Raw genomic sequence first — 144179 nt, 5'->3', positions numbered from 1 at the left:
CCCCAGCTCCTGCGGCTGTTTCCTGACAGGAGCTTACAATGCAGGGAACGGATGACCAACGGCAGCAGCAGAGAAGGGAAGTCACCCAAGGTCAAGCTGCTGGTCTGCAGTTCAGCAGTCGTCTTGGGCCTCCTGCGCCCACAGACTTGTGAATCCAGTGGATCACGTTATGTCTGTCAGTCAACTGGCCTTCAGTACCAGGGTTTGGCTATCTCTACAGAAGGAAAAAATATATGGGTATAGTTAACATGTGTAACTCTAATGCATAACACATGTAGCCATGTATGTAGCCAGAAGGTGTTCATTGTGCTTGCTGGAGTGATGATTGCCTCAGCTTGCACCACATTTTTTGTGCCACTGCTGCATTTCCCCCATCAATTGCCTGTTTGGCCACAGAGCATGAGTGCTTTTTTCTTCCTGCGTAGTGAAACAGCCGGTCTCATGCCAGCATCAAACCCACTGTGGACCTCCCTGTACCGCAGAAGATTTCAGGATGTCACGCAGCCAGTCTGACATTGAGTTGCTGAGCTCTTGCTGAGCTTTTGCACCGTGCGCTGAAGTCAGCAAGAACAACAGATGTTCAGCAACTTTGGAAATCAAGCCAAGAGCCTTTGCTGGGGATGGTCTGATGGCAGAAGGACCCTGTTCTGTGTATGTCATATAAAGCCCAAGCTGTAGACTGCCAGCTTGTCAAATGGGCATGCCATGTACAGTGAAACTGCACTCTAAGTCTTCTGACTGCTTCATTTTGTAGCAAGGAGGTTCATATGAAGCCTTCAGAGAAAGTATAAAGCCTACGTAATGGAAAACTTGAAGGAGTGGACATAGACTGCTTAGGCATGCAGCAGCCAAATTTTTAAGGGAGATGAGGCAGACTTTGTTTTTCTTTCCTGGAGATTATATGTGCCTGTAGAAACACATGAGATGCTGCTCATTAGAGAAGCACGATGCCACTGAGCAGCATCTGTCTCTGGGCTTCTCGCAGGCTGTTGGTGAAGGCAGGATGCAGGAGCTGGTGCCCCCCACAGACACCCCTTTTATGATCCTGTGGTTCCCATCTTCAGGCCTTGCACCAGTTCTGCTGCACGTCAGCCACGACACCCTGGGTGCCAGTCTTGGCGCTGGAGCGGAGTATGTTGACCAGCTGGTGTAAGCTACCTACAGGATACCACCCAGTTGCTTTAAGAACTCAGCGGGAGAGCTTTTCAGCTGACCTGAAGTAGCACACATAGATGTGTGAAACAGCTACTGCCCTTCTCGGTTTTTGATCATTGAATGAGGCAATGAATCCCGATGGAAGAGCTGAGCAAGAGCCCACGTTGGTAGACCTGCGTATTTCAGCCCATGAAGGCAGTAGGTCCCTTCTCAGCTTTGCACGCAGAATGACGCTGAGGGATGAGGTCTCTGCTGCCCTCACAGCTCACAGTGACCCAGCTCTGCAAGGGCTTGTGTCCAGCAGCTGGGACGCTGGGGACCTCTCTGCAGCCCTGACCCTCAGCTCTCAAAGCCCTTTCGTGCTGCCTTCTCTTCTTACTAGCGAAGCTTTGTCACAACTTTTCAGACAATGTACATGTTTCTTCTTCACTTTCCTTACCTTTTCGTTTATTTAATCAGAACATTTCCTCTTCCTATTTACCAAGATTTCAATTTGTCTAGGATAAAGGCACTTTCTTTTAATCTGTCACTCATTTGTACAGTGGCTGAGACACCGCTCTGAACCACTACTATTCTTTAAATAAGAATAGTAGTGGTGATGATAAGACCTGTAAGGCTTTATATCTCAGGGAAACCTGAATCGGGAGCCACATGCCTGCAGGAAATGTTGGGAGAAGGAACCTAGAGGTGACTTGCTTAGTAAATGTATCCATACATTTTCTTCTGCGAGTGTTGTATCATACATCAGGCTTTCTGATTCCTTGGTGAATGAAGCATAGTGTGTATAATATGGAATGAAGACGTTGCACATGAGAAGTTTATGATGATTACAAAGACAGAAGCCAGGGTGCCGTGTGAGTTTCCTTCAACTAGTCTTTTACCAGACAGTCTAACAGGGAGGAAACACAGGGCTAATAAAGCGAGTAAAAGAGAGGAGTAACTGAATTAGTTGGAGGAATGAAGCAGACTGACATTCAGCTTGCCCAGCTTGTCACTATTAGACGTGCAAGTGACAAAATAATCAGATGAACAGAATGGCCTCAGATACTGCACACTGTTACACAAGTCAACTCCGTGTGTCACATTAATGAGTATTTATGAAAATTAATATGAAACAATGGAAATGTTCAGTCGTTAAAATATGACCTGCCAACTGCTTCTACCATTGTTTTCACTGCACCCCATGAAACAAAGAACATTTGGAGTCCAGGCCTCTGCTTCATTTTCAGCTTGTCCCAAGCTTGTGATTTGTTGTTGCAATTTTGTCAAGATGCAAGAAAACAGTGGCTGGTTCCACCACCAGCATCTTCCAGCGGGCTCTACAAGGACTTTGCTATGCGGCAACTGCCACGCTGAAATGAACCGTTTCTTCTCAGAAGAGCATTGTGTTCTCTTTTGTGGAGCTAAGGGCATTCTCCTGTCCTTAGTTATGCAGGACAAATCCTTGTTTTTTTCCACTGGGAGCTGGGCCTGCAGGCCTGGGGCAGACACCCATGTGATGAAATGGCAGAGCAGACAGTTGCAAGCCAAAATCAGGGCTGAAGCGCTACCTCTCTACTGAAGCCGATCAGAACTGAGGACCTCACTCAGTATCATCGGCATATCAGCACGGATCTAGAATTCACACGCAAGGATATCTGAGATTAATATGTTTTTTCTTTACACTTTGGCTAGAAGATATCTGTGGTCCCAATGAGGTAATGACTGGCAGACGCTGATTTTCCAGTGACCTGTAAGGATGCTTGCTCTTGATCTCTATGCAGCACTCCTGCTGGTATGTTTTCTTACCCTTTTTTAACTCTCAGTCTTGGACTGGCTCCCACACATCCAGCCTTAGTTTTCTCAGGCTACATGTAGCAAATGCTGTCCCCTTTCTGCAAGAGCCTCTTTTCTAAATAGCTTTCTAGTCTTCAACATGTTTTACTCCCTTTTTTTTGTTCACTTCCTTTCTCCTCTCCGTAAGTTAGCTTTCCCTGCTGAACTGACCGTCTCAGCTTTCTGTTCAGCCTTCACTTCCACCTTGGGCTTTCTGCACTCATTGTGCTCTGCCACCCCTTGTCTTTGGCTGGGGGGCTCCTCTTGCCTTTGCCAAGCCCCGTTCAGGGCCACAGGAGGCAGTCTCTGAGCAGTGCCGGTTTCTCCACACCAGCTCTGTCGCCGTCTCACATCCCAGCCCTCCTTCTTTCCAGAGCAAAGGATGGAAAACCAAAGTAACTAATCATTTTCTTGACTTGGGGGTTTACGCATGGATCCCTCTATGGTCCTGGCACCTTCCATTCTCCTTTTCTCTTATCCATAGCTCCTCCTTATGCCATTTCAGAAGTGAAATGAAATATGCAGCATATAACGCATCTTTCCCTTGCTTCCTGCTTTCGCCAGCTTCCTTGCTCTTGGAATTTGAAGGGTTGGTGCTCTCTTTTAATGTCTGGATCGCATTCTTCTTGATTCCCACTCTTGGCTTCGAAATTTTGGGGCGTGCTGTCTCCTCTTTGCCTACGTGGTGTGTCTTACAGACACTGCTTGCCCCTCCGAAGATAAACCGTTAGTACAAATACAGAACAAACAACCGAGATGAATGAATACCTGGGCAACCATGATCAAGTAAGAAAACTGATCAACTTACTTAGAAAAAATTGTAACACAAACTTTTAAGAACATTTGGGAAAAAAATGCTTTGCTTTTTACATAGCTCTTCCTTCCAAAGACAGCTGCAAAGGACAGCTGCAAAGAGAGTGGGGGTTTTTTTTGTTTGTTTCCCTGGCTTAGATGGTAGATTCATGTGGTAACTTGAAAAAAAGTTCATCTTGGCTTTGGATACATTCAGTTGTCCCCTACTGTTATATCCAGAGACAAACCAGTAGCGCAAGCACGGCTCTGAACACAGGTGGAGTCTGCACATAAATCAGATTGTGCCCAACAGTCCCAACACCGTCTCTCCCCCATCTTGAGGTCCCACTGGCATCCCCAACACAGGCAACGCATGGGGTTTAAACAAAACCAGGAGGGTTGGAGCCAGCCCTGGATATTTCAAGTACCTGTTCATATTGCCTTGTCCAAGCTCATTGTCTTTCATAATTGCCATCATATGTTACTACGTGCAACGTGACTGAAAGATAGCTTTATATCCTTTTCGTTGTTTGCTTATGCTGCATCACAGTATATAGAGCAGGAATCTCTCACAACTCTACAAAAGTCGGGACCAAAGAGTCCACAAACATGCACAATCAGTAGCCTGGACTAGTTTTCACTAGCAAAAATATTTTAGTTGTGTGTTTTACGATGGGAAGTAGCTAAAATCAACTCTCTGCTTCTACTGATATTAAATGCAGATAGTATTTTCCCTGCCGTATTTGTGTCTCTTCCTTTAGCTGTAGTTTGGTTAAAGCAAAAGTAGACTATAGCACATTTTAAAATAATATTTCTTTTGTTTTTCCTCAAATGTAGCAATAATATTAACTTAATATGGCAGAAAAAATACTTTACTTCATTCTTAAAAAGTTCAACATGAAATTCAATCTATGTACTTAATTTGTCTCAGATTTCTTCACACACTATTGCCAATACTGCTTTGCTTTTTTTCACGTGTTTGTTCATTTTGTTTTTAACACGCCCTAATTCTAAAATTGCCATGAGGAAAATTTCACAATTCTGTGTACTCAAGGAAATTTGACAATGTTACTTCACCAAAGACATTTCTACTTGCAAACTAAAATGAAAGAATTCTGAATGGATGGCAGGACTAAGTTATAAAATGAATGATAGTGTTGCAAACTTCACAGCACCACTATAAATCAGGATTTTTCAATCTCTAAGTCACATGATCACCATGGTTCCCTATTTCCTCAACAAATTAGGAATATCTGTCAAACTTCAAATCTATTCCTCCCTATTGATAGGGAGGAATATCTCCAAGCTCAGTAAATACATATCCAGTTACAGAAATACAGTAATATCAAGAAGATCCTGTGCATAAATAGAGATTAAAAGTATCCTACATAGTTTCATAATTTTATACAGTATCACCCAGACAAAAGAAAATCATCGTCTGCAGTCAAAGGACTTGAGCTTAGACAGCATCACTCAGAGAATAGTTCATTCAGCTGGGAGACTGGGGACTTGGAGTGCCATCAAAATGTTCATAATGCCTATGACGAGGTGCACTGCTAATTATCGCTACAGTGCTCCATTAGACAGAGATTTTCATGGGTTAAACAACTCCCAGGGACCAGACAAACATGTCTACACAGATGTCCATCTGCCTCTCTTGGTCACCACCTTTTAGATTTCAGCCGAACTGTGTTTTCTTTCTGCATCAAACCATCAAAGGAGGCCAAACACAGTCAGGGAATCCATTAGAAACCTCAAACCTTGGTCCAACCTGCTAAATATTTATTGAATTTGGAAAAAATGTGAGACAAATTTAGACTGAACTTGGGCTGATTTATTGTGTTTGGCAAAACATGGTTGTTTCGTATGATTATGACTCTCAAACCAGACAAAGCTAAGTGGTTTCTTTTGAATGAAACTAAAGCTTAAATCAAAGCTGGAGAGACATTACTGGAACAAAACTTGTTGGGGTTTTTGTCCTTTTTTTTTTTTTTTTTTTTTTACAGGAACAAATGTTATTTTGGTTTGGTTCTTTTTTCATCTTGAGCCAAACTCCATAAAATATTTTATCTGCGGCTTTATTCCGCCTGCACATATACGAATGGAAAATCATGCTGATTTTTGGTACAAGGTTTTTCCTGATCTTTATTTACCTATCTTCACCAGAATGTACGAAGTCCTCACAGTCTTCTCAAGGTGGATTTCTTCACAACAAATAGATTCTCCAGAACAGAGAACTTTTTGCCTAAAATATGCAGAGACTCTCAACCAAAAACAGAGAGAGAGAAACGCTCACGGTTTTATTGGAGAGGTTAAAATAAATTACTATTCCAAATGTTAAATTACAGGGAATAGGCAAGTGAAAGCAACAATAAAATAGCAACAGAAAGATGCAGAAAAGAGAGGCTAATTTTGCTATGCTGGAAAATTCCTGTGCATTGCAAAATTTATAGCACTTCCTTATACCATCATCTTCATCGTTATTACTTGGAATCATCAGTGGAGTGGTTTTTTCCCAGACGAAATAGTTTTGGAGAATGTAAGTTGCAAACAGTTTTCTCCTTGTTTCATTGATATTTTTACATAGATTTAATTTTTACCTAGTGAAATAATCAATTTGAAAAAAAAATAACAATCTTATCTTCAAGCTAACGCAGATATATAGCCAACTCCTCACAAAACCAGATCTTAAACAACAAAAATTAACCAACTTGGGCAGGTAGCACTACATTTTTTCCTCATATGTTTATACAAAATCATTCCTTTCAGGTTTAAATTATAAAATTCACCAAAGCAAACACAATTTTTGCTTTGAATTGCAGATGTTTTCCTTGACAGAAGAATGCATTTAATTTAATTTGCAATGCAGCTGATGCTGGAGTAAATATAGCAGCAGTTGTACTGCAATTTTTCTTGAGACAGAATTAAAATGTATTTAATATTTTCGTCACTGGAGGGTAAAGGAGAACATTTTGGTACCACAAAGGCCACGTAAAGCAGAATACAATGTAGTTACGGGTTCATTTACACAGATACTCTGGCAACCGAAAGTAGAATCAGGGCCTTTTGGGTGTCAGTCAGGAAAATCCAAAGATGATGTATAAATCTGAGCAAAATGCAAAAGGAGGGCACGGAGTACTTTAGCGCAGGACGTGAACAAAGGTGACAAAATGAGGTTTAAAAATAGATGGGGATTTTATAGAGATAAGAAGACTATCTAGAAATGCAATGGGTAATGCTCAGGAAAGAGGTGGTGAGAAACACGCACCTCGGAGCTTCACCCTGGGATTGTTTATCCCTCTAACACCCCATAACCAGAGAGTGCCCTTCGTGGGGTCAGACCCTTGTGTCGAAGCTGGCTGTGCTCCCCGAGCCCTACTCTGCTCCCCTCCGTGGTGGACAAGGGGCACCGTCAAGGCACACCGCTGGGGCAGGGGCAGGGGCAGCTGCTCCGTGCCCCCGAAGACAACGGTATGGTAGTAGAGCCACGTGAAGGACAGTGTAAAGAAAAATCCTGCAAAGTTTCGGTACGGCAGATGCTCCGCAGGCGGCTGCTGGCTGACCCCTAACCCGGCCAGGGTCTCCCCCTCGCCTTCCCTGCTGCCCCGCGCGATGCCGTGCCCCTCAGTCTGAGGGACGTTTCACAGCCTGGCCTTTTGGAGGGTCGCCCCAAATTAAACGTTTGCAGAATAACACCCCAGAAAGGTAAAGCGAGGCCATTTTAAACTCTGCCACAAGCACATCTAAAATAATACCCACTCCCACTGTGGCAGGAGAAAAAGGCTAGGTGTAATTAAGCCGCTGAAGTATAGCGCTTTCATTCATTAAAAACAATTCTTTGATTTAGCGCACAACACAAAACACCCACAGACCACAGGAAATCTCTGGGCTAATTCTCCTGCCCTTTCACCTCTCACACATTCGAGCTTTCTGCTTTCTTCCTCCTGTCCATCTGCTTTAATCATTAGCAAAAGCCTTGTGCAACAGCTCTAGCAAGTAAAGTCAGCTGTCATCAGAGCATATTTAAACTCTGACTGTTAGTTTCCACTAAATCAGCTCTATGCCCACAGGCCTCATTAAGCACAGAGAAGGGCAGTGGTGCAGGTCCCAAAAAGCTCTAGGGGGAACCAGCCTTTCCCAGATGAAATTGTCGTCCACGCGGTCCTCGGACCAGCTTTATCCTTTCCTGAGTTTTCCAATAGCTTTGAAGTGGAAACACGATCAGCGCAGAAAACAGTCACTGCGTGACCAGCACATTGGGGGTGGATCTGAGGATGGTGGGTTTGTATTGTTGGTATTTAAGTGCCAAAATATACTATCGTTAGGAGGAAAAATAAGTGCAGCTCTTCACAGTGGTCTAATAGGATAAATACAGAGAAGACTGCAGTAGAAGACCTGCAGAGGGTTTGATTTTGCTTAGGAAATGAGTTCTCCTTTCATAAAATGCTTGCCTTCCCACAGAGCGATGGCTGGAAGAAGAGAATGAAGGCAACGGCAGGGGAAGCTCTTGATGTCTGACCAGAAGACGCACATGGGCAAAGAGTTTTGGAAAAGTCACAGTGCTTGCCCTTGAAAGCAGCAACAGCATTCACAATAAAGCAAATAAAATGAAGATGCAGTCCTGTGTTGTGAAAATGTTTACACACTTGGATTACCTCTGCTGGAGAACAGTGTATGAAATTCAGAGATGTAACTGAAACTACCAAGTTAGGCCAAAAAAACAATTGGCAAAAGGTAATCAGGCAAGCTGAAGGGATACCAGGGCATTTCAATTTCCATTGTCTTAGAAGAAGCTTTGGGTTTTTCAGCCATGCTCCTAAGTGTGCACATATTATCTACTTTGTATGTGTACTATCCACCAGAGCGGTAAATCAACCATTAGGTAGACCTAGAGATCAACACATTAATGGAATAAAGTCAAGTAAAAAATTGAGGCATTTGTCCTGCATATTCATGTTAAATGTATGGCTAAGTACACATCTTTGGACTAGATCCTCAAATGGTGTGAATCTGTGTACTAGAATTAGAGAAAATACAAAGACAGACAACACATAGAATCATAGACTCACAGTATGGTCTGGGTTGGAAGAGACCTTTAAAGGTCACCTAGTCTAACCCCACCGCAATGAGCAGGGACATCTTCAACTAGATCAGGTTGCTCATAGCCCTGTCCAGACTGACCTTGAAGGTCTCCAGGAATGGGGCTTCTACAACCTCTCTGGGCAACCTGTTCCACTGTTTCACCACCCTCATCATAAAAAATTTCTTCCTTATAACTAGTCTGAATCTACTCTTGTTTAGTTTAAAACCATTACCCCTTGTCCTATTGCTACAGGATCCACTAAAAAGTCTGTCCCCATCATTCTTATAACCCCCCTTTAAGAACTGAAAAGCTGCAATAAGGTCTCTCTGGAACCTTCTCTTCTCCAGGCTGAACAACCTCAACTCTCTCAGCCTGTCTTCATAGCAGAGATATTCCATCCCTCTGACCATTTTTGTGGCTCTCTTCTGGACCTGCTCCAACAGGTCCATGTCTTTCTTGTACTGAGGACTCCAGAGTTGGACGCAGTACTCCAGGTGGGGTTTCACGAGAGCAGAGTAGAGGGGCAGAATCATAGAACAGTGTGAGTTGGAAGGGCCCTTAAAGATCATCTAGTTTCAACCCCCCTGCCATGGGCAGGGACACCTTCCACTAGACCAGGTTGCTCCAAGCCCCATCCAGCCTGGCCTTGGACACTGCCAGGGATGGGGCAGCCACAGCCTCTCTGGGCAACCTGTGCCAGTGTCTCATGTCCCTCAACCTGCTGGCCACACTTCATTTGATGCAGCCCAGGATACAGTTGGCTTTTTGGGCTGTGAGAGCACATCGCTGGCTCGTGTATGGCTTTTCATCCACCAGTACTTCCAAGTCCTTCTCCACAGGGCAGCTCTCAATCCCTTCATCCCCCAGCCTATATTGATACTAGGGCTTGCCCCAACCCAGTTGCAGGAGCTTGCACTTGGCCTTCTTGAACCTCATGAGGTTCACATGGGCCCAATTCTCGAGCTTGTTCAGGTCTTTCTGGATGGCATCCCATCCCTCAGGAATGTCAGCTGCACCACTCAGCTTACACAGCACCTACCAATCAAGAGGAGAATTCTTAGGCTAGGTGTCCTCCGTTTGGAAAAGTGACAGCGAAAAGTGACATTACAGAGCAACCAACAGTATTGTAAGCGTCATGGTAAAGATGGATAAAAAATAGTTATTTACCATTTGGAGGGAGACGCACTGCCTTTGGACCTACCCTTTGCCCTGTGCAACCTGTGAAATTTTCAGATGCTTAAAATGCCTGTACAGAAGTAGTTTTTAATACTGCATGCAGTTAAGTTAAGGAAGCCAAAAAGAATCAGACAGATTTATGGGAGGTAGGTCTATGTCAGGTTATTAATCACAGTGGATGTCAGTGCAGGGCATCGCTCAGCCACTGATTTCTAGAAGCTGGGTGAAGCTCTATATGTCTTGCGTTAGTATTCCGTCACTTCATGCCTGCTGCCAACCACTGTTAGAAACAAGATACTGGCTTTGAGTGATCTTCAGCTTTTCACAATGACAAGAACATGTTTATGTTCTCCAGAGAGCTTAACCACTCATAGGACATCTTGCCAGGTATTGAATTCAAACATTAAAGTTACATACTGAAACACTACAAAGCAAACAAAAGAATAAGCAGTGAAAACTCATGTTCCCATCACAGGATTGCCAAATTATCACCTGGTATCTTGAATAGTGTTTTTAATCTCCGGCATACTTTACTTATTAGCTGGTGGAAGGGTGGCAAGTCTACAGAGGAAATTACCCTGAGCTTCAGAAAATAAGGTATGTTCCCCTTACAGCAGCAACAGATTCAGGTTACCCTGACCGTACACTCTATAAATGGGTACATTTAATGAAATAAGTTTGAATGTTTCAACAAAGCTGAATCACTAGCATTAATATAAGCATAATTGAAGTTATATCAGCACCTTTGTTCTGAAATTGCATTTTATCAGGTCAGTTTCAAAAGTGTATTTTGGACACAAGTTTCATCGAGTACAAAAAAAAAAAAAAAAAATCTGTGCTGAGGATGGTCCGAGAGAGGCAGCTCCAGAGGGTGCAGCTACATGCAGAGCTCCTGACTTAGGGCTCCAGGCTCCTGCTCTCCACCTCCCTCCGGAGGAGCCTGGAGCTCTTGGTGGTTAGAGAGCGAGGGAGCGCCTTGGACCAGCCTCCCAACTAAGGCACCCTTCCATATGTCTGCTGAAATGAATCTGGCTGTTTTCCGCCTTCTTACACCTCTCTAAATGGCCACATTTTAAAATACACACATACACAGCGCACACGAGAACATTTCACATTTGGTTTTTGCAATGTAATGGTTTTGCTTGCTTTGTTATGGTTTCTTGCACCAGATGTAGGAATGCTGAGACATATGGAAAAGAAAATCAGCTACAGCAAGAGCGAGCTACCAGTCGTTGTTGCAGGTTCCTCGGAGATAGGTGAATAAGATTAAAGACAACATCAACCAACTGCCAGAACGATTTAGAGAACCACTAGCGTTTCCTCCTTCTTCCTTATCAACTCCCTCAGCCCAAAACAGTGTAATGCTGGGCCACGCTTGCTCGGTTCTTCAAAGGAAGCAATTCCAGGAAAAAATCCTATGATGACAGTCAGTAATTAAAGATCCTGTTGTGAATGTTGCAAGATCGTAGCAATTGAAAGAAATTTAAGCCTCTTCACAGGCTGGTTTGGGTCTCCACCAAACACTTAGGGAGGTTAAGCTGACCTCTTACAAGCAGTCCAGCCTTAGAGATGTTACACAAGACAAACATCACAGAACAAAGTTTTAAAATCTCCGCATACTAAGTGAAAACTTGGATGTAGAATGGAAAGGCTCGCGAGGATCTGCTTACTCCTGCTTTACAACTTAGCACAGTGTCCTCCACTCCACCCCAGCCTTACGAAATGTCATCAGTTCCTCACCCCTACCTGCCTGGGAGACTCAGCGGAGACAACACGGGCATGCTTGAGCTAGCTTTAATCTCCCCAGCCTGCGGACCTGTGGCTAGGGACCGGCACAGGCACAGCGACGGCCGCAGAGAGCTGCACGGGGTGCAGAAAACACCCACAGCTCCGACACCTGCCCTGCTCGGCTGCCCCTTGTTTAAAACTCGCTTAAGTACGTCTGCCCTGCACCACGCTTCCAGCCGCGCTCACCGTCTCAACCACGCCGCAGGCAATCTGGGCTCCGGAGATAACCCGTTGCCTGCACGGTCATGCACAGAAACCCTTGGTTTTCGAAAGGGTTGACTCAACCTTCAAGCAGGCATCAGGATCGCTTACAGAGGCATACAGAACACTTTGTTTCAGCGCTCAATGGTCTGTTTGTGTGTTTACCAACTGGAGGGGGTTGTAGCATGCAATTTTGCCAAGGCAAAAAGGTGTTCCAAGAAGAGCAGCAGCAGCTGTAAGCAGGCTCTGGGAATTAAATAATGGCATCTTATAAAACTTCACAAATTGAGCCAATAAGTGTGCAATAAGTCAGTTTTGAAATTACTGTCTTATATCAAGTTTCTCTAATAAAAGTCAAATTTGTGCTTAGAAAAGCTTAAAGCCCATATGTAGGAAAACTTTATAACTCTAATGGGAGCCATGATAGAGCAGCATGTTAGTAAATACATGTGTAAGCAGCACAGTACAAAGAGAAAAGTAGCAATATGTTAATTATCTCCCTCCTGTATTATTTTTGTTTGTCACTATGGATGCAACTGCAGCGAAACACATGCACGTTCCTGACAGCTGCTTTGTTCCACGAGGAATAAAACGGCAGGAAGATTGGCAATGTGAACGAGAGAAAACAGAGGCTTTCCTTCTATAAAAATTAATTATGTGTCCATCCAGAGATAGAAATAACCTTTTTATGCTCTCAGTGACTGATTCAGATGCAACTTTTTTACAAGAGATACATGGGTTGGAAAAGAAAGCTGTCTGATGCTGAAGAACTAGTCTGTGGGGACAGGCTCCTTATTAACAGCCATGGGTTCTCACTTAGCTTGGAAATGGTTGCAAACAGTCGTGCCAGCACTGACAGAGAGGTAGTCTCTCGCATCCCGAAGGCCCGTACGGCCTCTGGCAGGCTCACCCAGCGAGCGTGGAGCCAGCCTGGAATCCAGTTCTCCACCAGACGAAAGGTGAGCTAGGCTGTTGCTGCTTTGCAGGTGTGAGACTTGGACACTGTGCAGAAGACACGTCCTGTCGCTGGAGAGGCTCCAGCCGTGCCGTGCGGAGCACCACTGAGTAATGGCAACTCAACCAGTGGCTAACTGTATTTGCCAAGTGGGCAAACTTTCCATTGCCCTAAATAAAAGCGGGCAAACTCCTTTTGCTTGCATTTTTCCTTAGCCACAGTGCAAAGCAGCATCACTGTCCTGTCTAAATGAGGTAACAACTGCTCTATTGGTTGAGGTATAATAATAAAAGTTCAGCTGAAATGAGCCAGGCAAGCTCTTCGAGGACAGATACTGGTCCTCTCATTTGAGCTTTTAGAGAAAAAAAGTATCTAATAGAGCACCAAGATAGAGGACACTGTAGGCCTTTTTCCACTGCAAGAGCATACCCTTAAATAGGAAAGGTGGAATGACAAAGGACTGAGCAGCTTGACAAGGTGGTTTCAGATGCTGAGTTAATCCAGTAAATTACGGGATAAAAAGAGCACGTTACACATGCAGTCATCCCCGCGTCCTCCAAACCTCACCAATCTACCACACCGCAGAATCACCTTCTCACCTAGAAGACATTAACCATAATGGGGCAAATAATCGGAAATTTTTCCAAAGTTATCAAAGACTACTTTGGCCAGTCCACAAAGGTGTGGATAACTAAACTGGAGATGTTGCATAAAAAGGGTGATAGACTACTTAACTCCAAAAGGATATTCAAGGCTGCAAGTCTCAGTGAGTCCAGAGTAAATAATCTAAGTTCCACAGTAGGATGGGTCTTTAAGATATACCTCTCTCTTCACCATTTCTTAGTTTATATGACTCCAGTTCAGCCTATTGGATTTTGTGGTTTCTGTTCTTAGGCACTTGACCCATGTACTGCACTGCATATCCACCAGTCCTAATACCTTCATTAGATAATGTCTAAAACTTGAGCCTTATAATGCCTACTTTGTTTTATGGAGCTACGCTTGGGCTTAATGTAGTAGACCAAGTCACCTGTTTAAATTTTTTTTTACCATTTTGAGTTATTAGACAAGGCCACTTCAAAGATTTCCTTTGGCTTTGAGAAAAAAAAGAAGTAGCTTCTATAACCTTTCCTTATCACCAGGTCTCCTTGAGACCTACTGTTCTTCAGATTACTGCATGTTGTGCTTTTAGAAATAGACAAATTATGTCCTCTTCCTGTGATATGGTGACTAAAACTGTATAAACAAGGGTTTCAGATAGCAATGTGTAAACAACGCACCGGGTCATCCCAGTCTGCAAATGTTAACAGGAATGCAAAATTTCCTGGGCCACAGTGAGGGTGTAAGCAAAGTAACTTCCCAAATATGCAGGGACTCTGGACTTGGAGGCCAGAAAAATTGCTTTATCTGTTGGATTTGACATTACTTTGGTCATCACAAGAGTATGCAAGTATGGAAGCCCCTTTCTTTAGCATGGTATCTGTTATATATGGCTGGTTGTCTGGACAAGAGTTGTATATGGCAGTGGTTTGTTTTGCTTGGGCTTTTCCTTTTGTGTTTTGCTTTTTGGGTACACAGAGAGGTCGGGTGTGTTGGAGAGAATGGGTCGCAGATGCACACCCTGCTCATCGGTCAGGTGTGGATGGTCCTCCTTTCTCATAATAGGTTATTCCATGGGCACGGACGGTCCCTGTTTCTGCCAGAGCCTTCAAGGTGAAGACCGGCCCCCATCCATGGTCTTCCCTCCCAGACCTCTTAGCCAGTCCTCTGGAAAACCTGAGCTCAGGTCCTGTCTTGTTTTGAAAACAAGCATCAACGCCTTAAACTTGGTTCACAATTCAGGGGAAAAACAGTTTCCCTGCACATCCTTAAGAAGGAAGAGCTGCCTAGAGCTCTTTGGTCCAGATTTTGGGCAGCCTAATTCCACATAAATCCCTGTGCTTAGGGTTTCCTGTGGCTGGCCCTAGGCCTTCAGGCATCCAAGGCAATACAAAAACACTAAAAAAAGGGGTTTGGAGGCAATTGAGGCTGACTGAACCTAGGCCTGTAGGTTTTCACTCCTAAAGGGTTTTTTTTTCCCATGTTTTATTCTGTAGTATGATCAAGATAGGCAGGAAGTGTCCTGATTGAGAACATAGTACACAACAACCTCCTGCAAACAGCCTTACCTAAACCACTTGACTTTTAATAGGGCTTCCAACTCTAGCACTCTGGATCCAGCCGCTGGTCTTCAATTTTGGCTGCAACACAAGGCAGAAAGCTGCAGCCTCCGTTGAGTGCAATGAGAGGAGGAACATCCAGAGATATTTTGGTCAGATGTTGTGAGAAGGGCTAAGGTAAATAAACAGAGTTCCAAAATCCAGTACCTGAAATAGCAGCTCTTGCCTGCACCTTCACAGCACTGGATCTCTGACATTTCAGATTTTTCACTCATCCTCTTGATTTTTTTATGTGTGTGCATGTATACTATGAAATGGAAGAAGGTTCTGGAGCAAATAATACAGTCTGGTTTCATATAATGACTCATGCAAATCCACAAAGCTGTAGTAGAATTTAAGTTGCATTCTATTAGTACAAAAAATATTTGTATTTTCCCATGAAAAGATTAAAGTTTATCCCTAGCTTTTGAAGCTCTTTTGACTTTGAGATGATAAGGCTCCACAAATGTGTAACCAAGAGGGTTTTTTCCTAGAATGTCACAACATGCTCTGCTCCTAAATTGGAAAATATCACTGTCTCCATATTTCATGATATTCTGGGGAATACGTAGTGAGCTCTTTTATGGACTAGGACAGAGGGGCATTGCAACAGCATGTGCAGGAAGTCACAGAGCGGCCACTGGGGATACAGTGAGATGCAAAAACCTCACATTTCTACCTACAGTGCTATCTGGGAAGCAATTTCCCAATAATATAAGAAGATATATGGATAGTCTGACCTATTTTTTTGTAGAGACTCACTGCAGCTGAGTATTTCCTGTACTGACCTGGATCCAATATCATAGAACCTAATAAATCAGTTAATATTTCAGGTAACTAAAATATTAAAAGATGCCTTAAAGATTCAAAATTTTTCCACACATCATACTCCAGCTTAACAAACAAAGGTAATGTGAAACATGTAAAAATTCCCCTCCTTTATTAATTTTTCATTCTTTTTTTTTACTTGAAAGCTATCCAGCTAAGCAAGGGGAAGCCATGACCTTAGAAAGCGGTTTTGTCTTTACCAGAGTGTTCAGAGACAATGTGTGTGGCACATTTAAGTGATACATAATCCCCAGTTCTTCCCCTCAGTCTCTAAGGAATAAAGACAGAATCTCTTGTTGTGGTAAGAACTATTCCCCAGAATACAGATTTCATCTATTCGGTGCATCTAATGCTGTTCAGTTATTAAACATCCTGTTTAGTTCTGATCTGTCCCCAAATAAGAGATTTTCTTCTGTGACTTGGCTCAAGAATCGAAATCTTTAGTTGTGTCACATAGGCTCCACAGTGATCCTTCACTTCTCCTACGTATGGAGACTCCATATAACCACCCCAGCAATAAATATACTTGGAATAGACCCAACTCCTTTCACTTCGTTGGGCTGTGCTGACCATGATGCAACTGCACAGGCATCAGCTGCTTAGCCCAGGAGAATCTGTCCATTAAAAATGAAAAAAAAAAAAAAAAAAAAAAAAAGCCTTCCTATTGTTTTCCTAAAACAAAAGGATCCCAGTTTCATAAAGCCAAGGCTTTTGTATTAATCAAAGTATCTGTTGATCTTTGCCAGCCACTACATTTCTTGGAAGTTCAAGGAGCTGAAACAGTTAATTCAACATGATCTCTAAGAAAGATCCTAGTAGCAGAAAAGGGTTGGCTGAAGGCATTTTCCTGTACTCAGGGTTTTAGTTAATTTTATACACAACAACTAGGATGACATGCTATTATGGAAAAGGTCATAATTCATTCCAGTCCATTTGCAAGCCAGGAATTTTAGGATTTGTAGAAGTCTTTTGTAAAACGGCCAATTTCGTGTAGAGCATGCAAACACTCAGAATTTCAACTGTCAGGAGACAAAATTCACCAACAGCCGAATGGAATTAAACACAAAAACATTTCAGTTACTGTCTTTCGTACTAGATAAGCTCTAAAAGAAATTTTACGAAAAAATGATTGTGACATCAAAATAATATTTTGCCATCCATCCATAGGTACGAATTCAACCCCAAAATGCATAACACTCAAGGTTTTGCATTCTTCATGAAACTCGGATGCAGGCTTCTATGCTTTTCAAGTTATCCTGCCTCTCCCAGCCCTGCAGTGAAGCATGTGCACTAAAAGTCCTTGGTGTAGCCTTAGCTAACAGCCTAGTTACTGAGTTTAGTTGTTTTTCCTATGTGAAATATTCTATGAGCAGGCTGTAGTTTGACTACTTATTTCTTTCATTTCATGTAATTTCATAGCTGGCATAATGCATTTCAGGTTACAGGACGGACGCACGGTATTCACTGCAAATATCAAGCAAAATCCATCTAAGATTTGAGGTAAGATTTCAGGTCATCACTGATAAAGCAGTAGACAAAGACCTAACTTTGTGTTTCCATGCTAAGATTTAACTACATAATGTCATTATGTTTACACATATACCTAATGCTAGAAGTTAAGTAGTTCAGCTTGCAGCTGGATCAAAGGACTTGTCACATGAGGCACATCAAAATGCTCTTCGGCATTGTTTTTATTTTATAATAAAGAATAAAAGGGGGTTTTATTTCATTTGGGTGTTTGATTTTTTTTTTTTTATTTTTTTTTTTTGGCATAAATGTGGACGTGACATCAGTTTTTTTAAAAAAAGTTTAAGAAGTCCTCAGACCTATAGGGTCCCTAATGTTTTCAGGGTTTAACTGTACTATCCACCAAAAATCTCTGAATGTTTTAGGTTTGGGTTAACCTGATTTCACACACCACCCCCCTTGAAGTGCAAACAAACCAGCCATCCTGGAAGAGCTCACCAGAACGACAAACCAGTCACAAACCAGTCTGGAATTAGCCCGACTTTCAGTCCCCCTCGATGCCGTAAGCAGGGCGGGAGCTGCCCGCGGGCTGGCGGTGGTACCTTCCCGCGGGAAGCAGCCCCCTCGCCCCCTCGACCGGCCGGAGCCCCTTCAGCCACCCGATATTAATCCACTGCCACATGCGAGTCAGAGCCCGGAGACTCCCCGGGGAAGAACTGCCATTTCATAGCAACCTTTCCCGGCGCGCTCTAAATTTGGCCAAGTCAAGGAGCCGCAATCCTATGTTAGTCATTTGGCAGGCAGGTTGATCCTGCAATTTGTTGAGCGCACATAGTAGTCCTTTAATGTATTCCATTAAAGAAACCTCGATGCATGTGAGCAGTCCTCGAATTCAGTGGGAATACTGCAGCAATTGAGAGATTTTGGTTTCAAGTGTCCCATCCTGGCCAGTACATGGGAATTTTGCCATTGAATTCCACCGGTGTGTGTGGGGATACTCCAGATCAACTCTGTAACTACAAGGAGGAAAAAACGCTTTTAGGTGTCGTGTGGTTTAACCCAGCATTGTCGTTCTGCTACAGAAAAGTTTTCTGCACGCAAAATCTGCATTTTCACTTTGTAATCTTACAATCACAGTCTTTGCAAGTGTCTGCTTGGATCCACTATGAAAGTGGGGGTAAAACTGAAACTACTCAAATTAAAGGTGTCGCATGTTTGCAAAGGCTTAAAATGCCTTTTTCTCCTAACTCCACACAACATACATCCTCCTGGCTAATCCCGTGAATCCAGGGAACAAAAAGCCACTTCACACAGTCTGGCTCCTCTGGATAATGAAATATCCAGAGGAATTAGGTCTGGGGAAATGCTCTGATTTGCAGTTGTTTGAAGGCAGGGCAAGTTAATAGTGTCCCTGGTGAAGATAATCCAAGGAATTTCAGAGATAAACAGGAGCTGAAATGTCCCTGGTTTAACGGATAGCTGGTGTTACACCTTGGGTGTTTTTTTTTTAAAGTCTGCACCTATAAAGACTGTCAACAGCAATGGATATAGTGGACTTGAGCCTCCTCATATCCAGCAGACAATCCTGTTCTTACCCGACTCTCATATATTCTTTGCCTTGCAGCTACTTTTCAATGTACGCTGCTATACATCAGTGCTGACCTAGCTCAATTTCGGAGCATGTGGCTATTGCTGTTCCCAGAGCACTGATAGCTGGCTGGAGGCTCTACCGTGGAGCAGAAGAAAAGGTCACTGCTAAAATAGCTTCCCAACTACGGGCCCTGTCTGCAGGGGCAGATGCATCTTCTCACACACACCCTGCATCCCCCTGCAGTCAGAGGGCTCCAGGAGGAGCAGACAGGTCTACCTGTACGGAGAAACCGAAAAAAAGCGCAGCTACACGCCTGATAAGAGAGAGGGGTCAAGAGAAGGGGAAATAAAAGTGCGCTGGAATAAGCTTTGCTCGTTACAAGGGTCTGGAAGCCGGTCTGGGTGCTTTTTTTCCTCTGACCTGTAAATGCCTCTTTTGAAAAGAAGACATATAAGCCACTTAGGAAAAGTGCATTTTAAGGAAGTGGTTAAAAGAAAAAAATATGAAGGCAGAGTCAGCCAGGCACTCCAGGCAAAGGAGACCATTTTTATCAAAGTTGTTTTAATAGCAGAAAAAAAGTCTATGTTGGTCAAGTAATTTCTTCCTGCTGAAGACGGCAAAAATATTAATTGAACAACTTACTTGACAAAAAACTCGGGCTATTATTTAGTCAGCTGTAGTTACAGCCTAATTTATGTCCGTTTCCATCCTCATTGTTGTGAGAGTATCCCTCAGGAGCTAACAGTGTGAGATAGTACAAAAATGCTTTTATTTTATTTTATTGCCTACACCCAAATGTTTGGTAATTGTACTAGGTTTTCTCAACATGACAAGCGGAGGACATGCTGAGTGAGAGTTTTAATAGCAAAAATTATTTAAGAAACAAAAAGTCTTGTTTCCCTCAACTCCCAAGCTCTTGGACACCAGCAAATAACTAAGTAGAAAAATGTCATCCAGAAAGAAGTACTCGTGACCCAGCCGGTGCTTGAACTGGCTTTAATGACATGACAAAGTACCTAGAATCCAGCTGTCTACAGCAAATCTCCGGGGTCATCAAGGTGGGGGTACTTCCACGTCATCACACTAGTCTAGTATCCACACAGCAGGCTCTGAGATCCCCATCACAAAGCGTCCCTACCACCTCCGCCTTGCACGTACACACAAGGCATGCGTGTAGTTTTCAAAACGCCCGGAAAAGCAATCACAGTATGAAACAAAAAAAAAACGCAACAAAGCTGGCAGGTGTTTGGGGACACTGGAGTATTTCCTCCCTTTATTCTTTTGCTTTTTTTCTTTTGCTTTTATCCTCCCTCTCCTCCCGGCAGCAGCCCTTTCTGCGCTCAGCCCTTAGCCGCAGCCCTCCTCCCGTCCCCCGTCCATCCGTCCATCCCCATCCATCCCCATACGTCCTGCGGCAACCAGCGGTGCCAGCAAATACTCAGCGGCCGGCCGTGGCCTGCCCACCCAAAAGCAGAGGGAGCAATCGAAATATTCCCTCCGGGGTTTCCCTTAAGCATTGCCATCAGCAAACTTGCTGCTGACAAAGGCGCTGTGCTGGCCCCAGGAATCAAACGCCGGCCGAAGAGCAGGGGCTCTCGCTGTAGCCCAAACACAACTTATTGTAATCCCTTGCTGCCTCCTGTGCTTATACAGTACAGACCTTCTTGGGTTACAAGACACTTTGAAGATCTCACCTTCTCCCATTACTTGTCTTTTACATAAAATGTCCACAGATGTGAGTCTGCTAGTGTGTCGGAGGACTGCGGTTAATAATTTATAAACCAATACTTCCTATTGGGTATATTGTTTAACGGAGGGGTGTATGGCAGAGGGAGCGGGCTGCCTTGCTGCAGGAGCACCCTCTGCTGACTCCCGTGCAGGGCAGCAGCCCCGAGGTGGGGTGACGGCCGCTGCGGGGACGCTGCCTCTCAACTTCTCCAGGGTCGTGGTGACTGTTAAACCCCTTGCTCTGCGGCAAATAGCAAGGCTCAATGTCCCAGCAAAGCCCAAATGAAGAGGGCTCTAGTGGAAATGCTCCGGTGCTCAATCCTCGGGCACCCCACGCGACGCACCCCCACCTCGTGAAGCATCACCTGCAGGGAGCCCGGAGTTTTGCCGCGTGCATGCTCCAGCAATCACACTGAAAAGGCTCCTCTTGAGCCAAAGCCACAAGGAAACGGTCTAGACGGCTACACCTGAAAATAGGCTCTTGTGGGTGATGGCGTTTGCCCCGGACTCCTAATTCCCCCCAGGTCCGAGTGGAGCACAAGAGAGGATGTGGGCAGATATATTTGCCACGTCAAAGAGAACTCCCTGCAGGTGGGACTGATGCTCTGGACCAGCAGTCGCAGGCTGAGAAGAAGGGTCCTCCGTGGAAGTGCGCACTGGGTGGATCTTCTTCAACTCCCTTCCCATCCGTGGCAGCTCTGGAGCTGGAAATGCCAGTAACAATGGTGAGAACAGTTGAACAGCGTCTTCCTGCAGGGACGTGTGGCCTACATCATCATAAATAAACAATGTGGCATAGCTAGCAATGGCTGCTCAATAAAGGACCATTGTGTAGCTCAAGAGCGCTGGTGGCAAGTGCTTGTCCGTCCTACTCTTACCACATCTATCTCGAGGAACAGTAAGTCTATTTACTATTTCCCTTTTAAAAATAATTTTTCAAGTTTCTAAACACTTTTTAAGTATTTGCTAATTGGTGAGCTAATGGTTCTTCACATCATCAGGAATCCTTGAGAGATTTTAAAATGACAGTTAATTTCAGATTCCCCAAATGCAGTAAGTGGTATAAATGTTACAGAAATGCTTTCCAGGGCACTGTGCAATTTCAGCTTGCTTTCAATTTTGCTTAAGTCTTAGGCCATTTTTTTACCAGAAAAGTGATTACAAAACCAAAATGTTCATAGCTCTCTAGGCACACCTTTACTGACCTGAGGAAGAGTTTGTCTGCTGAAAGCTTGTCTGCTTTTTCAGACTACTGTAATAAAAGATATTGCCTCCCCTTACAAACCTTGCTTCGTTGACTGATCAAAATGTTGCGAATGTTATTTCCAGCAGTGCGTTATTATTCAGATTAGAAGGGCAGGTTTAAAAACCTACGGTAGGGGCATGTCCTCATTTAGCTAGAAACCAAACTGACATCCTCCTGCCTGAAACTTTCGGCTGCTTATCTCCAGCCTGTGGCAGAGGAGCCCATTTTTGCACCAGCGGGAAACACGAACGGCCGTCGGAGGCTCTGGGCTGGACACCCTCCATGGCGGGATGGAGGTCGAGGCTTCGGTGTCCTCTCACCACGCGCCAAAGATCCCGGCTGGGCTATTCCTTCCTCCACACCGGTCCTTGTGAGCCCCAGGCTGCCCTTTTCTGCTGTCCTCATCCTGGACTTGCTGCTGGTTGAGGCGCAGCGGGAGGCGTCACCAGGACAAGCGGTGGGACGTGTGGAAGCTGCTGTGTTGATACTCACGCCGAGGACTGTCAGAGACTCCTTCCCACCCACAGCACGGGTCCTCACCTGAGCTAAGGGCTACCTGTCTTCACAGGCTGCTGCACCTCCAGGAATGCCTGCAGGGACTGCTATTACCAAATTTCATTACACTCTGCTTTCTCAGATTATCATACGACACAGAATTTGGTCTTGGTGGTCTGCTGTTAACAGGGCAGGGATACAGGCAGAGGTGATTTTATAGTAAAAGTTGAAATCTTTCTCGTTCACTCACCCGGGGGGAACCAACACCTTCACAGAGGGCAGGCCTGAACCTTTGCGAGGACAGACAGTAAATCAAGACCAACTGCTATCAGAAATACTGTGTGTGTTACACTGTCGAGGAGAGGGAATTTATTGAGCCCTGTTTCTGTGTATCAAGACATTTTATATTTTTAAAGGAGGTGGAAAAAATACAGACAGCCTCCTTCTGCCCAAACGTACCTGGTAAGAGATCTTGGGCTATATTTAATTTGAAAAATGTTCTCATTGAACTGGCGTTTGGATTTTACTTCCAGTTCTGTTAGAGTTAGTGCACCAAGCCCACACATACCATCTCTCTTCTGCAGCTACGTAAGCATCTCGGTTTCCTCCCAGTGACTTCCTTTTGTCACTTTTCATATCTGTGTTTTTCTCTTCCGTTCAATAGAGAGGAGGAGTTTCCTCCAGATTGTCAATCATGACGTGGAACGAAGCTTGGCTCTGCAAAGTACCAGCCTTAAGCAGGGGGCTGTTGTGTCACAAGGTGGAGCGTGTTCCTATGAAAAGGCTGAGCCTCTGGGGTTTTCATCAGACCCTCACTTCCATGTGACAACAACAGAGAAAAGACTGTCAGTAGCAATCCTGGGCATCTTGAACGTCACCCGGTTGCAGATGTCTGCACACAGCGACTTCCAGCCTGTTCTTTTACTTGGCTGCCTTTAACGCAGCCTTGGGCCAAAGCAATCCTCGAGTAAAATCAGTGGGAGTTCTTTTCACTGGAAACCAGGTGTTTCCTCCTGGGAGATGCCATGTTTTTCCATCGCATATAGCGTTCAGTTTTGTCTTGTAGGTGCCTCCTACCTCAGAGGCTCATCCTCTGTATTTTTTCCAGGTTTTGGATCAGCAACAGTTTGCTGTTACGTGTGTGCTTGCTATTCATCCTCATTGTGGACAGGCAGTCATCGGGTACAGATAAAGGGCAGTTTTAACTACGCTTTGTTTCACTAGTGCTTGTTACAAAGCAGCATCTAACAAACTCCCTGGCTCACTCGGCCAAGCACCCACAGAGAATAAGGCGCATGCTGTCCGACAGAGAAACCCCCTTGCAACAGCGGTAAGAGGATTTGTTCTGAAGGTCTTTTATTTAGGAAGAGGAGCAAAATGTTAAGAAGTGCCAAGATTCTTCTTTTGCATATAAATCCCCTCACTTTTTATTTCAGGGGTCATGCACCGCTGAGGTATGTGGTAAGGAAATAGCATCTTGAACTTGCCTTATACTGAAAAATGAAACAGATCTTCAATATTCCATGGAGAAGAGGGTGTGCATCGTTTCTTGAGAATAAGGCCTTTGTGTCTCTATTATTTTTACAATGCACTTTAATGACCTGAAAGCATGTGTGTGCCTTCTTAAATCATCGCATACAAAACTACATTTTGACTGTAAAATATATTAAGAATCTTATAGAGGAATTTATGCCAGGTGTGGGGTTTTTTCCTCTGTTTTCAAAGATAGGATGAGTTGTGCCCATATTACAAGGACAAGCTCCAAAAATGAAAAAATAAGGTGGGAAGGGGGAAGGTATTTTTTTTTTTAAAAAGAATAAATCCTAGCCCTAGACACCAGTGTTAGAAAAGTCACCCTTACCAGATGGCTAATACAGACAAGGGAAAATAGCCAACTTGATTTCAAATGTGAGAGTGATTTTTAAAATGAATGATAGAAACTACTTCAGATTCATTATTTTAAGCGGGGAAACTCATGTGTTTAGCTTATGGGTCTGGTTTGAATAAAAGTTTGTCTTTCTTGAATAGAAATCATATGTGATTCCAGGCAGTGGCCTGGACCATTTGCTAATACTAATTGTTGCTGGTTGAAAGTAGGGTAGAAGATTGTTAAAGTCTTCCCTGGCAGTAACTTGATCTGTGGAAATGTACTTTACAGGAACTGTGATGAGGTTTACAGCTGGCAGAAGCTTGTGATAGGATGGCCACATGACTTTACATCTCCCTTTTAATAACTGAATAAAAGCTTGCATGACACAAGTTTGGTAGGTAAAGGATGGCAGGGAAAAAAACCCACTGAAACAGGGATATATATTTTTATAAACATTTCACATTTTGAAAAGTACTCGATGATGTGGGTATTTTGCAATAATATTATCACAATATGCTGAAGTAAAGCTGGCAAGTTAGAAAACCACCAACTGAGGCCAGATGGGCTGTTGAAGTTCTCACATGAAGCATCAGTGGCGAAAAAAAAAAAGGTGTCAGATTATAATCATATCAGTTTGCCCTTGCTCAGTCTCAACAGAAACCTGGTCAGTTGGTAAATACTTCATCTGCTGATAAGGAAGAGCTCTAACCTTAGTTAAATAGATAAAACGTGATTGCTCTGCATAATTTACATGTTAGCACCAGTATTCTGGTAAATCCCAGAGTGAAACCTTATCTTCTCTTTCTGTAATGCCAGGGTTACACTATTTCCAATCTTCAGCCATAACCTATAGTGCAGCGTTGCTACCCGCATTCCCATCCAGGCTGTCCGCATCTCACCACTGTGTGAAACACCTAGGGCATGATTCAGCTGCCCAAAATTAGGTCTGGGTGCGCTTCGAAGTGCCCTGACGTGTCTGAGACACCCCCGATGGGCTGGCAGACGTGGTCCACAACCCACCGCACCCCACATCCCTGCATCCCCTTCCAGAGTGGCAGCCAGCTGCCTCGGGGAGACACCCTGCGGCATCGCAAACAGTGCAAAACGCCAAAGGTTGAAGCGCTGATCCAAGTCCCCTATGTCTGTGGTGTAAACCTGCTAAGCCACCTCGGGATCAGGCTCCGTAGGGACCTGTAACAGAGCTGGGGCTGGGGAGCAGAGAGGACCTGTGGGTTTGATCCCACCGGCGGGATGCCCGTGGCTCCTTCCCCACAGGGAGCGTGCTGGAGTTGTAAGAAAAGCTTGGCCCTGCTCGAAGGGATGAGCGGCATTTTGTTGGTGTTCATGCTGATGGCATGTCACTCGTGAGCTCATCCAGAAGAATTTCAGCCTGCAGTTCCAGTCAGAGAATAGCACACTTATTTTCATTGCATACCCAATCAGTATCAGTTTTATGAAGCCTTGTCATGCTCGGGTAGACAGAAAGTATTATTTTCACTAATATTTGTATTGTTTCACATCTGTTTCATAATAATTCTTATGCTATTGTCAGTGGAATTGCTCTGCCATTCCCTTTCATGATGTGCTTGATGGCTGCTCTGGAAAACAGTTTATTTACAGGTTCAAGAAGATGCCGTTGGGTGTATTTTCCATTTGGCAAACTACAAAAGTAACATTCGCAGTTATAAACACCTGTGCAGACTAATGTGTATGTTGCATAACTTTCTTGACAGAGAGGTATACGCGTAAATATCATGTAAACAGCTTTCCACAAGTCAAAATGAATGCAGAAAAAATGCAAGACTCTTAGGGAAATAAAAAATAGAGAAGTGCAACTTTTTTTAAACCTTTTCACTTCCATTCCTTCCCAATCCCAGCCACGGTCACTTCACATTTTCTCCAGCAACTCTCTTTTGGAAGTAGTGAGTATTGTGTACTCGTTCTATATTCCATCGAAAAAGCCAAAACCTTCACAACCACTGATTCTTTTTATTCATGATTTTATGTCTCTACCCATTTGCAGAGTAGCAGCTAGCTGTGAAAATGCTCTCTGTTGTGTCCTGTCCTGTGCGGTCCTATAAGAAGTTTCAGTGTGCTCTTCTTTGGGGAAAGCTGAGCTCCTCAGTTGAGTCACGTCCATGGCCAAAGCTTCCATTAAGTCTTTTGCTCGTTCTCACCTGAGCATCCTCTGGCATTTTTAGGCAGCACAATGTCCCTGCCCTAACCACAGCTAATCAGTTTTCAGACTCATTGCTCAGATGGAGAGCAGATATGTACCTTTTAAGATTAATATACTTGACATTAAAATGTGGGCTTCAGTCATTCAGTTCATTGTCTGGGCTAATTCTTGCTTTTTCTTGATGGTTTGTTTGGGTATTCTTGGCAATCTCTTGTGAAGATGACAACAACCTTACAAGTATAGCTCTAAAAGCGGATTTGTCTAATTTCTTCACAGTTGTCTGGTGGAAATAAATGTAGTAGGGTGGCATGTAGAAGAAAGTAAATATTTCCATTGTTCTGACATGTTTTGTGCAGTATATTGCAGCATCAGGTATGTTGTTCATGGACAAGCACACAACACTACCCATATAAATACTATGTTTGGATACGTAATGGCCACTTGGGTATAAAGACTGCAGCTACCCTGACTGTAGAGTTTCCAGAAGATTGTAACAAACTCACAGCTGCCCATGGCAAAAATACTTGGGAGAAAGTTCAGCTCTGACACTCATAAACCTGATATTACTGACTGAAACCTGCCTCTTGCCTGCATATCTCTCAAGAGGAATGAAGATGGCTGTGGGACAGACCTTCTCTTCTCTGATTCAAAGACCAATGCAACATCTTCCTTGTTTTCCTGGCCCTCGCGTTCCTGAGGAATTGCACATTTCCCCCCCCCAGCCCCTTGTGTGTCCTTCAGTCCTCTTCCAGTGGAGGACATGTGGGCAACAGGCACAAACGGTGCAACAAAACTCATTTCACTGCCTGCGGCTGGGTGAAGCCTTACCTTGTGGTCATCTCCCGCCTCTCCTCCGGCCCACTTCTAGGAGGTGCAGAGCAGTGAATGTGGAGAAACAGATCAAAGGACCAGCAATTCATAGCTCTTTCGCTACGGACAAGGCTGCAGCATGGACCCCTGGGCAGGTTCTGGGAAAGGACTGATTGAACTTAGCAGGGTCTCCAGAACTGTCAAGATTAGGCAGAAGACCGCTGAGGCTACGAAAAAAGGAGAACAAGTTAGATTGAAGCCACCTGAGACCCACACTTTCTGAGGCACGCCTCTGAGAGTTTCCGCACATGTCAACCTTTCACAGGCAGTTTGGTGCAAACGCTGAGTAAATGTTGGCCTTTGCCAGGAATATGCTTTAGAGAATGGCGTGGACAAAGGCTAAGAAAAGCTTTCACAAAAAGCACAGAAAACAAGAATTAATGGAATCCCTTCCCCAGATGTAATTCACGTGTGTTTTGAATACTATTAACGCAGACAAAAACAAATTCTCAGATAGTTTCTGTAATAGCAAAAGCGGTTCCTATTGTAACAGGTTATGATTCAACGTTTCATTTTCTTTTATGCATTTTAACTTACATCCAGCCATCTTTTAGCTGGCTCTGTCACCAAGTCCTGACTCCCTGTTAAGCCTCAATCTCTGGCACTCGTAACTAAAGCAACGAGACCAAGTCCTTAAACTTATCCACTAAACGTGTTGGCTCTGAGAGCTTTTTCCAGAATTATGTCAACCCTCCACTTATCACTTATCTTCCTACCTCCTGCAAGTGCCCCTATTCACAACACTTTGTACATAGCCTGGGACTTTCAGAGACCATCATGCAACATATTAAAACCATTCTAATCTGCTGCTTCACACATAACCCCTCAATCACAGCTCGTACTGATTCCAACCATCAGGCTCATAATCTTTGTAGCACATTAGCCAAAACAAAAAAAAAAAAAGGAGAAAATCCATTTTCATTCTATCTTATCCACAACATGTGCAAATATTACCTCATCCATCCCTGAGCTGGCTCCAGAGATTAACCCAAAGCTGACATGATAGATGTCTAATTTAAAAAATAGTCCGTTTCCTGGCAGTTGATTTTATTGTCAGTTTTGTTTTAAACTTCAACTTCGGGTGTGACATTGCTACCAGAATTTCATATTTTTTAAATACCATTTCACTTTCAAAGGCTGAAGCCAAGGATGATGTCATGTGTGCTAGTAGCTTAGCACATATCTGCAGTGGGAGCCTGAAGATTAAAAAGAAAGTTTTCCTTGCAAAAACAAGAGCAGGACACATAGGAAAAAGACTTTTGTAGGAAAGCAACATGACACTATTTAACCTTCTGATTAGGCAAAGCATTACATGAGTCTTTTTAATTGAGGGAACGTCACTTAAGCAGTTTACTAAGCAGGAAGCGGCTGCTGATGCCTGTGGAAAGCCGGCTGCATGAGGTTTGAAGCAGCACCCTTTGAAGTGAATGGAAAGAGTTTTACTGAGCTCAGCGGAGGTACTCTGCATTTGTACTAATGCAATTCTGAGTACAATTTGACCCATGGGGATGAAGGGCACCGGCTAAATGAAAAAATAGCATGAATCCTTTGTTTATGTTACAGAAAAGCTCATATTGTATGCAATATTACTAAGAAATAAAATATCCTTTGCAGTGAAACAGTTTGTTCTTCCTAATCCAGTATTATTGTTACGCATGTGTTAAATCATAGGATACACATGGTTGTAAAAGCTGATTTATTAACTAACTAAAAATCAGAGGCATCCACCCAAGCGCCACCCAGCATCTGCTGGGACTAATGTCCCTCAGAAACATCCCATATGTCAAAGGAGGGTATATGCTCAGAAAAACACTAATCCCAGCTGGTCAAAAGGAGCAAAAGAAAAACAGGTTTTGCTTTATAGACTACAGTATTTTGTTTGTTTTCATTAAACACTCTTACTGATTTTAAACATCTGTATTTGTTAACTTGTTTAGTTCTTTCAAACTTAAGAGTACAAACAGTGCCATATGTGCTCAGTGCTGGCATTTCGTTCCCCATGTTAACATTGACCTCCAGAGCCAGGCTTATCTCTGACAACTCGGTAAACACAGCTCACGATGCAACCTGAACTATGCGAGGTAGTTCACTGCCTAGAGAAGGCAGAAGGGACACGCAGAAACCTCTCTTTTAAAACCTACGACACCCGCTGTGGCAATGTCGGCTCAGCTGAAGCAAAGCTGACATACGGGGGGACTGCATGGGGCCAGCTCTGCTGTCTCTGGTCATTAGCTTTCTCATCACTTGTGTTTGCTTGTTGGAGTCTGCACAAGCAGGTGGAAGGGTAAACTCCAGCGACTTGCACATCCCGCTGTTCTATTACCGTAGAGGCTGGTTTAAAATGAAATGAGTAGCTTCCCATGGTTGTATGAAGCAAGACTGCTTGCCTCAAGTCACAACTGGTCAGGAAGAAGATTAAGAAGTGGTTTGGCTTCAATTTATTAGTACTTTCACAGAGACAAAATAGAGTGCACTCCAGGGCTCTTTAATCTAGCAAAGGATGGTCTCACAAGTGGAAGGCTCAAGCCAAACACATTTAAGTGATGAATTAGATGAGTTTTTAACAAAAGGAATAATCATTATTACTGACCGGAACCAGTTACTAGAGGAAGCGATGTCTTTATGGCTGCTTTCCTAGAAGACAGGTCACGGTCAAACAAGTTACCAGTCCCAGTACAGCAATACTTCCGATGGACAGGAGATCAGACTACACAATGTGTAGTCACCTTCACCCTGTATACTCTGGGAAGGCACCAAGCTGTGGATACGTCACTTACGCTCCCCAAAAGTGTAGGGAAATGACAGTCATGCTGCTTCTTCTTCCCCTAAGGGAGCAACTGAGAAAAAAACCCCTTAAATTCTGCTGATTTTTGGCAATTTGAGCAGTCATGCTCAGAAAAAACAGACTCATTTAAGGCATTTCCCATAGAGTGTCCCCACTTTGAATATTCAGGCCACTTTTTGCAACCATTAATCTAATTTCAGGCTGATCCCTTTTCCAGAATATTTTTACTTCAACTCTTTTTTTCTCCTATGATCAGCTTGTCATGTCTAATTCCAATTTCTAATATATACCTCCTTGGTAGGCATATAATGTTGGAACCTGGTCTGGAATTATCCAACCCAATTTTTGGCACCCAAGTTTCCTGCAGAATAGTTAATTCAAATGGGCACCTCTTAAGCAATGTATCTTAGCTTCTTTTGCTTGGGTAGTTTGCCCCTTCACACAGAGACCATGGATACTGACATTAAACGTTTGCCTATATTTAGAATTACAGAAACATGTACCTCTTTTGTCCTCAAACCCTGTCCCCTTTGCACTCAAGACCTATATTTCATACTCGGTCCTTCTCTAAAGCTTTGCACCCAGGCTGTGCTCCATGCTATAGAGGTACAAGTCTATGCTCACCTCTCCCAGTTCATTTTCCATGAGCCAGGCAACCATACGCTCCTTGAGACAGGGGTGCACCTATACACAAGAGCATGTGTGTGCACATCTGTGTGTTCACCCACACACACTCACTTTTTAAATAGGTGCAGCAGCTCTGCCTGCCTCTCTCCAGCAGATGACGTGGGAAATACCGATACTATATAAAAGCTGGGAGAGCAGAGACAGGGCGAGGGGGTGATAGGTACATGTATACATACATTTCTTCAAAGGAGAAGAGGAAAGGTTAGTGGAATATATATATATATATGTGTGTGTTTAAATGGGAAGCAAGGTGGGAAAAGCAAAGGAATGGCAGAGCTTATTTGTCAAAGGCTACAGAAGGCAAAGGACACAAATTGGGTTTGTGGATATAGGAGAACTGGGGACAGCTTCTGCTGTTCATATGCAAGTGTGCATACATGTTGGGGTGAGGGAGAATCATGCTGTGAATAGAGGAAAACTTCTCCTGATCCTCTCTGGGCACATTCCATGGGAGCCTGAAGCAGCTGGATGAGACGACTAACAGAAGATGAGGTTGGGCAAGAGCTACAGTACAGTCTTGGTTCATTGAACACTTCCCAAGTTTTAGGAAAGGTGCGTTACAGTCCTCCAGAAGTCTAGTAACAATCCTTCAGAGTCACTGAATGTGACCACTACTCCTAGAGACTTTCTGAAGCCTGTCTCAACATTTCACTAGCAAAAGTGTGTTAAATTGTCTTTTTTGCCCTTGTACACTTCCCTGCAGGAGGCACCAGCAATACGAGCTGCTCAGAGAACACACAGGTTTCTAAACACTTAGTTGATACCTTTTTCTTGTTCCTCCTTTTCCTGCAACACCCCTTTTGCTCCACTTCATTCTTTAGTATGTATCTTTTTTTGGACTACTAACATTGGCCTCCAGGGCAGCTACTCCTAGCACATCAGTAAGAATGTGTATGTTGATCTGATTAGACTCAAAGTCCACTAAAAAAGCAAAAAAAAAAAAAAGCATATGAGGGGATTATCAAAAGCTTCTAGGCAATGAAATATCTCAAGAAATCCAGCTTGACTCTCCTGGGTGTGGACTGTGGCTTGTATACATTTCTGAAATCAGGGGCAGGTGTCTGGGAATGCTACTGCAAAGAAAATACGCAGGGGGGTCTAATTCATATCACTTCACATCCCCTTCTGAATTTGCACCTCTTTCCATGTCCAACTATTGGGTGTTTTTTATCGCTTATTACGTTTTGAACTCGACACTGTGAAGATCAAATAAGCAGCCAGCCATCAATTAACTTTCCAAAGCAAATACTTCAATATTCACAACACATATGTGTCGCAGGCATAAATGTTGGGGGAGGAGGGGTTGTTGGTGTGTGTGTGCACATGTAGAAGGAACCGGGGCAATGGGCTGCTCAGCAAACACACAAGTTCCCAAACATGTGGATTATACACTCTTCTTGTACCTCGTTTCCCTGCAAGATGTCTTTCACTCCAGGTGCAGGCAGATACACATACACATACACGCTCACCTTCGGTATGAAATCAGGCCTGGCTCTTGCTGTGAATGTAATTTTCTTCTGCTCAATAGCTCTCTTACGCTCCTCTGTAAGTGGTCTGAGGGGGCCACCAGGTAAGGAGAATTTTGGCCCACCATGTTTCAAACCTCATTGCACATTAGGGCCAGAAGCAGCAATAGCTTCTCATTGCAAATTGTGCCTGTTGTTGTAATTTATCAGGATCAAACAGTTGCTGGCAGCCCTTTCCATAAGATCCGGTTGCAGTGTCTATATCAGCATCAAGCAAAATCAAACATGGCTTGCGAACAGAGGTTTAGCGATAAATAAATCACTCAGGGAGCTTTAGAGAAACAAGTCTTCACACACACCAATGTTATGGTGCTTGTCTTTATTTCTCTTCCAGCTTTCTTTTCTTTTCTTTTCTTTTTTTAATTTGATTCACAGTGTTCGGATGACATGTGTTTTGCCTTATTCAGCCATTTGGAGTACAGGTGCACGACTGTGTTTTTGATGGAGTGTTGCTATTCTGGAGTGCTCCATCCAAAACACAATCCCACACATGTAATCCAAACTGCCGAAGATGAGTCAACCATCTTCCCGTTGCCATGATAATTAGAATTTTTTTTTTCATTCAAAGTTTCATAGTCTTTATTATTAGTTGCAGATGCCATGCTTAAACAATATTGTCGAATCTTAAAAGGCTTTCGCACCGGCCTATTTTATCCTTCAGAGTGGAGGAAATTAACAAAAAGCCCAAGCTTATCCAAACTTAAATTAAATCAAATCAAATATTATTACACTTCAAGAAAACAGTGACACCTAAATACCTTTAGTATTCATGTAAAAATTGTAGCTTAATATTCTATTAAGTAAATACAGCAGCTCACCAGGGAAGGTTTGTTGTGATTAAGGGATTCATGGAACAGCAGCTTCCAGTCTTACTAATCCACACAGGCCACACATCTAAGTGTCTTTTCTTTGAAAGCGTTTCAGTTTCTTATCACGTTAAGAAAATGACCACTTCCCAGAAGCCTGAAACAACAAAGAACCTCACTGGGTTTTAAATCCTTAATCTAGGTATTATTTTCCAGACAAATGCTTGCAAAAGGCAGTTTTCACAGGTCTTAATATACACTGTCTGAACCTTAGGGCTGCTGGTGTTTATTTCTGGTACCTTAGGAGCTAATAGGCGATTAGTGGGGTAGATATGAAGAGAAAGAGAAGACACAGGAAAGCAGGTGTCATAGTCCTTTGAGGCTAAGCTTTAAGGACCATTTTAGTCCTTCAACAAGCCGATCTCTTGGTGGAATTTTGGTACTAGGTGGGTGGCAGACAGACACCAACTGGTCAGCTGCTGGAAATCTCTAAGTAATGACAGGTTGTATCCCTACCTAAAGCACTGTTTCTGAAAAAAAAATAAATAAAATAAATCTTCTGCCTGTCCACATTTGAGAGTTTCAGAGTGGTGAGGTTTTCCTTTCCATAGTACCTAGCTGGCTGGCTCTTGTTTTCTGGACACAGAACATCAGTTTAGATTATCTTTATTTCCAGGTATGAAAAAATAAACCGAAGAGGAGGACACGCGCCGACTCCAGAAAGGTTGTTTTGCCTGGTGGAGAACGAGACCTCCTTGTCAAGCGCTGCCAGCCCCGGCCAACAAAGGCAGCGTGCTATAGATGTGTTGGAGGTGAGGGGTCTGCACCCAGCTGAAACGGCCCCCAGCAGTGCTGGGGATGCGGCCGTAGAGAAGGAGACCTCAGATTTCTCCGACTTCCCCATCCCCCGGCTCTGTACTAACAGCATCTGTACAAACAGCATGGGACCGGGCCCTGCGTCTCCACGAGCGAGAGGATGACGAGTGAGACAGCTACATTAAATCGACAGACACGTGAACTTGCTTCACACAGAGAACAGACTTGTAATAGTCACCCCGTCCCCCCCACCGATACCGGTTAACGCATCCCGGGGTTTTTGTTATTACGTGTGAACCTGAGTTCTGGGGGGTTTATTCCTTCACCGGCCAAAGACAAAAAAGGGTATCCGTGTGCGCTCATCTACCTTTCTTTCCATTCACTGGGGGAAAAGGGCTTCCTACACGTTCAGCTGGGCAGTCCATGGATCAGCCAGTGGAGCAGAGCTTCTATAGGCAACAATTCCTGGCAAGGATCTGATTTTGTCCCCTCAGCTTTTAAGACCTGATGGTCAATTCCCTGTGCAGGATTGTGAGGCTGAACCTCACAGCATGATTTCAAAGAAAATAAAAAATGTGGAGCAGATTAGCTTAGGATGAAATTATAATGAGAAAAAAAGCTTGAGGAAAAGTGTAAGTGGGATAAATTTCACACTCCAGCTCTCCTGTCCAAATGCACACTGTAACTACCTTTAGCCTGCTGAAAATGCCATAGAAATACCACTAACAAGCCACTTGGTTCACAGGAATACTGTTTATAGCAGACATGAAGTCAGAAAAACTGTGGAATACATTATTGGTTTAAAAGTTAAATCAACCTCCTGGCAAATAAATCAATGGTCATTCCAAATTTTCTTTCTAAAAATGTAGGCTAGTATATGGCAAAGCAAGTGATTGATTAACAAAGTAAAGATCTTTCAAGCCAGAAGACAATCTTGTCCCGTAACTAACTGCTTAATGAAATTATTACCTCAGCAGCATAATTACAAGCCTTTTGCCAGAAGCCCCGAAGAGTCGAGTAGACCCTGCCCATCAAGCTTGAACTCTGGCGCTTACAGCTCCACCGCTCCATTTCAGTGCAAAGAGCCACGCAGGATGCTGGAAGCCCTCAGCCCGGCACGGGAGGCTGAAGCACTGGAGCAATAACAAACTGCTGTCGGATTAGCATCATTTATCATACACGTAGGCACCTGCCGCTATGCCCCACATCCGTCCTGGGGAAGACAGACCTAGAGTTACCGGAGAAATGCCAGCAGTTACACGCAGGTAAAGAACAGGTTGGAGGGGCTGGTCTCATATGCCTCCGTACGAGGAACAAGCACCATGTTCCTCAGCTGCAGCCAACTTTGAAAACATTTTGACTGATCTTCCTGAGAGGACGCACAAATCTCTCTTTCTACCTCTTCACTTCAGCAGAGACTCCAACCCAAAATAAGCATCCTGCACTAAAAGTAGGGAAGCACGATCCTTGGCCAAGTGGGTGTTCCATGTTCCCACCACTCCAATAACAGATCATTTTTAAATTAACCCCCCCAAAACCTGAAGACCTCCCAGATGCACTAAACAGAAAAGTTACATCCTTTTTTGGCCAGCAGCATAAAATGTGATGTTATGACTCGCTGTATTTTAGGGAGAAATCTCCTGTGGCAATCCTAAAGCTAGCTTACTTTCAGAGGAAAATGTTGAAAATTACAAATCTATCACTTGAGATCTTATGCTGTTTCTGTACTGACAAATGTAGTCGCACTTGCCATACTGCGCTTTTTCGGATACTTCTCTGCAGAGAAATAATGTTCCCCTAAATTAGCTTTTTAAGATAAACACACATGCATGTGCTGTTTATTGTACTTTAAAAATACAAAAAAAAAAAAAAAAAAAAAAAAAAGTTGAGTGCAGAGAAAATTCTTCAAACTGCATTTGGAGAGTGACCCAAGATGTGGGAAAGTTGTCTATTGCTTATGTTATTTTTTTCACCCACTTTTGAGTGCTTTGAGGCTACATTTCCCCTGAGTTATGACAGATATTGCCACCCACCTTAGTTCTTCCTGCCTCTGCCCTAACAGAACCTCTTTGTTGTTTTATCTAATCAGATTCAGAGGCCCTGCTAGAGTTGGCTCTTTCAGACTGTTCAAAGCGGTTATATTTCTTATTTCCCAGGCTTCAGAAGAACTAAAAATAACCAAGAGAAAAACTGAAATGCAAAGCTAATATTCTTGCCAGTGTTAAGCAGATATGTTGTCAGGATTAATGAGAGATTTTACAGATCTAAAAAATTTGAATAAATCAGAACACTTAATTTTTCTTTGCTGAGTTTTCTGAGTTTAATCTTTTTTAAGCTACTAAGAATTTTTTATAAAAATATTTACCTTAGTATTTTTCTGAACTGAAGATACGGGGGGTGTCTTCACACAAAGAGAAAAATTTATTATAAAACTTTCTATATACAAAGGAGAATATTCATGGCAGATGAGTGTTTGCAGTTCAAATGACTTTGTGGTGAGAGCGACCCAAGTTGTTTCTCCAGTCCCCGTGTGGAGTAGGAGTCATAGGTGTGTTGCCCAATGCCAAGCACTGAGAATTTTCACTGGCAAAGAAGGACCAGCAGTAGGCATGGGACAGGATCATTTAAGCTAGTTCAAACGTGCTACAGTTGGTCAAAGCAGCTATGTTTGTATCTACCTTTGCACAGTAATTTTCCCAGGATTTGTCAAAAATGAAAGCTCGTAACAGGAGGGATCTTGCTCTACTGGCTGGATTGATTACGCAGCAGAGCAAAGTTTCCTAACAAGTTTACAGAGAATCTTGAAATGGAAGAAAAAGCAGCATTAAATGTTGGCAAATGCACTTCAAAGTTGAGAGAGTGAGAAGCAGCTATAATTATTGACTGCAAACATTTAACCTCTTGAAGGAACTTTTAACTGCTTATATTTGCTGGTGATAGCAGTTTTTTCTGTGATGGGGAAGGGTTTACTCCTGCAGCCAGTAATTACAGCAACTTTGCAATACCCCTCTTCCAGAGGAACTGAAAAGTTGGCAGCACAGGGCACAACATTAAGGCAACTAAGCATTTACACAAATGAGCCAAAGGGATGATCCGTTTTCAAAATGTCTGCGAAACGGTGCATGTCTAACTTCCAGAAACTGGGAAATGACCAGTAACATGACAACCCAGCTTCTAAACCTGCAGCTCCGTTCAACGGATGCAAGCGTGAAGCAGAAATAAGATTAGCAACAGGTCTAAGCCTCTGGAATAATTTGAAACATGACACAGAATTTAGTTCTCAGCCCATGGAGAAACTGCATGATGGAAAAGACCCAGCGGGTGAGATGCTAAGCTGAGTTCAGGCCAGCTACCGTAACACAGTCGACCATAAATTTGGCCCTCGGGATCTCAGGACTACAGCTAATCAGTGGCAGAACAAAATAAGACCTGCAGTGAAATGAAAGTGAAAGTATTAAAAATTATCTTTTAAACTGAAATTATAGTTAGGTGAACTATAACTAATCCTTATTTAACAATGACAGACCACCATTTTCTCTCACACAAAATACAGCTCCACATAATTTTTCCATTTTCTGTGCAACTTGTACTTTTATGTAAGGCTCTTCCTTTTTCTGATGTGTATACTGGAAAGGGGTTTTATTGCATAGTCATGTAAGGAAGTATTATCACAGTGGGCATGCACAGAGAATGCAGTTTTAACTTCTTAATTCACCAGTGTTTGTTTGCTTTTCATTCAGTATGAAACTGTTAACCTTTAAAAAAACATAATCAAGAATATGGCTAAATATTTGTTATCATAATCTCATATTTCACATATTTGCAAGTTCAGTACTGAAATACTATCTAATGCAATGCCTCAGCCAAAGTGGATGTGGCAGACGTTTTGTTTCTTTTTTTATTTGATGTCTTTTTCCCCATTGACATCTATGGATTATACGAATCTGAAATGAGATGAGCAAAAACAAAAGTATGGATATTTTATCCCTTTTAATTTCACCATTAATTGTTTGACATTATTATTCTAATACATGAAGCCTTATATTTTAGCAACCTGGAGAAAGAAAATGTGTTAAGTGTACACATGCCACACATTTAAATGAGAAGCCAACAACTACAGCAGCAAAATCTGGTTTCACAGAAGTCAACAAAGGCTTCCCACCCATGTCAGCAGAGCCAGAATTTTACCTTATAACTTGGGGCTCTGTCCAGCAGGATCTATTTCAGAATTTGTGACCGCCTTTCTGCTTTATTAGCACTGCCGCCCAAATTGCCACGTTCCTGGCTGAAATTCATGGCTAGCCCTGCTCTCCATTTTTTAAGCTCCACTGTCAAGAGCTCTTGAGAAAACGGCTCCAAGTGGTTGGCATTAGAAGGAAATGAAAATCTTTCAAGTGGCTATTGTGCATGTTATTTGAATGCACTGGATGACATTTCAACACCAGGCAATGCCTCCTCTCCACCACAGTCATCAAGAGTGGTTTGGGTTTTTTTTCCTTCCCATATGGGCACTGAGGTTTCCAAGAGCATTGATCACTCCGCACATTTTTCTATACTTTGTACAAGCCCCTTTGAACATATTTCTGCAAACAGAAAGGCTTCAATGTGCAACAGTTTTTTAGCAGCTTGCAGGATTGAGCCCTTGATGTGATTATTTGATTATATATGAAGTAACTCTCATGATCAATGAATGATGTCACAGCTATTGCTTTGAAGTGAACAGCAAAATTTGCATTGGCTTAAATCTGAGCAGGATCAAGGCATGCAGCATCAGACTGACATCCCTTAATTTCCATATTTCTCTTTAAATGCTCATGCCTCGCTCCATGCTTCTTCATGAGATGAGAGAAAAGAGCGAATGCTGGAAACTGATGTTTTCACCAGCAGTAGGCTGTCACGGTTAACAAATTGTTCTAGTATATTAGTTTATGTGGGCATCCTGTCCTTGATCAGCTCCCACATTTCCCATAGACAGCAGCAGAAGCTGAGCACAAAGATGAAGTGAATGACCCATACTTTGCAAATGAAAATATAATACTCCATCTGCAGACAAAAGGTCTGATCGAAAGAAGCACTGCAGCACCTTTAGCAAAGTAAATCCTATAGACTTGGGTGGAAAATACAGAGCCTGCTTTTCTTTGCTTTGATGAATTTAAACTGTAATTTATACTTGCATAAAAAAATCTGGGATACATAAAGGCCATATTGGAAGCACGGTCTTTATCTCTCAAGCTAACAGGAAATGAGAGACAGTAATAGGATTTTAACTAGTTTCTCACTTGCAGTGAGTATCCAACGCTCACCAAAGAAAACTTTCTTTCAAAATCTTTTCATTCCAAGTCTGCCCAACAGAGAATCAAAACGTGTGTGTGTGCGTGTGTGAACAACGTTCATTTGTATTCTTAAGTGAGCTTGTTTTATTTTGCCATTTAATAAATGCTGGCGTAAAAATTCCTAAAGCAACGTGACTCTCACAACAAACACAACTGACAGACCCTAGCTGGAGAGCACATGCAAGCACAGACTGCAATTGTTCTGTGGTTATTTGAGAGACAGTGGTCAGGGAAACAGGGGTCATTAATTTCTCCGCATTATTTTAAACATTTGCAGAGATGTGCTAAAATGCGTTAAAAGCACAGCAACCAACATCTGAGGCTGAAACGTTAGAAAAGCTTTAGAAGGGAATTTCTGCGTAAGAGTGATAAGGGATGAGTTTGGTTTTGACCTCTGCATTAGGGGAAGCGATTAACTCTTTCCATCTTGCTTTTTTTCCAGAAGATCCGCTAGCTGAAGGACTCCCGGAGAAGCGCTTCCCTCAGAAACGTGACGAAGAGACCTCGGCTGCAGGTGGCAACGCAGGCTTCCCCAACAGGAGCAGGGGTGGTCCTCTGCGCCGGCCTCGCATCGCCACCGGCTGGAGAAATAAACCGAATTCTGTTGTAATCCCCCCGCTTTACCCCGCGCAGCTCCTAGAGAGCAGGGGACAGAAAGAACGCGACAACCTCAGCAGAACCGACAGCGGGACGGGGACGGGGACCACGGGCCGGGCCACCAACGCCGCGTCCCGTACCTCCGCTACCGCCCAGCGGGCCCCGAGCCCGTCCCTGAGGAGGAGTGGGGGACGGGACGGGACGGGACGGAGCAGCCCCCGGGGCCGGGGGCAGCCTCCCCCCGCCTCGCTGGCAGCCCCGGAGGCAGGTGCGGAGGGGGGGTCGGGGGGAGGGTCGGGCCTCGCCGGCCGCCGCGTTATCCCGGCTCGACCTCCCCCTCACGGCGGACGCGGCCCCTCTCCCGCCGCCCGGTAGGGGGCGCCGCTCCACAACGCCCGGCGCGCGCCGCCGCCGCCGTCTCCTGACGTCACCGCGCGGCGACTTCCGCCTCCAAGCCGCGCCGGACGGAGCGGACCGGACCGGGCCGGACCGGGCCGGGCCGAGGGGAGGTGACCTTTGCCACGGTAGTAATGGTCGCCGGATTTCCTCCCCCCACGCCCCCCAGCCCAGTTGTCCCCCGTCACGTGTCTTCCACCCGCGTCGCCGGCGGGGGGGGAGAGGAAAGCCGGTGGACTGGGGGAATCACGTGACGCGCCGCCCCGCGGTCAGTTTTGGCGGGCGGTACGGTGGCCGGGAGGGTTTCCTAGGCAACCGCGCCGCCGGCGAGGGAGGCGGCCATGACGGAGAGGGGCCCGACGCGGGCCAGGTACGGTGCCGGCGCCCCGAGGCAGGGCAGCGGGCGGGCCGCCCGCCCTCAGGGTAACGCTCGGCTCTGAGCCGCTTCCTCCCCCGTCCCCCGCCGCTCTCTGGAGCGTCCCCTCGGGCCGCGGAGCCCAGCCCCACCCGCCGGCTCGGCCTGGCGGTGCCCCGTCGGGGGCTGCTCTTCTCCCTCCCTCCTTCCTCCCCGCCGGCCGGCCGCTCGTCTCCGGCCGGAGGAGAGCCGGGGAGTCGCGGCTGGGGTTGGGAGGAGCGCGGCCCGCCGGCCCCAGGGCTGCTGCCCGGCCGCCGCCTGTGCCAGCTCGGCGTCTGCTTTAGGGGAGGCTGGAGGAGGACCGGGTGACGGCTGGTCCTAGCGCTGCGGTGGTTAACAGATTACCTGAAATGTGTTAGGCTGTAGAAGCTTTCCTTCAGCCCTGTGGTTTAGCCATACCTTCCCAAAACTTCGGCTTTCCTCACTGTGTTATAGCAAATACCCCAGCAAGTGACTTCTCTGTTTTACGTACAAAGTCATTTGCGAGCCTCCAGTTCTAAAGGTATGGCCGTATTTGGTAAGGGTAATGTTTGTCTGTAATCTTCTGTTATGGAAATTGTCCGGCATATTTGTTGTCCTTTTGAAAAATAAAGTTTTATATGGATAGTTTTTATAAAAGCTGTAATTATAAGGTAGACAGAAGTACAGGTGATGTCAGAAGAATCAGTTTGTTTTTCTGGTAGGGCTGGAATTAAGTATTCTCTGCTTGCTGAAGTAGTTGGCACAGCTAGTAAACTGTTAAAGCACCTAATGTTTAGCATCTAGTGTTCTTTGATGTAAAAGTATAAAAGGACACTGGATTATGTGTGTCATGAGAGGTAACATTCTTAATCTTCTTACCGTGTTTTCAGAGATATTGTCCAAGTGCTTACATAAGGATATCTTACTCAATTCAAAGTCTGGGCAGTCTGCTATAACTTTTTTTTTTTTTTTTTTTTTTTTAACTGCCAAAGCCAAAGTGTGGGGTGGTCTATGGATGAATAAGGAGTGAAAGCAGGAAGCAGCTGTCACAACTCGCCTGTCAAAATCAATTTACTAGGTAGGTAACAGTCCTGTGTACTGAGAGGGCTCCATATTGGGAGAAGTTTTATTTAATGGTAAGAGCATTTCTGCAAATGTTTAGCCCTTTTATGTTTACATAGCACTTCTCAGCCAGGAAGATGCTAGGGTAGTTTAATGCTGCTATACGTATGCAATTTTGAAGGTAGCCATATGCGTTGAGCAGTGTGATATACAAAAGCTTTGTAGTGTTTGGGGGGGGGGGGGGGGGGGCATATTTTATACCTGAGAAGTCAACCCAGACTTTTGGGAATGGGAGAGGGGCAAGTGCCTTTGGCTTTCTGTGTCAGGACAGATCAAACCAAATGTCATCCTCTAATCTTAAAAGACTTCCATGTTTTTATTGTTTACTGAGTCCTAAGCACAGCAGAGACTATGAAACAAAACTTATAATGCCAGATGTCTCCAGTTTTGGAGAAGAAACATAGAGAGGAGTTAAAAGCCCTTAACATGGATGGGAAGTATTACTGCAGCGGATTCTTGTTTGATATTCAACAATATGCTTAATTGTGCGTAGCTAAGAGAGCTGTCTTTTGAAGAAAAATGTAAAGATGGTGAAGAGAATCATATGTTATTTATCCCTCAAAGTTTAAATGCTGAAACTGTTGTTTTGGAAAGGAGTATTTTGATCATAAGGATATTTGGATAATCCAGGTATGTTTGCCTTGATTGTCTCGTTCAGTAAATAATTTAGATTGGGGTGGGAGGAATGAGATTTGGCATCTCTCGAGATTTTTTGGTTTTGCTTATAGCTCTCTAGAAAGCAGCAAATCACTAGGCACTTCTAATTTCAGAATGCTTTTAATTAACTTTATTTTCATTTTAAATCTTTGTTTTTAAACTCAGTTGTTTGGAAGGTAACATCCGGTTGCAGATTATGGCTCATCGATTTTCAAAAGAAGAATTAGATGAGCAGTTTGAAGAGTTTCTGAAAGAGGTATGTTTCAGAGCAAGGTCACATCCCTTTTCCCTATTAAAATACAAGGCAAAAATTGAATATGGAATAATATGAAATGGAAGGTGCAGCTGTGCTTTTATCACATAATTGACATAGCTGTCTTAGGTGTGGGTCTTTTGCAGGGTCTTAACTTCATTGCTAAACTTAATTCATACTATTTTGCTATATTGAAATCAAGAGAACAGTTTTGTGATTAAATAAATTTTTTGTCACTGCTAGGTTGTATCTGCAGAAAGCCCTTGCTTCTTGATTTTTGTTTCAATTTGATTGTGTGTGTTATTTAGTAGCAGAAGCTTCAGACTGATATATAATTGAAAATGAGATAAAAACCTTCTTCTGGATGTAGGCATAAGCTATTTTTTAAGAATTTCCTTATTTTTCTGTGCAATACCTAATTTCACTGAATTCTATTTAAAAATTCTTGTATTAATCCTAATAAAATGAAATATGTTGTAGTGATTAGAAAATTTTAATTTGATTCCTTTTATTCCTCATGGTGCTCAATGACTTTGAGTACAGGCTAAATCATACAAGACTATGAGTTGTGACTTCAGCTAACCATTATCAGACATGGTCAAAATGCCCTAAATTGGTATGATTTTTTCACTGTAAATAGACCTGTAATTTCAGAATTTATGTGTCTGATAGACCAGAGGGCAGCATGGTAACCCTAAGGTGTAAATACTGCATACATAAGGGCTTTACTAGATTCTATTACTGGCTATAAGTGTTGATAATCATGGCAGAGAATATTCTTGGGGTCTTTTGTTATATGTAATGTATGCTTAAAGTTTTTTTGATGTAGAGGCTGTGCTACGATTTGATTACTTGTGAAAAATCTAGGTCCTAGATTGTATAAAAATTGCACTTTGTACTGTGTAGTAAAGGTCTGCAGTAACCAGAAGCTTCTTTTCAAGAAGATTTTAGCTTTTCCAGGTAGGTCTGTAACTCTGCCTTGACCATGCAGCTTGTGAGGTATTTTTACAGATACAGAGTAAATGTAACTTCACTGAGCAATACTAAATTGAGAGAATAGAAAACCAAAATGCCATCTGAAATGTATGGTTCACAAATAACTTAAATTTGATGGTGTAATTGAGTTAAATTTCTTGAATTCACTGAAATTACTAACGTTAGTAAAAATAGAAAATTAGGCTCTGCATTTCTGTCAAAAGTTCTTTACTTACTATTGTTATGAAGGGAGTTGCTCTGGGGAAGAGAAACAGGTTTATTCTTTTATTTATTTTGCGCATCTGTCAACACTATGCATACGATTGCTTCTAGTATTTTGTTCCTCATTTGACATGCTCTAATTGCTCCTCAGCTATTGCCCACATTGAGAATGCTCAAGTTAGAAAAAAGTCAAAATAGCTGTATTGAATTACTCTAAGTGGTATTTGACGTGTTCTTTTAACGTAACTTTTAACAACTCATGTCTTAATTTGAAATGATAAAAAACAATTAAAACTGTATGTAAAGTGTTTAAGCTTGCTTAAACACATATACTGCCAGTCCAGTCATTAAAAAGTTTTGTTTTGCCAGCTAGATACAGACCTAAACAATGACATTATCTACTCTCTTACTTTATACGCATGCATCTTTTGTTATGTCCCTCCCTTTGCTTTTGTTTTTTATAAAGTGTGCAGCCTTTTATTGTTAGAAAGATGAGAAACTGGTGTGTTCCATTGTTTGAAATTGCTGCGTAGGTGATGTTTGTGTTGAGAGTGTAACAGTGGGGGAGGGAATAGCAAAAACTGTCTTAGTAGTTTGAGGAAGACTTAATATCGTTTAAGCAAATCTTTCAGAAAAGAAATGGAGCAAGATGGTTTTTTCCTTTTAAATAATTCATAGTTAGTGAAACTGCCTTTACTGGGAGGGTTGTATGTATGTTAGCAATTAAAACACACAAAGTTAAAAGCAAGACTGTATATACAGTTGGATGATGCAGGTCTAATAGGATTAAACTAAGTCTTTTGGCATATGCACTGAACTTTAAAAGCTATCATTGAAGAGGTTTTTCTAGCCTTTTATCATTAAACAGAAGGAAACACAATGTGCATTAACAATTACTGCATGTAGGATAGGTCTTTTAACGATTCCTCTGCATGGTCAAGCTGATTCCCAACCCCTTGCCCGAACAGCCTGTTGTCATCCATGATTCTTCTCTTCCTCCTCCATTGTCTGTGTGCCTGTGATCCTTCCACTCCCCACCACCAATATCTTGCTTTAGCATGCTTCCCCTATTGTCACTTTAATTTCCCTTAAGCATCATCTGTCATATTGGTATAGCTCCTAGGTTTTCAGAGTGTTGGCTGTGAAGTTCTCTTGGGACATGCAACGTGAGGAGCTCTTTCTAATACACAGTGCTTGAATTAACTCCTTTTTTGATGACACTTCAAGCAAAGCAAAGTTATGAAAAAGCCATTGTCTCCTTCTAGTCTTCTAGGTTGACTTTTGTTCTACTTGATATTCATGGACAGCTGAGAAGGAAGACTTTCAAATGGAAAGGCTACACCATCTTTATTAGAAAATCTGCAGTATAGCACCTGGAAGAGTAATACTACACATTAAACCATGTTTTAAAAAATTTTTAATTTTTATTAAAAGATCAGATATATTAAAATATTATTTTGTACTAAAAATATAATTTAGACTAGACTTGTTTCATTGAAAAAGACTTGTTTTGTAAAATAATTAGGATAACTGGTCATGAAAGTCCAAGTGTTTCAGATCCAATTCTGTATTACCTATTTACTTAAGTTCCTTCATGTGTATAGAAGGTGGTAAGCTGATTATGTGTCATGTAGTTGTCCCAGTTCTTAAAACTGACTCTTTGGGCTTTTATTTAAATTGAGATTAAACAACTGATACTTCTCACACACACACACACACCCCCCCGCCCCGTGTCTGTGCTCCTGAAAGGCTGACAGGCTATTTTATAGAGGGGAAGGAAGAAATCAGTGCCACTTAGTGGCACTGAAAAGCCATTACTGGTCCAAAAAGTTGATTGACTAGTTTATTTACTTTTTTTCAAAGGAAGAAAAAAATCTGTAAGTTTCACTGTTGAGACAACTGACATGTTGGGAAAAATGCACCAGTGTTTTTGTGTCAGCATTTCTTTCCCAGCTGCTGCAACTTTACAAGATGCAGTTGACAAGATGGCTGGACATAGAAAGTTTCCAGAACTTGAGAACAACCTGTGGGAGTTTCAGTTTCCTTAGTTACAATACTCTGAGGAGTACAAGCATCATTGAAGTTCTGCTTGCAGAGTAGAGGGTACTGTTAGTCGTAAAAGAAACAGCCAGCGATAACAGAGCTTGCATCAAGCACCTGTTAGTACTTCTAGCTAGCAGGAGGCAGTCCGACCTTTGGGGACAATGGCACTAGTACTTGTGTTGTGAGCCGTGTAAGGAAGTTGTTATTTATAGGACATTTATTAAGAATGTAAAGCTGGTTTGTTCTATGTCACTGAGCCAGCTTAAAGAAATTGCAATACATCCTGCTGTCTAGCAGTTTCATAATTTATTAAAATTGTGTTTTATTAAAGTGCAAGGCTCAGAGCACTTAAATTTTCTTTCTGAGACTGTATGACAGGCATTTAGTTTTCTCAAGTGAAACTCTAAGCTCTAAAGATGTTATTGGTCAGTGATATTTATAAGAATATTATTTTCTTATAATAATTTTTTTCTGAAATGGTAGTTTTGGATAATTGGCATTTGATTTATGGATGTTCTTGTTAGGCCCATATAAATTGAAGTGTTAGATATGTAGTAAAGGTAGGCTTTTATGGTAGTGCTTTTTATGCAAAAGGAATCAGGCAGTGGACTGCAGAGGCTTGTTTTAATAAAATACCCACTTGTGTTTTACATATTAAGTACTCACAGTCCTGTTGCCTCTAGTATTCTGTTTATATTATCACATTTTCTTATTTGTGACTATTACAAAAGTGAAGCTTTTGAAATTTTTCCATATGATGTATTTCATATGTGAATTCTTTGTTTCTTACGCTTTATGGCTTTTGCTAACTCTGTTCACAGAGTTCTTTAAGACACTTCAGGACAATTGTTTTCAACAATTATGGCTAAAACATTAGATAAAAATAAAAAGTATGTCATTGCCCTTAACCCCATGTTTACTGAGTTTAAGTAAAAAGAATACATAGCACATAAGATTGCAGTGCGCTAGCTCAATGAATATATTTCCTTGTTCAATGTCTGGAAAGCTAATTGTGGCTCTGAGCCTGGTGTAAGCCACAAAGAGCTTTATTAAAGGAGAAGAGCAGAGATTAGTCTTTTTCTTTTTTTTTTTTTTTTTTTTTTAAAAAAAAGTGATACTGTCTTATGAAGTGTCTGTAGGTCTTTTCCTTCCCATTACTCTTCAGTAACTTAAATTCATAGGTTGTTCATACTCGTAGACTTTTTTTCTCCATTGATTTAAGCCATCAGTCAAAATCGGCATGGGTGACTAGCACATATGAAAGCTTAATACACAGAGTTGGGTAGGAATGGCTCTGGCATTTCTATTAATTTCCATGAACACAAAGTATGAAATTAATTTCTGAAATCTGATTTGCTGGCAGCTAGAATGTTGCTTGTGAAGGTTTATTTTTAGAATATTAATAGTGTTGTTCATGTACAAAGGAAGGCTAAGGCAAAACTGTTTCTGCTCTACTTCATTCTCTTCAGGGATGTAGTCAGGATTTTGGTTCTTATATGTTGTAACGAACTGAAAAAGAGCTGATTATGCTGTTTATTTGAACATTTACTCTACTAAGCAGTTAACTTTCAACATATCCAGATTCTGGCAGTGGGGTTGTTATAATATACAGTATTATGCCACATGAATATTGTTATTGTTTCTTACTCAACTTTGTCATGCATATACAAAAAAGGCAGACAGTGGGGAGTAAAGAGAGGCATCTGAACTCAGAAGTCCAGAACTGAGTGGCTGAAAGACAGTTAGCAATGTGAAAATGTAAAGCCGTCTTTAATCTTGTATGCAATTGACTCAGTCTCTTTCAGATGATTCACTTGGAAATTCAAAGAAAAAATCCAGCATTCTTGAGACATTGGGACAGCCCAGGAAAAAAGAAATTAAGAAAAAGGATTCAGTGCCGTGGTGGATATCTGAGGAAGATTCAGATGATGGTGGTAAATAATGTAGTTTTGCAAATTTTTGGCCACAGGGGGTCAGGCTAGTTCTTTCTCATACTTCATGTAGGCCTGGTTTCAGATTAAGTGGATGCCACTCAAGTGCTTTAGAACATTACAATGCAAGTTTGTAAAGTATAAAACTCAAATGTAATAGTATTTTTTTAAAAGGGATCATATTCAAGCTGTAAGCAAGCTTTCTACTGGTTTTTTTCCTGTAGCTTTCAAGTTATTAAAACTTGTAAAGAGTAAACAGTATAAGTAGTAAGATAATTAGAAAAAGTAATGTATGAATTCTGCTGAAATATTTGTAGGTGTGTTTTGTAACCAACCTGTTCCTTATACGGACTTTTTATAGATTTCTGTTTTCAAAACTGGAGAGGAAAAAGACCAATTTGTCTGATCTTATGCTAGTTACAACATTTGTAATAGGTTGGGGAAGCACAGAAAAACTTTTCAACAGCAGCTGGTTCAAAGATGTCTGTCTGTCAGTATTCTCAACATTTTTCTTGCCAAGAACCATGGCTTAAGGGGAAAAGGGCTGTGATGACATGATTGCTAGTTCAATATTTACTTGGTCACATAGTTCTGAAAGAAAATATATTATTGTTTGCAAGCTTTCCACCTCTAGTTTTCCATTTCTTCATCGTTTTATTTTTCAGTAGTAAAGCCTACAAGTAGTTAGTTTCCACAGGGTGATTGCCTCTTGTTCTTGTAGTAATTGGTGGCTTCTTATTTTCATGATTTTTGTAACTTACAAATGGAGCTTAACAGAAAGTTCCAGAAATCAGTTTTTCATATGACAGAGTTAAGATACTGCTGCTACTCTCCAATTTTAAGCATAGCTCTTTCTGTCAGTTTTGTCATAGTTAGGAGTCAAATTTTAGTTAGCAGTTGTGCCATTTAGGCATAACCCTAATAGGTGTCATCCGGACTGCTTATCTGTCTCTGTCCTTTTAAGATGTTGCTGGAAAACTCAGATGGATATGAGAGAGTTTATATCAGGTAGTTATGAGATATTATGATTTCCTTGAAGCTTTTGGAAAAAATGGAAGGACAGAGTGTTCTTGCTGGGTAAAATGTGAGAATTAAGCGGTTAGCATGACCTCCTTTTTCTACATAATACCAAAGAAAATTTTCAGGTGACTTCAGAAGTTCAGCATTCTTCCATGTTTTTTCTGAAATGCTTGAGGCAACCCATAAAGCACTTTGATGCTTCTCATGCTGCTTAAACAAAAAGCACTAGAACAGGTACTTGAAAGGCAGGGTGATGACAAGTTTTAGAGAACAGTGCTTGTATAGGTTAAGTACAATGCAAAGCAGAATCAGAAGAATTAATGTGATTGTATCAAGTTGTTCCCATCCACACCAATTCTACCACTTTTAGTTTTTAAATTAAGAATATCTTATCAGCAGTGTAGTTTAACCAGAGGTAAAGCTATTAGAGCTGAAACATGCTTGATCTGCAGTTTATTGAGGTATAAAATAAAAAGAGAGTTCTGGTAAACTTTTTAAGGTGTCTTTTAAAAAAAGCTTCTCTGTTAACAGGAAAACATTCAGAAGGTGAACCTACTCAGTTTTGCCAGTGTGGAATCTATTTACTTGTGAAAGAAGCTATCTTGTTCATATTCTTACTCTTGATGAGGAGCTGGATTGTTTCAGCAGGAGTTGAAAGTAATCTGTGTGTAATGCTTTTTGAACCAAAGGTCCAACATGTCTTGGCAGTTGGACATAGTAAAACTGAGAATACAAGAACATGGGGTAAATACGCTAGATCCGTGCACTGAATTCTTCCCCAAGCACCATTTTTGCCAGTCAGATTTAGTTTTATTTCGTCTACATCTCTGTCATCACTCTCTGCATAGAATTCCACGCTTGTGGGACACATGCAGTAAGCCATATGCCACCTAGTACTTTAATATTGGCAAGCAGAGAGGCCTTTAAGTTTTACCAGAGGGCTTTCCAGGTTCTGTCTTGGCAAGAAGAGGATAGGTCTGTGGCATGAAGCAGAGCTCTTTGTTGTATCATCCCATGAGGAAAGGGCTGTATTTGTCACACTGGACACTTGCAAATGGTAGCAGTTGTATTAACATATTCTGTGATAGATTAGGAACTGCGCAGCACAGAAGCAATCTGTACTATGATGAATGCCATTCTGCTAACTAAAGTCTAGTTGTAGGGCAATTAACTTGGAGACAGAAGAGAGCCATTTGCAGAGGCTAACTTGGCCACCTTCAGTATAAACTGAGTTTTCTTCTGCAGCTGCAAAAGTAGGTAACTTTTATGTGGCTATAACTGAGAATGATGAATCCCACACATAAAGGGGGATTTATACATGTGTGTACACACTACAAACTATGCTATGATTTTAGTTCATGTAGATACACTTGCAGTGCTTTAAAATGGCAGGTCAGGTGACTGTAAGGAATTCAGTGTGGATAGACTTCTAGAACTGCTCCTTTTTTCCTCTGTGTGTGTCTCTGTTTGTCTTGCATGCTTCCAAGTACTTTGTCAAATACATTTTTGCCAGATCTAATATTCTTCAGCAGTTGTATGTTGTGTAGTATGTTACTCAGATGTATTAATAATGGATGAATGCACAGCAGCTTTGCAATAGAAGTTACTGCATGGAAGGACTGAGAAGATGATGATTTAGATTAGTTGCTTTTTATAAGGTTATTAAATGTGCCCTATATAGCAAAATAATTGTCCTGTGGAAAAAAATAATAATATTGCTGTGATGATAATAAATACGGAGATAAACTGAATTTAATTTCTGAAAAGCGTAACGTTGGCATGCTTTGAAATTTTGTGGAGATCCTTGTGTGTTCTTCTAGTCTTGAACCACAACACTAGTTGCAGACAGGACTTTGTTAACAGGCTGTCAGCCAACAGAATTATTATTTTTTAAGTGTTTTGTCATCATGAATCAAACTTATGTAAATGTATAAATCTTACCTCTACCTACAGTGTGGCAATGCATTACAAATACGGGCTCCGTATGTATGAGTTGATGTGTTTGGGTGGCACTGTGTAGAGATATTGTTACGTTAACAAAGTCTGGCTAATTAGCTTGACTAACACATCAAGCTGATAAGTTGTTTCCAGCTTGAGGTTTTCATTTTGCATTACTTTGGTATCTATATCATGCTTTCTTGAAAGACACAGAGAGATGACTGGAAGACTAAATATATGCTATAAATATAAATATATGTATTTGTTGTCTGATTGGTTTTTCCAAGGTATCTTGTTACAGGAGTGCCAGGAACTAGGTAGAGATTTAAACTAATAGCCTGTTTTCACTTGGTTTTGTAAATTAATGGTAAACAGGGTAGACCATTTCTGCTCATTTGGCTGAGAAGTATAAAGTGCATTTTAAAATAACTCAACTTGTTATTCAAGGCATGTTTGAACTCTTTGTTCTTCAGCTTTAAACTGAAATGTGCAAATTGTGATTCAAAATATTGTCTTCCCTATTTGACAGCTTAAAGACCTACCACTAACTCATGTCCTTTCTACTTGCTTTTGTCATTTAAATGATGAAAAGAAATTGGTTAATAAGAATTCCTGTCCTGTCTTGCTTGCCTGTCTGTTCTTGCTGTTTGTCTTACTTTTCAAGATTTTCAAACAAGATTTGTTAAACTGAGAAAAGAGAAGAAACTGATGGAAAGCCATGCTGAAATAGTGGAAAATAGTGAACAAAAGAGTCCCCATTCAGATTCCCAGTCTGGTATTTGATTAAATAGGTTTTGTTTTATTTATTCAATATCAGCTTTGTATTACTAGTGCATTTCCTGTAGAAAATCCTTTGCAATCACCCATTTGATGTGTTGTCACTGGAAGCAAGCTGCCACTTACTTCATTTGTCATTTCCAGAAGAAACTAATAACTGTGTGAACTTTTGCTCACTTGTTGTTCCATCATACATCACTACCTGTAGTGATGTAGTAGGAGAGACAGTATTGAATGTAAGCCAGTGTGTGTAGGGGAATAACTTTGAAAATCTAAACAAAAATCAGTATGTTTAATAAACAGAAAATATCTTACGCTTTCTGTATTTCATACTCAAGAAATATTAATATTCACTGTTCTACTTGTTTAATTTCAAAGACTGCAGTCAGATAAGTATTCTAATTATTTTCTATTGATGTGATTCTTTTCCCTCTGCTGACCAGTAGGCTGCTCTGTGCATGCTGCCCCTGGAATGGAAACAGTACAGTTGGTGTAATAATGACAAACTAAGTTGTTTAATCTGCAGGATTATTTAGTCAGTGTAACTTCAGATTCAGCGTTTTATGTGAAGTCACTTTTTATGCTATCTGAAGAGAAACTCCTAATTAAGAGTTATAAACGTTGATCCATTTAAATAATTTGTGTATATGATAATAGCCATTAACTTGTACGTAGTAGTTTAAGTGTGGCTTTGGTGTTAACTTCGAGCAGATCAATAATATTTTGGAGAGTCATGACAAAGAAATATTTGGCACTTGGTCTTTAGATCATGTTGGTGATCTGTGATGTAGCCTATAGAACATTTCCCTGTGTTAGTTTTCTACAGTGTACATGCCACCCTGTTTTCATAAGCATCGTTTGCATAGAATAGCTATAAAGCATCTCGGTCTGGGAGATAAACACTAAAACTGAATCTGTTTCTCAAATTAGGCTTAATATTTGAAATATAAGCAATAGGAGGACTTTGGTAGTTGTTTCAAATTACTGTTTTAAAAGGCATCAGGTGTTTGTATAATTTACAATGGAAGGCATGCTGTCAACACTTTTAGTTTTGCAGTAAATGTGGGAGAATATAAATCTAGAGAAGTGATGCCTCACTAGTGGACTTGGACATGAGTTGAGGAAATAAAGGACCCGTGCACTGTATCAGAATGGATTTCATACCATTTCTTTTTTGCATTGCACCTGCCATATGCTCACCAGCTTCTTTTAGTCATCTTGGATGTTTCTGAGTTGTGTTAGCTTCTGGTCACATACCCTGTAGTCCCTTTTCTAGATAGCAGAAGTACTTGGCCTGATCCCCTCGACTACTCTTGCTCTCTTTTGTATCAAGGTAAATTCAAAAGACCTGTAACTAAGAGTTTTCTCTCAATTAGCCAATTTAGAAGCCCCCTCCACTCTGACAATTTGAACAAGGAAGAGTCTAATACAGTGCATCTGGCTAGCCTAAGGTTTATAAAGTGTGCAGTGTGACTATCAGCTAAGTATCATGAGAGAGCAGAGTTTTCAGCATAGGTACTGTTATCTAAAACTTAATTCTACTAATGTGAGTGGAAGGTGTTTGGTTGTATTTGCTGCTAAGCAAGTCCTCACAAGGGTTTGAGCAACCAACCTGCAGTTCTTGTACCTGACAGTGATAAAACAGTAGTAATTCACATTTATGTACCTATGTTTTTCCACTTTTTTGTGAACCGATCTAGATGCTTTCTTTCAAAAGTTGTACAAAACTTCTTTTATTGTTGAAGTAGTTTTACTAGTTTTCTTTGTTTTCTGGTCATATATTGAGCTCCTAGGACAGTGTATTTGAATGCAAGGTATACGTGGAGCAAGAAGGAATTTGTCTTTTTTAAAATAAAAAAAAAAAGAGGGGAAAAAAGACTTTTATTCTCAGAAGTTATACATATTAACTTTAATTTTTAGTTATAGCTGGAAAACTATAGATGATTCAGTCTACAAGAAACTGAACTGCATTACTTTCAGAAGTGTCAATTTGCAATCTCACATCTTATTTTTCTCTTTATTCCCTGTCCATTATGTATAAAAACTTATAAATGTTTGTGTACACTTAAAAGTAGTTGCCCCTAAAGCTTCCTTCAGTGCATCTCGCAGCAAGGCTTTGTCTAAATTCAAAATGCTGGAAAAATTTCATAAGGACAAGAGAGATTTGAACTTAAACAAAGAAGAAGGAAGCCTCACTTCTGACAGTCCAGACAATTCTGAGGGTAACAAATTTACTGTATTTTATATGATATTAAAAAGGTAAAATGGCTCAATTCTGACAGTCCTGGACAGATTAAGGAGAAAAGAAGTTACTTTTTAAACGGATGTTTGTCATTGTAGGTTTGTATCCTTTGTATTTATGTTTTTAAACTTTTCTCTGCGAGTGTGGTGGTTAGAAATATTTTTCTAAGTGAAACTCAGGTTCTTATTTTAATTAATTTCAAGTGCAAGGACTTTAAAAAAGAATACTGTATATCATTAGCCTTACAAAATATTGCATGTGAAGATACGGGTAGTGAAATCTTTGGAGTTCAAGAAAACTGCTGCTTCAAGAAGTTTTTATGAAAAGTAACACGCACACCCCTAAAAAATAAATCACTCTTGCAAGCCCCACAGAAATTGGGACTGTTCAAACAGCCAAAAAACACAGTGAAAAGAGACTTTGAAATCCATCCAAGTTGATATTTTTTCCAAGTTTAACAGGTTTCTCAGAGTTCAGATAGTGTAGGGCGAATAAAAAAAGGCATTCTTGCCTTCATTAGAAATGGTAGTATCCCCTGTAATCTGTGATGTGTGTCTGGGAATTGGGAGTGGCGGAGTTGCAAAACTCAATGGCTGCAAAGCAGTATTTGATTCTCAGATTACTATGGGAGGTGCTTTTTTAAAAAAGCTCTGTCTGGTTTGAACTGGCAAAATACTTTAAAAATATTCGATAGCTTACATAAATCCTATGAAACCTGCAAGATCAGTGTAAAGTCTGAGAAAGTTCATCGAGTTTGAGATCATTTAAATAAAACAACTCAGGAAAATGTTGGGTTTTTTTCTAAAATCTTGTTCTGTTACAAGTTCTAATTGTCTTTTTACTGAAGTATATTCCCATCTCCTTTCTTGCAAATCTTAGATAGGAGGGCAGTAACAGTTTTTATCTTTGAGTCTACTAACATATTCTCACTGAAAAATAGGGTCTTGAAGGTCTGGTGAGATTATGGCTAATCTAAACCTCTGCAGAAATTTTGTGACCCAGATGCAGACAGACTTCTGTTTGCAGTCCTGATAACTAGAACTGAGGACCGTCTGGGTAAATTACTCTAAATTACTGTACTTAGCTACCAGAGAAAAGGACTTTTCATGCTTTTTACTTCTGTTCAGCACTTCGAGCTTTTCATTTTATACTTTTCAATGTAGTAGGCATTAACTTTGTGTATACATGTGGAGCTTGACCTTTAGACAATGTCTCTGACATTTATTTGTTGCATGGAAGGCAAGTCAGTCAGAGCTTTGTATCGGGGACAGAGCTGAAGTTAGATACAGGAATGTGGAAGTCATTTCCAGGATGTAGAATCTTATACGCTTAGCCTCCCAATAAAATGCGCGAGCGGACTTTGTCATTGAAGTAACCTGTTCTGCTTCTTAACAGAGAGGCTCTTATAATCAGAATGCAGGTGCTAAGGGCTGCCCAGTAGGGAAGGAAAAGGTGTTAAGACTTCTACTTTCCCCATCCCACCTCACCCAGGGTACATCTTCAGTACCGAAGGGAGAGGATTCTCCATTGTCATGATCTAGGCAAGTATAGCATTTCTTAAAAGGAACTTGGCTGGACCTGTATAGAGGACAGAGTAACAGCCCAGTTGAAGCGCTTGATCAGCACGTGAGAGACTGGTTTAGTGTTCTTGATCTGAGGGGTTGTTGATGTACACATCTCCTGCAGTCCCCTGCCAGCAGGAAATGGGCTGTTGTCATTGTCTTTACCCCTCCTGGTATTTTCCGTACCAGGACACAGCTACAGTCCAAACATCATTTGGCCAGACAGATCAAAAAATTCTGAGTTTATTTTACCAACTGGAGATTCGTGTTGGAAAAGATGGACACAGTTTCTGTTCCCTTCTGTGAGAACTGTTAAATCATTTAATAGGTTATTGGATAAAATGCATATGCAGCTTTTCTCCTAGCCCTTCTCCTAAGAAAACCTCTGAAGAATTTAAGTATAAATGTGCGTGTGTGTTAAGGGCAGGTAGAAGGAACTTGGTACTGCTTTTTAACTAGTAACGTACTGCAATATTTGGCTTTTAGTTTTCCATAAGGAAGTGGATAAGGCAACGTTCTGTCTGAGAGTAGAATTCACACATAAGGTTGGTAAAAAGATATTGAACCCTCACAACAATGAAAAAACAGTAAGGAGAGCAACTGCATGTTGTAGTTGCATAAACATACAGAATAGAAGCACTGGGTGTTCATCAGTGACCTTTGGTTACTAGTTTTTTCCTTGAAGCATTTAATTTGCAACAAATGAAAAGGAGCTGCTGGGCCAATGGCTACAGTTTACAAAAGTCTGTGGGTAGTAGATCAAACAAAATTAATTGGCTTTTAACAAAGAAGTATTAATTTCTGTACAGGATTTGCGTGTGTGATTGTCCTCCTTAAGTAATGGTTACAGTAAGTCAATTTTTACAGTTGTTATATTTGCCCCATGCTGAACTATATGTTTGCGTGCAAATGTGAAGAATGGGAAGAAAATGTCTATAATAGACTAATTAATTGTAATTAAACAAGGTTTACATATCTCATTAGAAACGGCAGTTAGATGAATGTGACTTGTGAGACTGGGTATCTTCGCAGTTGCAACATGAGCTTAAAATCGGTGGTTCTGGAAAATGACTAAAAGACTGAAGTGTAACACAAATAGCTTTTAGATAATAGTCAAGACTATCGCAACTTTTTTCCTAGGAATGCTTGGAGCCAATGGAAGCTTTGTCAAGATACAGAACGCTTCACAACCTGTGGGGGAAACTGATGAGAATACGCATGTGGAAAAAATGCAGATTCAGAAAAGTAATGGGGTTGCTGTCTCCTTAAGTAGAGACAGCCTGGAGACAAATGGTGAGAACTGAGAGTGCAGCCATTTTGTGAAGTTATCTAGATCTAAATAAACTATTGTTACAAGCTGTTTCCCTTAATTCATTGCAAGTCAGGATTCTTCACTTCTGTCAGCTGCATCTCGTGAGCTGAAGGCTCCTGGTACTAACTTGTGATTATTTGATACTGTTAATATTTTGTGAGTCTGTCTATAGTTATTAACTATTATGACTATTCTATGTGGATGTACAGCACAGACACAATTAGTTTATTCTTTGTTTTGAAATTTAGATTCAGTTTTAGCTTCTGGGCCTAATCAAAGTATTGTGGGAGTTGGATTGGATACCTTGGAAGAACAAGAAGAAAAAGAGATCTTCTTTGCCAAACTTGAACAAGAAGCTTCCTCTACTATTGATTATTCAAGATTAAATAAAGAGCTGGATTCCAATGATTCTGTGTTACTAGCACCACTTGTACGGTAATTTAGAGGGAAGAAAAGTTGTGAACTATATTAGTGGGCATATCTGAATATCTTGGGTATCTGAATACCATGGCCACTGAGATTTTGTGGGACAGGATCCTGTATGATTTCAGTCAAATTTTTGTTTGTTTATTGTGGTTTGTTTGGTTTGGGTTGTTTGGGTTTTTTTGGAAGACAAGGACAGAAGTGAGCTTAATAAATAAAAGAAAGGAATAAGGTGAGAGCATGACTTGGTGATGAGTGGAGATAGATAGCTACACAGTTTTGTACATAACTCAATAGTTACAAGTCAATTTAACATTCTGAATTGTAAGGTGTAACTAAATGAAAAGTTAACAGCTGATAATAACAAGGAAGTAGATCAGGAAAGATTTTGTGTCCCCTTTGACATGATGTTACAAATTAATCTAGAGGAAAGCTACAAAATCTTCAGAGACTAGGGCAATCCATTTACAATCAGTTATGTGAAAATAAGTTCAAACATATGTGAAATGGATGAAGGGGCAATTCAGGATGCTGTTGCCAAAAATGCTGAGTGCAAAGGCAACTTCCAATATGCAAACAGCTGGAGGGTCAGAACTCTCGAGAGGTTTTAGGTAAGGACAAAGCTTTAACTTTACAGGAAAAGGGGACAAAAAGGAGAGGGGGGTTTTTTTGGTTTGTTTTTTTTGTTGTTGTTAATGCAGAATGAGAAGGTCAGAACAGGAAGCAAACCTGATGATAATTTCTTTGAGAAGCTAATACAGATGTTGGAGGGAGTGCAGAAAGGGAGTAATTTTAAGAGTTAGATTGAGAATTTTAACTATGGACAGTTGTAAAAATTTAAATATTTATTTTAATAATTGCTGACATTTATCCACCTTTCATACCAATGATTGATATGGTAGACAAATTCAGGTTTTTAATTTTATTGCTAATTGCAAGAAGTATCAAAGTTTGGAATTGGAGAAAAAGGACTATTTATTTGCTGTCCAAGAAGAGAGTAAAGTTTTCATTTTGTTTCTCAGAAATGAAGAAAACGAAAAAGGAGAAGAGGAATCCTCACATGAAGAGAAATCTGGTAATACCATCTTTCTAAATTGTTAATTTGAATTTTTGTTGTTAGTGTGTGTACGTTAAGAATTGTAAGAACCTCATGAAACAGGATAACAGAAATGAAAGCTGTGGATTAGTGCTCCAGTTCAAATGCAAAGTCTTCAGAAAACATCACAGCAGGGTGTCAGGATAGCAAAGGATCTTCATGTTTGTAGTGGGATGTAATTTAAAGATCTGGAAAGAGGAGGTAGTACTACAGCCTCATAGCTTGCTCTGTACTCTGCGTTGCCTTTGGAGCTAGTCAGAAAACTTGACTCTAGGTTTCAGATTCACAAGACAGTCCAGCATCCTAACTGAACTTTTTTGTTCTGAGTAATATGTAAACCGATTGACTTCTGTTCCCATATCACCCTGAGTGTTGTGGGTAAAGCTTTTATTTATCTGAAAGCTACTGTAATTTCCATATTAACTATTTGCATTTATCTGTAGTCTTACATCAGCCTTTTAGTCTGCCTTTGCATTGTGACTGTGCAGCTGGTGTTCAGACAGAGGGTTTCAGGGGTTTGCTTTTGGTTTGCGCTTTTTTGTTTTGAAGTGGATTTTTAATCTATTGTGACCAGCGTCTTAAAGAAAAACAGCAAAAAAACCCCAAGCAACTGTCGATCAAAAACTGAAGAAAAAATTACCTTGATGCTGAAATACATCTTAATGTTTGAGTTACTCCAGTGTCTTAACTGTCATCTGTATTTTTGTACTGTCTTTTCATACCTGAGTTTAATCTCTGTAATCTGCAGTATTACTCTTACCTGATCTTTTTCCCAAATTTCCATACTACACTCTTTCCGTCTTGCTTATTTGTGTTTCACTTGTCTCTCTTTATTTCACTCTTCATTGTTAAAATATGATAGAGTGGATTCCTGTAATTTAACCAACATATTGTATTTTCAAATTCATATATTTAGCTGAACTTTTGAGAGGTCCTGTTGTCAGGCTTGAATTTCCCAAATGTAAAGAGGCTGTATTTGTAAACCTTAATCGTAGGAAATCTTTTCTCCTTGCAAGTTTGATTACTCTGTAGATTGCAAGAGATCATGATAGTTGTAGGAGAAATGCTACAACAATTTGGTACTCTTTCTGAACAAAACGGTTGAAATTACTTGATTGTTACAGTCAGTTTTATGAAATTGATACTTCTGATTTTTAGGAGAACAGTTTCTATGGAATACCCGGAATGCCCAGTCTGTCTGTTGTGCATGGTTTGGTTTAGTCTTTGCCAAACTGCTATTTCATGAAATAGCAAACGAAGTAGTGGATAATGCACGTACAGCAATAGTATAAGCATTGTGTATGTCTTAAGTCAGTATGAGAAAGCTATTTTCAGCTCATCAGACTTCTCATGGTCCAAACCCAAAGAGAATGCTGAAAGAGTTACTTTTCATAGAGAGTTTATATATGAGTTAGGCTGTGTGTCAGTCGTATTGGTGACAAAACACAGAACACATTATAAACCAGGGTTTTGCGATGCTTCTAGATTTAAGGTTTACAGATAGTGCAGACACTGAAGCCTGTAACCACAGGACCTGAGTGGAGGAGATATGGCAACAGAGAATTAGAACTTGTGGAAGGACCTAGGTAACTGAAGGAAAAACATTTGGCTTCCTCGTAAAATGCATTCTCTGACACACTTGTGTTTTTAAATAATGCTTACTCTTGAGAGTGGCTGTTGGGCCACCAGCGCAGGTCAGAGGAAGCAGAATTACAGATTTTGAGCCTAAAAACTGCTGGAGCTGTCAAAGTGGATGTACAGAGTAGTTTGTTTACTATGGGGGGGAATTGCATCACTTCACCCTTAAGTGAGAGAAAGTGATTGAATAAAAGGGGTCAATTCAAATACACCTTGAGGAGACAGAGGTAAAGTATATCTGATCATAAGACAAACTTCATTCAAATTTAGAGATATTATGTGTGACTTTTACTGTAGTTTTAGTACCAGACCCAGTTTCAAAGCCTTTCTGTTGCCTTTGTGAAAGGAGTAATAGCGGCAGTAGCTCTTAGACGAGAGACTGGGGAAGAGGAAATAGCTTTCCCCTTACTACTTTATCTTCCTTGAAGATTCATTCTATTTGATGTCTGTTTTACTCTTCAGGCAGCTACAGTGAAGATTTTGAAGAAGAAACAGATGCTAATCCTGCCTTCAAAACTGAGGGAAGTCAGGTGAATCAGAACATCACGTCGGGAGTTGATTTAAGTCCTCAAGAACAGGTATAACTTACCAAATGTTTATATTACTTGCATGAATTGTAATAGCTCTGCAATATATAATTGTAAATATAGTAAACCTTTATATAATAAGTACTAGCTGAAAGAAAAGAATATAGTCATCCTGGGACTATATTGTTCTATTAAGGATATACACTTTCCTGTGATAAATCACTGAAAGGATTAAGTTCTTCACAGGGTTTCCTGCTTATTCCTCCTTTGAATTAAGAACTGTGGATGGGAGTGCATAAATGATGAGCTCTGGTTGGAACCTCAGCCCCAGAATTGGTAGTGATTAATCTCTCTCTTGGAGCTATTAAGGTGGTGTCTACACCAACAGGTGACACAGAGTGAGGGAAGTAGTTCTGTACAGAGAAGCAGCTTGGACAGAGAACCCAAAACCTATGCTGTATGAGCTTTGGGGATATCACTGTCAAGTAGCTTAGTCAGGTCTTTTGGTGTGGAGCACATGTGGCTGGAGCACATCAGGTGCATTCCTGGAGCACACGTTCTGATTTGTTTTTTGTTGAAAGGAGTCTATAGAGCACCATGTGTTCATTTATAACAGATAAATATTTTCTTTAAATTCTTTTTAAGTAAGTTTGTTAGGGTAATATTTCTACTAAATGTTTGAAGAGACCAACTAGAATGGAAGTGTAATGTACTTACTACTACATTGTTTTCTTTCCTTAAATTACAGTATAAGAGAACCATGGAGGTTCCAAAATATTATTCCATTTTTGCATAGTAGCATTTAGTTCCCAGTCACTTGTGAGAGGGTTTATAGAGTACAGGATGTTGATGACCTTCTAGCATGCTATGGAGAGTTTTAGAGAAGTGCATATTCTTGGAGCACCAAGAACTGCTTAGTTCTAAGAACTGTTCTTGGGTTTTGGACCAACTTGTGAAGTTTTTCCAGATTTTTTTATTCCCCTGAAATTCAAAAAGTAATTGTTTTTCTTTATTTTTGTTAGGAAGAAGCAAACGCTGGCATGCTGGCTAAAGGTAAAATATAAACTTTGATAAGTAGGAGAATACTAAATGTAACTTTTTGAAACTTTCCTACCTGATTTTTACTATTTTGATATTTTTCACCTGATTTTATTGTGTTCTACTGAAAGTCTGTTGGACTGAAATGATTACAAATTAATCTATATGTTAGCACTTCAAAGTGATCATCAGTGTATATTTTTATTTTACTACATCTAGTCAGTACTTGGATTTTGATGCTTGCAATCAGAGTTAATCAGTTTACTGTTAATGGCATTAGAATAATCTATATAGCATTTTTTGCATGTTTAGGACATCAAGATAAGCTTTGGTATACTTCTAATTCCAGTGTAGACAGCGTATAAATAAGAGAATTGTGTTTTCTTTAACATTTATCTTCTCGGTTTTAGTTGTATTACTTGATTCACAAGATTCAACTATAGAACTTCAAAAGGCTGTTGAAACATCAGATGTAGCTCTAGGTGAACATTATCTGCCTGAAGAAGTCAGTGGAATTGAAATGAATGAAGCTGGTAAGGGTTGCTTTTAAAAAAAAAAAAAAAAAAAAAAAAAAGGACACAACAAAACCCAAACTCCAAAATCATACTTTAGTAAAATAGGTGGCTCTGATGTCTTCATTTGTTCTTAGGTTATCAGGGAACATGAAGCCCTTGGCTTTTAGTAACAAATCTTGAAAGGAAGAAGAAATATTTCAGGAAAAAGTCATGTTTCTGCTAAAAAGACACCTTTTTACACTTGGTTATTGTAAAGTTGCTTTTAACATTGCAGTTTGATTTTAAGTACCATCTCCTTTGGTTATTCATCATAGCTAAAATTCTTCTTTGACAGCATTGAACACAATTATAAAATGTGTTCTCTTATCAAACTTTATACAACAGTGTATGCCACTTATATCCAGAGTATGGCTCTGATGCCATCTGTTAAAATAGTTATATTGCATACACTGTTAGTTTTAGTACTGATAAAATATTGAGGTGGGGGAGGGGGGCAGAGAGTCATGCAAACTGTAGGTGAGACTATTTAGTATGTACTGATTAACTTGGCAGCTGTTTAATTTTATAGTAAAAATGAGATTTTAAAATATTTTTTTCATAACTAAAATCATTGTTCTTACCACGTAATAGACCAAGCTAGTAACAGGCTCCAGTGGGATGTTTCCCGAAACAGAATATCCTGTAGTGTCTCTTATGAGCCTGCATTTTTCACAGGCACTTCCTATGGACAAACCACCAGTGACATTGAAGCATTACACCAAGCATACCATCATATTGATCAGTCTTTGGGAGACACTGATGAGCAAAAACTGAATGATTCTGCAATGGTGGTCTCGGAATGCTTAGTGCAAGGTGTTTCACAAAATAATGACATCTATTCAAAAAACATGTCAACTATTGAATCAGGTAAATACCTCAAAGGCAGGCATGTATTGCCCAAGCACGTAAAAATGAGTGAACTAGTAATATCTTTAATACTCCATTTATGAAACATTTTTAAATGTTGTCCTTTTTTACAGATTTTTTTCTAAGGCTTGGTTTGTTGGGGTTTTTTTTGTTTTATTTTGGTTTGGTTTTTCCCACTAATTAGATTTACCTACTGTGGAAGAATTGATGAAACCAATTAAAGGACATTCATGTAATACCGGAAGTTTTGATATGGAGCCTGAAAGGTATTTATTTCAGAATGCATTTTAAGAATTGTAGTACCTTAAGTCCATTAACTATTTGTGAAAAACAGCTTAGTAAATCACTCATCTGTCTTCTTCCCTAATTAAATACTGAAATTTCATTATGTATTGCACTGGCATTATGGCATTTACGGTGAATTGCAAAATTAATATACAGGGTTAATTTGTTTATACCAGGGTTTCCTAAACTTTGAGTGATAAGCAGCAATATTTGCGAAATCATTTGGAGGAGTGTTGTCAGTCTCGCAGCTACCATAGCAAGGATCTCTCCTTTCCTAGTCTTCTGCTCTTTCCCCTCCCCCATACAGGGATTTCAGCCCATATCCTATCCTTGCTCTCCAACCTCCATAATCTAAGATCAAATCCTCTTATTCTGCTTACTCTCATGATTCTTACTAACCTGTGCTCCATACCTTCTTCTAGTTTGCTCCAACAGTTGTGTCTAGAGCAGAAAGCACAGGCCCTGGGCTCATTAGCAAATGACTTTGGGGAGCTTGTCACATAGCTGCACCCAGCAGAGATTACCATTCATTGGTTTATTAGCATTAATTCCATGTTTGCAGGTGTTCCTCTTGTAGCCGAGTTTGTTACCTCCAAAAACAGTCACTACTGGGAAATGGCTTTTGTTCCACAACATGGGAGTGAATCTGTATAACTAAATCTGCAAGGTTGTTCTTAAAAGGAGCCTAGTGGCTCTTTCAAATTCAAGCAGTCTTTACAGCTGATACCTAAAGGAAAAATGGCCCACTTTTTCCAGAGTAATAGAAAAGCAAAGGGCAAAAGTCTTATTATATATGACTTTATTCTTTTCTCTTGTAGTCCTGTGAAACTGGTAGGCAGCACAACAAATGACTTCATCAGCCACTTGCCCTTTAAAGAGCACCAGAATAATGCGGTTTGGGAGACAAACTTATTTGAAAAATGTAACAGAGAAGAAAGCATCCTTCTGCAGACAGCTGTGAATGATGATAATTTTCAGAGGGTGACTGAGAAAGAAATTCAGACCAGTGAAGTACAGCCAGATGTACTAAGAGAAAAAATAGTACAAGACTCTCTGCTTTCACAACAAGGCAGCAAAACTAAACAAGTAAGTAATATCAACCAGATTTTATTATATGGAAATACATTTAAAATTTAGATATTTTTAGACTGCCTGTCATTTGGTTATGCTCTGATGTTTAGAAATTGAGAGGCTGTTGCTGTTTTTCTTGAAACTCTCATGTTACCATTGCTATTGTTAGAGGTAGCCAAATCCAGTGGACTTTGGGACCAGTGGGATTCTTCCTGTCCCAGCCCAAGACACGCAAGGCTGCTGCAGTTCCATGTCCCCAGCTCAAACTAGTAGCAAGTCTGAGCACCTGTTCCAATTGGGGGTACATGTATAAACACACACAGGCTCAGAATAGAGAGCATACCTGTGGAGAGGACAGTTAGAAATACAGTTTAATAAGAATATAGGAGAGACTGCAGTGATCAATGTAGGGCTTAGGCAAGCGTACTGACCAGCAACCTGGTCATGTCACAAACTTTAATCTTCTTTTCCCTCTGTTTCCCACACTTGTTCTTACCTGATCCACCTTAATCTCTCACTTCACCTAGTTTTTGTCCTTTCCCTAAACATCCCATAAGTTTTGCACATTCCACAATCCTCTCAAACATTCCATAACAAGATTTACATGATCCTAAATCTTCTCCCTGCATCCCCAAATTCTCTTCTCCCTGCATCCCCTAAATTAGCCCCCCGCTCCTTTAGGCAATCACTGCTTCTGTCTGCAAGGCATTGAAGGGAGAGGGGTTGTTTGGCTGATTCATCCCGGTGGGTTTCCTACCAGGGCCAACAGGCTAAGCTTCCTCATTTGCTGGTCTTAGGAATTGCATGCTCTCTTTTCAATGGTCAGGTATAGTAGTGTTCCTCTGCCTGCCACTGTTCCTCTCTTTATCGCTAGGTTTCCACGTTCATTGTGATTAGCCCTTAGTCACGAGCTACCTGCTTTGGTAAGCTAAAGATCCTGTAATGTAATACAACTTCCGGGAACAATTAAATATAGCTGGTAGAAAATAATTGCACTACATATACTTCCGAAGTAGTAAAGTTCTGCAAAACTACATGCTATTAATTTGGTTTAAAATAATGCTTCCTGCCACCCTGAGTCTTACAGGTGTGTAATTCTGGTAACTGGTTCTATGTTTTTTCAGTAGTGAAAGCTACCTTCAGATCACACTAGAGCCTAAAACTTGTTTTAAAGAAACATGCTCTTATCACAGGCTCTTCGGTCTTGTTCCTTGAAGAATGAAAGATCAGAATCAATGACAACTAAACCAATGTTACACAAGAATATCAGAAGTCCAGCACCTTTACATAAAAAGAAATCTTCATATGGACCTCATGGGGTGGCTAGAAGTTCTGGGTATGGGAAACCCAGTTCACTCTCAAAACAGTCTTTTCCAGCTAATGAAAAGAAAGCACCAAAAGAAACTTTCAAAAAGACCAGTGTGAAAGCCAGAAGTCCTGCAGATAGAGCAAGATCTAAAGGTAAGTCTATCATAAGAAGCCTGGGTTTTAAGAGCCAGAGAGCTTTACTCTTCATGTGTCACATTTATTAAAATAAAATTAAAAAAAAAAAAAAATTCAAAATGTTGTAGAAGAAATCTAAACCCAAATGCAGTTATGTACTGAATTTTTTCTATATCAGCATGAAGTTGCTGGAAGAGAGACTTTTAGATAAAGCTTTGCAGTGTAGTGTTGTTTCATTTCTACTCACATATACCACCACTATGTTTGAGACTTGCCTATTGTTCACCAGTAGGACCAAAACAATACAAAAAGAGAAATAGAAATAAGTATCTACAAGTTAAATTTTTCATTACAGTAAATGCAAAGATCTGCTGACACACTAACTTCTGTGTGTGATGCCAAGTTTCTATTCTCAGCTTCTTTTTATCTTTGCTTTCCTAGAATACAAAGAAAGCACTAAAAAGAAAGCTTTATTTTTCTATTCACATCTCTTGTAACACTAAGGAAAGGAGAATACCAATATTGCCCTGTGAAAGCTGAGTTACAGTAAAGGACTGAACTTTTTTATTTTGGGGTGAAGCCTAAAGAGTTTCATTAGATAATTCAGCTTAGCATCTTTGCAGACAGTGTTTGCTATCCCTGAGGCATGGGAAGGTTAACTCCATAGATGCCCAGGTTTTAGCACGCTTTGAGCATGTAATGCTTTTAAAAACTCTGTAAGTAATGTTGGGAAAAGCAGTTTAGGATTATGTTGCCCATCTTAGGGAGATGCTTCAGTGGCAGCTGTCAAACTAAGGGACCTTAGTTCCTCAGTGCATTGCTGTGGCGCTCCCTGAAGAAAAGGAGGGTGTACAGCCAGATGGAGGTCGTGAGGTGAATAACTAGTCCTGAGAAAATGAGGCCACTAGCCTCATTCAAAGATGTTCTTCCCTCTCTACCTATAACCATGCTCCATAGCAATTTCAGGTGACTTCAGAAGTTAATGTCACTGGGATGCATTCTGCAGGGACCTCTAGAGCTAGGAAGAGAATGGCATTGAATCAAATAATCCCCTAATCGTCAGTGCTAAGGGAGGATCTTTGTGAGGGCATAGTGTGAGAAATGCAAAAAGTATAAAATTTGGAAAAATGATCATTGTCTGTTCGTTTTCAGGTATAACATTCCTAAGCAGGAGCTCTTAGCTTAAATTGCTATAGGCAGAAATGAAATGGCAGTTGTAGTTACTATCTGTATTGCAGAAGACTAATACATGAATAGTTCCATGTATGTTACTCTCTAAGGCGAACTTCCAATGATTTTTAATTTCCAGTCAAGTTGCTATTTGATGCAACAAATAAATGTTGCATGTCTTTCTATTCTGTCTGCACTCCAAAGTCCATTTTGAAAATTGCTGTGTCTTGTCTTCACCATACTTTGAAATATGTTGTATTTCTGTATACTTAGATACCTGGCCACTTCTTGAGCAGAGAACTGAGGCTGACCTTGTTTTATGACGGATTTATTATCCAGCTACTTGTTTCTGTTGTTCCCTTAGGTTTTGGTTTATCTTGTCATCAGTTCCTTACTTTAAAAAAAATAACTACAACATTTTCCATAATGTCTCATTGCTCTCAAGCTGCTATATTTAATTCAAAATTCAGGTTGTAGAATACTTAATTTATATGCCTAAGGGGTGGATCATGTGAACAGATGTTTTTGAAAGGACATTAAATTCTGAATTTAATTTTGTTCTATTGTACTTTCTGCCTAAATGAAGAAGCCTTATTTGCTACTAGGATAATAAGATCTGCAACAAATGAATCAACTCTAACGGGAAGTATTAACAGAGTTATGTCTGGGCAACCAGCTGTTAATAATCTTGGACACCAGGCTGTGGATTATTGCAGGCAATATCAGCATGTAAGTAAAAATCAGTGATGCTCCTAATTATGGTACGTACAACTTGGTTTGCAAGCCTATTTGTCAAGACCGTTAATAATTATCACAATGCAGGATGTTTTGTTATTAGAATGTTGGGGGGGAGGGGTATTTTCAAGTGCCTTGTGTGGTTGCTGAGAGCCAGACAAGCCAGTTCAATAAAATTGATGAGCAGAATTTTTGGTAAACAATCAGCTCGATGTAATGTTTCCCTGAATTTTTCTCTTCACTAGGATTTATCATTTTCTCCTATCAAAAGTTGTGATAGAGAACTATATTTGCTAAAACGAGTACAAGTTGCAGAGGAGGACCTGAACACAGCTCGTGATTTGATTCAACAGCTAACCAGCACAGTTTCACAAAAAGAGAAAGAAATAGAGACGAAGATATTAGAATTGAAAACTCAACATGAAAAAGAGCTTTCTCGGTTGGGTCAGGAAAACTATGTTCTTCAGAGTAAGGTACTTTATCATCTTGTATCCCATTACTATAGAACAGAAGAAACGTTGCCTCTGAAAATTAAATTAATGGTATTTTACATGGGTTGTTAATGAGCAGAAAATCCAGATTTACACACAGCTAGTTTGTAAATGCATACCAGCTGTTACATTTATTGCCCAAAAGACATGATCTTTTTTTCCTAAAGATAAACTATGTTATCCTGAGTTGCTTTAGTTTGCTATTTTGAGAGTTCTGCAGCAGGTTTTTTGCAAAGATTTAACTCACTCTTACGTAAAAAAAACCCCAAAACCAAAAAACCCAAGAGATTAACAGATACCACTTGTTATAGATAACTACTATATGTTGAGGTATTGTTTATTTTTTTGATGCATTTTTCAATGTTGTGTTTTATCTATATGGCATATTCCTGGGGTTATTCCACTATACCCTCCTGTCTAGATACATAACAAAGTTTTACCCTCCCTTTTCTGTTCTTAACTTTTCCCAAACTTTTTATACTTTGCTCCTGTTTCAAAACGCTTCTGTAAAACTCCAATAAGAAGATTAGCTCATTGGTCTCCTTTCATATCTTAATGAAAAGATTGACCTATTTATATTATAAAAGTGTAGTCTTGTAGAGAATTCCATACTGCTAACAAAACTTTATTAATTGTGTGTCTTTTTTTCTTTTTGAAAGTTAAGAAGTATGGAAGAGCTGAGTCAAGAAAAGAGATGGACCCATCCTACAGCAACAATTCCTGTCACTGAAGAAAAACTGGCACAAATACAAAAAGAAATTGAAGATCAAGAGGTCATTATTCAAGGTTATCAACAGGTATACCACACAGCATATTCTAGCCAGTTCCAGAAACAAAATTGTTTAATGGTTACTACTTTTCTGTTGAAAACTGTTATTTTGTTATCTAAAAAGTGGATGAAATTTAGGTGTGAAGCGCAAACATGTATTGCGTGTTTAAAAAGTATTTCACATATGTCTAGTTTGGGCTAAGTTTTTCCACAATTCCATGTAGCTGTTCTAAATTGTAAAAATATGCCAACTTCTCAGTTGAGAACTGGGAAAATACTTTATGGCCAATAAAGAACCACAAACTTTTTGTCCCAAATGTAGTAGAAAACTAGTATTATTAAGCAATATTAGAAATCTGCAGGGTTCTGCTTTTAAGATGATTTCAAGGAAACCTTATTAGTGTGCCTGATTTTTATTACTTAGTCAAGTGTAGAAATAGATAATGCAAGCTTAATAATCCTTTTGAATGCTTGCAGCTGTATAATCAAATAGGTTAGTTTAACCAGCTTCCAGCTGGTGCTCAGCAGCATTCCTTGGTGTAGGCACAATGTCTTGCTGGTATGGCTGTGAGCATCCCAAATTGGTGATGGTTTGTGTCCGCAGGATTGGAACACGGGCAGGCTGAGCTCTGGTCTGTCAGCACCCATCCATGTATGTCCTTTTAGAATATAGTTGGGATAGCTTTGTAGAGAAACTGGCTTAGGTTCTCCAGAGTGAGCAGATTCTTGGACAAGATTGTAGAGGTCACTGTATACTACTTTAGCTTAAAGATAATAAAAGCAGATATCCATTTTAAAAACCTAGTAATAAAATATATAGAACTTGCTTCCACTGTTCCCGTAGGCAAGCTATGCAAGTCATAGACAATTGGTTTTGAACTCGATAAAACAGTAATTTATAAACATACTTTGTCTCTCTCAACTTAGGAAAATGAGAGGTTATACAAACAAATGAAAGAGCTACAAATCCAAAACAAAAAAAATGAGGAACGAATGTTTAAGGAGAATCAGTGTTTAATGTCTGAATTAGTAGACCTAAGGTATGCTCATTTAAACATCTGACCTAAAATCTCTGGCATTTTCACTGTGTTTATTATTTTATTTATGAATAATCACTGTGGAGTCTGTCAGGTACATGTTTTCTAGTGTTTCTTGGCTTTGTGGTTTTGTTTTTTTCTTTTGAGAATTGATTTATGTTGATTATGGGCACTTAATTCTTAGTCTTCTTGCTGATGTTGTAGACCTGTGGGAAGACTAGAGTCTTCCATTCGGGGAATATTTCAATGCTAAAATTCTAATACTCTTATTCATATCAGAATGTGTAATATATATACTATGTCTGTTCTGGTATTGTGGCTCTGTTCACATGTCAAAATGTTTTGATAACTGTTGTAAGATAGACAGTAGATCAGGGGCTACAAGAGATCCTGGTAGTAGAGGAACCATTAGATTGACTGCACTGTGTAGGTCCTGTAAGTTTTGCATCCTGTGCTAGTCATGAGGAAAAAACCTAGCAATTGTCTGTACTCCTAATTTACAAATCTTTGGGAGAGGCCTGTAGATGAGTTCCACTGATGCAGAGTAAGTTTTGTTTCCTGCCCTTGTATAGTCCCAACAAACAAGTCTGGGTAAGGTAAGAAGATTTCACCTTACAGGTGAAATATTTTTGGTATAAAGATGTACTGCATAGTTGCTTCTTTCTTTGTTTTGAGCCTGCACAGATTGACTTTGTGGTACCATTTGGGTGGGGGGTTGTGTTTGGGTTTTAGTACGCCACTGTTAGTATGCCAAGTCGCCACATTGTGTAACTGGTTTTGCTGTTGCGGTTTAGAGAAAAGATAGAGAAGACTAATATCCAGTCACGAGTCATGCAGCATTCTGAACCAGCCAGAAACCAGAGCTTCACAGAATTGATTTCAGAGCTTCGAGCAGCACAGGTAGGTATATACCAAGCCTGCTTTTCATGTGTTCTTATAAAAAATGCATAACCATCCATATTGTAGACTAATAATGTAAATTAAGTAGTGGAGCATGCTACTCTTCTACAGTGATAATTATTTGCCACACTTGTATATCACAAATGTCTCATCAAATGAACTTCCAGAAGTAATTCCATGAGACATAGATTCACTGAAAGAAGTGCATTGTTGCCATGTTTACTGGCAAGTCTGAAATATCTTGTGAGAGCTTGCAGAAAGTAGTGATACCTCTATAGCTTTCCCACATAAGACAAATTCAGAAGAATATTTATCCCTGCTCTGTACCAAGTAAGTTCTAGGAAAAAACATCAGAGTGAAAAGAATCTTTTGTTACTCACTCATGTAACATTTTTTGTAGTCCTACAGATGCTTGTGGTTTTGAGGGAGGATGTTTAGTAAGCTTCATGTTAAAATTAAAGGTTTTCAGGAACTTCTGGTGCTCTGCTTACTGCAAGTGGGGGGACTATTCTGGTACACACTTCCTCTGATAGTTAGACCAGAAATTAAAAGCTGCTTCCTCCATTTTTGTTTGTTTTTAAAAAAAAAAAAAAAAAAACAACAAACAAACAAACCACAACTGATTAGGTAGGTGATAAGAGGATCTGGATCCAGTGAGCTTCAGGACCAGCAGAGGCATTCCTGGTCTGATAGAGCTGACTGAGCTCTTAAGACTCCAGGGGCTCCCCTAGTTCCAACCTCATAGGTGCTGCTGCTACACTTCCCTGTTCTTAGGTCCAGCCTGTAATGAGACTGAACACAAGATCCAAAGATGGAGAGAGACACACAGACAGCAGTAACATGGTCAGGCACACAGATGACACAGACAGCAGTGCCTCTCCTCACACCACAGAAATACAAACAATACTGTTGGAAACACAAGAAGCGCATATGGCCTGATCATGTTCAGCAGAACAGGATGGGAGTTTGCTAGCAGTAACACATATGTGCACATGCTGGCCCCAAAATCTCAGTCCCCCGGTTGCTGCTTCCTGTACCTGTGGGTCCATAGGACCAAGGACCTCCATCTCCAGATGTGGCACTGGCACTGAGACCTTTCATCCTACTTAGTCTTGAAGTTTGCTAGTGATCACACATACACAAACAGAACAGAGAGTGCATGCAGAAAATGGTGAGAAATAGAATGTAGTAAGATGAACTGTTGGATAATGCATCTGTCCATTTAAGCTACAGTCTTAAGCCTTAGAAATAAGTAAAGCCATTTTCTTTACTGACCCTCTCAAAGGCAGATGTTTTCTACTTCTAAGACAGTTATGTAAGACTTACTAAAAAAAAATTGTTATGTTTAGCTTAAGTTTTCCCATGCTCTGCTATAGCGAGGCCTGAGAATAATACCAAAACTAGAAAACCTCACTGCTGCTGTGGTCTGACGCAACTATTGTGATTTAGTCATTTTATGGTGAAAAAGTATGTTCAGGTTTTTTGTATGACAATGCATGTTTAGTTTTTCTTGTCTTACTGTTTTCTCTAAAACTCAGAAGGAAGAAACTAAATTACAAGAAGAGATAAGACGTCTCAAACAAGATAAGCAAGCTCTTGAGGTAGACTTGGGACAAGCAAAGAAGGAGAGAGATTTAGCAAAAGTCCAGATTGCATCCACATCAGGTAAAGCACCTTCATTTTGTTGAATAATTTTGCCTACTCAGTGCTTTGCTAAATAAATATGTAACTAAAACTTGTTTCTTATTAAAATATTACTTAGTCAAATGCATCTAGACCATTTCCAAATATCATCTAAACTTCTAATAAAAGCATACAGTGAAGGACACCCTACAGTACCTTTGGTACTGTATTAGAAAACCTTTTCTTGTATCCAGCCAACTCTCTCTTATTGCCTATTAAGTTTGATTTCTTGCCCATCTTCCACTGGGCATGGAAAACAGACAATTCCATTTATTTAGATCGTGCCCATTTTTTATCTATAATTTATGCCTTGTGACTTTTTTTCAACATTCTTATCAGAACTCTTTCCAGTTTGACTTTAGCTTTCTTAATGAGAGGGCCAGAAATTGGACTCTCTAACTTCCAATACCAGGCATCACAAATCCTAAGAGCTGTAATACTTAGCTCCATGTCTCTTCTCAAAATGCTTGATCCCTAAATGGGAGGAGTATGGTCAATACATATCTAAGCATATATTCTATATTGTCATCCATGTTGTTACTGAAAATTTGTTTACTAGAACGTGATCAAGAATAGATCCCTCTGGGATTCTGTTTTAAATACTTTCCATGGTAAACTTTGAACCATTGAATACTACTAGGTATGAGAGAAAAAAAGGGTTTTTTCAAATACTGTTGCATTTAAAATCCTAATTAGGGTCTGGTTTTAAAACTTATTGTCAAAAAAGTAAATGTATGAGATGTGCTGAGAAGGATAGCGTTGACTGATTACTTCTTCAATACATAATTACTAATAATACTAAGGAAGTTTTATTCTTGTAGGTGAGAAGTCTTATGAATTTAAAGTTATGGAAGAATCATACAAACAGGAAATTGCTCATTTAAAAAGAAGACTTCAGTGGTATGCAGAAAATCAAGATCTTCTGGATAAAGATGCAGCCCGTCTTAAAGATGCAAGAGAAGAAATTAAGAAACTAAAACTAGAGGTGATAATGTCTAGCTTTATCTAATAAGTTGGAACTTAAAATTATTTCTTTTCTAGTGATGAGTATAATGTAATTCTGTCCTTCGTAATAATCCCACTTTTTTTCAAGAAAAAACATGTAAACCCTTTATAACCTTTAAATCAAATGTGGAGTTTTTATATGCAAAATTGGTATTACTGCATATGCAGTGAGAGTCTCAAGTGCAGAATGCTCAAAACCTGGTTTTGCTTCTATTGGACCTCTTGGTGATGCTTCTGGAAACAGAAGTAATGTGTTTCCTTAAAACCTGCAAATTTATTGACTAAGAAAAGGAAGTACATTGTTACATTAACAGCTTGGAACATCCCTCTTGTCATTCTCTTTTCCTCCTTTTTACTCCATGGTGGCATAGGCAACACCTATTTTTTTCTCTTAAGTACCGGTTCTAAATTCTTTCTTAGAAAAATTCTCTGGTTGCTTTAGTAGGGAAGAAAAAGCCAAAACACTTGAAATATAACGCAAGCAAAACTAATGCATGAATCTTGAATAGTTCTGAGATTTGCATTGCCTACTTGTCAGTAGATTTAACTTAAGATTCACAAAAATAAAGAATTTCACCAGTGATAAAATATAATTGATCTTGGAATTTTTTTATGGTGTTTTATTAGAGAGACCACAGATGAAAGGAGGTGCTTCTGAAAGAGCAGCCAGGGAAGGAGATCCCTTAAACACCACTATATCAAACTTTGATCAACATATCATTGCTGTGAGAGAAAATATTTTTAATTGCATTTTCTCCAAGATGGACTGGTATTTAAAAACAATGAAGAGCTCCGACTTCATAGAAACAATCAAATTAGTCAAACTATGCTGGCACAAAAGCATTACTTACGCTAACATTGCCAATGTGAGAGAGAAATATCAAGATAGGAATACTTCCAAATATACAAGGTGTAGTATCTCTTTCTGTATAGTGATTGTAGTGGCTGATAAAGGTAGGAAGTTCAATTTTACATTAAAGCTTTGAGTCTTTGTGACCAGACTTTATGGGAGTGCAGGAGTGTTAACTATCCAGTTCCTTCCCCTCATCCTGGGAGTCAGCTTTTATAAATAAACACAGTGCACAACATAATGCTGCTTTTTGGCTGTTTCTGTATCTCATCATGGAGCATAGCCTTGCAAATCACAAACTATTTCCTTAACTCACCCTGAATTCATGTAATGCACTGTAGTACTTTCCATTATAGCTTATTAACGAAACCTGCATAAGTATGGGAGAAAGAAGCAGATTTACTAGTCTGAAGACAAGAATGTCCCAGAGTTGAAGTTCTCTTCTAGATTTTCATAGCTAGTTTCAGCTCCTTTGATCTTAAGTGGCTTGAAGAAGCTGTAACTTAGTTTAAGAACCTGAAGAATCAGTTAGTGCAGAAATTACTATTACCAGGTTTTAAGTTGCAGAATTTCCATTATATTGTGTGTGTTTGAAATGCTTGCTTTTGTACTACAAAACAATGTCTCTGAGTATATATTTCAATTTATTTTTTCATAAATCGGATAGGTTGAGAAGCTCAGAACTGAACCTGGAGATCAGTGTGTGCAACAGAAGAAACGTTTGCAAGACAGAGCAGCAGATGCTAAAAGAATTCAGGATCTTGAGCGACAAGTATGCAATAATAGAACTCTGTTTCTTTTAACCTTTACTTCAGATAAGGTCTCTTAAAACACTTACCAGCCCTTTCATAAGGATAAAGCATTGAATGAAGCCCTATGATAAAGTAACTTGTGCTATGGAACACTCTTAACACAAAAAGCTGCAATTATTTACTTACAAAGGACTCTTCTGCTACTATGTTCTACTAAGCTATTTACTGATATCCCTTTTAAAATCCTTTAATGTTAAAATACTGTTTAGAGTTTCTTGGAAAGGGGCAAGAGGGCAAAAGCACACACAAGCTTGCTGTTTATCTTGTAAGACTCCTTCTGTCTATGTTCAGTAATCCCGTAACGTTATGACCAATTTCAGCTAAGTTGATTGAAGAGTAGGGGTTTAAATTTTACTTGGATTCCTACAAGATTCATGAAAACTGGGGGAGTAGAGACTTTAAAATCCATGTTTCTACTGAGGAAAAGACAGGTGGAAGTGGGCTTTTCTCAATTTTAGGAGATGGCAGCTGCATTTGGTAGCTATGTGGGACAAATGGGAAAGAGCCTCTGCAGTATCCTAATGCAAAGAATATCTTATCTGTAGATAAGAGGGGCTTGTTATTAGTCTTGCATGCAAGGTGTTAGACTATTTTATTGCAGACTCCAAAACAAAAGGCACATAATCTGTTACTGGGAGAATAATTTCAATACCATTATGAAATATCTCTGTAACAGTTGGAAAAGTAGAACATGAATGCAAGTACAGAAAAAAAGCAAATACTTTAACACCATTGAGAGCCATATACACTTAAGTGCTAAGAAAGTACATAAAAAGTCTGTTTGACATAAGACAATCTGAAGACCAGAGCAGTATTTGTTTAAGATGATGTACAAGTCAATCAGTAAGAGATGATGAGTCTTGCTTTTCTGTAAACAATAACATAAATGTAAACAATTTCTAAAAATTCTCAACATATGCGTCTCTAGTTTTCATTCTTCACCCAGCTTAAGTGGATGACATTTGTTAACATTCTGTCACTTAGTTCACTTTTCATTAGAACTTTATTCTTTTTGACTTCTGACTTAATTTTCTTTTTGATAGATCAGAGAAATGGAAGGAATTCTGAAAAGAAGGTATCCAAATTCTTTGCCTGCTTTGATTTATGCTGCTGCTGCTGCTGAGAAAACTAATGATCTTTCAGCTAAAACAAACACAGTTGATTTTTTGGAGAGAAGAATAAAAAAGTTAGAAACAGAACTTGAAGGTAAAGATGATGAAGCTAAAAAAAGTCTCCGTGCCATGGAACAACAATTTCAAAAAATAAAGGTAAAAGTTGGAGGCTTGTTGAGTAGTCTATGCCACAAGTAACAGTCACAAGGCTACTGGGGTCTCACACAGAGTAGTGGTGAAAACTGAAGGCAAAGACCACATTCAAGGGAAAAAATATTTGAAGGATTTATAGCCAGAGTTTCAGTAGCTTCAGCACCTAAGATAAAAAGAGCGTTGAAATTGTTAGAGTAGTACTGAAACTGAGAGGACAAGTTCTTGAGGCATAATAATTTAATTCTTACAATTAAGAAAAGTGGGTTTCATCCTGTGGGTCAGAGTAGCTGCTCGCCTAATTACTTGCTGTACCCAGGGCTGTGGTTTCAAAGGTCTGCTGACCGAGCATTTCTGTGGGGAATGTCTGGGAACACTAAACACTCTATCAAAAAATTACATGATAGTGAGTCTTAACACAAGTCTTAGGAAGCATGGAAGTCTGGCGTTTTACTTCAAGGAAAAGGTGAACTGCACAGGTGCTTTATGAGCAGGAAAGGAAAGCCCTGGCCAGTTGTTCCTCCTTTTCTCCATGTGAATAACTCATCGGAATTTCCTCAGAGGCTATCCAGGCTATTAAGAAGGGTTAGGTTTTCCTCAGCTCATTAGGAAGAAAGATTCTTTGTCTCTCTGAATTCATACTTCTATATTCATACTTAAAAATAAATAAATAAATAAAACCCCTGTCCTGTTAAAATTTAAGATGTTTTTAAAAATATGAAGTACAATTCTGAGGCATGTGACAGTGATGACTGCAAACTGACACATGGCAAATACATAATGACATTTTTAAAAAATTAAAGAATTCCTGCTATATTAAAATGTTACTTTTGAAGAGAACTCAATTAAATAAAAATGAAATAGTTTCTTGTCAATTTAATTTTCTTTCCTGTAGTTAACTCCATTCATTTTGAGTAGAGGATTACTTTGCAGTAAATGTTTTGAGTAATTATGTTTTATAGCAGACTTAAGTCTGCTTCACATAATTTTTTTCACTCGCTAATTTCTGAACTGATTGAGTAGCATTGTTAGTAATACTGATGTGTATCCTGTCTTGTGAAATCTTGCTTCAGGTGTGCAGTAACTTCAAAGAATAATAGGAACAGCTAATAATAAAAGTACACTTGAGAAAACTACTTTTTCTTCCCCTCCTCCTACTCCCCTCCCTCAGATACAGTATGAGCAAAGACTTGTAGAGCTTGAGCAACTACTTGCCTACAAATTTATGAGTGAATCACCAAAACTGAATGGTGATAAAGCCAGTTCTACAGAACTTGAACAGGAGCTTCAGAATCTAAAGAAGACCCATCAGATCACTGTTAAAAACCTCCAGACAGAAATTGAAAACCTTAAAAGTCAAAATTCCCAATTAAAACTCAGAAGTAAAAAGGATAATAAAGACTTAGAGTCCACAGATTCTCCAATGAAACAAGGTAACACAAAAGACAGACTGTTAAAACTAAATGAAGAACTAGTCACCAAAAATAGAGAAATACAAGACCTTACGAAAACTGTAGAGAAACTTCAAAAAGAAAGGATGGTGATGTTGTCTGATAATAATTTGAGAAATAAAACCAATAATAAGGGAAGCTCTACAGAGATCTTGAAAAAGAATACCTCAGCAACAGATAAAAGGAATTCCAGCAACAGTGAACCCTTTCTAAGCATTTTCAACAATGACCGAATATACCAACCACATACCTTTTCTGATTCTAATCTATTGGAAGTTCTGCAAGAAAATGCACAGCTGAAGGAAGAGCTAGAAAGATTGTCTCTAGAAATGAACCAGCAGAGGGTGAAGGCTCAAGCAACACTGGCTTATTCTGAAAATAACATACGAAGGTAAATGCTCAACATGTTCATTTAAAAACCTTGTTACAGTGTTAGCTGATACAGGATTGAAGTGACACACTAACATGTCAGCCATGAGTGAACCTAGCTTATACCTGGCCAATGTTGTCTGTAAATTTAATTTTTACTCTTTGTTTTTGGTTTGTTGGGGTTTTTTTGCTGGGTTTGGGGTTTTTTGTGGGTGTTTGTGTTTTGTTTTGTTTTTTAGAGCAGTGCACTGTCACAATTCTTTCTACAAGCAAACCTATATTGATGCTTCTTATTAATACTACAGTTCATTATGGTTTTGAGTAAAAAGATCTCAGTCTAAATTGTTGCATCTTAGATGCTTTGTATTTGTGTTGTATAGCATTAAGATGTGGTACAGGTACTTTCCTTCAAACTGGGGTATGCTTTCAGTGGGATTTACTTGACCAGCTGCAGAAACTTCACACTTCACCTAGTCTCCCTTAGATCTCTTCATAGTTAAGGTAGAGGAAATTGGCATATTTAGATTGCAATGCATTCTGTTCTAAAATAGATACCTGAAATAGGACAGATGCATTATGCACATTATGCATAAAAGCACCTATTTTATCTCCTTTTTTTTTTTTTTTTTTTTTTTTTAATCAGAGGAGCCAAAAAAAGATGATTGGCTGAGTTTTCTGTATTCTAGCTGCCTCTAGTTAAAGGAGACACATGTCCAGCATTGTAGGCTTCCTACCCTGTCATCCCTCCAGAGCAGTAGAAGTAATGGTGGTGCTGTCTTGCACAGTTTTGTTATGAAATTTCAGATATGCCACCTCTAACATTTTTGATATTTTATATGTTCAAGTGAGAAACTTTGCCACATTTTTGAAGAACTGTCTGTAGCTGCTTTACTACATCTTATTTTCCTCTCACTCTGTTCAGGATACAGGAAGACACAGCAGAATGCATTGCATCTCTGAAAGCTTCCCATAAGAGAGAAATGGAGAAGATTCTTTGCCAGCATGCAAAGGAGCATTCTACTTCTAAAGTAGCTGAACTAAACAGAAGAATTTCAAAACAAGAGGTAAGATATAGTACATACATTCATTACATATAGGTATCGTTAAAGTTATTTCCTTCTTTATTACTGTAAACTGTATCTTTCTGTGAAGTAGGATCTATTGTTTTAAAATGGGCCTGTGCCACTGTGTTCGCAGAATCCCAGAATCTTGTCCAACCCCCTGCTCAAACAGGGTCATCTAGAGCCACTTGCTCAGGACCTATGTCCAGATGGTTTTTGAATATCTCCCAGGAGGAAGAGTCCACAACCTGTCTGGGCTTAGAGACCCAAACAAGTGCTTGGACACCCTCACAGTAAAGAAGTTTTCCTTATGGTCACTCCGAACCTCCCATATTTCAGTTTGTGCCCTTTGCTGCTTTTCCTGTCGCTGGATACCACTGGAAAGAGCCTGGCTCTCTTGGCTTTGCACCCTCTCTTCAGATGTTTGTAAACATTGATGAGATCCCCCCGAGCCTTCTCTTCTCCAGGCTGAACAGTCCAGCTCTCTCAGCCTTTCCTCATAGGAGAGATGCTCCAGTCCCTTCATCATCTTTGTGGCCCTTTGCAGACTCTCTCCAGTAGCTCCATGTCTCTTGCACTGGGGAACCCAGAATGTGGCCTCACCAGAGCCGAGTAGAGGGGAACGACCACCTTCCTCCACCAGCTGGCAACACTGATACTAATGCAGCCCAGGATACTGTTAGCCTTTTGTTCAACTTGGTGTCCACCAGGACACCCCAGGCTCTTTTCTGCAAAGCTGCTTTCCAGCTGGGTGGCCCCCAGCATATGCTGGTGCCTGGGGTTGTTCCTCCCCAGGAGCAGGACTTCGCACTTCCCTTTGTTGAAGTTCATGAGATTCCTGTCAACCCATTTCTTCAGCCTGTCGAGGACCCTCTGGATGTATGCACAACCCTCTGGTGTATCGGGCACTCCTCCCAGTTTTACATGATCAGCAAACTTGCTGAGGGTACGTTCTGCCCCATCATCCAGGTCATTAATGAAGATGTTGAACAGGATTGGACCCAGAATTGACAGTTCTACACACGACACCCCCTGAGTTACTGACCTCCAACTAGACTTCGTTACACTCATCACCACCCTCTGGCCCAGGCATTTAAGTCAGTTTGCAATCCATCTCACTGCACATCCAACCCATACTTTGTCAGCTTCTCTATGAGGATCTTAGAGGAGACAGTGTTAAAGCCTTACTAAATTCCAGGTAGGCAATATCCACTGCTCTCCCACCTGCCAAGCCAGTCATTTCATCATAGAGGGTTATCGGGTTGGTCAAGCATGACTTCCCCTTTGTGAATCCACACTTACTAGTCCTGATCACCTCCTTGTCCTTCATGTGCCTGCCAGGTTTCCAGGATTAGTTGCTCCATCACCTTCCCAGGGATTGAGGTGAGGCTGACTAGCCTGTAGTTCCCTGCGTCCTCCTTCTTGCCCTTTTTGAAGGTAGGAGTGACATTTGCCCTCAGCACATGTGGTTGCATCCCGTCAGGGCCATGGATTTACGTATGTGCAGTTTGCATATTTCCTGACCGGATCCTCTTCCACCAAGGGTGTATCTTCCTTATTCTAAGACTTGCCCCCAGTCTCTGGGGCCTTGGATTCCTGAACGCCAGTCTTGGTAGTAAAGACTGAGGTGAAGAAGGCATTCAGTACCTCAGCCTCTTCTCTGTCCTGGGTCTCCAGGGCCCCTGCCCCATGCATCAGCAGGCCCACATTTTCTCTAGTCTCCTGTTTACCGCTTAGGTACTTACAGAAGCCCTTCTTGTTGCCTTTGCCGGTCTCACCAGATTCAATTCCAGGTGGGCTTGGGCTTTCCTAATCACATCTCTGCATGCTTGGACAGTGTCTCTATATTCCTCCCAGGTTACCTGTCCTTGTTCCCACGGTCTGTAGGCTTCCTTTTTATGTTTGAGTTTTGCCAGTAGTTCCTTGTTCATCCATGCAGGCCTCCTGGCATTTTTGCCTGACTTTCTGCTTGTTGGGATGGACTGCTCTTGAGCTTAGAGGAGGTGATCTTCAAAGGTCAACCAGCTTTCTTGGACAGGGGTCCCCCCCAGGGCCCTGTCCCATGGGACTCTTTCAGGCAGATCTTTGAAGAGGCCAAGGTCTGCTCTCCTGAAGTCCAGGGTTGTGATCATGCTTTTCAGCCTGCTCCTTCCTCTCAGATCCTGAACTCCACCATCTCATGGTCGCTGCAGCCAACGTTGTCGTTGGCGTTCACAACCCCAACAAACCCTTCCTAGTTTGTGAGTTTTTAAGGCCCAGCAGACCACTCTCCTCAGTGGCTCCTCTATCACTTGGGTCAGGGAGTTGTCATCAAGGCTTCCTAAGAACCTCCTGGATTGTTTATGCGGTGCAGCATTGTTCCTCCAGCAGGTATCGGGGTGGCTGAAGTCCCCCATGAGGACCTGGGCCTGTGATTGTATTTGTGCATTAAAATTTTGGGAGAAGTTACACACACGGTATGAAGGTAGAAGGAGCTATTGCATTCAGATTATTTCAGAACTTTTTTTGACTGAGGAAAGTAACTTGAAGATGGAGACTTGTTTTCATATACTATATATGTACATGTGTGCTATTTAACCATCCACATAGAGGATTGTTAAATAGCACACATGCACACGTGTTAGAGGTAGTATGTTAATACATGCATCATATATACCTGCAGTAGTACAATACTGATTATATTTTTGGTGTATTTTTCCTGCATAGGTTTTCACGTGTTGTGGGTATTTATGTTAACGACAAACTATTTTTAATCTTTTTGTAGATATTAATAAAACATCTCCAAGAACAAATCAGTGAACAACAGGGACATCAGGAAGCCCTTTTAGTTTCACAGATGCGAGAGGAACTCCTACAAAAAGAGGTATATTTAAATTTGGATTGGGGGTACGTTATTCTAATAAGAGTTTTCACTTTCATCCTTGTAAAACCTCAAATAATATGTAGTAAAATAAGTCTTAGAAAACAGTATCTTTGTCAGTTGCTTCTACATCAATTATACCTGAGAATGCAAGATATTTTTCTAATGTGAACAAGAGAACTACACAGAACAGAAGGTGGAACTTTGATCTCTTTTGATTTTATTTTTTTTTTAATTATTATTCATTTTAATTAGTTAGAAATGTCTGACATCCATATGAAAATTGATCAGCAGGTTAATCCAAGCATTCATAGCCTCTTCCCTGAGAGCTGTGATGGGTAGTAAATAGACCATGGGACTTTTTCTTTATTAAAAGGATATTTTATTATTTTTTCAAGTTCTTTATTCAGATAAAGCCTTCCTTTTCTCCTCCTGCATTGCCATAAAACTGACTTAGGCAATTATATTCTTGGTTTTTTCCTTTGATATCTGTGAAACTCTCTTCTTAAGATAAAGTTAGTTGTAATAGTTCTTTCGAAATTCACTGGGTTTTGAGAGAAGTATCTAGGCTTTTCCTAATCTTGTATTAATAGCATATAGTCTAAAAATTACACTTGTTCATGTTTTCATTTGGGGGTTAATATTATGTTATGCTGTCTGTCTTTTAGCTCAAGCTTTTTGAACTATTGGCTATGCTTTTGTTGTCCTTGAAGTGTTGCCAATATTTTTATTTTTTTTAATCATCTCCTGTTCAGGAGGAGATTATAGCTTGCCTATTGTGCCTATGCTTAATTCACCATCTCCTTGATGTATGAAGATTGCTAATTTTAACTTCATTTTGATAATACAGTAGTTAACCTGCAAGAGTTAGTAAAAAGAATTTTCCTATTCTGTAAGGGACTGAGAACTCCAGACATGTAATCTTGTTTGTTGCCCTTATTTAGAAGAAATGAGAGAAGTATCAGTATGTGTTTAATAAATACTTAATATCATTAATCTTAATCTCACTAAACTCATTCAGCATTCATCCTACCCATGCAAAATTCCACCTCTGTTTTGAAGTATTTATAGAAAAGTGAGGGTTTGTAGGGAGAGAAAAAAGGTCTATTAAACAACCTCTCTATTTGCAAAATAAAGGCTGAGACTTTGGGTTCATATTATGAATCTAATGATAGATGTTGCCTTTCCATACAAAGCTTGTTTCCCTCCAGTCATCTCAGTATATATAATACTTCCTCCTGGGAGAACACGGCAAGAGTACAATAAGACAAATGTTATTAATTTGTTTCTTCTGTGACTGCTTTACAGATTATTAATTACAGTGATGGTTAAGAGAATGATCATCCTATCTGACCCATGTTACAGGCCAAGTTCAAGGTGTTGGCATTTAAGAAAATGTAATGTTTTGTTGCAAAAATCATTGCAAGACTATACAGAGAGAAATGTCAAAGTCGAGTCTTGCTTTTGCCCTCTAGCATGACTGCTGCACTGCTTATGAAATACATTTTGAGCATTAAATGGTTAAATAAGTAGAACTGAAAAAAGAAGGCAACCAAACCTGCAAACAGAATTAGTCATGATAGGGAAAAAGCACTACCATTGTAATAGGATTGAGTCCTCTGTCTAAAATGGTTGTACCTCAAAGAAGGCAAACATTTTTTTCTGAGGCTCCCTGGAAGTTTGTTATTTGAATACTAATTTCAGAAATGCTGTTTATGGATGTTTTCCATTAATTATATACTTCTTTTGCATAACAGCATCCACATAGCACAGCTTTGTCTTTAACATAGTTCTGTTGCTGGCAAAATATATGGAGCCCATTTTCTCCTGGGGCTTTTTTCCCCTCATAACATCTTTCCTTCATGAATGTTTCAGGTGTTTCATTATGTACTTGAGATCATGCATCAGCCCTTCCCTTCAGTGGGACAACTTTGCAGCCAAGCAGCGGACACTCAGTTTCACAGACCTTACACAACCAAGACTTCTGCTCCTCTGACAAATGGGGCTGAAAGTAGCCCACAGGTTCAAAGCTGCTGGAGCTATGGACAGGCAAAAATGTAGTAATGTAGGCCTCGTTGTTTTAGAAAACCGTGTTAAAAAATGGAAATAATAGTAAGGCATCTTGGAGTCGCTTCTCAGTAAGACTGACAACATCATATGAGGACACAATGCTGCCACCTACTTAAATTCAGCAGCAGAGAGCCAGGGATGGCTGAGTGCTTGAAGAGGGTTAGCAGTTCTCAAATATATTGGGTAAGGGGAACTAAAGGTTATAATAAATGATTAAGACTTCAAAGCTTTCACTTTAGTTTTACTTATACACATTAAGAAAGTGAACAAAAAAGACTTAAGATGTTAAATGAAGAAATATCACGTTACTTAAAATAGGCAAAGAATGAGAATAAATCAGTAGGGCTTTATAAGAAAACTTACTTGAATTTCTGGAAGATTAGGAAATCAGTTGTCAGTCAGTCATTGGTAGAGTTGATTTGACCTGGCAGTTATTAGACCAAAGGGGGTTTCTAATCATGTATGTTAGCAGCATGTCTTTTCTTAATTTATTCCTTAGAAATGCACTGGTACGTTTTATATTTGATCTTTATCCAAGGAGTGAAAAGGGATTGTATAAGAACATCTAATCATAATATTCTCTATTAATTTTTTAGTACATTTAGAAGTATAAAAATTGACTGTGAATAATCACTTCATAACATATTATGAACAGGATTGGATTTATCAAAAAGAACTAGATTTTCACATGCTCAGGCCAATTCTTACAAATGAAAGATCCTAATCTAAGTCCCTGAGCCCCTGTTTAAGCTTTTGAATAAAGGAGATTTCCCTTTAATGTCTTCCTTTCTGCAGCTTTTGAATAGAATGATTAAACAAAACAAATACACTTTGAAATGAATCTGTTTTATACACTGCTTAATGCAATAACAACAATTTTCATCAATTCTCTCTAACTGTAGGTGACGAAATTGTTGGAAGAACTGAGAGAGGCTAAGGAGAGCCAGAGTCCTGAAATGAAACATTTTTTGTGCCTGGAAAGGAAAATCAAGCATATAGAGACCAGATATGCAGAAAGACAGCAAGAAATTCAAAAGGTAAATCAGAATATATCTGCATTTACTTCACAAGAGCAATTTATTGGTTTAACTGTAATTTTATGGTATTTGCATAGGCTCATTTAGGTCACACTGCAGGGGGGCAAGTACTTCTTTGATACAGCCATGGTTTTGTCTTTGGTGCCTGCTGATGCAAGTGAATGTAGCTGCAGTCCTAGTCAGCATGTCCTTGCTGCGGTAATTAAGATTGCTTGCGTATGACTCGTGTATCAGGTGCGTAACTTCCTCACAACCTGATGTAAGGAGGCCTTGCTTTTGCAGAGTGTTGGACCACATGACCTCTGAAAGTCCCTTGTCATTCGGTTATTTCATATTTCAGTTAGTCTGGAGAAAAGGAGGCTGAGGGGAGACCTTATCGCTCCATACAACTACCTGAAAGAGGGTTGTAGTGAGGTGGGTGCTGGTCTCTTCTGTCAAGTAACAAGCAATAGGACAAGAGGAAATGGCCTCAAGTTGCACCAGGGGAGGTTTAGACTGGATATTAGGAAAAAATTCTTTACTGAAAGGGTTGTCAGGCATTAGAACAGGCTGCCTAGGGAAGTGGTAAGAGTTACCATCCCTGGAGGTGTTCAAAAAACGTGTAGATGTGGTACTTTAGGACATGGTTTAGTGGACATGGTGGCATTGGGTTGACGATCTTAAAGTTCTTTTCCAACCCAAATGGTTCTATGATTCTACACAATGAAAGCTAGCTATTGAAAAATTGACGAGAGTTTGTAATGCAGAGCTTGTTAAGCTATGAGATATTCCTCAACTGAACTGTAATTTTATTTTCTAGAAGTCCCACTCAGAAAAGCTGCATTAAAAATATAGAAATGTCTTGTAGCAGTCTACCACGTAGTGGTTTTAATACCCAAAACAACAACAACAAAAAGGCTTTATCCTCCACAAACTAAAAATTTGGATTTTGAAGGTTGGATATTTGTGATACAGCTTCTTGTATCTGACAGTTGTATCCCTTGTAAAACAATTTTGCACTGATTTTTTCATCATCTTATATGTCACGGCCTCCATCCTGATTTTTCATCTATCGGGGAGCTTCTATCATCTGGAAACAGTTTTCTAGTTCATATAGATTTTTGTTCTCATGCTTTCATCACTTAAACATATGACTGTCTTTCATTAGTGTTTTTACTTAGGTTTTACATAAATATATGAAGTCAGAGAAGGGCAGTTGTACTGGAAGTTCATCAACCCTGTAGCAGTTCTTTGTTTGTGGAGTTTGTTCTACAGTTTTGAAACCAGATCTCAAGAAATACACTTTTACGTACAGAGTTGTTCATGGTAGAAGGTTTTATTCTCATTCATTTCTACATCAGATATTTAATTTTCCTCCCCAAAAGAGCTCTGCATAAAACAAGTCACTGGATTAAGAACAAACCCTGCCACTACTGATGATTATTATTTTTGTTCACTTTCTGTCCTGCTAAAGGCAACCGTAATACAGTTACTTTTTTATGCTATTCATTTGCTTTTGTATAATAAGAGAATTTTACGATTTCTGTAAAGTGTCTGCTGCTGCCTAGTCTATGATCTATCTCCACTAAATTCATTACCTGACCTATAGTATTTACTAAAATGTTTTGTAATGTATTAAAAAAAAATACTAGAAGTAATATGCAACAATTCCTGCTAAAAGTAATTTCACCTTTTCTGGTGCTACTAGCCTTGTTATGTATTCAACTTTGGGTTTTCTTTGTCCTAGTTTTGCACCTTTAATTATCTGCAGTGGGGCACTGAGCAGTCCCCCAAATGACTGATAATGAAATGAACAATGTAGAAAAACTTAACTGCTGAACAAGGAAATAACAGGTTATCCTTAGTATCAAACTACAAATACCGTAATTATGGCCTTTAAGTGATAGAGCTTTCCTTAAAGAATCTATTACAATTAATAGTGGTGTGGAGATTTTGATACCTTGTGACACTTTTTCTTTTTGGGTAATCTAAGAGGATTATGCCATGTATTCATGTCAAAATTAATTCAAACTTATGTCTGCAGCAGCTTCAGACCTTTGTGACTACAGGATATTTTCTGATAGTTTATAGAACTTGTGGTTTTTAAAAATACAGTAGTAGCCCAGAACATGTCATTCAGATTTGGTTTGTTTTCCTTGCAGAATATTCTTTGCAGAATATTCTTTTAACACATTTAAATGGCAATTCAAAAGGTTCATTTTGATTATAGAGGGTTTTGTTATATGCTCAGCTTTGTCTTAAATAATCAAACTTTTAATTGCTGTTAAATTCTCCTGAGGCTCATTAGTCAGTAATGGATTCTACCCTGCTGTCATTAATGCAACTATTTAAAGGAATTCATTGCTATCAGAATGATTTTTGTAATATTCAGAACAAATTGTTTCCACTTAAGGTGAGCATTGGGCTTTGAGACTGAGCATCAAATATAATGAAGGGGTGTATTTTTGCAAACGGGCAGCGTTGGCTGAGTATTTGACTAGGAAGTCACAAGGCTGATTTGCTTCTAATTTGCAGGCAACCCAACTAACACAACGTATTACTGAAGCAAGGCAAATCCATGAGGTTGAGAAGTGGCGAAGACTGGCACAACAGAAGAATCAAGAACTGGAGAAATTCCGAGTGGAATTGGATTCAATATTAGATGTTTTACGTGAACTGCAGAAACAAGGGGTTGTTATTCCTGCACCTAATTCCAGTGGATTTGGCACAACAGACAGCTGTTGGAAGACATGATTAGGTAGGAATTGATTAGAGAAGCAGATTTTTAATATTCAAAGTTATGTATAGAAAATATTATTGAAAATCACTAATGTAACACTTGTAAATGGAATTACATTCTGATCTTATCTGGAATCTTACTTGTCCAAAGGTAGATTTGCATTAAGCAACACCCCAGTCATACTGTATGTCTTATATTTTGTTAGTAATAAAGTTACATGCAATTTTAAAAAAATATTAGTAATATTGAGGTTATTCGATAAATTCAGTTACCATTAAAAAATTCCATTTGATGCTTTTTCAGATACTGTAGAACATGCCTGAATAGAACTTCCACTTGTAACTTGTCTTATAGTGATTTGTTTGTGAATGATTTGAGTAATATGCTGCTTGGGTTGTATTTTTAGTGTATCGTTATTATTTTTCATTCAGTAGGGTATGAAAATCCTCTTTTTCCAACATTTTGCTTCTCTGCCTCCAATTCATAGAAAGCTCCTTCCCTTATCTTTAAGACCCCTTTCAACTTTGTGAATGACTGGAAGGCTGCAGCAGAGCAGGCATTCTCTGCTGATGCTAAAATTCAAACTATTTTTTGTTTACTTGGCAGGTATTTCCAACTGTGCTGGTAAGAATGATGGCAGAGTGGTCTAGCTGAATTGTTATGGGGCAGATTAGATATGAAAAAAAGTCTATAAAATACAGTTTGAGAGTAGTTAATAGTATCCCTTTTAAAAGAGAAGGTTGTATTGAGTAAGATTTTTACAGTGGGCTGTTCTGGATCTGACACAGTAGTATCTTTATAGATGATCTTGACAGAACAAAGAGGCCAAATATGAAGACAATGTACTAAAGCTCAGACTGCAGGGATATGTTGGTGGGCAAATTTAGAGTTAAAATTCTGAACAATTTGGAAAAGGGGCCAGAAGAAAAACCCAAACCACTAGAGTCTTGTGGAGTGACAAAGGAGGCTAGTAATAATCCACTACCCAAATACTGAATGTGGATATAACTTTCTGCTGAACTGACCAGCATCATTGCAGGTAACAAGCTGAATGTTACAGAGACCGTTGCTTCTCCCTCTCCTCTTATGCCCTGCTGGAGTTATACACCTAAGTGTAGAGCCTGTAAGATACTAGACACTATAGGAACAATTCCTAACGCATCAACGTGTAATTTAATGTGCTAGGCTTTTGGTCCTTTCTTTCAAGAAAGAGATGGACCAGCTGGAGGGAAAAGAACAATAAGCAGTCCAGAAAATGAAGCCTTAGGAACCACTGAACCTGTACAGACTGCCCTGCTCCAGAGAAGAGACTGGGGAGGGAGGATGAAGATGGCTGTTACGCTTGTCATGTATGAAAAACCTGCCACTAAAAGGATAGAAGGAGAAGCAGTAAGTAAAATTAAAGAAAATTCAAGACAGTTGGCTATTTGGTGGCTGGAAGGACACATTTTCAAACAAATCTGTAAATTATTAGCTGAAGTCTCAGCACTGCAAAACCTTAAGAATTCCATAGCACATATACTGAGGTGGTAGCTCAATCAACTACTTATTTAGGGCAAAGAGAAGACAAAAGCTAGACTGTCCTCCTCGGGTCCCTGTAGTATTGGTTGAAGCTAGCATTTAAGTCAAACATGAAATAGTTCAGGTCTGTATATATGTATTTATGTATCGTGCTTCTTCAGGGACCACTGGTAAACATGCATTTTATATTATACAAGCATGGGACTGAGCATGCATAAAGAACAAACTAATGTAACAAATTATACACTGTGTATAGGCACAGACAGTAATTCAGTGCAAGGATGCTTTTTTTTTTTTGACCATACACAAACAAAGTGAGAGAGAGTGTATACATACATATATACATACATATATAAAAAAGGATAGTCAGTTGGCAATTAATATAGTAATCATGGTTGTTTCATATTCAGGTATTTTCAGTATTTTTAGTATGGATGTTTTGTCCCCCAGTAATGAAGTATTAGTCTGTATTCATAAAATGTGTAAATACAATAATGCTTTGTATATATCAGCTATGTGTAAATATGCTGTATGTTCTTGATTTGGGACTGTTTTGCAAATGAAAAGGATAAAATTGAATAATTTCAACTTGCCACTTATTTCCTGTACAATTTGCTATACGTGTAACACTGTATTGAAGTGTGTGAACTGAAGTGAGATTTTTTTTTTAATTATAGCAACCCTTGTGTTCCCAGAGGGGCCGAGTCCTGCATGTAGGTATGCTAGGGCACTGCCTACAACAGGAGGGCCTAGGGGAAGCATTTCCATCATCTGGAAACTCTCTCTCTCACATATATAATCCTTAGGTCATCAAGAGGGGTTGCCTTAGTGTTCATGCAGTTCATTCAAACACCTTTTTAAAATTCTTGTATTCAGTTCTCAGCATAGTTTGTAAGCCATAGTATCTTACATAGTTTGAATTAAATTTCAAATTAAATTCTCTGAGTCTATTTTACTGACCAGGGTCAGCATTATTTACTATTAGTGTAAACTATAATATGGTTTATACTGTGTTCTCATATGTATTTATGTAGTTGTACACTCACCGAAGCGTGGTCTTTAGGCATTGACCATGAAGTGGGCACTCTACCCAGTAACACACTATCTCTGGTCTTGAATGGCTGTAGTAATGGTGCTCTTTTTGGAGAACTAAGGTCCAAGTTTTAACTTCCCCGCTAAAATTATTAGTTCTTGACTCTCCAGCAGCCTTAACAGTACAGAAGGGGGGAAAATACCCTGAAACAGAACAAAGACTAACAAAAGAGGTCACTAGCTTTTATTGTATCCCACTGAGGATTTCAGTGGTATCTTTCAGAGTCATAGAATTATATACTCCTGGTGTATGGTTTTCCTCTTCTTATGCCATACTATTTCATTATGCATTTCCAGGAGGCGTTATAATGGGTGAATTAAAAGAATCTTAAACATCATTTCTTTGAATCATTGACTTACGAAATTCAGCTGAAATTCATTTGTTTATTATACTCCAGCTGCTTTGCTGTAATTTGAATTCTCATGTTTGAAGCTTTTAGGAAATCAAGTGAGCAGTTGGCTGGGTGACTCAGTGACCTGGATTACAGAGAAGACATTTGCTTCAAGAGAGGTAAACAGGGTGTGCAGAAGAGTATAAGGTCTGATCCTGGCACTGGTGGCAGAGACATTAAGTGTTATGTTCAAATTCTCAGAAATACATGTCAAAACTGCTCATCTAATAAATTAAGTTATCATGGATGAAGACTTTATTTGATTGATAGTACATAATACATTTTAGAGTCTGCCACTATATCCAGTATTTAACCTAGTCTAGAAAAAAGAAGGAAAACAGATCTGTATACTAGCACAGCAGTGCAAATACCTTTCTGCAGGGAAGGGGGGCCATGCATCAAGTGCTGCCCTGACTCTCTTGAATAGAAAGCCCTCTGATAACTTGGAATGGTAATGTTTAGCCTTTCATACAGCTAACTACATACCTCTTGTCCAAACATAGGAAAGCACAGGCGTCCAACTCTTGCTCTTGTTGGAGAACATGGGGTGAAAGGCTCTGCCTCTGTGCGCTGTCCTTGCTACCTGTCAATACCTGAGGCTACCAAGTAAGTTCAGTCCAGCTCTACAGTATCTCCTGCTGATTTGTTTAGCTTTGTCATCTTTCACTGCCAGGAGGATGGAGCAGAGTAGAAGGGGAAAAGCACACTCAAATTCCTCCTTTGCCAGTGGCTTGTGAATGGTTTTGTAGAGTTCTTTTAATCACAGAGTGGCAAAAAAAGTCAGTAACAAGTATTCAAGATCTACAGCTCAGGTGCAAAAATACTAAATTGCATGACAAATACACATCATTTACTTCACCTTTTAGCCTCAGAGACCACGTATCACTGGATTTTAGAAAAGTTCATGGGTTTACCTTTCCCTTTCTTTTCTCTATGAGCAGGCATTTTCTGATTTTACATTGTAGGTTTTGGGGATTTTTTTTTTTAAAAGGTACACAACTGAAACTTGTTTACACAGAAGAACATTTCACAAATATTCACCCTTGAAAACTAGAATACATAACTTGAGCTAGTAAGCTCTTACAGAACACAATACATGTCTGTGCAAACAAACACATGTAATTATCTTAGGGGAACTCTACATGAGGTTAAATCTACCACAGGTGATGCATTTAGAGTGAGTTTTGAGAAAAGGCTCTGAAACAGACAGCCCAAGCAGTAAGAAAACTTGCAATAATTTGGTTTTCAAACACCATTAAATTCTCAGTACTCCTTTTGAAGGATTACCCTAGTCATTCATAGTAAACCAATTCATGGTGGTTTTCTGGGAAGAGATGAACTTTTTAAATGTTATAAAAAGTTGGTTATTACACCAGTCCCCTTTCCCTGAAGGCAAAACATCATGTCTATTGGTTCTTAAAAAGGCAAAAGAATGAACGAACACCTTTAACATAACTGCCTTTGAAGACTGCAGAAAGATTCTGCCTTTGCCTTTGACTGTGGTCTAATGGAGAGGCAGAGAAAAAGTCTGAATCAGACTATATTGCTGCTACAGTGCTTCTGAAGTCATGTGGGAGCTGTGCAGTGGGGACTGCCAGGTTATTTTTCTGTAAAAAACAGCATGAAGGACTTCTTTAAAGATAGAAGGGAGATAAGATGAAAAAAACAGAACCACCATCAGGGAAGAAAAAAAGCAGGAACCAAAAACACTTAAATACCTTTACAGGATTAATACATGCTTCAGAAGGACACTAAGATTACAATCCAAGGGTGTTGTAAGTTAAGTTATCCTTTGATCATATTATTAAATACCTTTCACCTAGGCGTTGTCACCAGCATCCATACACATGGATACTTCTCCTTTCTCCCCAAATTAGCAGTTACACACCCAAACAAGAGCCACAAAGATTCAAGGTAGCAGAAGAAAAGCTTAGGTTAGCCCACTGGGAATAGCAAGCTTTTCTTTTTCTAAAACCAGACCTACATTATTTTAAAACTAAGCTTCAAATGCTTTAAAACTAAGCTTCATTTCTCAATTGCAGGGGGGATGGATTCTACAGAGATTTTCTCATTTAAGCAGCATGTTCTGTTTTCAAGCATGGCAAAGGAAAAAAAAATGAAAAAAGAATAGATCAAACATCACTGAAGGCAGCTAACTCATCCAGAAGTAGGCTATAAAAGCTACCTTTAGTAGAAGTCCCAGAGCTTGTTAGCAAGAAAAATACTGAGCTTCAGTTCAGACAAAGCTCAACAGTTGTTTGAGGTGCCTCAGCAGGAAGCAGTTGCCACATTAAGAAGGTAGATTTCCCAAATTTCTTAATTTGGGAAGGGAAAAGGGAAGTCCACAGCTACAGCCCTCATAGTTGTGGTTAAGTACTTACTGTAAAAGGAGGTCTTTTCTGCACCTGAAGCAGCATACTGGAGACCTACATTGCAACCCATGCAGCTATGCTCATTTGTAACAGGGTTCACCTCAGTCTTCTCTTGGGAACTATTTTCAACAATAATCTGCTAGTTTTAAACAGTCTCTGCTTTGCTTTAAGTATAATCTCATTACTTTAAACACTAGGAAGCAGTGCAAGAATTACATTTGAAAACAGGAAACTTGGGTATAAGTGTTTTATAGTAAGGTCACAGAAGATAAAAACAGAAGAGATTTCCCTCAGTCTTTCTATTCTTTAAATGCACAACACATTCACTAATTTTTCTATTTGTCACATGAAGGAAGAAAGAATTAATCAGCATTTAAGTGTCTGAAGAATGTGTCAGCAGGCCCTTGCTACATTTTCACTCTGATACAAACATGTTGTATACCAAGCAGGCTAGTTTCAAGAAAACTCAGTTAGGCACAGCATCTTGAATCCCGTAGTTTCATTTCAGTTAAGGACTTCCTGCAGAGCACTCTTACTCCAAATCCAGCAAAGGATTTCAGCCTGGTTCCTCTGCATCTAAAACCATTTGGCCATTAGTTACAATCTTTTGAAGAAAGCTGAAACATAATTTAAGTACTGGCTAAGTTTCAGAACCTTATTCTTTCTCTAAAAAAATAAACTTAAAGGTTGAAATTACATCTATTCAATTCCTTAACAAACCCTTACCTAGGAGAACAGCTGTGGTTGCAACACCATGCCAACTGAGTACAAAAAGAAGATGGAGCAAGTGCACCTCAGCTGTGCTTTTGGAGCTAGTCCTCTGAACAACTGAAAGCCTGCTACCCTTTCACTGGCCTATTGGCAAGAAAGGGCTGTTTATAGAGCCAAAAAGCATAGGAGGTTCAGCCTATAAGCAAAGCATAACACCAGCTTAACAGACAACCACCATTTGCATATAGTAATTCTATTGACAAACAAAGAATAGTTTTTAGTTGATTTCCTGTGATTTACCTACTGAATCCTGCACTTACCAAACTGGAAGTTTGCATCAAAAATTAAAAAAAAAAAGTCAAATTACTGTTTGTGTATAGAACACCAGTTCCAGGTCATGGTCACCACTGGGCAGCTGTCAGAATGTCACTGAAGTACTACAGTTACAGGCACCAATTTGCTTTTACTCAGCAGCAGGTGGTGGTAGCATTTTGTAAACACTGTAACCAAACAGTTATGCCAGGTATTCCCTCTGGAAGCTTTGTAAGTTGGATTGCCCCTGCATCAAAAAGCAGTTAGAAATCAGAAACTGAAGTTAACACCAAGCAGATATCCATTGTGCTGCTTAGTTTCAGGTGTCCTTTTTGGGAGTGGCAAAAGCTGCAGAACCTCCCAAGGGGCTGCCTGTTTATTCCTTACATAAGTCTTAATTTAAGGTTTACACTTATCTGGGCCAAGGAGTTTTCATACACCTCCCAATGCCAGGCTCCAGCCTTCATAGTCCCCACAAATTAATATGGTATCCTTCAGAAGTTGGACATAAGCAGTCATTTAAAAACAGAAGAAAACAAGAAAAAAAATCAGGAAGCAAAAATAATGCTGGGCAAAAAGTTTAGACCACAGAAGGCATCAGAATAAAGCATTTAGTATTTTACTTCTTGTTTAAACTGAATTCTGTCAGCACAGCCAGTCTTACATACAATAAAAAGCACAGGTCTGAAATACCTTCCATCAAAATACTAGAAGGCCAAGAAAGACTTCAAACTGGACAATAACAGTAATATTTACCTTAAAGTAAAAGACTTTTCAGTCAAGGATCCGATGGGAAGATTGCATGACTGATTTGCTTTCTAAAATGATTGGTGGCTCTGAGATGAGGAGATCATCCTCACCTAGTGAAGAGTTCTGCTCAGTGTTCACAAAGTTAGGAATGTTAAATTTTGTAAGACAATTTACGTCCTCCTCAAACATTCCACTGCTCCTGGGAACTTCCTGGAAGTGGACGTTATTTTCCAGACCTGAACCTTTCTGACTTTGCTTTGCTTTGTCCAAATGTTCCACTTCATTAATGCAGAAATGGAAAAGTGACTGGGATTCTTCAGCTATTTGACGAGAAAAGACCCTCTCCGACTCCAGAGGTCTTCCAAAATCTGCTACAAAGCTATTCATGCGAAATCTTTTTTCAGAAGGTTCTGCATTGCTAAGGAGGAAAAAGAAAAATACAGTAAGCATGAAAGTAGAACTACTTGACTTCTTAACACCAAATCTGGTTTCAGCAGCCATTGTGATCAGGAAGAAAGGAAATCCTACAGCTTATCTACAACAAACTTTAAAAGCCAGCACTATTTATTATTTTCTGCTGAAGCTATTTTAAGTCTTCATTTGTTGTGATAATTTTCCATGGGAAAAGCCAGCACTCTCAAATGGCACTTCTAGTAATCAATATACTGTGATAATCAGCTCACTGAATGAGCTTAGAAATACACTTCAGTATTTCCTCTTGGCATCAAGTAGTAACAAGTTTTTTAAAATGGCTTATAGAACACTTCCGAGAAAAATCTTTGATAGAGAAAATCTTTCTGAGACACAGATGGCAAAAAGAAGCAGTTACCAGTGAACTAATCCAAGCTCCCATTTCTGGGAATCTCCCTGCCTACAATGGTGGTCTCTGGTCTGCTGGATTCAGTATTAAGCTCTGGACTCTGCCCACTGGACTTGAGTGCACTGTCAGGGTACAGACCATTTTGCCCAGTATACCCTTCTAACAGGGGCACATTGGTTTGGGACTGACACTCAAGATTCCTTTATAGCTTTAACACCCCTTCTCTCAATACTCCCTGAAGTGATCTGTGGTACTTGGCAAACCATGGAAAGGAATAAGCAGCCAGTCCTCCAAAATAGCACGGTTTAGCATCCCAGAGGGAACTTGGGGGAATCTAAACAGATCCTTAGTACCAATCCAGAAATGCAACCCTGAACCTGAGAAACCTTCCTGAATAAGTTTTCAGCAAATACATACATGTTTCTGTAGAAGAAGTTTTTGTTTCAGTGGATCTGCATTTCTCTGAGTGGGTTTCACCCCAGAATCCTTAATCAAAACTAATTGATTTCTTAAAAAAAAAAAATAGAAAAAAGTCATTTCATCTTTACTGCAACTCGTTCTACAACCTGCCTCAATAGCTGCATGAAGCTTTGACATTACATCAGCTGATATTTTGTACGGAGAGTTTACATGAACACATGCATTTGTTGCACAAATGCATTTTTAAGGATGTTTTTTAAATGCAGAAACAAACATAGCATACTGTCTTCTCCTGAGTGATGAATGAGAGTACTTCTCAGGCAGAAATTCAGAAAAATTGTCAACACATTTTTTTGTTGTTTCTCAAGCTAACGTTCTACACATATTAATACACGAGCAAACAAAAGAGAAGTGCAACGGGCATCATTTCCGTAACTAAATTTCTACCTCTCCCTGACCATATCCTGACCCTTTTCTTCTGGTCTGAGAATGTACCCAATTTTGAACATCTTGTACAATTTTGAGAAGTACATGCTATCATACCCCTTTATAGTGAGCCAAGAAAAGCATACTAGAAAAATCAGAGTATTCTACTTTAGATCCATCCATCTGAACCCAGTTACACTTACCTCTCACATTAATGGTACTTTAAAGAACAGCCAAATTGACTTACTGAAGTCAGAGACACGTCCATCAATGAGGCTGAATTTCTCCCAAGACCTAGGAATCCCATTAACATCTATTTCTAAAGAAGGGCTGCAAGACAGCCCACTAATGAAATGATGAGTCATGAAGAATCCAGTCAGGTATAAAGACAGAAGATGCAGGCAAACTAAAACCACAGTCTGCACTGGTTTTACAGGTTGGTATTTATGTTCTCCAGTTTTTGTATACATGTATCAAAAATAAGAGCAAACAACAGTATTCACTGCCCTTAGCATATTCCTGGATGATCGATTTCCAGTACCATACACACTGGGTTATCAAATCTCAAAAAAACCTGCTCATATGTGTTAAAGGTGCCAACTCAGCATACATAGTAATTGGGCAAGCATTCAAGCACACGGCTCCCAAGGCTGCAAAGGAAGTTTAAAACAAATACAGAAAGGAATAACTGGGCTTTCTTTAGCAAATGAAGAAAAATTATATTAAGAGTTAGACTGGAAGGGACTTCTGGAGGTTTCTAGCTTAATGCCCTGATGAAGGCAAGGCCAACTCTGAATTCAGATCAGGTTATCTGGATGTAGAAGTTGACCACAGACAGAAGTTTCACAAACTCTCAAAGTTCCAAGAAAATTGATGAAGAAAGCAGAAAAACAGTGGGAGACATCAAGCAGGCCTCTGCTACCTGAAAGGACACTTTTACAAGTGTACAAACTTTTGACAAATATCCATATTAAATTCTCTTTGTGTATATTTGACTTCATCACTTCTTCCCCTCTTAAATTATTTATGTGGGATACAGACTCAGATGCTCAGTTAAGAAATAAGATCTTCAGGGAAGAGGCAGCACACCAACACTCACAAGAACTTTAAATATATTTGAGAGCAAGGTCTGGCTGCTTTATGACAGTCTGTAAGGGAGGCAAAAATACCATCAAGTCAGTTCTGGGAAGATGAATTCTTCTGCCTCTATTTCCTTCTCACAGAAGGAAAAATTCAGGAGCTCAGAAGAGGCTCACGTTGTACATTATGTTCTCTCTAATATGGCCTGGTCTCTAGAGATGTGCTATTACATGAAGTTTCAGAGGCAATCTACATATGACTAAATAGCAAAGGGCCTTCAGTAGGAAGAGATAGGCTGGCTGCTTTAGGAAGTGAAAAGCACTAACAATTGCCTTTCACAATCAACTTATCACCGCTACCTGCCTGCAGGCAACGTCACTCTCCGGAGAGGCTTTTTACTTCTACTTTTTGGCATGCAAGCCTGAGAGAGGTGGGTTCAACTTTCTCAGAGGAAGGGGCACTCACAGCCTGCATGTTGTGCAAATGCAGATAAATGGTTGAGGCAAGGCATGGTCTGCACATACTTATCATCCAGAAAAAAACAAGAAAAAAAGGTTAGTTTGTGACTTTCAGGGGCCCATGGTGTTAAATGTGGAGCTGATCTGTACTTCAGCATCCACTGGAATTTCTCAGCAGAAACTAAGGCACTCTGAGAATAGGGGAGCTACAGAGTTAAGGGAAGATTTTGTAACTACTACTGATCTACCTTTTGGATTTTAACACACAAACACGTGGAAGCCTGCCAAACTTCAACTTCCTTAATTTAACATCTGCACTGCACTTTATTTGTATATGCTCTGTCAATATTCACATTTCTCTGTTCCACTCCATCACAGCGTGAGCCTAACTAGAATGACCCCATTTATTTGCAGAACAGTAATCTAAAGCCAGCTGTTTGGCAGCCTACCCACCAACTGCCTTCTAGCATGAACATGCATACATGCAGCTATTCCCTTCTCTTACTGCATGCCTATGACTATTTGCTAAATAGGGAACACATTAATACAGTTCTACAGAACTGGTCTCCTAGAAGTGCTTGGAACAAAGATTATTTGAAACGAAGATAGACTGCACCCTTTCGTAAGAATAGACTAGAACAAGATGGTGCTGAGCCAGTGCAATGTCAGCACTGTCACTGTTTGTTTGGGGGCTGCAAAGAACAGACACACCACTTAGCAGGCTGGATTTGTTATTCCAGTTTTCAGACTCACTCTTGATGTGGTGCTCCTGTCTTCGTCAGCAGGGTCAGGACAAAAAACATGAAGATGACAAAAACTGCAAGACCAACCCAAAATCCAATCACAATGGAATCTGGTGAAAAAGAGAAAACAAAATGATCAGTATTTCACCTACACATGCAGAAAGTTTCCTTCCACATGCAGCATGACTGCAAGCCCCAAAAGACTTTGCAGCTTATTACTGGGTGGCAAAGAGGAAGGACGACCAGATTTATTGTTTTCTATCTTTAAACAGAAAGCTGCCATTGAAGGTCTCATTTCTAGCCCAAATTTTACTGACGTCTGGACAAACCAGAAACAAGCTGAAAGAGGGAAGACACTGAATTCTCTTGGTTAGTAAAATAAGAGCAACTCCCTTTATGATGCCTGGCCCGTCTCCAAGCATTGCTTTGGAAACAATTTCAGTGCTAGAAATCAGGAGAGAGGATTGTTGGATTTTCAGCAAAAACCTCTGTCCCTTTAGAACAGAACCCCTGCTATTTTAAATTATTTCTGCCCCTGACCATTAGGTTTCTGCATTTTGATGGGTTTCTTTGACACAATAGGTTTAGGAGGATCTAGCTTTCTTTCAGTGGTAATAGGGTTCTGAAATAAACAGAACCACAAATAGAACTATCTGCTACCTCAACAAATATAAATAACCAACATATACAAGACATTTTTGAATAATTTTTAATTTGGGTTTCCACTTGCATACAGAAAACTGCAATACAATGTCAGAGGAGCCAAATGGATTTGGACCAAAAAAAAGAGTCAAACCACCAGTTAATTAAAAGGAAAACACCAATGCAATAACCAAATATAGAAGCAACTGGGAAGAGCACATACACAGGCAAAAAGCCATAAAAATGTACCTACTGTTCTCATTTATAGCAAATGGACCCATAGATAAATTGCTAGTCCTACTTAAAACAAATCTATGTCCACTTATGACTTCAAAGTTGATCCACAGTTGCTTTCAGGAACTTATTAAAAGAGGTCCAAGTGGGACAAACCTATTTCCAGACAACAATCAATTGATAAGCATGGCCCAAAGTTACAGAGCACCAACCCAAAATATGACCTGGTCCAGGACCCACAGTATACAGGTACTTTTTCACCTGTCATTTCAGTTAGTTTCTTTTTGTTCATGCTTATATTCAAAATTTCCACTGTAAAAGTTCGAAAAATTAACATACAAACATGCAAGAGGGAAGTCTTGGTCAGGACAGATATCCTATCTGCTCTTAACCTCTCATTACACAGCTACTAGTGAACTTCCAAGATCCTTGCTGGCTGTAATGATGATCTGTCTGACCCAGTGCAGCAGGCACAGCACAGAACTTTAGCCAGCCTGTTCAGTCTCCTACAGGACTAACTGAAGATACCAGAAAACAAGGAATCAGCTATCCTGCCTGGTGCTTGACCCCAACAGTTAATCACACTCCCACTGTGAAGTATCTTCCCCACTAAAAGGCAGATCTGGAAACTGGAAATCAATTCAAACCATTTGCTCTTTCTCTGTGAAGTCGAAGTGCCTGCTGCAATCTGAGGTTTTCTCCCTGTGAAAATACTTTATCACAATCAAGTCACTCCTTAATCCCTTTTTCTGGTAAGCTAAGAAGGCTAAGTTTCAAGTCTCCCACTGCAACATTTATTCCACCTCTCATCTGCCACATCTACCCCACTCAACCCCCTTTGTAAAACAATTAGAGGGTAGTTCAAGTATAGTCTCCATGGTGGGATGGGCAGGAGGGAAGTTTGTAATACTTTTTGCTTAAAGCATACTGGTATGAGTTAATTTCTGTAATTCCATGCATTATGAGCCCTAAATCATTTTCAACATCATTCTGTGAGTATAGCCTGAATTTAGTGGCTCAAGATGCATCCTGTGTTTGGCCTTACTAATACACAATAGCTCATGATTATCTACCATCCTACCGGACTTTGTAGTACCTGAAAATTTCATCCAAAAAGAAACATTCCCATTAAAAAAGTTTACCACTTAACCATTTGCAGCTACTAGTACCTACCAATTAGTCAGACATGCTTCAATGATATGCAACTGCATTGATAACCAGAATGTAAAGTCTGATCAAGTAAGATGTCTAAAAATTATGCACACAGATTATATCGGTCAAGCTGCAAAACTTAACTCATCAACTAAGAAAAAAAAAAAAAAAAAAAAAAGAAGATTCTGATAAATTACTACTCCCCACAAAAATCACACCTGCCAGCATTGTGTGCTGAATAACAAGCCTGTCCTGTGGTTTGTTTGGTGTTCCCCCACTAACAGAATTCGTAAGTTTACTGAGCCTAAAGCTACATCTCTCTTGCTTTATTGTGGCTCCTGACGCACTTCCAACCCTCTGCTGTATCAATTACAAAACAAATCTTTGGAATTGTTTAAAATTAAAGCAGGTGGCCTGAGTTCACTTCAATATTTCATTTAGGTCTCACTCATTTAAGTGCAAATTATCCAAACCTACTAACTTCTAAACATTTATTCAAAATAAACAGTACCTAACACAGGTGACTTTGCATAAATTTTTCTCTGCTTTCAGAAAACAGGCTTCTGAATTCCTTTGTATATACATTAAATTATTAGGAACCTCCCCTTGCCTACAATCAGCATTAACCCGAAAGCAGTCCCCAACTTTCTCTTATGGAATTCATCTTATGTTATGGTTCAAAACAGTGCCCTCTCATTTTGGGTGAAATACCTTGTGTAACAGAAATAAATGAATAAATAATATTTTTTTTTAAAATCACACACCTGTAATTTTAAGAGGGGCCAGTGATGTAAAAAGCTGTCCAAGCTTCACTACCAGCCTACATCACCTAAACTGGAGTCCACTCCCCTTTAAGCTCTCAAACGTAAGTTACAGGCATTCATTAACACCCCTTCTTTGTCAATATTCAAGATCTCCTTCTTAATACAACCCCAGTGTAATCTCCTCTCCTCCTTTCTCCCCATCTTAGGATTTCAGTGAAGTTAAATGTCTGACCACATTGCCTCCACATTCCTTGACAGTCTTAACTCAGCTAAAAATAGCTAGAACAAGAAACATACAAAGAACATACCATGTCAAGAAGTATCATGTCATACACAACAGACATAGACCATTCCTTTACTAGATTAAACTCAGCCCTCTGAGAATGTATGCAGTAACACCAAAGTAAACAGAGCCAATTCCAATCTGCGAGTTAAAAAGTCCCAAAAACCTGAAAAGAAAAAAAAAAACCACCACCACAAACAGAAGGTACTTCCTAGGTGACTGATTCAATTCCACTACTAACCTCTTTCATAAGTACATCAAGCTGCACCTGAAAAGCAGTTGTTACTTCTGTCCCATTCTCTAATAATTGTCCAGAATCCTCCTGCTCTACGAACAGCACAGCCAGACAGCAAAGCTGAGCTGCTACGCTTAGCGTGGCAATCACTTCAATGGCAATCCAAGACCTGTTTTGCCACTATACCTTCTGTAACTATCTTTTATATTTTTTTCTCCTGTCACGCTCTTTGACACACTGAGCTAAAAAGAAGGCATGTACATAACACTGCAGCTGCTCTTTGTAATCAGTAATCTTTGTAATCAGGTTTGGCCTCTGATTAAGGGGATGAATGGAATATAAATTAGAAACACAATAAAAGCTAACCTACATTTTTCAAGTACCTAACATTTGTAAAAATACAGACAGTAATCAGCAGACTTCTTTTGGGGGAAAAAAAAAAAAAGGTAAAGTACAATTCAGGCTAAGAAGCAAATTCAGCTCTAGTTTTTTTAAAAGCGTTAATAACTTCAAGAAGTTTCTTCTGTCCCTTACAGAGCCTCCCCAAAACCTCCTGACTGTGCAGAGCCATGGGAGATCAGCCTTTCTGGGCTGCTGTTTGCCACTGCAGGCACTCCTCTTTCCTAGTCTGAATCCTCAGCATGACAAATGAGGCAGTCCAGCACTGCATGGAGACCCTTCCCCAAAACTTCAAAGACTGATGCTCAAACCCTCTCACAGTGCATCCAGCTCAGAAACAAAGAAACAAGATGGTCTGCTTCTCTTTGGCAAAGCACTTCCAAAACACGTCCAATAATTCTGAGTTTGTCTCTGTTACTTCTTTTTTTCTTTTTTTTGTTTTCCCCCCTCCACAACCATCTCCCCCTAAAAAAAAAAAAAAAGTAATAGAAGCCAAAGCTATTGTCTAGATTTTAAATAAATGTTGGTCCAGCTGTACTAGCTTGTCCTAGCTAAATTTCCTGTCAATTCCTACCCATCATTTTCATCTCTCTGGTTCCTGTCCACCACTTGTGACTTCTGCTCCAGTATTAGCAGACCACTGAATTTAGCACACTTCTCCTATGAAGAAAGTCCCAATGATAAAAGTTTCTTCAGAAGGAGAAATTTCTTCTTTTGTTTTAAATCTTTTTAAAAGCCTTAAGTTTATTTTCTATCAAGAAAAACAAAAGCAGTAAGGCTGCCTACCACTGCCTTTTTAGCATTAATAGGAACAAGAACAAAGCCACACAGATCATATCAAGTAGTCACCAGAAGCAGCACTGGCTGTATTTGCTGTTATAAACTGCTCCTGATAGTCTGATATTCCTCAGTATTGACAAATTTCTACCACAGCGAAGAAATCCATGGTTCTCAACTGCACAAGAAAAGCAGTCAACAAAGGACACGGAATAATAAACAATTATAATAATCTAACAGAGTAATACCTCTAATTGCTGAGAATCCAAGAAATTAGGAAAGAGATATTTTTGTACAATAATCAGTTACAAATGAAGAGCAGGAACATTAAGATGGGGAAGCTCAGCTGCAATAAAGTATATCGCTACTGAACTTACATTTATGAGCCTTCAGGCCTTCAAATGACACTGGTCCGTACTCATAGTACTCGTACTCCCAGGTGTAATCAGAGTTAGACGAGGCCTGCTGGGAAGTTCTGTTAGAAATCAGCCTCAGGGCAGACATCTCGCACCTCGGTAAACATATACCTGTGGATATGAAATGCATTAATAGACACTACATACTTCTAGCACATCTTTTGATTTTATAAAGAATCCTTTCTTATTTACAGGATCTCTTCCTCATCACTGTTCCCAAGAGCAGCCACTCATGTTTACAAAGGCTCTCTCTCACCTGTTCCTTCAAAATCCAGTATCACCGCCTCATCAGACAAGGCTATCACATCCCCTCCCATTACTTCCCTAGTCTTGGCTGACCAACCACCAGTCAACACAGAGCTTCTCTTTCATGGAAAGAAGAGAACCTATGTTCACCTCCAGAGAGGCCTGTAAGTGTACAGAGTATCAAACCCAGGCTCCTCAGATTGAATATAGCTTTCATAGCTCAAAAATAGTCAATACCAAAGACCACCAGCCTCAGCATCTTAGGATGAATGCTGCCATAAAAATCCAGGTGGAGAACTGGCCAGACTACCAGGCTCAAAGGGTTATATTACCCATATAAAGTCCAGCTGGCAGCTGGTTGTCAGTGGTACCCCTCAAGGACTGATACAATGAAATGGAGTGCAGTTGTAGCAAAGTTCATGGATTACATGGGGGACAGTCAAGAGGCTGGAGTGCAGACTGCTACTCAGAGGGACCAGGACAAGCTGGAGAAAGGGAGTGACAGGAACCTCATGAGGATGTCCAGTGCAAATGCAAAGTCCTGTATCTGGGAGAGAATAACCCCATGCAGTAGTACCGGCTGGGGGTTGACTGTTGGGTAGCAGCTCTGCAGAGAAGGACCTGCAATGGACAAGCTGGACATGAGTCAGCAATATGCCTTGTGGCAAAGGCGGCCAAGTATGTACTGGGCTGAATTAACAAGAGTGTACCCAGTAGGTCAAGAGTTGGTATCCCCAGTAGTAGAAAGACACAGACATGCTGGGGCAAGTCCAGTGGAAGGCCGCCAAGATGGTCAGGGAGCTGAAGCACAGGATGCACAAGAGCCTAAGGGAACCAGGTTTGTTCAGCCCGGAGAAGGCTCCGGGGAAGACCTTACTGCTGTCTACAGTTACAGTCAGAGGGTGCAGAGATGACAGAGCCAGACTCTTCTCAGAGGTGCACAGTAAGAGGACAAGAGGCAATGGACACAAATTGGGAAACAGGAAATTTAAGTTAGGCACAAGGAAAAATTTACCTGATCTAGTTGAACATGGTTTGAGCAGGAGGTTGGACCAGATGACCACCAGAGGTCCCTTCCAACCTAAATTTCTCTGTGCTAATGAACAGCTTCAATACGCCACTAGGGAAGGAAAATAAAACAGGAGTGATTTTCCCCACAGATTAACAAAAACTGCAATGCAACATGAAGCATCATTAAATCATCTCGATAGATATTTCTGTCATTACCATAACACTGCACTAGCGATTTCCATTTTGCAGAGTAATTTTTTCAGAATATTAGACAGTTTTATGCACACTAAAAGAGAGCACGTCTCTGCACAAAACATCTGCTGCAGCAGCTGGAGTCAGGACATCCCACTTGAAACATATTACAAAATACTTTTTGTAAGAGCAAATTGAGCTTTGGGTAATTTTGCATTCAATTAAAACTCAGCAGGATGAAGACTTCATGCAGTTCCTAAAACTACTGCTATCAGTTGTTCTGTGGACAATGAAACTTCTCAGAGCAAAAAGTCAAATCCAGATAAACTTTCTTGAAAAGAAGGGCCTCTAAATAGCCATGTCACTCAAAATAACTGAAACTTCAGTCCTTCCTAAGGATAATTAGATTGATTAAGGCTGTGCAAGTACATCATTCAAGTGCTATGAGGGACATGCATAAAGAGCAAGAATCAGGCACAAAATGAGGAACACAAATTCACCCAGGAAATATGAACAGTATTTCAAATTTGTAAAAAAGTTCTTTCTGCAACTATTTTACCATCAGCAAATGCTAGCAGGAATGCCTCAAAACATCTTTAAATAAATAGTGAAGTATGCCTGAAAAAGTAATCTTCATACCCAGTTATAGTTTTCAGAACCTTAAATACATACCAAAACTTGACTGGCAAGCAATAAATCCTTTAAAACAAGAAATGGATCTATTTTTCAACTCAAACCAGCTTAGTTTTCACAACGAGCAACTTGCCAACAGGGCAGGGAGAAGCGACCAACCCCATTCTTGAGTAAGGATAAGGAGCTTCATATTACCCTCACCCTCCTTTGGCCACTCAGAAAGCTCCCAGTGAGAATAAATAGCCTGAAGCACAGAGGAAAGAGAAAAAAAGACAGCTGTAATGGACAACCCAGTTCATGGCTGAGGGTGTTTCCCATCCTCTACTTCCAACCCTTTAAGGACATGACAGAAAGATGCAAGTCTAACTTTAAGTGCCTGTGTTAACAGTAAAGTTCCTCCTTTGCCTTCCCAATAACTAGAAAACCTTCTTATTTCCTGGAATCAGAGATAATGTCTAATTAAGCTTTAGACAGAGTTTTTCTTTTTTTTTTAATCAACTAAAGCAACTGCTGCCTCTGCAAAAAGCAAACAGCACATAGAAAAAACTAAGATTCCTATCCTAGTTTGCTCCCATCTCAGCTCTGTCAGTTGTCTCACAAGATTTTGTGTTTCATTTTGTGACTGGGCCCTAAGAGACTACATGGTGCTGCACAGGATTCTTTTTCCCCCATCTCCTTAATGTTTGGTTGATGACGTGTCTGTCTCTTGACAAATTTTATTAGCATATTCCTGTTTAAGGGCTGCTTTTCTCTCCTATAGCCTTCCAGAGGAGTCTTTCATTTAAATATTTCTCAAATGGCATCACCAATGTTCATCATCACCTCTTCACTTTTAGTATTATATAAAGAGCTGAACAGGAATTTGCAGGCAGAAAACATCAGAATAGAGTATATGAACAGTCCGAAAAGTGTTTCTTCTTCCACCTCGAGTGCAGGCAGATGGGATTAATTGGGCCACCTGCAGATCTCTCTTCCAATCTAGTCACTAATGTCCATTTATGATTTATGTGGAGAACAGCCACTTCTAGGATACAAAGAATCTGTCCTGGTTTAGTCTTAGGTTAGGACTAGAAGCTCCAGTGTTTCACCACTGACAAGCATTTCTAGACTTACTTTCACTGTAGACAAGCCACTGTCAGAGGGAGAGGTGCTAACTGAAACCTGGATCACCAGCTCCCAGGCTAACCTGTGCATCAGGCTTTGTGGAACATAAAATATGCCTTTAAATCATCCAGTACAGCTAAGCATAAGCATTGTCTCAAACTAGCTTACAGTTCACTTGTAAGCTTTGTCTGTCCAAATGCCTCCAAAACCTCAGCCTGAAACATGCTAAAACCAGTATTTTATTCTACTTAAAAAGCCAGCCTAGCATGGTGAACAAGGACCAGCACAGCAAAAGCACTGAATATTAAGACCTTCCATATCCTGAGGAAGAGCAAAGCAAAGCAGGGCAAGCTGGCATGTTAGCAGCCTGTCAGGTGCATTTGCTAGGCTGCAGCAGGTCATGGAAGATTGCAGGTTCCAGATAAGGGGGTCAGGGAAGGAATTCCCCCAGGAGAGACGCTCAAGTGCTCTTTCTGCCAGGAATGGACAGCAGTGATTCATCCCACATGCTCTGAGGCATGACAGGAAGCTCTTTTCATTGACCTTGCTGAGGGCTTTTTGGGGGAGCACAGGAGTTTAAGGCAAACATGAAAGCCCCTCTGCTGACTTTGATGTGTATGGATGCAGATAGCCTCTCCTCACCCTGGCTCATTTCCTTCAGGAGCAAGTAAGTGAGCAACAAAAAGCTTCACTTTGATCAGTCAAGACACCTGAAAGCAGGGCGGTGTTCAGTGCTGCCAACCAGGAGATTGAGGCAGGTCAGTTTCTCGAAAACTAAAAAAGGCAAGTGCTCACAGCCTTCTTCTAGAGCATCAGGTTGCTCTCTGCAGATAAAGGATGTCAACAGGTACCCAGACACTCCCCATGGAGGCACGACACGACTGCAACTCCTGGAGCTGAATTATACCTTAATGAGAACTCATTTGTAACCTGTGTGAAAGTCTGTAAGGTCACAGCTTGCCTGCCAGTTTGACCATTGGACTATATTTGCACAAAATCCGCATCTTTGAACTGCAGCAGCAGGGTATCAAACACTGCTGCAGTTGGACTATTTGCTTCAATCTGGACATTACTGACACATTGCATGAAGCTCACAGCCACTTACATTTCAAAATGAGTCACTGTAAAGGCAAAGCTGCACACACACCTGTGCTGGTTTTGGCTGGGATACTTATTTCCTTCATAGCAGCTAGTATGGGGCTGTGTTTGGGACTTGTGCTGAAAACAGTGTTGATAATACAGAGATGTTTCCCTTATTGCTGAGCAGTGACAAGGCCTTTTCTGCTTCTCACCCCACCCCACCAGTAAGTAGGCTGGGGGGGGAGGGGGGCCACAAAAAGTTGGGAGGAGACACAGCTGGGGCAGCTGATCCCAACTGACCAAAGGATATTCCATACTATATCGTGTCATGCTCAGCATATAAAGCTGGGGAAGAAGGAAAAAGGGGGGTGAATGTTCAGAGTGATGGTGTTTGTCCTCCCAAGTCACCATTAGGCATGATGGAGCCCTGCTTTCCTGACAGGACACTGCTGAACACCTGCCTGCCCATGGAAAGTGGGGAATAAATTCCTTGTTTTGCTTTGCTTGCGTGCACGGGTTTTGCTTTACCTATTAAACTGTCTTTATCTCAACCCATGAGTTTTCTCACTTCTACTCTTTTAATTCTCTCCCTCATCCCACCAGGGGGGAGCGAATAAGCGGCTTTGTGGTGCTTAGTTGGCAGCTGGAGTTAAACCATGACAACACACCTGAAGCACAACTTCATGGCTTACACCATCACTGGGGCCACAGAGGCAAATCTGGTGTCATGTACATCTGAAACTGGCCTTGTATGTAGCCAGCAACAACTACCTCCAAACTTGACCTGCATGCACAAGAATAAATCCATGTGGACTAGTCAATGTACTGTTCATTTCTGAAGCGAGAGAAACTACTGACATGGTAGACACAAGCAACTTGGTAAATTTTCAGTCAAAACCTATATTTATTTTCCACATAATTCCATTCTGCTTACTGCTGTAGAGTCTAAGCACTTTATAGTCTTCATACAATAAATGAACAAACTGTTGGCCCCTCAAAGACTGTGAAGATCCCAAAGGTAAAAAAAAGCTAGCTACATTTCAAACTATAAGAAGTCCTATCCTGAGAAATCACAAGGACTAAAAGGTGAAATCAGAGGAAAAGAGGTTAAAAAAAAGTCACAAACTTATTTACTCTGCACTGCATCAGCTGAAAGGTAATACAGATCTCACCTTTCTACAGCCCTACCACATGGCTATTGCACTGAACAAGCTGTGCCACTCCCAAGACCGACGAGAAAGAAGTCTGCAGGAAATACTTAACCAAATGGTCCTTGATTCTTGCTAATTCTCAAGATCCCAGATGGGCAGGATTTGAGATCAAACTTGTGGTCTTTTCAGGGGAATACCCAATCTTCCCACCTGCAATAAAAGAAAGGAAAGCAGGCTACACAAAGCAAGTGAAATTTAGCAAGAAAAATAGAAGGATACCTGAAAACTGACTGTACAATTAAAAATGAATCATACATTGCCAACTTTGAGTGCATGGTACCTGGGACTTTTCTTGGCGACAAAATAAAGTACCAATGTTAGCAGTGGTTACGTTTGTGATTGATGCTCACAAACAGCATCATCTGCATAAGCTATTGCACTAAAATAACAAGAATGATGCTGGATTCATCACAAAAGGATTTTATAACAATGGTAAAGAAAAATGCTGGCTTAGTCACTGCTTATCCTGGGAACTAAAGATGAGAAAGGACAAAGTTACAGACATCTGTGCCTCATGCTACTGTATTACACATGATATACATTTTACCATCCTTATAACTGTGCAATGTAAACTAGACTCCAACAATAAACTACTTATACACCACACATATAAATTCTCATGCAAATGTCTTCTTTTCCATGTACTGACGCTTAATATCTTGTGCTGTGTGTGCTGCAGTGTAAAAGGAAGTCTCCACACCATTGTATACAATTTACAAGGCAATTGTATAGCTACTGTTTGTACTTAGTTTAAAAGCAATGACATTATGACTTTAAAGTAAAAGTAACAAATAAAAGACCAAAACAGCTTGCCAAGTATTTTCCTAAATATAATAATGATATATGCAAACACTAGCGCCCGCTTAGTAGTTCAACTCAATAGGGGCCACTTGGAAGTTATGCAGAAACTAATATGAAATCATACCGTACTATGAGTTCACAGACAACTATATGGATCTGAAAATAGACAGAACAAATGCTATACAAGCTCATTCATAAGCCTTGTCTGAGAAGACAGCTAAATTATACCCAACGTGGCATGACAGGAGCTATGTATTCCTTTTGCTCTTGAAAAGTTTGAGTACTACACTGACAGTAAAGGGACATGGAGCAGTTAGTACAGAGCTACTGGGACTTGCTCCCAAAACACACTGAAGCAAATAGCTTAGCTTAACTCCAGTACCAAAAGCCTTAAAAATTACAGCCAGAATATACAGTCTTAAGAGACAGTATTATCTACAAATAATAAAGATATGGTAGCCATAATTCCATTTATTTCCTGCAGCTAGGTCAGAATTACACAATCAATCCATCATCTGGCTTCAATGTATGAAGTTGAGCTTCAGTTGAGCTCAGAAAACACTTCATTTTGACACTGAGGATGGCAAAAACTGATATTACAAGAATTCACCCTTCCACCCAAATAATACATCTTTACACAAAAAACCCTAACAAGTTGACAGTTGTTACAGTCACAGTAGGAAACAAGAGTAAACCCTTCTTTTAAGCAAAGAAAAGTCTATTTTTCTGAGAAAATAACAGGTTTAAATTTCTGAGCAGTTTTTAAGAAGGAAGATTATGCCTTCAACAGCCTTTTTCCAGACATGCCCCAGCTGAACCTCTGCTGAACCTAGTTCTGGACACGGCTCACAGACACAGCTGCAGACACAGCAGGAAAGGCTGTGTCAGAAGAGAGCTCTGGGTATTACTGAGCCTATTTTCCTTTCCCCGCTAAAAGCCAACCTCCTCTTAGATGTGCAAGTATAGCAGCTTGGAAATCCAAGTTCCCTCAAGACCAACCAGACTAGAATAAGTCCTATCAGTAAGCACTAAAGTACTGAGACCTTTTCAATCCTGTCATGTTACAAATGCTGACATCAATGGTATAAGTAAGTATATTCAACACGTTCCAAAAGAAAGGCTGCCTTTCCCTCAGCTGTTTATATTACCACCAATTTTAACAATTCACACTACAAATTTTTAACCTTTAACCTTCAGTAAATATCACGGATAGATAGTAAATATCCCAGGCTGATTTGTTATAGAAAACCCTGAAATGAAAGAGCTCTGGCATATCCACTAATGAGGTAAGAGCAAACCATAAAGCAAGTTTGCAACTGGCCTGCCCTGAATGTCTCTGCTTTTGGGCTACACTACTTTCCTGAACTTCCGTGGCTTGGCAAAGCAGTCTTTTTTATTTTATTAAATGTCTCTTTTTATTAGCTTTATTCCCACAGAAAGCTCAGTGCTGAAATGGGGATGTTTTGGATTCCTCGCTAACCCTGAAGTCTGTCAATCTGATGCCTTATTCTGAGTAGAAAGGAAATCTTCCCCCCCTCCACACTCTTGCTATCAGCCCACTGCAGGTCAACCAGAATGGCTCCATCAGAATATGAGTTAGCTATAAGAGTTGTTTTTAAAATACCTTCTATTTGTGTTATCATGTAAGAAGCTATTAAAAAAAGCAGCCTCCATAGTAGGGACAAAACAAACATTATAATTTATCATTTTTTAAAACTAAAAGGACAAATTGGAAAGAAAAAAAAATCTTACTGTGAAAAGAATTTATGTCAATGCACATAACCCTATGCATAGGGTTACTAGATTAGATTTACTCAAATTGGCTAGTCTGCAAGTCATGAAGAAACACTGGAAGCATAGAGCTCAGTGTAGCCAAAAGAACAACTGAATCCAAGAAGAGAGGCACCCGGCAGTATTTCAAATAACCCCAGGCTGACCATTTGTAACAGGGGCAAGGCTGAAAGAAGGAACTACTCTTGTGTGGTTCCTTCCAGGAAACTCGGCGCTGATTAACAGCTGAAATTACCTGGGGTCCCTTTGTGTCAGTTACGTGGGCCTGAAGATGCCCTGTGGCAAGCAGCAGAGGTGCTGCTGCTGCTGCACAGGCCACCCTTACCAAACCCGCCGGGTGCCCTATCACAATATGCCAGCCCCAGGTTTAAATATGGAACAGCTGTTGAAAGGGTTGCACAGCCCAGAAAATGGGTAAGTGTGTTCAGACCTCATTTCATAGCTCTGTTTTGGCTTTGCATCAGTGAAAAAAACACCAAAGTGCTGAGGCTGACAAGCAGAGTGGAAGCCGAGTATTTCCTCTCTCCCATAACAAAATAAGACTCTAATCTTCATGTAATGTCCATCTGGTTTGAAGTACAGGCCACAGCACGCCTCTCATAGCACCTCTTCACTTCTCAGTGGTTCTCCCCACAGAAATAGTTTTGTAACTAGTCTACACTGAAGCCAGGGAAAGATAAACTGGCAAAGATGAAAAAAACAAACAGGTACAATAGACCATTTGTTCACAGCTACTCCCACACTTGTGTATCTCAGCACCATGGTTTAACTGTGCTATGGTGGAAAAATCTTCAGCTTATACTCTCACCCACACAGGGTTTGTGAAGCTATAATCTCTCAGATGCAAAGTCACGCTTGAGCTTTTCAATTGAAGTCAGTTATGTATTACGTTTCCTCAAGAGCTAACAAAATAAAATAAAAAATACAGCTTTTCTTGAAAACTTCCACACTTGGATGACAAATATTTTCTGAACTTTTGTAGTTAGTCTGTAATATGATGCAGAAATTTTGCCTTAATCTGTTCAGTGAGAATTTCAAACAGTCACTGAAATGGAGTTGTTTATTAGAAGTCAAACTGGTTTGGGATTTTTCCAACCCAGAGCTGTTTTTTTTTTCCTGTCTTTAGATCTAATTTTTTGCTCCAGTGCTGCTGAAGCAGCAAACAATTTATTGTAGTGCCTCAAATACAAATTTCTTTTCAGGTAAATCAGACAGCAGTAAACGACTCGCAAGCACACATCTGAATTCTCCCATTATTAATCCCTGCCACATCTCTGTGCTACACCAGGCTATAAAAAAGTAACTAGGGACCAAGGAAACATCATTAAAAAGTACAACCAAGGCCCACTGCAGCGAGTATGCTAAATAAAGCTTTCATTTATTTGTACTAAAATTTTACCAGTAATAGCTCATATTATTGGTTCCAAGACTGGAAATTTGATTTCAACAGTTGAACAAGCTGCAAGAGTGTCATCTGTGCTTCACCTTAAAACCTCTTCCATCACAAAGTGTACGTGGACAACCAGCAAAATAATAGGTACTAAATTACTTTGTCCAGCTCTTAATACTCTGGATTTTTTTTTTTTCTTAAAAAAAAAGTATTCTCTTGCAATAGCTTGATTTATTTTATACATTTTTGCTTGCGATTGATACGCCCAGAATGCCAGAATTTTCAGCAACAACAGAGCCAGACTGTCCTCAGTCAATGGACAGTTCTCCTGTCATCTTTTTAGGTATTTACTCCTGGGGTAAAAATTTATCTTGGCTCTCTGATTAGGAACCTGAATAGGAAACCACAAATGGACAAGAAAAGACAAGCAGTATTTAAGACTATTACCTGATTATCTCCAAGCAGAAACCAAAACATCCATTTATTTCCACAGCGGTTACATAAATCTGCACCCCTGTGTATACAGCCTCTGGGGAGAGGCTCAAATGAGACTAACAGACAGGAGCAGAGGGAGCAGCTCCAAACAGAGCGGTAAGCTGGAAAACACACCTGGAAATAGAAGTGTCTCAATGTTCTTGCAAACAAACCCCAACCAGCCCTGCCAAGGCAGTTTAAGACAGCATTGGCACAGCTGTCCCATCCCTCTATCAGCTACGGCTGTTGCAGGAGAAGTGGCAAACTAATGGTGTACCTATGCTTCCAGTCACTGTCCAGCGTTACAAGGTTGATACGCCAGGACAAGCAAAGCAAATGTCAGGGAACAGAGACTGTTTGGAGGGAAGCTTTGCCGGCTTCTCATTGAGGTGATCATCTCCAGCAAAAAAAAAGGGCAGACAGCTCAGGACAGGGACCCGAACTGCCTACCATACCAGCTGCTATCAACAGGGGCTGCTGGCCAGAGGAGGAGACTGCTAAGACGACGACTTATTAAGAAAGAAGACACCGTTAAGTGAGAAGGAAGGGAGGGGGAAAAACCCAGTATGAGAATCAGCAGAAGACTAGGGAAGCACACACAGGGGAAAGGGAAGCGGGTAAAACTGAGAACAGGAAAAGTAATCTAAGGCTACATGGAGAAGAGACATTCACCCCTTCAGTCTGAAAACACAAAGGGAGATGTCGGGGGGGGGGGGGGGGGACGGGGGGACGGCAACAAACATACCACAACAAACACACCGCAAACTTTTTTTTTTCCCTCAAACATTTTAGATTAAATTTTTAACTTCACTCCAATGCTCAGGAGTCAGAGCAGAACACGACATACAGTCTGGGGGGACCGAAAGTAATTTCCACGTATTCCAGGCAAGCTATATGCTTTTGAATACGCAGACTTCCCAACATCAGAAGAAACCACCCCGTTACGAATTCAGGAACGTGACACAAGCTTTCTGCAGGCGGCATTTTCCACATCCGTCAAACGAACAGTGCCACCTCAAGCTTTTTTTTTTATTATTTCAAATAAAGCAAAAATTAGAGGGATACCTCAGACCTGAAGGCTTGCGAACGCCGACCAGGAGTCGGTTTCGAAACCGCCCCGCCGCCTCTTAACGCGGGCTGAACTACAGCTGCTCGGGGCTTTCCACGCCGCCCAGCCGGGGGCACCCACCCACCCACCCACCCGCGACGGCGGGCCCCTCCGCGGGGCAGCGCGGAGCGGGCGAGGCGGGAGACGAGGCGAGGCAGGGCGGCAGCACCGCCCGCCGCTCCTCACCCCCCGCCGCAGCGCCGTCCCCTCGCCGCGCTTACCCGCACCGGGCACGTCCACCCGCACACCCCCCCCCCCCGAGCCGCCGCTTCGTCCCGGGCGAAAGTCGCAGCCCCGTCCCGGGCGAGTCAGCGCTGAGGGGGATCCGGGCGGGATGAAACCGGCGGGGGGTGACGCCCACCTCCGCCCTCCTACCTGACCGGGCGGCGGCAACGGCCGCGCCGCGAGCGGAGCCGAGCGCAGCCGAGCCGAGCCGAGCCGAGCCGAGCGCAGCCGAGCCGGACCGGACCGGACCGCGCCCCACCCCGCCACAGCCAATGAATCAGCAGCAGCCGCGGCGACCCAGCCCGCCCGGGCGGCATGGCACGGCCACGTGACGCGCCCGGGCCAATGGGCAGCGTGGGCGGGAGCGGCCCCGCGGGTGGCCGCAGGTGCGGGCAGCGGAGCGGGTAGGGCTCTGCGCCGTGAGGCGTCCCGCCCGGAGGGACGGGGGTTCGCCTCCCGCCCCGGGCTCAGCGGGAGCGTCTGTGGGCGTCGAGGGGAGCGTAAGGGAGCAGGGAGCTGCACGGCTTCTGGCGGGGGAAGAGCAGCAGTTGGGCGTAACCCCCGTGCGTCTCTTGCCTGGCAGGAGCACGCAGATCCCGAGGGGGAACATTAGTTTTGGAGGGTGAGGAGGGCGGAGAAGGATGGCCTGCCCCCGCTGGAAATGGAGGGGCCAGCCCGGTTGCGTATGGGTAGGCCCAGGGCCCCCCGCCATGGGGAGCCGATGCAAGTGGGGCCCTCGGCCGTTTGTGAGAGGTCCTCTCAGCTGACAGGAGGTGAAGGGAAGTGCCTTAGATCTACGGGGATCGTGTGGCCTCTTGGACCGTTTCCATGCCTATGAACCGCAGCTTCTTAAAACACAAGAGGCCTTTTTGTAGGACACCTGGAGATCATCTAGACCTGCTGAAGCCAGGTCAGCTGGAGCATGTTGCTTGGGTCATGAGTTGTGTCTTCAGTATCTCCAAGGATGGAAGTGCCACAGCCTCTCTGGGCAACCTGTCCTGGTGCTTGATCACTCTCACAGCAAAAAAACTATTTGTCTCATGTTTAGTGGGAGTTCCTGTTACTTCAGTTTGTGCCTCTTGTCCTGTCACTGGACACCACTGAGAAGAATCTCGCTCCACCGTCTTTACTCCCACCATCAGTTATTCATACACATTGGTAAGAGCACCCTGAGCCTTCCCTAGGCTAAGCAATCACAGCTCCCTTAGTCTCTTCTCATATGTTACATGCTCCAGTCTCTCTACCTTCTTCATTGCTTTTATTCATCTTCGTGGCAATCAAGTGCTGTAATGAATGACATGACTTAATTTTTCAATCCAGTACTAGGGAACAAGTCTCACACACCTACCCAATGACACCACTACCGTGCTTCTCGTGGTTTAACCCCAGCCAGCAGCTAAGCACCACGCAGCCACTCACTCACTCCCCCACCACCCAGTGGGATGGGGGAGAAAATTGGGAAGAGAAGTAAAACTCGTGGGTTGAGATAAGAACAGTTTAATAGAACAGAAAAGAAGAAACTAATAATGATAACACTAATAAAATGACAACAGTAGTAATAAAAGGAATGGAATATACAAATGATGCGCAGTGCAATTGCTCACCACCCACCAATCAACACCCAGTTAGTCCCCGAGCGGTGATCCCTCCGCCCCCATTCCCCCCAGTTTATATACTAGATGTGACGTCACATGCTATGGAATATTCCTTTGGCCACTTTGGGTCAGCTGCCCTGGCTGTGTCCTGTGCCAACTTCTTGTGCCCCTCCAGTTTTCTCGCTGGCTGGGCATCAGAAGCTGAAAAATCTTTGAATTTAGACTAAACATTACTAAACATCAGTGTCATCAACATTTTTCTCATACCTAACTCAAAAACATAGCACTGTACCAGCTACTAGGAAGACAATTAACTCTGTCCCAGCTGAAACCAGGACACTGCTGCAATACCCACCTTCAAATGTTATGGTGGATCCTTGCTAGTGCTCTGGCACTTACTCTTTAGCATCAGCCTCTCTACATGGTTCATATCCATTTGTCTTCTTGCACTAGAATGCAAGTCGTGTGCAAGTAAGGGCATCTGTGAAACCACTGTTTTTAATCTATTTCTTTCCAGGCAGGACTGTGATCTTAGACAGTACTGTCTCTCTCCAGCAACAGTCATAAAAGCTATCAATGCTGTCCTCTTCATCGCAAAAATAGAGAACTGACGCTTATGCATCATCATTATTATGATCAGAAAAGTGAATAAACACAATGGCAAGTCGGGTACCTCCCATCTCCTGCTAATTCCACTGCTGTTGAAAAGGCAGAATGACTCAGGCTTTTGTTCATTTTTCTTAACCTAAAAAAAAAAAAAAAAAAAAAAAAAGGCATTCAAATTCTATACAAGAAAGAAGCTGCAAGTAGCCCATACCCCACTTCTGCCACATCTCTTGTGCTTTGTCCTTTAAGGAAAGATTTTAGAGCTTTTATACAAAATGCAGAAGAGGCCAAACAAAAACAAACCACAGCTAGACTAATGAAACAGAATTGTGGCATTTTCTCAAGATTCTTAATTTCATTTCTAACACTTATTATTAGTGAAAATGCAGAATTAATGACTATTCAGTAATAGCAATGTGGCTGAGATTGCAGCAGAAGAAATGTAGTGTTCTTTTCCGATGACGTGTGGAACTGCAGGTGCACAAACTCCAAGCGTAGATAAGGGTGCTGCACAATCTTTTTTCCACTCCTCTTGTCATTTCATTTTCAGTCTCTTCATGCACATCATTGATGTCTCTTCCTCCTAATAGAGACAGCAGTGGGAATTTTTTAAAGGCAAAGGAATTCAGCTGAGGGAGGGGGAAAGGCACCAGGCATTCATTGCCGCTGACCAGAATGAGGATGGAGCTTCATCTGCAGCTGCTGTCCTCTTCCAGCAGCTAAGCCCCACACAACCACTCACTCACTCCCCCCAAGTTGGATGGGGGAGAGAATTGGAAAGGCAAAAGTGAGAAAACTCGTGGGTTGAGATAAAGACAGTTTAATAGGTAAAGCAAAACCTGCACACGCAAGCAAAGCAAACCAAGGACTCCATTCCCCTCTTCCCACGGGCAGGCAGGTGTTCAGCCATCTCCAGGACAGCAGGGCTCCAGCACGCCTGACGGGGACTTGGGAAGACAAACGCCATCACTCCCAACGTCCCCCCTTCCTCCTTCTTCCCCAGCTTTATGTGCCGAGCATGACGTCCGATGGTCTGGGATATCCCTGGGTCAGTTGGGGTCGGCTGTCCCGGCTGTGTCCCCTCCAACTCCTTGTGCCCCCCCAGCTCCTCGCTGGTGGGGTGGGGTGAGGAGCAGAACAGCCCTTGGCTCTGGGTAAGCCCTGCTCAGCAGGAACCAAAACAGCCCTGGGTTATCAGCACTGTTTCCAGCACAAATCCAAACCACAGCCCCATGCTAGCTACTATGAAGAAAATTTACTCTATCCCAGCCAAAACCAGCACACAATTAAAGCACAAATTCTGCAGAAATTTATTCTACTGGTCCTTCTCACTTGCCAAATCTTTAGATTCACATATATAGTTAGTAGCTGCCTGGGTTTTAGCAGCCATCTAGAAAGAAATAGCAAAGAAAAACACCCACCTCTTCAGTGTAGCTTAGTTAGAATTGACAAAAAAAAAAAAAAAAAAAAGCGGTCTTGAAAAGGAACATTATTACAGAGTTAGAGCTTTGCAGTTCTTCCAGATCTGTGGTGGTTTAAATGGAAGGCAACAGAGGGACTTTCCTGCACCACTTAAGACAAGTAGGACTATGTTACAAGAAAAAAGTTGCTTGGTTGCATTTGTATGTTACTAAAAATGGTATAAAGAAACAAACTTCAGCATATTTACCACTTTTCTGTACTACACTCTCAAAAAAACTTCTCAAGGTTGCAGATCTATCAACAGGCTGCCCTAGTCGGCTTCCCAGTGCTGTTGATAGACAAATGTACTTAGAAATTCAGGGTCCAAAGTTGCCAAAAATTGTTTCTGATTTTCTCTCAAACTCTGTTGAGTTCCTCTGTTTGTCATATTTTGAAAGAAATAATATTATAGGGGAAAGCTTGTATTATGCACTTTACAACATGAAACTAAATTAAAAGCTAAAACTAAAACATCAATGAATGAAGAGTGAAGTTTTAACAGAAGCCACCCATGCAGATTAGGTGCAAATATACAGATATGCATAACAGTAACAAAAAGTGGGTAAGTAATGAACTATGTTCATATCTTGTAGCCATATCACTTTCACAAATGATAATTTTTAAGATGGAATTAATATGAAGGTGAGGTTGCAGAAAAGCTATGGGGAAGCTCCATGTTGAGCAAGTGGAATAGCTTCTGGGAGAGCCTCCTTGCTCACAGTAGCAGTAGGAGAACCCACCTTCCTCCATCCGAGCATCTTTCAGTGCGCTTACGCTCAACCACTGAAAATGCTCTCTTGTTTCCAGTTGGAGTTTGAAGCTATTAGTACCATTTCTGTGTCAAAAAGCAAGTTGTTTCCTGGTATATCCTTATGGTAATTGTGTAATTATAAATAACATTCTTTGGATAAGGTTCATAGTCTTGAACACTCCATCCCTTGGAGTGATTGTTTTTTTCCTTTTGGTAACCCATTTCAATTTTTCAATAAAGAGAGATCAGAACTTACGCATTATTCCAGCATCAGCCACATGAGAAGTAAATATCACCTCTCTACTGATCCTGAGTATTCCTCTTTTAAGTAAGGCATCAGGCTGATGTAACTCCTTCATAACAGTAGTTCTGTCCTTTACTGACAGTTTTGTCCTTTAAAACTTCTTCAGAATCACAGATTTCTAGCATATAATTTTTACTTTCTGTGTGACCTCCAGTCTGTGTTCCTCTCTCTGTGGACTGAATGTTCTGAAGTACCTTTTAATAATTAAAAAAAAATAATAAATCCAAGTAAGCTCATGTCTATACCAACTTGCCACTGATAGCTGTTTAAAATCTGAGCCAGCACTGACACCATCTGATATGTGCTTATTGGCATTTTAATGCAATTAATTTTCTTATCTGAACACAGTGAAGGTATTACATGTACCTTGCAGTTATTTTTATGAGTCAGACTTGCAATCTAATTTAAAAACTGATTTATAATTGTTAGATATACCCTAATTCCCTTAGAAATACGAAGTGATACTTAGGCTTCAAATAAACCCATGCCTCTCTTTACTGTCAGTGGTTAAAACAAACAGCTAGCTTGACAGCCAGCAAATATCAGTGATCAGATTCTTGGACAATTATCCTACCACCCAGCACTTGGAGTTACCTCTCAGTCAATTTTATCTTCTGAAAAGAAAGAATAAATTGCCCACAGTACTTCCAGTCTGTGCTTTTATTAGATTAATCCTCTGCCAGTCTTAACACTCTTTTGCCCACCTGTGGCAAGCTATCTGGGCTGTGCCTATACAGATCCTCTCATCTAGTCCTTTTGTTAATGTGTTAGCACAGCATCCCTTTTTCTTGGTATTTTGATTGCAGAATAAAATCTTTTCAGCTATCAAGTTTCACCCTAATTTATGGAGCATCTTTTCTTGTTCCTGGAACAGCTCCTGTTTCTGGGAGGAGTTGAGAGGAAAAGAAACCCTCAGGGGTTTCCAGTTCATTCTTGTATGCAAAGCAAGGAGAGAGGCAGAGGCAGACTTCATTCCAATAAATTCCAGGTATTGTTTTCTAAATATTGTGTTGGTTATGAAGCAGCTTTATTGCAACAAAACTACTCATGAGTCACAGGCATTACATCCTAGGGTTTTTTTACAGATTATGATTCTGTCGTACTCTAGCAAAATAATCTGCAGTGCCTGCCAAGCCCAGCATTAGTAAGTAACAACACAGAAATTTGCTCCATGTCACTGAAATTTGATAAGCTACAGCATGTAGTTCAAAGCCTTATCAGAAAGCTGTGTTCACCCTCTGTATTTGACAAGCCATGGCAACTGGTGGAAAGCACTGCCCTAAGCAATAGCTCTTCCAGGTTATGCATGCTTTATTTTACAGACTGAGAAACAGGTAAACCTAATTTGTTTTTACTGCATGGATTCTGCTGTGCTGTGCAGAGGAGCAGTTCTGCAGTGGAAGCCAAGGCAGTTGTGTCTTTCCAGAGGCTCTGTACTGAAAGAGAAGGAGGGACCCTAAGTTCAGTTCTGCCTTCAGACATTGGGCTCACAAGTGCTCACAGACCCTTGCACTGAAATTCAAGTGTCTCTGAAGTTGTCTGTAAGGAACTTGCTGCTCTGAGGCTGGAGGAAAGGAAATCTTTCCACTGGAAGTGTCCCCAGAGTTCCCAGCAAGGGCAGCCCTCTCTGCAGCTCTTTACACAGATCCGTATTCTTCCCTAGGCAGGGAGGACCTGCCTAGCATATTAATATTGGCATACCTTGCAGGTATAGACACGGAAGTTTAGATTGTCGTAGGCTTTACGTCACCCACTGCCCTGCTCAGTCCATGTTCTCCCTCTTGTAGCTCAAGTCATAGCTCAGGTGGGCCTGAGAGTGGTGCATTCTCTCCTGCGGGGCATAAATGGGCATGTGCTGAGACAGGTGGAGACCATAAAGGCAGGAAAATAATTCCTCATTCCCTTAGACATAAGAGAGATGATGTTCACGTATTCATTCTCTGGTCCTATACAAAGACTGTCGTCTTATGCTCAACCCTTAAAGCAGGTCGTGAAGCTTCAGTTTAGCCTAGAATTTGTAGTATTTTTCTTCCTGCTGGCTCCTCCTTAGAAGAGGGGAGCAGGTAATCTACGCTGGGTATCACTCACTGCCAGAAATGTGTTTGCTCTTAGAAGATTCACAGTCACTTGTTCACTGCTGTGGAGAGGATCTTGATCAATCAGGTCTGCACCTCTTGAGAAACAGCGTCATTGAACCACGACGGAACTCACCATAAAAAATTATCACAATACTTTCTGAGGCATCGTTATCATTTGCTGCAAGAGACAATTTCTTTTATTAGATAAACCAATATAATCAGACAGGCAAACTAACATGCACGCAGCCTTTCTTCTGGTCTGAAAGAGAAGCTACATCCTCAAAGCTAAGTACAATTTGAATGAGATTTGAACTTGATTTATGTTAATTTATTAAATGGTTTGAAAGAAGAGGTGGCTGATACCTGTAAAGCAGAGATGGATACTAGAAAGACATAAGGCTGTAAGATTGGTAGCTCCAAAAAAAGCGAGAGAAGTCATTTACTCCTTACAGAGTAGATCTCTAAGGGGTAAACCAAGGGTGGGAAGTAGGCAGAAGCAGCATATACCACAAACCCAGCTTTCTTTTTAGTCTGTGGTTTTCAGTATGCAGTACAGTTTAGAACTATACTTGCCGGACCCTTCTGGTTAAGGTAAATACCTTGAGGGTCATGACAGAGGTGAAAGGAGCACTTCTCTGAAAATGTCGACAGTATGACAGTTAGGAGGTGTTCTGTGCTGATTGCACAGCAGTAATTTGGTTTCTTCAAAATTCATAGACCAACACACCCATTTCTACAAAACCAGCAACTGTCCAACATAAACAGTACAGATACTGAACAGTCACTGTAATGACAACATTCATTTAAGAAGGATGTTCCTCTAGGGTAACACATCACGTTTTTGGGGAGACCCTTAAATAGAGTCTACTATATTACAAAAACAAACCCTGTTTATGATACATGCACAGGTGTCACATAGCACCAATACTGGTGAGTGTATGGAAGAAATATGCAATCAAGAGTGAATCATCATCTATAATGAAAGAAAAGATCTTTGGTGGGAAGGAATTGCCTCCTTCCCTCAAGGTGATCGATAGATACTCCTAAAATTTTAACAGTTTCCATTTCTGTTTGGTACTTAAAATACCAAACGTAACTTTAGAACTCATCTCTCATTTAACCTCCAATGAAAATTTTGCTCTTTAATGGGTTTGCTGTTGTAAAAGTTTCATTTTCAAATCTCAGTTGGTATAATACCACAGCTCACTGAAGTCTGCATGTAACAACATACTGGCTTTTAGCCACCTTCAGCTTTGAAAAGTTTGCTTTGATAAAACTACATATACTTCCACTATGATGGGGTTTTTTAGCCTCTAATCTTTGTGAGTCATGTTTCTTCAAAGAAATAATCTCTCTGCTTGGACTAGGATAGAGCTCAGAAATAGCTATTAATATTTAAGTAAGTGCTATTTAAATAGCAAAGTACCTTTCATCTGGAGGCCTCGGACTTTTGGCCAGCTTCAAATCTGACTCTTGAGTTCAGCAGAGTATGTTTAAGATGCCTACTGTGTCAGAGAAGACCACACACTGTTTTATCTTCTGCATGATGAGAACTAATGTGCTCCAGAGGCCAAACAATCTCAGCAGGTTGAAAGCATGGAGAACAAGGATGATCAATACAGGAATCCTGATGGCCAGCAGAAGGGTGGGAGATCAGAACTTTTTTGCCAGCAACTAAGTGAGGAGTATTCATTCCTGCTCCTTTGAATGAGGCTACCCCCATCACAGAAGGCTTGCTAGTAAATCAAAAAGGCTGAACTTGCTAACCTGCAGGCCTTTCTTCATTGAGGGTCTGGCAGTTGGATTATCCAACAGTTCAAAAAATATTTCACAGTATGGAAAAGTTTTGCTCTGCAGTGTTGAAAAACCTCAATAGGTAGCATGCAGCCTTACTTCAGTGAAAGTCCTTTGTGTCAGAGGCTATACAAGTATGGAATTTATAAGTCTGTACTCAATAAGGAGTTTTTGTATCCTTCCAAGATCTTTCCTTGGTAGGGAAAAAACACCTCTCTTCGGCTTACTTAGGTCAAAACTGAGTCCAGTGACTCTGCTGGACCTAATACAAGCAACACTGTGTTTCCAAGTCAACCACGTTCCTGGTATCATCACTGGCAACTTGTTCTCAGATGGAACTTAATGGGACAGAAGAGCGAGGGACAGAGGTGGGCACCACCAGGATCGAGCAGCATTCATCCCTCTGTGTACTCTGGACAAACACGTGCATGGCCATTCCCAAGACAGAGTAAAACAAAAACCACTCCCACAAGAACATACTATAGTCGAGCATATGGTTTAGAAAGCTAAGCTAAAAGTTGAACACCAGGTATGTTTAAACTGTCAAATACAAAAAAGCCCTCCAGTGACGACAGGCCTGATACACTAGTTCTCGTGCTAGGGTGGTCTTTGAGAAAGGAGTGAAGTTCAAACAGCTCAATAATATAAATAATAGGCAGCTTTATGGAATCATACTATACACCTCGTAACAAAACTAACAGGCCGTATCTGTGTTCATCAAAAGAAAATGAGATTTTAGTATTTAAAAAGAACATAACAGTCATAAATTGGTATCAGCTTGACAGGGATATAACTGTGAAACAATTCACAGTACTGGTTTTATGATTAGTGTGGGTGGAAGTGATACGCCTGAAGTCTCCTCATGAGAGACACAATTAATGCTGAGGTGCTTCTTTCTAGCAAGAGTTGGTTATTAACTTCTTGCCACTTTTGCATATCTTCAGGGAGAATAGTTTTTGGATTACATGGGAGGGAATGAAAACAAAACCGATAACATCCCTACATCTTTCTTATGACTCAAGTTCCTGGTAATCAAGTTATCATCTTTTAATAATGATAATGAATTTAATTATGATAATGAAAAGTGACCCACGTCCTCTGAGCTCGTAGAGTACAACATCCAGAAAAAAAGCTTGACATAGAAGAAAAGAGATCTAAGGAACTCCAAATAAAGTTGAAGATCATCAGTTCTTAATTTCCTTTTTTTTTTTTACCATAGGCCTTGGCAGTAGCTCCAGCTATTGAAATTTCATTGTAGGAAGCATAGTGCAAGTCCATATAATGGGGGAGGCCCTGTCCTGAAGCATGTAGAGGTTAAAAGGGAGAGGGGGGGATGTTATAGCAAGATGCCCAAAGAGAGAACTGAGAAGCCCAAAGTAGAAAAATATAGTCACATTTTGTGTCCAGCAAAGACACCCCAGATATCAATCCCAGGGGGGAAGTATAAAAATGCACTAGAAAGCCTGTTCCCAAATCTTACCTTGTGAGTATGATTAAATCCTCCATCATTAGCAGTGGGAAAATAAACTCTGGTGAATTGCTGATGGATGTATCCTGTCACTGTGCTACGTCGATTGGTTTCATCTGGCACCAAATATTTCTGTGACTTTCCAGGAGAAAAACCAAGTCAGATATAGGAATACAATATATTTAAACTTAATTTTCTTACCATCTTTACAGAAGCAATAAGGGCACAAAAGCAAGGTACATTGGGAGAACATAAGGCTGGAGATACCAGCACAACCCCATGATTAAGAACACTTCTCTCGGATTTTGGGGGCAGACAGGCCATCCTTTCTCTCATCTAAATGGTGACACACAAAGCTGCCTTTGCTGCAAGCCAAGCCTGATGTTTCAGTAAGCCTGACTACCTCAACCTGAGAACATCGACCTCTACACTCCAAGTCTGAAGCATAGCTTTAAGCTCACTTTAGAGTCTCTTTGGACCATGAAAGCTTTGTCTATCCTGTCAAATGCTCACTTGAAATTTCGCTGCCAACATGTGTGGGTTAGCCCTGGTAGGCAGCTGAGTCCCACACAGCCACTCGCTCCCACCCCCACAGTGGGATCGGGGAGAGAATGGAAAGGGTAAAAGTGAGAAAACCCATGGGTTGAGATAAAGACAGTTTAACAGGGAAAGCAAATGTTGCAAACACAAGTGAGGCAAAATAAGGAATTCATTCACTATTTCCCATCAGCAGGCAGATGTTGAGCCATTTCCAAGAAAGCAGAGCTTCATCCCATGTAACAGTGACTTGGGAAAGCAAACATCATAACTCTGAATCAGTTTCCCTCTTCCTCCTTCTTCCCCAGCTTTATGTGCCGAGCATGACGTCCGATGGTCTGGGATATCCCTGGGTCAGTTGGGGTCGGCTGTCCCGGCTGTGTCCCCTCCAACTCCTTGTGCCCCCCCAGCTCCTCGCTGGTGGGGTGGGGTGAGGAGCAGAACAGCCCTTGGCTCTGGGTAAGCCCTGCTCAGCAGGGACCAAAACAGCCCTGGCTTATCAGCACTGTTTTGGTCACAGATCCAAAACATGGAATCGTATGAGCTGCTATGAAGAAAATTTACTCTATCCCAGCCAAAACCAGCATGCATGGGGAGAAGGTTAGGCCAGTTAAGCGCATGTCCACATGCTTTTTGCATGCAAAAAAAGACTCTATTCTGCCTGTTCACTAAGTCAACCAGAAGTTATTTGGCCATGATAATATTATCAGTGAACATGAGCTAGTATCTCTTAGGAATTACATAGATATAGCTTAAGTGAGTAGTTCACATGCAGTCTGCAGGATAATGTACTTATCAGTAAGAAGATAGAGACGAAGCTCCACGCGTTGCATGGCAAGAGCGGAGACTTTTCACAGTTCTTAAGATGTCTCTAGGCATCGTCTGTATTCAGCAAGTGTTCAGCCAGTTACAGAATCCACCAAAATGCTCTTGCACCGAGACCTGATTTGAACTTATTTTCCTTACTTGAGATACATATATATCTTTTGAGATACATGTATATCTTTGGGAACAGTCTTTTCAAACCTTGCATTTGGTATCAGAAAAGAAACAAATGTGGTAGCTGAACTAGCCACCACAGTTGTGGCTAGTCCTGAAAATTGCCGGAGTGGTGGCACAATGTCTGTTTCTTGGCTGAGAAGCTGTTTCGAAGGTTTCCAACACTGATGGATGATACAGGGAAGAATTTATGCCATGAAAACTATTCATAAGCAAAATACTGGACAACAGCCAAGAAAGATGGAGAAAAGATTGCTAAAGCTGGGAAGTACAATGTGTACTAAGTATTAAATAGTGGAGTGAAGGGAGCAAGTGAGTCAGACGATAAACAAGGGGTGGAGGTGGAGCCCTAAATAAATTTAATCAGACAGTAAAAATCATGACAAATTTTGAAGAAGAGTGAAAGGAAAATGCCCAGAGGCTGGAAAAGAAATAAAGTTGCAGAGAAAGCAATGGATTAAAATTGCCTTAATTTAAAAATGAAACCCTAGGGGGAAAATTTATCATTGGACTGGGGAAAAGAGATAAAGAGCTCTCTATCCTCCTTCATTCAGCATTCAATTTGGGCAAGTCAGCTTCAAAGCACAGGAGAAAATTATTTGTATCCACAATGTGTATGGTTATTTGAGCCTGATACTAAGATTTTCTGTGGCTGTTTCCCACTGCCACAGCACTGGAGCAGATGGCGTGGAGCTGAGGCACAGATTTGAAGGGTCTTGCCCAAGCAGTCCATGGCTAAGCCAGGAGCTGAAACCAGCTGGTACTTGAGAAACCATGAGCTGAAACCAACTGGCACTTGAGACCATCCTTTCTCGCTCCTGCATGACTCTGGCCTACATATTGGCATGACTAGACTGGTCATGCCAAAGCAGCTAGCACTAGAAGAAGACCAGGGCTTTGTAAGTCATTATTTACAGCTGTGAATAGGACCCAGACCCATGCATATGTACCTAGATGCTCATGCCTGTTTATTTTCAGAAGCTCTACGACTTTCACCAAAGACAGCTGCTTAGTGTTTGCACTGGTAGGATCCACCCTATAAGAGTTGGTTGGCTTCAATGGCTTCAAAGATCTGCTATATGCATGCTAAGGATTACTATAACATCCCAATGCTGTGGAGAATATACACTGTTAGGTGTGGAATGAGTTACCTCTGGGAGATGAAAACATTGCAGCCATGCTGGTGTGGCTCTGTGTTAGGAATAATGAACCTTAGTAAGAGACACAGCTAATGAGTCAGCTGCAGGGCCACACAGACACAGCTTTGGGGATATAAACTAGTGCTCTGTGTATTTACCAGCTCAGCTGGTGCTAGCTGAAACATGCTTGGTATGGGCAGCAGAGACATGGTGATGGAGGGCTTGTAACTTGGGATCAACATTGTTAGCTTCTTTTTTCTTTTTACTTGTTTCAATTCTTGTATAGGCGTGTACAGCCAGGGCTTCAGAAACTCACACAGCTTGATTTGAAGTGGAAGCTGTCTTTTCAATGCAGTAATGTTGTCTTGTGGGTTAACCCTGGTAGGCAGCTCAGCACCACACAACCACTCGCTCGCATCCCCCTCCCAACCTCAGTGGGGCAGGGGAAGAGGAAAGGAAGAATAAAAGCAAGAAAACTTGTGGGTCAAGATAAAAAATGTTTAATAAGTGAAGAAGTGGAAGAAGAGAGAAAGAAAACAAACGAAAACAAGCAATGCAAAGGCAATCACTCACTACCTCCCACGGGTGGACCCATGCCCAGCCATGAGCAAAAAAAGAGGTGGCTCATCTCCCTAAACCCCCTTCTGTCCGTTTTGTTGCTGAGCATGACATTATATGGCATGCAATATCTCTTTGGTTAGTTCGGGTCATCTGACTGGTTGTGTCCCCTCCCCACCTCCAATCTATTCACTGGTGGGGGGATATGCAGAGTGAGAAACCAAGGTGGCCTTGATGCTGTGCAAACACTGTTCAGCAATAGCTAAAATGTTACTGTGTTATCAGCACTGTTTTGGTCACAAATCCAAACCAAAGCATCCTATGAGCTGCTATGAACAAAATTAAGCCAATTGCAGCCAGACCCAGTACACCATGCAAGATGAATGTTACTTTGAAGGAGTCTATGTCGGAAAGATGCTGTTTAGCATTAGTCTTCCAGAAGAGCTCCCATGCCGGGTCTGTTCAGCTTACCACGATCCATACTCTGTATCTCTAACCTCTGTTTCCCCATTGTGTCCTAACAAGAACAGAAGACGACAACAAAATTCTGAAGTAAACGTAAATGTGAAACTTATTTTTTGAAGCATAGAGTTATCTAAGTTTCTGAAACACTGGTATGATCTCAGCAAGCACTAATACTTCTGTATTGTGGAAGGGTTTAATCTAAATCCTGCATTTAACAGTTGAACAGTTGATCTAGTTTTACCCTACAGGGAAAGGGGAGGGAAAGATGGCACTCATTGTCTAGTGGAAATGTGTTCGTCTGCAATCAGGTGAAACATGCTCTGTGGGCGCCCTTTCCCATCCATTTCCCCTTGACTATAAGAGCTGAATACCCTAGACTTAGCTTTGGATAGTTAAGGAAGATGAATCATGCCTCTCACCTTTCTGTCACCCCCAGCTACATATAAAGTTAGAATATCTTTTTGTTCATTGATGCTTTTGTTTGAAGGCAGACCAACAATGGTGATTACTGAAAAAACAGATGCGTGGGGTGGAAGAAATTGCACTTCCTACAACATGCTTAACGATGAGATTGTCCCTGTTTTGGGGCACTCATAATCAGAAGCTGAATGAAAAACTCAGGCCCACACACTGTGTGATAGCAAGCAGATTACATTGCTATGCAACTGATGAAGAAGTTTTAAAGTTCGAATCATACCCTCCCAGAAGAGGAGAGTACTATTAGATTTACTCCTGGATGAGCCTTCCCTCCCGCTCCCCCGCTACTGTTAGGGATGTTGTAACACTTAAAAAGGAACAGGGTATGTTGTACAGCGTACAATTTTCCCATCCCAAAGGGAGGGTAAGTTTTTCTTAAGTTGTGATGCAAAGAATAAGAAGCTGTAGTTCTGTTAAATCATTGCTTTATTACAGCAAAAGCATCTTTTTTTGCCTATCCAGCAATGCTAACTTTAAATCACAGATATTTAAATCTTGCAGATTGGGCTTTTCAGCTAGTAGATTCATACAGAAATATCTTTCCAATTTAACAGCAAACAGCAGTTGTCTACTCGTGTGCTTGCCGAATATGACCACTTATCAACCAAGTTAATGGACAGTGTCTGGGTACTGCCTAACATATAGCAATGGCAGATTTACGGGTGTTAGCCATTAGAAATAACTACAGGATACAAATGACAATAAATAAGAAAATTCTTGAAGGTGTCAAAACCAGATGATTAAAAGATTGTGTTTGTCCTGGCACATTTTCACTGCATCAGCCTTTTCTTGCCTACATCCCATCTCCTTGTCCAGACTGGTCTGTTCTGTACTTACTCTTTTCACTCTGGAGACTGTAAAAATTACAGCTGAGGAGGGAACACGGAAACCAGAAGCAATAGCAGTAAGCTCCGGGAAAACCCTGATGGTTGAAGATCTACCCCAAACTAAGGTCACCTTGTCACTGAAGGCTCACTGGGGAACAGACTTCCAGAACAGTTAGCACCAGGTTGGCAAGACTCAATAATAAAGAATTTTTCAATAGTCCACGCTACAGGGCAATGATCACTTTGGAAAAAGATATCTTGTCTTAAAAGAGGACAGAAAAAAATTAGCTAAAAGGAAACTTATCGCCACTCTTCAGCAGCAACCTACCAGAGTCTGGTTTACAAGAGTATCATGCTGCATAGCAGATAAAACAACCATTTAAATATGAATATCAAACTGATGCTTCTTGAACAGAACTAATGGCAATACCAGCCAAGTAATTTTATTTACCGATGTTTCAGAAAGTAACTTGTACAGACAGCGAGGATAGATGCATAGTGTCACTATGACCTGTTTTTTGTATAACTCTTCAATGGCAGGTTGTAGAAGCAAAGAGCTGCATAAACAGTCTTGATAAATTTGCTCTGTTATGTTAAGTACCTTATTGAGAGTGAGGAGCATAGGAGAGACACATGGAGTAATTGGAATAAATATAAGACAGCTTTCCACAAGGTGTAGCCGAACGGCAGAATGAAGACATTTTGGACCTAGTCCCTTGTGGAGACACAGAGGCCAACGACCAACGGTAGGTGAGCAGGACACAAGATGCTCACCTCAGACTTCCAGAATGGATCTCAGAACTTTGAACAGATCAGAGTTTCTTGACAGCAGCAATAAAATAAAATTTCCAACAATAGATTTGAAGGCAAGTTGGAATGTGTTACCTAATGAAATCTTCCATCTCTCAGCCCAAACATGACTTACGAGTGGCTATGGCCCTAGACTGCCTACTGCCGCTGCTCCAGGAGAACATGGTTTTTACTATGGCCTCAGATCACTAGCAGAGATTCTGCTTTAGAAGATAATGTACACAGAGCCTGTTTTCTGCAAACACCGTCTATACATTCAGATCCCTGCACTTACCTGCAACAAAAGCTGAAACGAAGGCCCCGCACCCACATCTCCCTAGGGTTCACGCAAAGGAGTACGTGTATGCTTTGCAATGCTCCTTGGGATAAGTCACCTGCCACCAAAGAACTGAATTTGTTTTAAGAAGTCTGCACTTCCTAAATAATGGGAATGCTTGTAATGATTAGTTCCTTTTCTTCCATGAGATAAAGGATTTAAATGATGCAATTGTGACAGTGTCTGTGGTAATTATACCTCTGCAATACAGAACATATTATTTTCACGGACAAGGTAGTTTTTATTAAAAACAGTTTCAGGATTTGTTTTCAATAGCAACCTAGACTCGAAAAAAAGTCATGCTTACAAAAGAAGCAGGGGAGATTTGAAACAAATTAGCGATTTGATTAAATTCTGTCATGCCAAATATATTTTTGCCCAATGGGAAGAGGGGAAGGAGAAGACATACATTTACTGCTTATGTTCATCAAAAGAGTCGCCTGCGGGGCCCGGTGGCAGTGGGAGAATATGCGTTCAGGGCCTGACCTCGGGCTCACTGAAACCGAAGGAAAAAAGAAGGTAATGTTTTGCACCTTGGCATCAACTCTGGATTTCTGCAGGCATATTACAGAATTTCATGCTGGTTTCATTATTTTTTTTTTCCAAACACTTCTTAGAGCATCACATTCCCATCTCTAAACACCTTTGTGAACATGTCAGCAAAATAACACCCACTGGTCAAAACATTTACATTTAGCTCAGCTCTTTTCTCTGGTTATTTAGCTTGGCATTTTTTCAAGTAATGCTCTGAGGTTGTGTCAAGTTCATGTTTTCCTTAACACCTGTATTTCTCTATTATGCTGCCATTCCTTCTCGTCAGTGAAGGTTGAGGTGAGGGAGGAAGAGAGAGGGAATAAAGCGTTTGCTGCTCTTCACCTCCGCCAACACATGAAATCATCCCAAGCTAGTAATAAGACAACGGGCGTTATTTTCAAGTCCACATTTTCCTAAGTGACAGATACTGAAGAGCCCAAGTCGACTTCAGCTTTCATCAGTTCATTCTAGTTTTAAGTACCACTCAGGCTGGGTAGTACATTCAGTCCCAGCACAGACATCTGTACAGTCAATTGTGTTTCTCCAAAAAGGATTTACCAAAATCAGTGTGCTCGGCAGGAAACAACCTAGCTGATGATCCCATAGATGCATATGAAGCCAGCCCCTCTCAAAAAGGCACTAAATGAGGGAACGCTGCATCCCCTGAGGAGTCATGGCCACGGTACCTCACCTGAACATAGCTCTCCGTGTGTAAGCCAGCACAGTCCCAGGACAGAAGCCACGCTTGGACTGTTTTAAGGTCACAGGTTAGTCACTGCTGCCCTAAAGCTCAGTGGCCAGCACTGCTTTGAGAAGCAGGACATGCCGATCCTGCTGCTCCACAAGCGGAAAGGACTGAAGGTCTCCCACATTTAAGGATGCTGCCCTGCGCACTAGTGGCTAATAGGTTTCTTACCCCAGAGAAGAAGCATTTTTCAAACTGAGCAGTTTCACAAGTACTAGGATAGACACTATCACAGCATCAGCCAGAAGTAGTTTTTTTCCAGTGCCTAGGAGTTCACAATCTATTTGCTGGTGCCACCATTGCTAAAACAATTTTCAACACTTTGCAACACACAAACCTGGATTGGAAAGAAAATTTCACTCACTAAACCTTATGATCAGGAGCATCTTTTAGTTCCAAAGGGATGGATGACTAGTGGACATAGAAGTAGGCTAAGCCAATTGTACCTCAGTTTGCTTTTCCAAGAGTCTGAGGTACCCAACACATAGGCTGCATCCTTATTTAGTCAGGAGCATCCTTTTCTGAAAACAGTGCCAAAGAAGAAGTGTGGGCCAGCCGTATCTTCCATCATATAGAGCACTGAGTACAACAGCTACTCTACAAAAGTCTTGAGTAATATTTATTTATTTACAGCAAAACCAGGACAGGCAGCTTTCCTGAGCAACAGCATTGACTATCTTCTTTGGGCTAATGGAAGCGGTCTTTAAGAAGCCTAGGGGAAGGGCCTTCTCTACAACAGGGCTGTCTTCACGCACCCTCTTCCCAAGAGACTACCCGTCATCTTTCTACTAAAATCTTTGCCTGGGGTTTGCTTCCCAAGACGTTCACGTAAGTTCATTGACAGGATGCAGGTCCCACTCTGCGTGGGTTGTGGACATAGAAGTAGGCTAAGCCAGTTGTACCCTGCATGCTGTCAGAGGGCTCTTACATTCTTGGCATCCTGGCAAAGCTCCCCAGTACCTGCTGGGCAAGGGATGGCCAGCAGTTTTCCATTTTGTCAGGAACAAGTAGCTGATTTGATGAGGGAAGTATGAGGAGACTGAAGCATCTTCATTAAACCAAGTTCTCAGCTTGAAATCTGAGATACAAGGAGGTCAGGACTGAGGATGAAAGTGGAACGTCCTGCTGATGTTGTGGCCTCACCGAAGACCAGCAAGGTCAGAAAACCCCATCAGAGCGGGGATAACCCTTGCTTCCTAGACTCAATGTGCTTTGAGCTGAACGTGCATAGAGCCCCAGCCTAAACAACGAGGGGACTTTCTGCAGTTGCAGGGTCAGTCACCTCCGATGTATAACAAGAAAAGAGAAACCCCTGTGCCTGCATGGTGGATTTCTCCTGCACGAGGCGCACGCTTACCTATCAAGCAGCACACATTAAGAGATACTCCCAGACAGCCCCACTTCTCTGGGTCTTGGTCTGTTAGCTCCTTTTTCTAGCGTTCAGGTTGTGTGAGCATCCCAATACACAATTCACAACCGTTGTTGCCGTGCTTAGAATTAGACTAACTCTTAATAGCCTTACCAAGAGGAGATTCTACTGCATTAAAAAATGTATATAGTCATTATTTATTGAGTAAAAATTCACTGTCTTTGGGTTTCACTGTACACAGCTTAAAAGGATGTAAATTCTGAACTTGCCTCACACTCATACTCTCTTGAGTACATAAAATTTATTTGCAAACACTGCCATGATACTAGTCTATTGAAAGAGGAAATAAAAGAAACATGCTTTCACTTTAGGAAGCCGGCTGGACTGCCAAAACCACTGCATGCCATTAGCAATACAACTGTGTGTGGAATACAGACAAAAATTGTATTCTGTGCCTCCTTCTGTAGGATTTTGCCCACCTGAGACATACTCTGGTCTTGTCAGTGTCCTGTTTTATTAAACATGACATTCTTCTTGCTGGCTTTGTTCCCAGCGAGGGGAATCTGAACTAAGTGCTGTTCCAAAACAGCCATGGCATGGTTCAGCTATTTTCTCTCTTATGCTGAACAACGCTTTCATTACTATGGTAACTATCCAGTTGTTAGAGGATTAGGGTAGCAAATCACTTTTGGTAATTATTTCTTCATTTCCTCAAAAAGGGAACTCTTGCTTATACTGATATATATCTACATATGTTCTGGGGGGCATAGATATTCACTAATTACTGAACCTTTATATATCCATGCCTGAAAAAGGAAAAAGAAGAAACAAACCCTGCAAGAAACCCACATCCCGTGCTGTCAAAGGGATCTCTGCCATACGCAGAAGCAAGGCTATGTGCATTTTCCAGGTTCATGGCATAAACTTGGTTTCAGGGCTGGACTACAGAAACTAATACTGAGAATCAAAGCCAGACACCTTAAAAAACAAGCTTGCCTGTCAGATCAGGACACCTCACTGTCTTGCTCTGATACACCATTTGGCTTTTTAATAGATTAAACTGTTCTAGCACAATCCAAGCTGTCCATCAGTCTCAGTTTATGGTTTCTGGTATAACAACTACAGTTCAATGACACCACAAACCCAACCACTATGACGCAGCACAGACAAAACCAGGAGCGTTAAATCTGCTGCCCAATTTTGCTGGAGGACACATTGGGATATCAAAGTAGAGTTCACCGCAAGTTCTCTCAATGGCAACAGATGGGCTGATGAAGCTGAAACAGGTGTCTTTGTAGTACTAGTAGTCATTAAAAGGTTAATAATTGATCTCAAGCTGCTCAGTTATTTTCAGTTATTTTTAATCATCCTTAGTGTGCTGTATACAGACTTCATTATTATTTCTGCTACCTTAAAGAATAGACAAAATTAGAATTTCTAGTTTAAAAATAAGCAATTATGCACAGGATCCATGGGCTTTCTTCACTTCTGGCAAAGGATGAAAAAGGAAAGGAGCTGCATTGAATTTTTCTTTGCAGTCACTTTGAAGCAGTCATAGTAATAATCAGGAAGAGACTACATAAAAGTTCAGCCTCTGCTTACAAATTTTGTTGCCAGATCCTTATTAGTTATGAATGTTTAAGAAATTATTTTCCAAAGCAATTATTTTATGGGCTGGGAAAAGCTCTTTAGTAGCCATAGATACACCAATGCATTTTATTAGAAAATTATTCTTATTTTACTAAAAGAATGCCAGGGTATGCTACACATTTAAGTGTTCACCAAGATAAGTTACATCTTCATCACAAGGCCTTATCAAGAAAGAGGTTGGCAAATCTCTCCCTTACATAGGCAAGACACCATGTTCTTATGTCCTCAACGTGTGCTAAAGGGTTGTGGGTTTTTTTTTAATCTTAACAAGATGTGGTCTGCTGGGAGATGTTATTTCTTCTCTTAGACAAACTGAAATAAGAGAAAAAAATAAGGGCACACCAGCTTTATGTCTGAAACAGATACAGACTTCAGGCTGAAATTTGAGATGGTTGATCTGAATTTACTGATTCTGTTCACCAGTTATTCAGCTTAAGGGGAAAGGAAAGAGAGCAGCGTGGAGCAGAGGAGAGCGCTGCCGCGAGGAACGGTGAGCCCTGTGTTAGTCACAGGGGACGGAGACACACACACCGGTCATTAGTGCCGTTGAGCATCTGGGCTACGTTCATGTATATGAGGTGGTTGGAGCCCTTAAATTGGAGGGAGTAGGTGCAGAGAGACATTTTGAGACAACAGCACTAATGAGGTAAGCTAAGCTAGAGATTAGTCTCACTGGACAAAGTGATGTATAAACAACAAGTCTGAAAAACGACTCACCAAACATCCTGTAAAAGCAGAAACTCGTGTGTTATCTGTTAGAATTTCCTTCCTTGCCCTTGTTCACTGACCATTTGGGGTTCTGCAGGACACTGTTGCGAAGGCCTGATAAAAGTTCCTCCTGAGTGGAGTTTTTGAGCGGCTACGTCACAAATATAAAGAAAGAAACTCTTTCCCTCCAAGCGAAAGCTCAGAGAAGATCCTAACTGCTTTCAATGTGGTGCTACTCTCCTGCAAAAAGAGGAGAAGCAAGGTAAACAATTTCCTTCAGAAAGGGGATTGATACAACGTCAAAACCATGGTGGACTGCCCAGCCAGTCCAGTCTGTCCCCTCTCCCACGCAGCACATAAAGCCCTTTCAGCAACTCTTGCCTGCCCCAGTTGGGTTTAGCCTGTTAAGAGGATTCAGTCCTGTATATCCAAGGAGTCAAGAAAGCCTATTACTGAAATTCCCCAGATTTTGTCACTTAATATTAGGTAAACAGTATAATTTGTAAAACATCTCTCCAATTGTCCTTGTGAGAGCCTAGGAGACGAGTTCAAAAGACAACCAAAACCTCATCGATTCACATTTGAAATAACCGATGTATTTTTTTAATGTGAATAAAACACCTGATAAGGCCTTGGTAGCAGCTTGCATCATCAACCAAGAGAAATGCGTGAACGAGCTGACTTCAATTAGCGGAAGACCAAAGCTATATGACTGAAAATCCATTAGGTCTGCTCTTTTGGAGGGATGAGTGGTTTGCTTAAACCAGAGCATATGGTGGGTTAAACACCGGCTCTGCAGACTGGCTCTCTGCGGGAGCTGGCACACTCCACCTTTTCTCCAGCACGCGTTGGCCCATAGCCCCTGCGGTCTGCGGGACGAGCCCTGCGCTTCTCCTCACACAACTGACCGCTCTTCGGCAGATGCAGGAGGAGGTGCAAGGTTTGCAGAAGCATTTTGGCAGGGTCCATCTTTACTGTATTCACAAAGTCCAAAGTTAGTGGAGTACCTGTCCTATAGTACCAGTATCCCTCACATTAAGAGCCTGAACAGAGTCAAAGCAGCCTCCAGACAGCTGCATGGCTTCCAGGATGCACGCTTGGGAGGGCTGGTCAAGTCCCTGGCTGTTTCTCAAGAAGAGGACATAGCAGTAATTCAGCATGTAAATTCTGAAGCTTTGCTGGCAAGTTTTCTACGGTTTGTGAAAAAACAACAGGGAAGATATTAAATTATTAAACTTGTTTCACTGATTTCAAAATATGCAGAAGAATCTCTGCATGTAAGTCCTACTACCCAGGAAATCTATTATTTAAGATTTCAATATTCAGTGTTCTTTACAGGAAAATAATTTCACAGGATTTTCTGCACTGAAAAAGAACATTGTTCATTTAGCAAGTGTACTGAAGTCCTGTTAATAGACTTATTTTTCCTGGAAGGAATGATGCAGAATCTTGAAGGGACAGTAGATGGACTTAAGATGGTTATTTAAGCACTTCTCTGGATTTAAACATGCTGCCACGTATAACCTACTCTGCTTTTAGTCATTCATCTTGTTGAACGGCTAAGGGCAGAGGGTTGGTGAAGACCACCTTACTTGAAACTCAGAGCAACTGTGGCATCTAGGAGCAAACCCCACTGCTCCAAACAGTCTGAGTTACCAGAGGCATTGGATGCGCTTTTGAACAGTGGCTCAGCCTGCTGCGGCAGTAGAAGAGAGCTCTTCCTTAAGACACACATGACAATTGCTCAAGCCGGCGGGTACCGAGGCACTCAGCTGCTCCTTGTGCCTTTTGAGTTAGCTTTCCTGCCCCTGCACTTTTGTACCTACCTTCAGGTTCCTAATTTGTAGAAGTCTCGCTCCCAACATTTAACACAGTTACGTTTTATGCAACCTCCTTTCTCCCTCCTCCCCGTGGTCTAACAGCATCTGCAGAGGTCTTTCGTCATTTAGAGCGTTAACAACTGTATGGAACATTCTACACAGTGAAGGCTTTTTTTCATTTTATAGTGCACAGAAGCCCCTAGATTATAACCTTCCTGGCCATAATTTCTTTCCTTTCATCTCCCAAACAGCTGACGTTTAGTGCCGTCACTCGTATCTCCCTTATTGCCATCTCGGAGCGTGCATCGGAGCAGCACCACCCTGGCTTCTCCTGAACGCTTTTCCTTGCTATGGTCACCATTCCGGGTGTAGTTTTCACAACTTTAAGTGAAGCAGATGTCTCTTGTCTAAAATGGTTTGTCTCCCCATCACCTCTTTGGGAGCTGATGCTCAGCATTTTGCTTTGTGTTCTGCATTGACCTACGTTTGATCGAGAGGGACACGGTTGAAAGCAGAGATTGACAACGCCAGAAGGGGAAGCAAGACGACCCCCTTCTCCCCATCCTGAGCTGGTCAAGCGGTTTAGCAACTTTTTTGCATCTTTATTGGGAATGAGCCAGGCATTTCCTCTGAATTAGTGAGGAGAAAGTTTGTATCATACTGTGCTTTAACTAACATATCTGGCTTTAAATATTGCTGTGGTTTAAGCCAGCCGGCAATTAAGCACCATGCAGCCACTTGCTCCCTCACTCCCTTCCCCCCACAGTGGGATGGGGGAGAGAACTGGGGAAAAAGAAAAAAAAAGACAGTTTAATAGGATAGAAAAAGAAGGGAAAATAATGATAATGAGACAATATATAAAACAAGTGATGCACAATATAATTGCTCACCACCCGCTGACTGATGCCCAGCCAATCCCCGAGCTGTGGTGCCCATCGGCTAATTCCCCCCCAGTTTACATACTGGGCATGACGTCACATGGACTGGAATATCCTTTTGGCCAGTTGGGGTCAGCTGTCCCGGCTGTGTCCCCTCCCAACTTCTTGTGCAGTCCCAGCCTCTGCTGGCAGGGCAGTGTGAGAAGCTGAAAAGTCCTTGACTTAGTATGAACACTCAGCAACAACTAAAACATCAGTGCGTTATCAACATCACTGTCATCCTAAATCCAAACCTCAGCACTATACCAGCTACAAAGAAGAAAATTAACTTTATTCCAGCTGAAACCAGGACAAACAGGCATTGGCAACAGCTTCTCTTGCATGACTAACAGTCTAGTCAATTTGAGCAGCATGAAGTTATTCCTCTAACACATAATCTCGAGTCTCTTGCCCACCTCCCCATTTTTCTGCCAGGTGGATATATACGTATCTGTGTACCTTCCACAAGTGATTCGAACTTTTTGTTTTACTTGCTTTTAAATTCACAATGACTAGATCTTCCTCGCCTCATCTCAGTGCGTTTTAAATGGGTTCTTTATTTCAAATAGGAGAAAATATTTCCCACAGGACCTTGTTTTCTACCTGCAGATGCAAATACAGACAGGCTTGCCAGCACGTACATTTCAATTAGAAACATTTGCAACTTGATGACAAAACTCAGGCGTTCCTCTTTGACCTCCACAAACCCAAGCAATAACAGAATCAATAAATCCCTTGAGAAGCTACAAAACACTCCAGGTCAGTGCACCCCTCATGGTTAAAAGCAGAAGGATATGAAGGTGGGAGGAATAGTCTGCCGGTTTAAGGCTTCATACCAGCGTCTGCATCCAGGGGATCTCTTCATTCCCTTCTGGGGCATCCGGCACCGGCTCCTGGCAGATGCCAGATGTTTGGACTTAGCAGCCAGCACAGGCTTGACACTTTTCTGCACCTACTAGAATTTCTTACCTGTGTTGCCACAGCAACTCAGCATGCCCAGCTTGTGTGAAGACAGTAATGTGTTTCCATGGGAACGAAGCATCCAGGCCTACGTTGAAACTTCGGCTTGGGAAAACATGAAATTTGGCCAATAAAAGGAAAATCAAGGGATGAAAGGTGGGGTAGTTAACTAAGAGGAGAATCCGTATTGCATACGCATAGGACTGTACGGAGAGACAGCCAGGGAATATTTACTCTGGCCCAGGACTAAGTAAATTTGGACTCTGACTAGAATGTCAAGTTACTGATCTCACACACACTAGGACAGCTCTATAAAAACATGAATCGAGTTTTTTCCCGCAGTGATCGTCAACTTTAATATTTACAATATCGACTCAAGAAGCTGAAATATGGGACCAGGGTACAGAGAGTTTCGGTTTTTTTCAATCCAAATTTCTCTACATTTATGCTGGTAGCCTAGGAAAATCACATAGCCCCTGAGTAGATTTATAGACCTGTAAAAAGCAATAAAACGAAGCAAGATTATTCTTGCTAATGATTGTGTAAAAACATGTATGTTAATAAGATCGTTTAAAGTAAGATCAGGAAAATCATAAAACTATTAATCTTTTAGTAGTGTATCATTTAAAAATATATATATATATACAGGAAAAACCTGCATTGAAGAAAAAAAATAATAAAAAGAAAACCTAAAACTAATTTTGCAGCACTTAGTAAGTATTGTCACAGAAAGACTCCAAAGGAAACATTCCGGCTACACTTGGAAAAATCTCTGCTTCAGTTTAATCAGATATTACTACTTTGTATCACTAGTGATCAAAGACATAAATAATGAGACGGGAGATTTAGGCAACCAACTTCAGATGTATAGAAAATATTGTCTGACAGGCACGAATGGAAGAAAAAAAAAAAAAAAGACCCTGTATATAGGTCTGGCTTGCCACTGAACATCTCAAATGGCGCTGGGCACCCAGAACCCCACACCCCGCTCAGCAGAACCAACTCTCAGCCCTGCGCGGGCTGTGCCGATTTGAGCTCTAGTGGTTACAAAGGGAGCTCAGACACTTAGCTCAGCTGCAGGCACCTCATTTTAGGCATCTCAGTTTCAAGCTAAATCCTGCTCTGGGGAGATTGTCAAAATAGACAGCCAAAACTGAGGGTAGATTTAGATCAGATATTAGGAAGAAATTCTCCACTGTGAGGCTGGTGAGACACTGGCACAGGTTGCCCAGAGAGGCTGTGGATGTCCCATCCCTGGCAGTGTCCAAGGCCAGGCTGGATGGGGCTTGGAGCAACCTGGTCTAGTGGAAGGTGTCCCTGCCCATGGCAGGGGGTTGGAAATGGATGATCTTTAAGGTGCCTTCCAACCCAAGCCATTCTATGGTTCTATGAAAACTCTGAACTGTAAGGCATTTACATTTTTTTTAATGATGTTTTTTTCTGTCATTCCCCTCCTGTCCCGTTAACTTTTAAACATCTAATAATGTGTATGGCTGAAAGAATGGGAAAAATATCTCAACTTGACAAAAAGAGTCGTGGTACTTCCAACATCATCCTACAAAGAAAAAAAAAAATTGTTACAAGTTAGTGCTTATACAAGCAGATATAATTGTTTTGCGTGTAAAACACATGCTGAAATATATCTAACTACAGAACATCTCACACACACAGACACACACACAAAAAGTGCCATCGATTAGAGCACAACTAAAAAGCAGAACAGGCATTGAATTTGTCTGCTGCTAGTTTTCCTGCCTTTGGTAAGGCAGGCTTTTCCTGCCTAGTTTTCCTTTCCTCTTTGGGATTAAACTCTTCCTGGGCTTGTGATGAACCATCAGACTTTGACTATGGATCCTAAGGCTGGGAAAGCCTCAGATGAGCTTGACCATCTTGCCTAAAAATTGGCTGCTGCCAAGAGGACAGGTTCTGTCTGACCAGGGGCTGGCAAGAGCTACAGCACAGCACATCAGTTCTGAGTTATAAGCATGAAAATCAAATTCACTTTTTAATTACAGTTGTGGTGTAGCAGGGTGTCAGTACCTGTGCGCACACCCGGTGCACTTAACCCTCTGTAATTGAACTGGCACAATTAATTGACTCGTCATTATGGGAGCTTACTGGAGGAGAATTTGGGACAGTTCTTGAAATTCCCCCAGGTAGCTCCCACTGCATCTCATCCCGTTTGTGTGCTTAAATGTGTTAATTAACATCAGGGGTGGTCCCTGCCACAGAATTGGTCAACTTATACATAGATAAGATGTTTGTAAATAGTTAAGTTTCCTACAGAAACACTGATGTAAAACCAAGGAGAGTCTTTTCTGCCTAATTAAGACTTTTAAGAGATGCTTTGTCTGTACTGAAGGCAATCAACAGCAATGCATCGTGCACGTTCTGGAGTGTTCACGTGGGACTGTGTGTTACAAGAACTGGGCAGAACCAGCTCCGAGACCCTCACCTGGTCCAGCTGCTAATGCTGCCGCAAAGCCCGTGGCAACAGAGACTCTTGTCGCCATCCAGTCAGCAACCGACTGTCCCGGCTGGGAGATCTGATTCCCCACTGCGAGCCAAGTTCCCACTAAATTACATTTTCTTTTTTAACAAACACTGTCTAAGCGTATCTGAGCAACCCCAGCTATGTAATTCGCCCTTCCCCTTGTGTCAGCCTTGATACTCATCTCACTCCTCTTGGCAAGCTGAATCAACTCAAGGTGGTAAGAACTGATCCAGAAGAAACAGATGAAAAATCACTAGTTTAAGGAGCTAAATGACCTCCTCAAGGTGCTTCACCAAGCAGAGTTGTCCACAGGTTGCCGGCGAGGCCGTGGGGGACAGCGCCTTTCCCCAGCACCAACGATGGGCTCAGCGCAGCCATGGGAGTAAACGCGAGCAGCCGGTCCCCTGCTGCAGCTCATCGCCATGGCTTGCCACGAATGGTCGTCTTTGCTTTCACCTACTCGTTAAAGGTGCACACGTTTTATCCTTCACTGTTGTGTCAAAGAAAAACTGTTCGGCTGAGTCCAGTGACTTCGCTGATAAGGCTTCCCCTCCCCCCTTATTTGTAATAGATGAGTATAGTTTCATGTAAACTAACGCATTGCTTTCCAGGTATATTATTTGATTATTACTGTCTCTGCAAGCTTTCATCTGTAATCTCTAATCACCCAGTTCTGGTCTATTAGGATTTCCTGTTGTAAAAACCTGTGGTCAATATACATGAACAGTATCTACATTCTATTACTTTTAGCAAAGCAAGAATGACTCGAATTGTGAATGAATTGACTTTTTTTAATTTCCCTACAGAGTACTTCTCTACCTTCTATTAACTATTTCTACCTCTAAAACCTTTAAATATGATATGTAGCCTTAATCTGATTCACAGGTATTAAAAAAGAGTAAACAAGCCAGACACAACCACTGAATATCCCTACAACTCCAAATCGTAAGAATTCCTCCCTTTTAATGGATGTATTTTTTCCTAAGCTGACTAGCTACCACACCATAAGTAAAGGCATGGTATGGGAAAACTGCTGGATACTCCAGTATCCAAATTTACAAATTTTGTCCAGTAATCTAATACTGTAGACGAAGTTGCTTGTTATTTATTTACAAAAACACACATATAGCTACAACACTGCAATGGCTGTATGATTCAAGGAGAAAAATCAGCTACTGCTGCTGTCGTCCTTACGGTAAAACAACAGGTTAAGTGAATATACATGTGAAAATCATGATAAACAGCGGAGGTATGTAGTGTTCAGAATATGATGGGTGGGTTATGCTCTTCAGCAACAGAATCTGCATGAAACTGAACTATGGATTAACAGGAATTGTTACTGTGACAAAGTGAGTTTGCACACATATTCACAGAATCAAAGGATAATTTGGGTATGAAGCAACCTCAGGAAGTCTCTAGTCCAGACCAGGCTGCTCAGGGCTGTATCCAGATCTGGAAAGCCCCCGAGGGCGAAGACTGCATCAAGTCTCCAGCAG

The 144179-nt window shown here is 40.9% G+C and overlaps 2 protein-coding genes across 4 annotated transcripts; one reads left to right on the top strand and one right to left on the bottom strand.

Moving 5' to 3' along the window:
* Positions 1-40340: 40340 nt before the first annotated feature.
* CEP162 (centrosomal protein 162) lies at positions 40341-103119 on the top strand. 2 transcript variants are annotated; one of them, XM_049817917.1, is made up of 30 exons: positions 40341-40753; positions 41752-41837; positions 42704-42794; positions 47827-47965; positions 51585-51695; positions 53770-53919; positions 56642-56794; positions 57062-57248; positions 58259-58311; positions 60433-60548; positions 61520-61550; positions 61946-62068; positions 62765-62956; positions 63141-63222; positions 64060-64327; positions 65506-65773; positions 67512-67654; positions 67906-68133; positions 68811-68948; positions 69848-69960; positions 70752-70857; positions 72396-72522; positions 73362-73525; positions 75063-75167; positions 76251-76475; positions 77641-78311; positions 79212-79353; positions 82115-82213; positions 85183-85317; positions 87832-91801. In XM_049817917.1, exons 3-30 carry the CDS (start codon positions 42735-42737, stop codon positions 88048-88050), a joined length of 4548 nt encoding a protein of 1515 aa, XP_049673874.1. In that variant the 5' UTR covers positions 40341-40753; positions 41752-41837; positions 42704-42734; the 3' UTR covers positions 88051-91801. The 2 variants fall into 2 exon arrangements, 1 of the variants encoding a protein (XP_049673874.1); XR_007508205.1 differs by lacking the exons at positions 51585-51695; positions 53770-53919 and adding an exon at positions 102980-103119 and having other exon boundaries at positions 40343-40753; positions 87832-91647.
* On the bottom strand, positions 94789-115406 carry MRAP2 (melanocortin 2 receptor accessory protein 2). 2 transcript variants are annotated; one of them, XM_049817918.1, is made up of 6 exons: positions 115325-115406; positions 109565-109654; positions 105297-105401; positions 103997-104146; positions 99144-99243; positions 94789-95604 (listed from the first exon to the last, which is right to left on the bottom strand). In XM_049817918.1, exons 4-6 carry the CDS (start codon positions 104121-104123, stop codon positions 95211-95213), a joined length of 621 nt encoding a protein of 206 aa, XP_049673875.1. In that variant the 5' UTR covers positions 104124-104146; positions 105297-105401; positions 109565-109654; positions 115325-115406; the 3' UTR covers positions 94789-95210. The 2 variants fall into 2 exon arrangements, with proteins under 2 accessions (XP_049673875.1, XP_049673876.1); XM_049817919.1 differs by lacking the exon at positions 115325-115406 and having other exon boundaries at positions 109565-109655.
* Between the last annotated feature and the right edge of the window lie 28773 nt (positions 115407-144179).

Source organism: Accipiter gentilis, chromosome 15, assembly GCF_929443795.1.
Source record: "Accipiter gentilis chromosome 15, bAccGen1.1, whole genome shotgun sequence".
NCBI lineage: Eukaryota > Metazoa > Chordata > Aves > Accipitriformes > Accipitridae > Astur > Astur gentilis.
The sequence above is the reverse complement of the archived record's forward strand: the minus strand, read 5'-3'. Positions and strand labels throughout refer to the sequence as shown.

Coding starts and splice junctions, on each gene's coding strand:
- MRAP2 (XM_049817918.1), bottom strand. CDS start 104,123: ATGTCTGCCCTGAGGCTGATTTCTAACAGAACTTCCCAGCAGGCCTCG. Junction 99,244..103,996: donor AGGCCTGAAGGCTCATAAAT/GTAAGTTCAGTA, acceptor CTTTTTCACCAG/ATTCCATTGTGATTGGATTT. Junction 95,605..99,143: donor ACAGGAGCACCACATCAAGA/GTGAGTCTGAAA, acceptor TTTCCTCCTTAG/CAATGCAGAACCTTCTGAAA.
- CEP162 (XM_049817917.1), top strand. CDS start 42,735: ATGGCTCATCGATTTTCAAAAGAAGAATTAGATGAGCAGTTTGAAGAG. Junction 61,551..61,945: donor CGCTGGCATGCTGGCTAAAG/GTAAAATATAAA, acceptor TCTCGGTTTTAG/TTGTATTACTTGATTCACAA. Junction 75,168..76,250: donor TTCAGGATCTTGAGCGACAA/GTATGCAATAAT, acceptor TCTTTTTGATAG/ATCAGAGAAATGGAAGGAAT.